General features: G+C 33.2%; 10 protein-coding genes across 10 annotated transcripts; 5 read left to right on the top strand and 5 right to left on the bottom strand.

Moving 5' to 3' along the window:
- Positions 1-19,803: 19,803 nt before the first annotated feature.
- On the bottom strand, positions 19,804-23,853 carry LOC122596457. The gene is made up of 2 exons (XM_043769037.1): positions 23,742-23,853; positions 19,804-20,462 (listed from the first exon to the last, which is right to left on the bottom strand). Exon 2 carries the CDS (start codon positions 20,424-20,426, stop codon positions 20,154-20,156), a length of 273 nt encoding a protein of 90 aa, XP_043624972.1. The 5' UTR covers positions 20,427-20,462; positions 23,742-23,853; the 3' UTR covers positions 19,804-20,153.
- Positions 23,854-31,969: 8,116 nt separating this feature from the next.
- LOC122596676 lies at positions 31,970-35,497 on the top strand. Its single transcript, XM_043769295.1, has 4 exons — positions 31,970-32,102; positions 33,093-33,219; positions 33,308-33,380; positions 35,029-35,497. Exons 1-4 carry the CDS (start codon positions 32,075-32,077, stop codon positions 35,287-35,289), a joined length of 489 nt encoding a protein of 162 aa, XP_043625230.1. The 5' UTR covers positions 31,970-32,074; the 3' UTR covers positions 35,290-35,497.
- Positions 35,498-45,644: 10,147 nt separating this feature from the next.
- Positions 45,645-48,309, top strand: LOC122596548. Its single transcript, XM_043769150.1, has 5 exons — positions 45,645-45,928; positions 46,015-46,064; positions 46,656-46,761; positions 46,853-46,911; positions 47,921-48,309. Exons 1-5 carry the CDS (start codon positions 45,833-45,835, stop codon positions 47,967-47,969), a joined length of 360 nt encoding a protein of 119 aa, XP_043625085.1. The 5' UTR covers positions 45,645-45,832; the 3' UTR covers positions 47,970-48,309.
- Positions 48,310-50,828: 2,519 nt separating this feature from the next.
- On the top strand, positions 50,829-65,424 carry LOC122595343. Its single transcript, XM_043767689.1, has 26 exons — positions 50,829-51,088; positions 52,241-52,321; positions 53,335-53,472; positions 53,599-53,709; positions 53,814-53,864; positions 53,957-54,057; positions 54,174-54,267; positions 54,371-54,496; positions 54,601-54,861; positions 54,963-55,041; positions 55,936-56,024; positions 56,228-56,311; positions 56,395-56,469; positions 56,550-56,597; positions 56,691-56,786; positions 56,882-57,111; positions 57,254-60,390; positions 60,475-60,551; positions 60,639-60,719; positions 60,821-60,892; positions 61,781-61,886; positions 61,988-62,042; positions 62,565-62,693; positions 63,123-63,240; positions 63,836-63,915; positions 64,716-65,424. Exons 1-26 carry the CDS (start codon positions 50,891-50,893, stop codon positions 65,140-65,142), a joined length of 6,144 nt encoding a protein of 2,047 aa, XP_043623624.1. The 5' UTR covers positions 50,829-50,890; the 3' UTR covers positions 65,143-65,424.
- A 902-nt stretch (positions 65,425-66,326) lies between these two features.
- Positions 66,327-70,958, bottom strand: LOC122595306. The gene is made up of 9 exons (XM_043767647.1): positions 70,794-70,958; positions 69,704-69,867; positions 69,164-69,266; positions 68,966-69,025; positions 68,684-68,740; positions 68,353-68,556; positions 67,901-68,012; positions 67,004-67,215; positions 66,327-66,647 (listed from the first exon to the last, which is right to left on the bottom strand). The coding sequence occupies exons 2-9, from the start codon at positions 69,814-69,816 to the stop codon at positions 66,555-66,557; spliced, it is 954 nt and encodes a 317-aa protein (XP_043623582.1). The 5' UTR covers positions 69,817-69,867; positions 70,794-70,958; the 3' UTR covers positions 66,327-66,554.
- Positions 70,959-74,367: 3,409 nt separating this feature from the next.
- On the bottom strand, positions 74,368-77,560 carry LOC122596276 (50S ribosomal protein L3, chloroplastic). Its single transcript, XM_043768827.1, has 2 exons — positions 76,914-77,560; positions 74,368-74,763 (listed from the first exon to the last, which is right to left on the bottom strand). Exons 1-2 carry the CDS (start codon positions 77,500-77,502, stop codon positions 74,474-74,476), a joined length of 879 nt encoding a protein of 292 aa, XP_043624762.1. The 5' UTR covers positions 77,503-77,560; the 3' UTR covers positions 74,368-74,473.
- Positions 77,561-82,874: 5,314 nt separating this feature from the next.
- LOC122598312 lies at positions 82,875-85,771 on the bottom strand. Its single transcript, XM_043770904.1, has 4 exons — positions 85,468-85,771; positions 84,516-84,744; positions 84,083-84,232; positions 82,875-83,612 (listed from the first exon to the last, which is right to left on the bottom strand). The coding sequence occupies exons 1-4, from the start codon at positions 85,690-85,692 to the stop codon at positions 82,960-82,962; spliced, it is 1,257 nt and encodes a 418-aa protein (XP_043626839.1). The 5' UTR covers positions 85,693-85,771; the 3' UTR covers positions 82,875-82,959.
- Positions 85,772-89,527: 3,756 nt separating this feature from the next.
- LOC122595911 (beta-hexosaminidase 2) lies at positions 89,528-92,206 on the bottom strand. Its single transcript, XM_043768389.1, has 2 exons — positions 91,356-92,206; positions 89,528-90,623 (listed from the first exon to the last, which is right to left on the bottom strand). The coding sequence occupies exons 1-2, from the start codon at positions 92,152-92,154 to the stop codon at positions 89,671-89,673; spliced, it is 1,752 nt and encodes a 583-aa protein (XP_043624324.1). The 5' UTR covers positions 92,155-92,206; the 3' UTR covers positions 89,528-89,670.
- Positions 92,207-95,459: 3,253 nt separating this feature from the next.
- Positions 95,460-97,345, top strand: LOC122598396. The gene is made up of 2 exons (XM_043770994.1): positions 95,460-95,575; positions 95,705-97,345. Exons 1-2 carry the CDS (start codon positions 95,479-95,481, stop codon positions 97,267-97,269), a joined length of 1,662 nt encoding a protein of 553 aa, XP_043626929.1. The 5' UTR covers positions 95,460-95,478; the 3' UTR covers positions 97,270-97,345.
- Positions 97,346-109,817: 12,472 nt separating this feature from the next.
- LOC122597904 lies at positions 109,818-111,815 on the top strand. The gene is made up of 2 exons (XM_043770491.1): positions 109,818-110,027; positions 110,152-111,815. Exons 1-2 carry the CDS (start codon positions 109,835-109,837, stop codon positions 111,726-111,728), a joined length of 1,770 nt encoding a protein of 589 aa, XP_043626426.1. The 5' UTR covers positions 109,818-109,834; the 3' UTR covers positions 111,729-111,815.
- The last annotated feature ends 32,364 nt before the right edge of the window (positions 111,816-144,179 follow it).

The following is a 144,179-nucleotide window of genomic DNA, read 5'->3' as shown; positions in this document are numbered from 1 at the left end:
TTAGTGGATGTTGAGACAAAAGAAAACTGGTTATGGTTCTGCAGATTGATTCAGAATGACCTTCGATTAGGAAATGGTGATGGGATTGCAATAATTTCTGATCAGCATAAGGTTATTTTCTTTTTAAACTCTTTATCATACTTTGCCAAATTATATGAAAACATATTGTATATACTATATTACTGTCCTTAAATTTGTTACATTTTGGCTTAAAAAATAGGGTTTGATTGAGGCAGCTACTCAAGTTTTACCAAATTGTGAACATAGACAATGTGTCAGGCATGTATATGCAAATTTTAGTAAGAAATGGGTTGGGGTGTATTTTAAGAACTATTTGGCAAGCTGCAAAGTCAACATATCCAGAACATTTTATGTTCATCTTGGATAAAATCAAACAAGGGAATGAAGAAACATACAATTATCTGCTTAACAAACAGCCATATAGTTGGACTAGAGCATTTTATGAACCAGGATTGGATTGTGATTCTGTTGAGAATGGCATTTGTGAATGCTGGAATTCAATGATCAAAGATTTTAGGAAGATGCCAATTATTCATATGTTTGAAGAGATAAGGAGGAAAGTGATGACAGACTTAATGATCAAAGACTTAATGGGTAGTCATGGACTCATGATATTCGCCCCAATGTGAGACTAAAACTGGAAGAAAGCAAAATAACACACAGGTATGAACTTAAAAGTTGTCTAGTTTATTAGTTTCTGAATTGTTCTCTTGTTTAGTATTTTTTTGCTTATAATTCTTTTTTAGGGATTGGGAGCTATTCAATGTTGGTTTTCAAGAGTTTGAAGTGATATATAAAAGTGATAGCTTTCTTGTGAACTCGGATAAGAGGGAATGTAGTTGTAGAGCATGGCAGTTGAGTGGAATACCATGTCTACATGAAGTCAAGGCCATATATGCTCAATACAAAGAACCTGAACCATTTGTAAGTGACAGTTTAAGAAAAGGCAAGTTCTTGGCTACTTACATGTATAATATAAGATCAGTGGGTGGTGAAATTATGTGGCCAAAGACAAATAAGATTCCACCATTGGCACTACCTTTAAGAAGAATGCCTGGAAGACCAACAGTGAAGAGAAAAAGGGCAAGCAATGAGGATGGACCTATAATGTCTACAAAGTAAAAAAAAATATTCCAATTGTTGTCAATATGGGCATAATGCAAGAAGCTATTCAAAAGTCCCATTGCCAAGACAACCAAAGATACCCAAAAAGAGAGGTAGGCCAAGAATAGATGGTAGAAATAGTGGTGCAAATCAAGCTGGTAATGGGAGAAGTGATGGTCCAAGTCAAGGGGCTGGTGGCAGAGGTGGTGGTGGCAGAAGTGGTGGTGGCAACGGTGGTGGTCCAAGTGGTGAAGGTTAAAGTCAACCAGTACAGTAGTCTGCACCTGTTCAAGTTGGGGTTGAAGACTAAAATATTGAGGAAAATGTCACTAATCTTCATGAGGATGAACCCATTCAACAATCTGCACCCGTTGGAACCTCTCAAACAAGAATGAAAATGACACCAACAAGGAAACCATTTGTTCCTCCAAGAAAGAAGTCAGAAAGGATCATAAATAGGAAGCTTGCATTCAAAGTGGTAACAAAAGATGGAGTTGGCAGTAGTTGTGATAAACTTTAACTGTTGAATAGAAATATGTGTAATTCTGCAATCTTTTGAAACTCTAATTTAGTAGAATTATGCAATCTTATGTACTTACATTATGTAATGCAATCTTTTGGAACTCTGGTGTAATTTCAGTATGTAATCTATGCTAATATATGCTAATTATCCAAATCGTTTTTGGTGCTAATCTTTTATTACAAGATAACACTTGCAACCAAGAACACTTGCAGAAACAATTTTACAAAATATTACACTTGCAGAAACCAAGGATAACACTTGCAGAAACACTTCCATTCAATTTCATTCAAAATATTACAAAAGCTTGAACACTTGCAGAAAAGAAGTTTAGAGAACACTTGCAGAAACTGATAACATTACAAAAGCTTACAAATTGATTGACAAACTGATAATCTAGAAAAGAAGAAAATACATAATACAACAACATAAAATACCCATTATAATCCTTCTTGAACACTTCAAATTTTTCCTCAAATTTGTGATTTCTTCTTCATGTTTCTTTCTTTCATCTTTGAATTCAATCATCTTACTTGTATACCAATCATTTGGTAGTGCTGGGTCAATCCAAGAGAAGTAATTACATCTTCTAGCAGCCTGGTAATTAGGACAACCAAAAAATCGCCTACCGGGGTTGTTTGATGTCTACGACGTCCATCTTCTTGCTACATCAACACAAAAACAACGAGAAATAGGTCCTCCAGATATATTAGACATTTAATAGTGTTTAATTGATAAGAAATCGAACGAATTTTAGAATGGGGAAATTAGGGTTCTTCAATTTGGGGGGTAAAAGAGAAAAAGGGGAAGAATTATGGTGTGGAGAGAGAAAATGAAAAAAGAAAATAAGAAAACAATATATATTTTCGATATATATATGGGTCGGTCAAAGTTAAGTGTCATGTTAGCAAAACTGATGATGTGGCATCGGTGACGTGGCACTTAACGAGCTCTATCTGTCAAAAACTAACGATATACCCTTTATTAGGAATTTTTTGAAAATAGGATCCTTTAAATAGATGAAAAGAAAATAGGTTACCTTTAATAGGAATTTCATGTAAATAGGTTACCTCTTTATGGAATAAACCCTAAAAAGAAATTCATAATCAACAATATAAAATGCCAACCGACACAATTAATAAATCTACTTAAAGCTACTAGAAAATAGGTAACTAAAGGTCATCTTAATTCATCATCATTGGGAGACAATGATGATTAATTGGGAGCAAAACATAGAGGATTAATTGGGAGACAAAATTAGGCTCATGGAAGGGGATTAAGAGTGCCAAGTGTACCCCCAATCTTTTCTTTTAGTTATATATTATATTTTTGGCATTAAAGGGGTTGTTACTGTAGCATCCCGAACTTTTCGTGTTTGACTATTTGACCATCCGTTAGTTAACGTTAGGTTTGTTAAGTAAATATGCCTTATATGTGATTATATGATTAAATGCTTATGTATTTAATGTGAATATGTAAATATGATGTTTGATGAAGGTAATCAAAGTGACGTTAAGTAATTATATGCTTGATTGAGTGTTAAGACTTCCGGTAGGAAGTTTAAGTTAGGAAAGTTAAGTTTAAGACTAGAGGGGCCCTAAGTATAAGTTAAGATGGGATGGCCAGGGATTAAAGAGCAATTATGCAACCCTAATTGTCACAAATCATCTGCCATCATACGCGAGAATCCTCCAGCCGATCCCCCTCTCTTCCAAACAAGTCTTCCCTCTAGATTCAATCTTTTCGTGCCGTTTTGAACAAGAATTGTTTAGATCTTGAGTCCCCTACGTCAAGTGCATGTAATATAGATGATTTCCCTTTGATTTGTGATCATATGAATCGATTTTATGGATTTATTTTAGGTCTTAGGGTTTGGAGAATGGATGGGGGTTGTTGATAATCATTTGTGGTTAATTGATTGAGTTTCGATATTAGGATTGGTTGTTTAATGTGACCTAATGATTCTTTTTGTTAACAACTCGTTCATGGGGCAATTGATGGTGCCAAATCATCAATTAGGTCTTAAAAGAGTTTTTTTATGGTGTAAAACCCGTTTCTGGGGTAATAGTAAAAAAGGAGACTAATTCCTGGGGTAATAGTCAAAAAGGAGACTAATTCCTAGGGTAATAGTCTAGAAATAGACAAAAGTTGAGAATAGACCAAAATAGACTAATTCCTGGGGTAATAGTCAAAAAGAAACTATTATTTGAAAGGATGGTAATTAAAGAGTATGTGACACGTAATTTAGACTGTAGGTCAGTTTAGTGTCGTTATACTCATAAATCGGTCCTATGTTGATTATAGGTAGTCGGGAATACTTGCAAAGCTCGGTAACTTACGTTATCATTTGTTGTACGCTTCTACGAGGTAAGATACACTACTTTGACATGCTGAGGGTTCAACAAAAACATGGTTTTTATAATTAAACTTCCCTAACGATATCTTGTACACGGGGGGTTATATGGGCTATGTAATTGACCATTAAGACCGGAAATGCAGTCCCAATGATATGTGATATAATGATATGTAATGTCTTGCGATGCAATGAAATGTGACACATGTTGATGATTATTGAAATGTCCATGAATGTATGGCTTGTTCATCTAGTTTACTAGACTCTTTAAGTTGTCATGTCACGTGCACGTTTAAGGGCCCAAACGTAAAAGATGAATATGTGTTTGTTTAGGTAATGTGGATACCTGAACTATATGTGATGTAAATTGAGCTTGTATATGATATGAAAGTGTTAAGCTTAACCTGTACTTGCCCTTGCCCGGTGAGTGCGTATATGTAGTTGCTTGGGTGGCTCCTTGCAACATAATTACGTGGTTTGAGTATCTCCGAGTGGAGTAATTACCCACCAATGTCTTTGAACATACAGACTACTCCTGGATTGGCTTGCCATTCCTTAACAACACTGATGGACCGCTGAAAGGCTTATCCATCCAGTCGGGTGTGAAGTTCCCGTTAGGTCTTATGATCGCCTACACACAAACTTACACCTAATATGATATGTGTGACTTATGTCACACCTGAAATGATGTTATATGTGATGATGAAAAGATGATTAGGCACAACTAAGATGAACGATCTTATATGAATGATGTTTATGGCTATATGAGATGTTTTGTGATGATATGTGCCTTAATGATGAAATATGACTTTTAATAAGTTTTAATTGGACAAATGTTTTTATAAGGTTGTGTTATCTTACTTAGCTAATTTTTTAGCTAACACTTGTTTCTTGAAATGTGTTGTTCCCTCAGGTTTAGCAAGCTTTGAATGGTGATGAATAAAACGCGAGGCATGGGTAGATTGCTTGAGGATGATCATAGTTTACCCATAGTGGTTGCTCCTTTAGACCTTTGAATTTTGTTAAGACGTTTATGAATTGTAATGACTTGTGATCGATTGTTTTATGCTGGGCAACCGATGGATTTCCATTTAAACTCATTTCAATGATAAGACAAGTAACACCATTTTGATGAATAAACCATACTGAAATTAACGATTTGGACTTTTAAATGTTTGTTCCGTTTTCTTTGACACCGTTAGGTGAATTTTTTTGGAAATCCATGTTTTTAAATGATGGGTGTTACAGTTACGGATCGAAATTAAGTAAGAGTTATGTTTATTTAAGTGAGTTTATGTTTAACAATGCTTAGAAACTAGGTTGGGGTCATTACAAAACGATTTGAAGGCCAAATATTAGGGTTTAGATGAGTTTGGGGTCGGTTTGACTTTCTGGGCGCTGAAGCTTCTGTCTATTGACTTTCCACCGTCTGCATGCCACTGCCACTGTCCCTGACGATGGCCTGGATGTTGCTTTTTCATCCTAGATGCTGCAACCTCTGTCTTACGCCACCTACACGCTGAAATCGTCACTTAGAAACCACTGTCCAAGATGGTGGTTCTCACCGTTCCAGATGCCCCTCATCTCTTGAACCAACATCCCAGACGCCGTGGTTGACCATCCCAGATGGTGGCCCACTTGTGGCTGGGCGTGCAAGACATTAGATGGAACAGGTCAGACGCTAGGCCATTTGTTTCACGGTTTGAGACACCACATGTTGGCGTTTGAGACGGTGGTGTGCTAAGTCCAGATTTCTGTTTGATTCACTAGCTTTCACTTCTTCATCCTTGGGTCATGCCAAGCTTTTCATGGAGTCATTTTTCAACTCTTGTCGTGTCATATAATAGTCGCTAGAGTCGTACAAAGTCAAATGTCTTTTCTAGGACTCGAGAGGTAGCATTAACTCGTAATGTAAATTACATATATATGTATAAAAATTGGGTGAATGCACGAGATAAATTTTCAGACGACTATAACTCGACTTAAACTATATCTTGACATCTCTAATAACCATGTCGTGCCTCGGGGGTCGATAAATGTCATGAATCACACTTAAAACCTAATTAGAGTTTGTCTCGTTTAATAATACATATATTATATATAATGATAGGTTGTGGACACGTGGCGGACATTGAACACTCATAACCTCATTTTATCTCAATCTTAACTTCTTTTGCCGATCAAGGTGAGTTTTGTAGCTCCCTACTCGATTGAGATTCGGCTGTAAAGTATACACATGCTTGATTGACTTTTTAATTGATTTGTTTGACGATTTAACTTATTGTTGTTGGACTATATTTTTGATTTAGATTATGTGATGTGATTAGGATAGTTGTATATACATGAAAGACGATGATACATTTAGTGAGTTGTAAATGTGGTGGGAAGGCTGCAGGTGACCCTATATATAAGCATCTATGGTTCATTAAATGTAAAGTCGTATGAAAGTATGTGCATCGTGGTTTTGGTTAGATTGTGGTACAATGGACTTGTGAATGGATTTAGTAATGCATATACTTATTGATTGGTTCGACGTACTCCCAAATATTCGTACTTGATGAGTTATACTACGTACTCCCAAGTGTTATACACTTGAGATATGGTTTTTACACAAAGTACTTCTAAGTGTTTTACACCTGATGATATTACTCGGTACGAAGTACTCCCAAGTATTTTATACTTGATATATATTGGTGTTTGTGAATGTATTATTGGCGTTGTGGGATACTTATGATATGTTTAATTGGCGTACTATTACTTGTGTACTTTCATTGCATGTTCTCTATCTATCTTGTATAGTTCTTTGTACGGATACTTATGTGTGTGGCTAAGTTGTACTTAGCAACCTATCTTACGTTCATATGTTACCTATGTACGCCTCGTAAGTTGTTATTTGTCTTATTCTTGTTCATATTGTGACTGATTAACGATGGTTCCTTGTGAGTCATTACTACGAACTCACCAACCTAGTGTTGATCTTCTTTAGTACACTTTTCAGAAAATCAGGTGAATCTTGGACGTGAAGTTTGATTGTTGCTTATGTTGGACTCAGGCTTGGACTTATGTGGATCAATGATTCATTTGACTACTTGTTGCATCCTGCTTAGGATCAATAGTCATCTTTTGATTATCTTTTATAAACGCTTGATGGTTACTTTTTCCTTGTGCATTTTGTACTTTATATTTAATGTTTGGATTCATCGGATCCCTTGTATTCATTTAGTCTTATTCATTTTGTACTTTATATCTTTTCAGTAATATTCTGAGCTTAGCTTGGGGTGTTACATAAAAGCTACAGCTATCAGATACAATTACTTTTGCCAAACATACCCACCATTTGTAATTCGATCTTGATGAAATTTATGTGATATAAATCAAGTTTGAATGTGTTTATTGATTCAGAACTTGGATCATTGTAAATTTATGATCTATCATGAATCTTGACCTCATGTAATCATTATAAATGCTATCCACAGCTTTTTCATACAAATAACTTTTAAAGTTTAAGCTTTTGTTTAATTAATAATTGTTTTCACAAATGTTGATGGTATAACTTAGCGTTTTGTTTTATCGTGAGATATATGTTTATATAGGTCACGGTGATCTTAAATATAAAAAAAAGTAAAAATGATTTCATAAAATCGATCCGAAAAGATTTTGTGAAAACAATTAGTTAAAATTCTCATCTACCTCAAATCTAATCCACAACAAGTTCAAGTTGCACAATAATTGAAAATCAATTTAAATGTGTTAGATCATAATAATCGTAGTAGTACCACCAACATGTATAACTCCATTCATATCACCCCATTGAAAAGTTCTTTTGTAAAATTTGATATCACCGATGCTTATTACAATTTCCTTAACCAGATAGTTTCTTTGATTACTTAAATAATAATCGTGTCTATGTAGTGAAGATAATGTGGTACTATGAATTGTTAATATCTACCTAACAAATCAATTATTATTATAGGTTAGAGTTTATGTGGCTGTTAGACACTCAAGTTTGGGTGTAGAACCCTTTACATCTTGTTTTTTAAATCCATAAAAAGCATGGGGGCCAAACATTTATAGATATATATTAAAAAATTAGTATGTAAGAGGTTCTACACCAAACTTGGGTGTCTAACAGCACATACTCTATTTTTTCTTATTATTATTATTGTATCGTTTACTGTTTTACCATAAACTAGGGCAATATGATTATTGAAAAATAATTGAAATCACATATCTATATAATTATTAAAACAGTAGTAAACCGAATGATTCTAAAGCCTTTAAAAAATCAAACCTATTTTAAAAATATGCCACGTAGGATTTATCATATGTGGCATCTCCATACTTCTTTGTATATATTAATTTATTATTATTTATTATTTATATATAATATATAATATTTATAATTATTAAAACAGTAAGAAACCGAATGATTCTAAAGCCTTTAAAAAATCAAACCTAGTTTAAAAATAGGTCACGTGGGATTTATCTTATTTGGCATCTCCATACTTCTTTGTATATATTTATTTATTATTATTTATTATTTATATATAATATTTAAATTTATATAGAGGAATTGAATTAATTAGGAAAATATTGTATGGAATATTGTAAATATAACTTATTTATTTGAAAGACTAACGCCATCCGAAATCTTAATAGAATTGCATTAAATAAAAAATCTCTCATACATCCAAATTTTGATTAAAAAAAATCAAATATAATTAACAAATAAACAAAAACATATCACTAATAATAACTAAATTTTTCTAAGAATTCTAATATCCTTTAAGTTCTCGAGCTTCCATTAATTTTGTTTATTTTGGATTTATTGATGACAATTAAAAAAAGTTATATATAGCTCAGAATTTTCCTAAACAGGATTTCATTTATTATTTATCAATATCATTATCAAAAGCTTTGGTAAATGAATTAAATAGCCGCACATTGTGCGGGTAAAAAACCTAGTATATATATATATATAACAAATTTCTATAATAAATAAAGCAAGATTGTCATCTACAATTCTTTTTAGTGGCAAGCCTATACTTTGTACTAAAAGGTTTTTTCTTAAATTATCATGTCAGAATTTGCACCTATTTGTATCTATTTAGTGATCAGTCCGCTAGTCATATTTTCAAAAAAATTCTTAAACACTAGCTTATTGAAAAGAAAAATTGTTTTATTATATAATATTATAAAATAAAATGTTTTTCCTTATATTGTAAGTGGACTCGTTAGCTTCATATCAAATTATAACATGTAAATAAAAATATTACATATCTTTCTTTAATATCTCTATCTCTATATATAATAAAACAAGATTGTTTCTTATAAGTATTTTTAAAAAGTTTTTTATGTGGCAAATCCATATTTCACTTTAAAAAACTTTTTAATTTAATTATGATGTAATATATAAACAAAATAGAAATAGTCCTTTACATATTTAATAAACATATTAATAATTTATTTAAAAAATAAAAATTATTTATTTAAAGAATAAAAATTCTTTCTTATATAATATTACAAATAAAATGTCTTTTTTTATTTAGTTGATTTATTAACTATATTATTATTAAGTTAGTTGACTTATTATACTTATATCATGTTATAATGGTTTAAGAACAAATATTACATAAATTTTTTAATATATTTTATAATTTTAAAATTTTAATAATGAACCCGGTTAATTAACTAATATTTTATAATTTTAAAGTTTTAATTAATATGTTCAGGTTAAATTGAGGTTGATTACTACAATACTCATAAAGAACAATGAATTGATATTAAATACAACAAATAAATTGTATTCATGTTTTAAGAATGAAAAACTTTCGAAATATAGACTGATATAGTGATGTCGGCTAATTTCATTAAAGAGAACGAATACACCTAGATCTGACGCGTTACTTAAATGAAAAGGAAGGGGACCAATATGTGTGGTTTTTATTAGAAATTAACTTTACACAACTCATATGTATACCTAATCTGTTCAAAAAAAATATGAATACCTAACACTACATTCTTGAATTTTTTTTAAAGAGTCAAGAAAAAAAAAGATAGGAAAAAAACTCACTTTTTCATTCTTGAGTTTTTTTTGAACAAGAAAAGAAATGAAATGATAAGAAAACTTAGAGGCTTTTTGCTCCAAAGTTTTCCAGCCATATATGGCTGGATTTGAAAGGAAAAACTTACATCTAAGTATAAAACTACCAATCTACCCTTGAATTTTCGTTCCTTAAATCCAGGAAAAGCATTCCGAATTCATCGCGTTTTGCCATCGTGTCCACTACTCACCACTCATCAGTAACTGGATCTATGTATATTGTATGAATAGTAGGAAAAAGAAGAACAATGAAAAGAGGGATTTAAATTTTTTGTATTGCGATATGATGGATGGTAAAGAGAGGCGGTGATACTTTCCAAGAAAGAAGATAGATACAATATTTTCCTTTGGCATATTATGAGGCTATGCTTTCTGCCACATCTTTATTTAATTGGTCCCTTTTGATCATTATCCATTGTATATTATGTTTTGGATAGCACTCGAACACTGAGTATGATTTTTAATAAGGATATAATTGTAAATTTGGTATTTTTTATCTTTTTTTTTCCTATCTATTCATTATAACTCAAGAATGCCTTTTATAGATATTTTTTTTTTCTTTTCCTCTCTTTATCAATTCTTATCTTTTCTTTTCTTATGATTTAAACTCAAGAATATAGTGTAAGTGTCCTAACCAAACAACGCATTTGTAATAGTAATACTATCAAGGTGATACTTTCATGTCATCACCACACTATAACCATACCGTAATCATACTACTTTCGTAATAATAATCTCAAATATTATACCACACAATATCTCAATAACCAATCAAAAAAATTAAAAATACAATAAAAACGAAACCGCATCAAACCTTCCCACAGTAGACACCACCACATGTTTTCCACCTTGTCCACTGATAAGTTTTCATTTCGTGATTATTACTCATACCATTAGCCATGTTTTAATGTCTAAATGAGCTTATAAACGTGAACTTTTGGTACTTAATGAGATTTACTATTAACGCAGGTTCAAAGGAGATATGAATGAGGATAAATGTCATCTTCGAACTCAACTTATATGTCAAATGACTTTACAAGACACAAGAAGGTGAAACGAAAGTCAAATGAAGAATATCAGGAGTTGCAGGAGAAACCAACGACGCTGGTCAACTAGTCCAGCGTCAATGGCCCTTCACATAACACTACCAGCACCGCTGGTAGCCCCGAAGCCAGAATCGACTTTCACCCTTAGAAATAGAAGAATAAACTCTGAGACTGACAGAGAACAAATTTTCAGCCGCCAGAAGTCGCGGACAAACCTAGGTCGAAATTTGCAGCCATTTTAGAGGATTTTGGAGTTTCAAACACCTCTTGATCTTCATCTTCAACCTAAATCTTCATTATTCGATCTTTACTTTTTATTGTTGGTAAACAATGTCTTTCATCTTTTCAGTAATAATATTTGACTAGTATGTTAAATACTTGTTTGGATTAATGTGATCATGTAGACTTTTATTTATCATATTTTATTGTTAGATTTTTTGGATTGTGTTTACTGTTTATCGTAGATCCATGGTTAAATAGTTTTTCATATTGTTATTGGTTTTATATCTTAGTATATTAATTTATTTTTGATGATGTGTCTATAGTCATTCACTAGGATTAATATATTTGAGACGGAAAACACTAATTGGTCTATAGTTATCTATAAAAAATGATTCTACTCTAGGGAGTGAATCCATAACCAATACAATTAGAACTAGTTGAACACGATTCATAACAATGTTAGACACGATCTAGTGACATGAAAACGTGTACTATAACCACCGGAATTAATTAATACTGATAGGTCCTCAAGGAGATAACATGATAGTTTAAGATATCTCAAAGAGTTGTAGAGGGGGGTGAATACAACTTTTAACTTAATCAACCTGAAAATACTTCTAATGCGGAGTTTAAATTATGTTAAAGTATTTGTCCATATTCAGTTTAAGATTAATCATATTAATGAAACAATAAGTAAATACACATAATATAAAGACAGTAAAGTAAAGTGCAGTCCAAGAACAAAGTGCAAGCTGATTTTTCAACTGATTCTTTTATTAATGAATGAAAAGAATCACAAGTAGTTTGGAACAGATTAGCCTACAAATCTAACTACTTGGTTGAATAGCAAGTTACAACTTTGTTAATTAACTTTACTAGCCTAAGCTGAGTACAACACGGATCCAAGCTGATAGCTTTAATCGTTGTGAGAGATAATGTTATGGATGCACACACTCTTGAAACACAAAGGCTGGTTTATATATGCATCAACACTGCCTTGGATGCCGTCCATTTCTTTCCACGCGTCTTGATCTAATGATGTCTGCATGATCAGTACTAGATGACAGTGACATTGTCTTTTTTGTTCCCTACTTGCTCACCAAGGTTGATCGTGCAACAACAATGCAATGGACACCTCATAGAATGTTTACAATCAACAACTTGCATTTCTAGAATGTCCTATCTGGTGCTTATCCATTGATTGATGATATATACAAAGTTATAACAACACTAAAGCACTTGCAAGACTCCAGGCTAACAATGTACCTTCCAGGCTGACTGTAAGATCCAAGCTGATCTCCACCCATCAATTTGGTCTTTTATCCTTGTTCTTTATCTTTGATTTAGACCAAGTGCTAGTTCTTCTATTTGATGCAGCTTGAGAGATACCATCTTCTAGTGAAGATGTTCAGGCTGACTCAACTTGAAGCCAGTCAAGCTGACTCAACTCTAGAACCAAAGACTTAAGTATTTCTTGAATTGTTTGTCATCTTCAAATCTTTCTTGTAATATGTGAGTGACTTGACTCCAACAAATACATAGTCATTGACTTAAGATTTGATTATAATAGAAGGTATATCATAAACAAAAACTTGAAAATTAATGCTTAGCAGTGATCTGGATAGATACTGTCTATAGGTAGGTGTGAGTCTAGAGACAACCCTACTAATTAGGTTTGGTGAATCTAACAAGAATCTGAACTGTGAAATAAGTTTTCCAATAGACTAGCATACGATAGGATAACAATTGTATGATACATGTGATCCGATATGTCAAACATGAATTTCTTTTAAATATTAATGTTTCTCATTTTTAGTATCTAGACTAAACTGGTTTCTCACTAGACCAAGTGGTGCGGTCTTCCTTTAATTTTATTGTTTTTTGTAGTTTAATTTAGAAAACGTGACAACCCCAACCACTCGAATTACACATATTATTAGACTAAATTTTTTTGCAAACGTTTCTGCGAACGATCATGTACTTATCACTAGCTATATTACATATAATCAGGTTCTCTGCCCGTTACTATGTGTTTAGTTTGAGGTAATTACTTGTAAAACTTTTACAAATTTAAAACCTGTGTTATTTTCAACTTTAAAATATTTTTCTCATAAAACAAAAATGCATCATCCACGTCACTCCATTACAAATGCTCTAATAAAAGCTCGTAATAAGGAGGTTTCTTTTTTCACAAAAAGTTTCAGGTTTAAATCATATCCTAGGCATGTCTAGGGATGATCGTAGATATTTAACTTCCATATATATTATGAATTCGTGAGCTTCCGAAGGTTTAGATATGATAAAAATCACCTTGAAAGAGCCTAAAAGTCTTGAGGAATAAGAGTTGGGCGGATGATGTTGTTTATGAGGGTTTAAGCTAAGTATTTATAGGTTACAGAAAGTTCTATGTTGAATCGATGGTCGGTGCTCATGGGGAGGTAGGAGCGATGGAAGTTATACTATTGTTTCAAAGGTTCGACGATGGTGTAAAACCTGAGTGGCACTCACCTTTGAGTTCAACATAAAAGTTTCATTTTTTTCTCTCGCAGTTCCGAGCTTACTCGTCAGAAAGGTAGTTTGAATTGAAAAGTTATATCCAAGATACTAAGAGATCATCGTAGGCTTTTGACACTCTATTCTTCGTCTTGAGTCTTGAATCTCGACCCGATTTTTTATCGATACATCATTTGTCTTCTTTTAACTCTTTTATCATCATTTCTTGATGTTCTTTTTCATACAACGTCCAATGAAGCTGAAATCATATATGTTTATCGATATTGTTACAATATTTTTTTGATCCAAATATTTTATAGTTATTAATTGGTATAAGTTTAGTTTTAAGATTAATATAAATATTGTTGGAGTCAAGCTACTCATACAAAAGATGATTTGAAGTTGACAAACAAATTCAGAATTACTTAACTCTTTGGTTCTAAAGCAGAATCAGCTTTGACTGATCCAAGCTGAGTCAGCCTGAAAATCTTCAATGTATTTATAAGAAGATGGTATCATTCAAGTTGCATCAAATAAAAGATAAGCATGTGGCCTAAAGTCGAATATAAATGTAAGGGCACGGCGGACAATATTGTGTTGTGGTAAGGCGGAGTGTTACAAGTGATATCAGAGCAACCCTTGGGATTGTTAGGAGTGTATGTCGCACTAGCTTGACTCAACGAGGACGTTGAGTTATGTTGAGGGGGTGTGAAAGCATACATCGCTAACATACAATGAGGATCGTGGCTATAAGTAATATTATTGGTCTTACATAACATAACGCATTTTGTGCGTATTGGCTATGGATGAGAAGAGAACTCCATAGTTAAGCATGCTCGGGCGGCATCAATGTCATATGGGTGACCCTTCTGGGAAGTTTGCTCGAACAACCAGAAATAAAGACATGGGCCTGTCGGCTTAACTGACAATCTTGTGTTGTGGTAAGGCGGGGTGTTACAAGTGGTATCAGAGCAACCATTGGGATTGTCGAGAGTATATGGCGCGCTTTGCATAACTCAACGTCCTTCTTGAGTTGTGTTGAGGGGGTGTGAAAGCATACATTGCTGACATACAAGGGGGATCCCGGGTATAAGTAATATAATTGGTCGTACATAACACAACATGTTTTTGGCGTATTGGCTGTAGATGAGAGAAGAACTCCAAAGTTAAGTGTGCTCAGGTGGCAACAACTCCAAATGGGTGACCCGTGGGAAGTTTGCCCGAGCAACCAGAAACAAAGTCGTGAGCCTGCGGGCAAAGTGGAAAATATTGTATTGTGGTATGGCGGGGTGTTACAATAAAGATCAAGAATAGAAGGCCAAGCTAATGGGTGGTAGTCGGCTTGGAAGGTACATATACGACTTAGAGAATTGCAGTCAGCTTCGAAGGTACGGATACAACTTAGAGTATTGCAAGTGCTCCAACGTTCTATCTGGATAAGCATCACTTACTTTAATAAGCATGAAAATGAACATTCTAGAATGTCAGTTGGTGATTGTAAAAATTCAATGTCACTATCACCTGGTAGTGATCATGCAGAAGCCATTGGAGCAAGACACGTAGAAGACAATGGACGATATGTAAGACATGATTGATGCCTATATAAACCAGCCTTAGAGACTCAAGAATGTGTGCATCCATAATATTAACTCTCACAACGATTAGAGATATCAGCTTGGATCCGTGTTGTACTCAACTTAGGCTAGTAGAGTTAATATACAGAGTTATAACTTGTTATTCAGCCAAGTAATTAGATTTTTAGGCTAATCCGTTCCACAACTACTTGTAATTCTTTTTATTCATCAAAAAAAGGATGAGTTGAAATCAGCTTACACTCTGTTATTAGACTGCACATTCTTTTTATTGTCTTTTAATCTGTTAAAATAATTTATATTCCGCATTAAAAGATTAAAAGTTGTATTGTAACATCCCGAACTTTTCGTATTTGACTATTTGACATTCCGTTAGTTAACGTTAGGTTCATTAAGTTTATGTGCCTTATATGTGATTATATGATTAAATGCTTATGTATTTAATATGAATATGTAAAAGTGATGTTTAATGAAAGTAATGAAAGTAACGTTAAGTAGTTAGATGCTTGTTAGTGTGTTAAGACTCCCGGTAGAAAGATATGCTTGAAAAGCTAAGTTTAGAAGTTGAGGGGTGCTAAGTGTAACATAATGGGTTGATGGCCAGGGGTTAGCGAGCAATTAGGCAGCCCTAATTGTCCCAAATCGTAAGTGTAACGTATGTGTGAAAAAACCCTCCAGCCGATCCATCTCCCTCCCAAAGCAATTCATCATCAAAACTCTTCGTTTCTAGATGTTTCGTCCAAGTTTTGTCAAGATCTTGAATCCCCTAAGTCATCTACAGGTAATATAGGTAATATTCTCTTTGGAATTTGATATTATGAGTCATAGATGAGTATTCAATCCAGGCTATGTGGTTTGGGTTGGGTTAATTGATTAAACGTTTATCGATTTCATGTTTTTCGGGTGATTCAATGATTGATTTATGTTGTAAAGGATTAAAGGATTGATTGATGGATTAAAGCCATCAAAAGTGTTGTCAAAGAGGTCAATTTTATGTCTACAAATCGGGCTAAGGGTTTGAGATCAAATGAGAGTCGTTTAGAGCAAGTTTAAAAATTGAGTTGCTGGTCGACACCCCAGGTGTGACGCACCAAATGGGTGGTGCGACGCACCACAACCCAGGATGGAAAAAGGGATTTTCAATCGATGCCCGATATGCGACGCACCGCTAGGGAGGTGCGACGCACCTGTATCTGATCTGAGTATTTTTAGTGATTGGTGCGACACACCACTATGGAGGTGCGACGCACCACTAGGGAGGTGCGACGCACCTAATACCCAGATTGCACAAAATGCTTCGTTTAGCTTATATTTCAATCTTATACTCGTTCTTGGTTGTCGGGAGCACTTAGCAAGCACTATAAGATACTCTTAACTTGTTGGTAAGTTGTATCAAGGTAAGATACACTACTTTGACACGCTGAGGGTTCAACAAAAGATGGTTTTCATATAATAACTTTCCATTTGATATCTTGATAGTTTATGGGTAATCGGGATATACGGGAGGTGACATAGGCTATGTAAATGACCTTTGAGGCATGATATGCAGTCCCTATGATATGAAATGATATGATATGATATGTTTTGAGATGTGTTATATTGTGCATGTTTGTATGGTTTGCTCATCTAGTTCACTAGACTCTTTAAGTTGCCATGTCACGTACACGTTTAAGGGCCCAAACATAAAAGATGTATATGTGCTAATTGTTTAGGTAGTGTAAACACCTAAACCATATGAGATGTGAAATCGAGCTCGTAAATTAGATGTGAAAGTGTTAAATTTAACCCATACTTGCCCTTGCCCGGCGGGTGCGTAGATGTGATTGCTCGGGTGGCTCCTTGCAACATGGTCAAAGATGTGAAGAGTAATACGGGAGGTCTGACCTGCCCCATTTGTCATTGAAGATACGGATTACTCCTGGATTGGCTTGTCATTCCATAACGACAATGATGGACAGTCGTAACGTTAATTCATCTAGTCGGGTGTGACTTAAGTTACACTTAAAAGATGTTTAGATGTGATATGTGAAGATGATGAATATGATTAGGCACCTTTAGGATGACCTATCCTATATGAAAGATGATAAATGCAAAGATGTGACATTATGTGATGATATGTGCCTTAATTATGTAATACGACGTTTATATAAAGTTTTAATTGGACAAATGCTTTCTAAACCTTGTGTACTCTTACTTAGCTAATTCGTTAGCTAACACTTGTTTTCTTGAAATGTGTTGCTCCCTTAGGTTTAGCAAGCTTATGATCGATGATGAATAAAGAGCGAGGCATGGGTAGATTGCTTGAAGATGATTATAGTTTACCCATAGTAGCTGCTCCTTTAGACCTTTGAATTTATGTTAAGATATTTATGAAATGTATTGACTTGTGATCGGTTGTTTTATGTTGGGCAACCGATGGATTTCCACTTAGACTTGTTTCAATGATATGGCTAGTAACACTGTTTGATGAACAAACCAAACTGAATTTATTGATTTGGACTTTTAAATGTTTGTTCCGCTTTCTTTGACACCATAAGGTGAAAATTTTTGGAAATCCTTGTTTTTAAATGATGGGTGTTACATGTATTCAACCCCCCCCCCTTCTGCAACTTTTTAAGACTTATTAAACCATCATGTTATCTCCTTAAATATATAAATATTAGTATTTATTTTTAAAACGATAAAGATAAAAATTAAACAAAATAATAAATAAATGTGTAGGAGAGCGAGAGACGGGAAAATATATCTCTAGGAGTGTCGTTGTGGTAAGTGTGTTTTTAGGCTCCTCTTTTATCTAGGTATTAGATATGGAAAATGATTTATCCTCCTAACAAATTAGCCTAAAAATCATCCTAATAGCTTTAAATGATGACATGTGGATACCACTAATTCTCTTTCCTAATTTCACTTCCTAATTTTTCACATGTCATAATCCTATTAATTAAGAAAATTTTTAGGCTAATAACTTAAGAGAATTGATTATTACCCATTAGATATTACAATTTATTTGAGTGAATAGTAATGAAGTCCGTTCAACCGGTAGATTAATCTTTGTTTTTTATAATAGGTTTTGGGTTCGACTATCTGGAGTGACAAGTTCTTGAGTTTTTTCCCTAAATCACTTGTGACAGTTCATGGTCTTGATCTTGTAGTTTAAAGTATGTACAAGGCTTCAGCATTGAATGGAGAGTGGTCCCCTAATGTTGAAGAAAAACAGAGATCATCACCGATTAGACCACGTTCAACTTACCCTTGCGATTTTGATCAAATATTACTAGGAGCCTTTTTACAACCTTTCTCGTGACAATTTCAAATTACCTGTGGCATTACTTCTTAGATGTGTTAAATGTTTGAACTGCGAATTTAATGGAGTTTTAAATGAATTTATTCTGGTATTTTCAATGTTGCAAATCGATCATTCCTACAGCCAGCATTAAGATGGCTCGTGCTTGACTGCTTTTGCTTTCTTGTGCAGTCTCGCTTCTAAACTTTAAGGCAATATCAGGGGACTGACGCTTCTCAAAACTTGCCTATACAGTGAAATAACCCTTCCCCTTTTTTTAGGTGCCCACATAAGCCCTTTCGAGAATTGTCCAATATGGTACAATAACTTGTGTTGTTGCTGAAAGATATAAAAGTTCAAGATGACAACAATAAAGATTTGTATCACTGTCTCTTCATGGGATGTTTAATGGAAAAGAGCATATTTTCTGGGTGGCTTTTGGATTGTTCCCACAGAATCACTAGAGGTCTTGATTAAGGGTGGAACTGCAATGGGTACGAATTCTGGTATGATTTCCGAATCTGTATGCACCCTGGTTGTTTTAAGACTAATCATACCAACTTTTAATATACAAATGGTATTTAATCCTGTCTTCCACAAGGTATGAGGAAGGTAAGATGTAAAAAGTCTTGCCTCATAAAGAAGCTGCTTTAAATAAGAAAAAATAAACCAGCCATTTTGCAAGGAATAAAAATGCAACTCTTGACCTCTATTTCTATAGGTAGAGGTTTTTCCAGCTGATTCACTGCTTGTCATGACAAAAACTATATGCGTTTTTATAACAATGCATCATGCTATACTAAGCAACAGCTGAAACACAATGTATGCAATCAAATTATCCACGGCGGGATGTCCCATCATTGATAGTGAATGACATTGACGAAGTTCTACAGCTCGAAAGAAACACTTTGGCATAGGGAAACTGAAAACTCGTGTCAATTGTACTTGTAAGTGTGGTCGTTCTTGGCTACAATCAGATGCAATTATTAAATCTTGAACATGGTTCTAATGAAAAATGAAGGAATAACTCACTTCATACAATCACTATTCCAGTACAATACTACTATTGTTTAAAATTCAACTAACAATTAGCTTAATGAATTAGAAAGTTTGTTCAAAGATTAACTATAAACCATAACAAATCTACAACGACCATCGCCCATTAGATTTTAGGACACATAAAATAACCTGCAATTTCCAGTTCGGCATTTCCATGGATCTGATCAGCAAAGCTTATAACAATTATGATCAGTATTCTTACAACTTTGGTAAAAAACTTTCAAATCAACTCTAGGCTTAACGAATAACGCACCATCACTTCCTATATCTACATATTTTATGAGCAATACTACTTGTTCCTAGCAGCAAACCTTATATAAAGTCTGAACGGAATGAGTAGATGGCACTATGGCAGTTTCACTGGATATATTTTGGGATTTCTCCTTTTCTCAAGAGCGATAGAGAATACTCTGCAATGTCAACGAGATCTTCAATATTGTGGATAGATCTTTCCTCAGCACCCGACATGAAAATGGCTCGTGCTTGTGCTTTCCTGTGCAACCTTGCTGCCAAATTTAAAGGCAAGATAGGAGAATTGAGGCTCCTGAGTACTTGTCGATATAGTGAAAGCATCTTTCCCCTATTTCTTGCCAAATCCTCTGCAGTTGCCCAGATAAGCCCTTTCGACATTTTTCCACCACTATTTGAGTATTAATCGAGTCTTTGCTGAAATATCACAAAGCACAAGAAAAGGCATTACAACGATTTTTAGTACCATCTGACAAAGAAAAAAGGTCCAACGGTTTACTTTCAATGACATCCCATGAAGAAGTGTTATATCTGGTCTTGTTGGAAAATTTGGAAGACCTATTTACTCATCAGTATCATTAACTAAATAATCAAATTAATTTAGATACACAAGATTTAGTTAGATGCATTTATTTATGAATGGGTCCATTTGGGTTATAATTTCATCACTTAGCGTCAAAGTGTCGAACTAAAATATATGTAGAAATGAAACGGGTCAAGAAGTTCAAAGTAGCCCAAAGGATGATAATGTATATACATAAAACCTCCTAAATCTTTTGGTACAACATATTAAACTATTATTAAAAAATCATAGTTTTTGATATTATACTTGACAAATGATTGTTTACAAAAACTTGAAAATACAGAAATTAAAAGTTTGAGGTCAGACCAATCTGGCTCATCTTTTTCTACGAGACAAAAGAAATACGCATTTTGACATGTCACCCAATCCAATATTGCCCCTTCTTGTTAAAGGTACCCCATGTAACTAAATAAGTCATTCACTTAGCTTTGTTAATCAGAACACAATTTGGAGGTGTCAAGACTAAAATCTGATAGCGCAGTCATACAAAACACTCTAAAATTTGTTTCAAGTCCTCTGCTAGTAAAGTACTTTGAACAGAATGCAATACTATACTACTGTTACAGGTTAACTGACAAGACATCAACATTACAAAAGGAAAGGGAAAAAAAAGCGCAAAAACAAAAGCCTATTTTTCCATTGTGTTATCAAGAGTCCCATAACGAATAGTCTTACTAGTATAGTGTTCTACTATTTTCTAGACATGGCTGATTCTAACATGACCAATACAACACTAAGCCACTATAATTACCAGTCTAAGTTATTCCATAAAATTTATCGAAGATGATTAGACTCAAAAAGCTTGAACATGTATTTTTTTTATTTTTTAACTGAGCCTATTTTAAGAATCAACAATAGGAATATATCAACTTCTATCTCAATATAGGACTTGGTTCAGAACATAAATAAATTGGAATATTATCATGGCAAAAGCAATAAAAGAAACTGTGATTATTAGCTTAGCAGATCACGTTTCACACATGAAAGAGCAACACAAGAATCAACAATATATTGGCTGCTACATGTAGGCAAATATTAGTGTACCTTCAAAGCACAGCTAGAACTTAAAGGTCACCAATAAAAAGTAGTATGACGACAACTTTACAAGTGTTACCGTATCTGACGAATATCTACATCTTGGTACCTGGCAATAAAAACTCACAGATGGGTACCACACGATCTCGTCAAAATTCCATAAACGCGGCCTCCCATGGAAGATAGTTACATTACCCGAAAATGATACCAAAAGAATGCAAGGGCACACAAAGAAGCAAACACATATTTCCATTTGGATCACCCATGCTCACTTATAATAATTCCAAATAATATCACATATTTAGGGTTACATCTTATGGGAAAAGTTAAATTAGGGACTCCTTATTTTAGGGACTGTTAGGGACTCCTTCTACCTCCTTCTCCGGCCACCACCACCATCATCTCTGACCACCACCACCACCACCATGATCCTCCGGCAACGGCGACCATCTCCGGCGAGACTTATACATGTGTAAGTAACTTACACATGTTTTAAGTACAAATGTTTTTAGGTAGATCACCCATCACTGGTCACCCCCTATGACCTATCACCCTCTATGACCTATCACACTATGACCTATCACCCTCAATGACCTATCACCCCCACCAGCTTTGGTTTATGAATATCCTTAAGGGCGAAGCCCGCTCCGAATCATAATTTTTATTCAACTTACACATGTGTAAGTTGTACTTACACATGTGTAAGTCTCACCGGAGATGTCGCCGGAGATGATCAGTGGTGATTAGATCTGATGAAAATGGACGGTCTAGATCGAGTCCCTAACAGTCCCTAAAATAAGGAGTCCCTAATCTAACCCACCTCTATATCTTATACCATTTTATAGGTGACGTGTTTCTCAATTCATAAAATGGCCACTCAAATATCGGACTGGATCCAAGAGAGCAGAAAGACCCGTATAACAACTACAAATATCAAAAGTTGTAATTTTGGAATGGAAGAAGTCTTGATAACTACCAATGTCATGTTCGCATCATGATTTTATAGAAAACAGATGGGTCCAAAGAATAACCACATTAAAATTGCTAAGCAAAATTACAAGAGGAAAATAGAGGAATGAAAGCAAATATGTATAGCAAAAGATTAAAAACGAAGAGAATGCAGATGGTAAAGTTATGGATATTGCTCACATCTTGCAGGTAGAGGATAACCAAAACTCTACGCATACATTATCTGCTGTGAGTAAACCAATAGGCAACTGGCAGCTAAAGCAAGTTAGATAAAGTACCAGTCAAAGTTTCCATCAAAGAATCGGTTGACATTAAAAAACACCCTCAAATATCCCTCTTCACAAACATTTTTGCTATTAGCTATATAACGGGAAAGCAAATGGAAAAAGGAAAACTGACAAAGGGGACCGAGTATGTGACTTATGAGCTCTATCCACTAATGATAAGCTCGCTCATTTATCTGGATCAACGGGATGAACGCATATAATATAACAAATGTGTCTACACCAAGGCATGACTCAATCAACCAATGACAACACAGTTCGATAACGACTATAGCATTTACCAATTGAGGGCACGTTTGAACACCGTATTGCAAATATTTGTTAATCACGTATATTCTATCGCTAAGGTCAAATGAGCAACAATTAAGATTGTTTAGTTGCAAAGTTATCCAGCAGCACTCAAACGAATATAATTTATAAAGACACGAATCGATGATCACCGAAGTCAAGATATTAGCCAAAACACGCTAAAACTTTATTGAAGAAATCTAACTCAAAACTCCAATTCTTAGTGTGGTAGAACTCGATCCACGCTTCAAGCCATAACCGAGCTCAGTAAATTCGCCAACAATTTACTTCAATATTTATTGAATCGGTATACGTACTAGTATTTTTTTATTTTTATTTTTTTTGCAAATGCTAGAACTAAACCCTAAAATAAATAGAATTTATTAAATCTAAGAAAAAGAGTGATCGGTTTAACAAAACCAGAGTTATGAAACATCCCTTGATTGCTGCCCAACGCATTTTCAAATAAGTGGAAATGAACAAAAATAATAAATAGTAGAAAATATAAAATATAATTAAAAATAGTAAAAGCCTTACCTGTGGAGAGAAAATAAAAATGTAACTAAAATTCGAAGAATAGCAACAGCAGCAACTGAGGCGTGAGGGAAAACTTAAACGGAGAAGTATGCGAGGTGTAGGGCGAGATTGGTCGGTTTGACCTACAACCAAAACCCAAACCGAAACTTTCGGTTTTTCAAAACTAAAAACCGTTAGGATTCGGTTTTTGTTTGGTTCGGTTTATTGGTTTTTCGGTTCGGTTTGAGTCGGTTTTCAGTTTATTTTGTTTTTTTTTAATTTTTTATTTTTTTGCTATAGTTATGTAGAGCCAATCTTGGTATTGTTAAACATGGAAAAGTTTGATGTTCGTTTTCTTATAACTTGTGTATTACGATGCTAGTTTATATTGTTGTTGAACTTTTGGAACGTAAAAAGGTAGGTCATATATCTGGAGTTTATATTGTAACTGTTGTTTTGTTCAATATACTGAATTTTACACAAGGTAAAACTAGTTGCAAGTTTAGTCATTTTTTATTGTACTCAACAATGAATGAGCATGATAGTCTTTCTAAGAAGTTTTTAATTCGATCAGACTAAAGAATTGGTAGTTCCTGTCTATAAATATGAAAAATGGATCATTACATAAATTAGTAATAGATATAATTATAGATACTATAAATATAAAATATAAATTGTTTTCGGTTCGGTTTTGACGGTCGGTTTTTCATATAAAACCAAAACCCGAACCGATTCGTTCGGTTTTTAAAAAAACAAAACCAAACCAATCAGTTTAATTCGGTTTTCTCGGTTCGGTTTTTTTCGGTTCTCGGTTTTCTGGTTCGGTTTTTGTTCACCCATAGCGAAGTGTATATCTTGTACACCTTGTTTTTTCAGTTCAGAAAAATGTTATTTACAAATTAATAGTAGCAAACTAAATGAATCGATTACATGGAAAAGTATAGGGGTTTTTTTTTAACATCCATTTTATTGATGACATAATGATTTTATAAATAATATTTTGTAGTTAATTTGTCATTATAATATTTTTCTTTGAGAAAAACCAATATGTTGCTAGAAGAAGCATGATTCCTACTCACAAACTCCCCCATAAAAATCACATGTTTAAATGTAAAATCTCTCCTATCTGGAAATTATGGTGGAAGCATGCTGCTAGAAACATACTAGTTAACCCCTTTCTCTTTTCGTTATGTCTTATTTTTACTTTTTGGTTTATGCTTATTTATCAAAAGTTTTTTGTTAGTAGTATGTAATGTATAGATTAGTTTCACTAATGTATCTTTACTCTTTTATAAAGATTATTCATCCTTGTTGAAAAGTTAGAACAAAAAAAGATACTAAATAACTATTACGAGTATATTTTAATAAGCTAATTTACATCATCCATCTTTTATCTTTTAATATATCTAAACCACCCTTTAGATCAATTATTTTTACATCAATTACCACCACCATTACTCCTCGCCGCCATCACCACCGGTTGCGACCACCCTCACATCACCGCCCCATTACGCGGGTATCCTTTTATCGTTTAAAATATTCCAACCACCATCTTTACATCAGTTACATTTACATCAACCTACATCACTCGACACCGCTATCATCACCAATAGTCACCGCCATCATCATCCATCGCCGATACCACTAAACCATTGCCGAATTTCGCAAGTACTATGCTAATAATAATATAGCATGTTTGCATCTTTGCTTTTGTCCAAAAACCCTTCATTAAAATTCGCTTATGCAAACTCAAAAGCATAAGCTTAAAAAGCTCTACCAAACACTAAACTAGCTTATTCAAAATAAGCTAAAAAGACTATAAGCTTTATAATAAAAGCTAAACTTTTTGCTTGTAAAGTTATCCGGCGTAGTCTCTTAGTAATAATATTCAGCCATTAAAAAAAAAAAATGAAGGTTGTTTTCAGAATAAGCAAGTAGTAGATTTAACAATGATTATATTTTAGGGTTGTTTTGTTTTCTTGTATCTATTAACTTATCGTTTATTTGCTTATGTTTTATGAGTTTACCAGTATGTAGTGTTTAAACTGGCTTATATTATATAGGTTATTAAGCTCTTCTTAGATGTCTGTTTTAGCTTTATGATTTTGCGTATTATTTTATAATTAAAAAAATAAAATAAACATGATCATATATCAACAAAAGATATATATTTATAAAAAAAAAAATTTAAAAATTCACAATTGACGTTGTTTTATTATCAAGATAGATATGCAAAGTCATAGTATATACTTAATAACTAAAAGCATAAAAGTATAAGCTTAAAAACCTTAAACAAAGGGGTGTTTGGTCCAAAGAATTCAATTAAAATCTAAATTCCATTCTTTCCTTTGTTTGGTTGGTTAAAATGATGGAATTGGAATTCAAAACATTCCTTCAAATTCCTTAAATTACATAATTCAGAAATCATTCACTAAACAAATGGAAAGTTTTCAATTTCAATGGAATTGAAACAATTTGACTAAAAAAACCCTCAAACTATACAAGCCTTGCTTGAGTGTTGTAGCTCTTCCGATACCACAGTCAACCACCGCCACCAACCACCCAAGCCACTGACCAACTACCTCCCTGACACTGTTGCTTATATTTTCCAGCCACCACCGTTTCGTATGATTTTCGGCCAAGGGAATTTAGATCTCATAATCGTTGTATAGTTATGTTAAACAATATTTTGTAATTAAAGATCTTTGTTAGATGAAAATAAGATCTTCTTTGGTATAATTAAGGGTAAATTACAAAAATCATATCTGAGATTTGTTCAAAACTACACTGATCATACCTACAATTTAAAAATTACGCGAGCCATACTCATCGTTGTCAAAAACTTACATTGACCATACCTATCACTAAAGGCCGTCAATTTGACCGTTAAGTCAAATCACGTGTTGTGCATGTGAGGTATCAAAACCGTAATTTCGTATATACTTTAGGTATCATTTGTCTAATTCACTTTAATAAAAATTATTAAGATATTTATATTTATACTTCATTTATTAAAGTGGGTAGATATTCTATATTAAAATTCACACACACACATATATATTTTTTTTAAAAACCTATTTCAAAATAAAAACTAAAAAAATTATAAAAGGATGTCATCATACGATACAAATTTAGGCATAGAAATTCTAAGATTAGACTAACGATTAACCCTGGAACTTTAAACACAAAATACTACAAATTGCTAATTTTTAGATATATTCTAAAACCGTAACGAGTATTCGATATTACTTTACCCCTCTAATCTGAGGGGATGTCAACAAACCCTACGAAAAAATTATATTGCTTTTTAAAATTATATTTTTTAAATAGGTTTTATCAAAAAGAGTAAATCATCAATTAATAATATATATATATATAAGTGAAAATTTTAGTGGTTTTGATGGTTCACATCCTTGTTATATTCATTATACACATATAACAAAATAATAATGACATGTTTAATAATAAATGAATTCTTGTATTAACTATTTTTCTCGATATACTTTACATTATAAAATTTATTGTTTCATAATAAATGTCATATATAGCTAACTTAATAAATGAAGTATAAATAAAACTCTAAAATTCTTAATAATTATTTTTATGGTGAATTACAAGGATAATACCTAAAGTATGCACAAAATTACAGTTTTGATACCTCACATGCATGACATGTGACTTGATTTAATAGTCAAATAGACGACCGTCAGCGATAGGTATGGTTAGTGTAAGTTTTTGACAACAGTGGGTATGACTCGCGTAATTTTTAAATTTTAGGCATGACCAGTGTAGTTTCGAACAAACCCCAGGTATGATTTTTGTAATTTACCCTATAATTAAAGAAAGGGCAATTTGGAAAAAAAAAACTAGTTAGTGAAGAAAAGGAGAAAAAAGTTAAAAGTTGCAGGTGGGGAAGTTGAATTTCACCTTTCAAACAACCAAATGACATCAAATTCACTACTTACAACCATCGTTGTTACCAAAAATCAATATACGACCCAACGGGTCATTTATCCGAGTCATTGACCTACTAAACATTTACATAACCATACATAATCCAAATAACAAAAAGTTTGACATTATCACAAGTTTTATACCAAAATAGACTTGTTTAACCAAAAAGAACTTGTATCAAGAGCCAAGTGGTTATTAGGGATTGTCTATCTAATTACCCAAAATGTCAATTCTTCCGAACCTCAAGACTTTGAACTCTGACTTTGCGTCACCGGCTCCTTGCTCTTGCTACTACTACATATTCCTATAAAACATCAAACAACTAAAACATAAGCATTAAAGCTTAGTGAGTGCATATATGTAAGATCAATTTATCTATATCTATTTAAATGCATATAAACAACTTGAAACATTCATCCAACAATCAAAGCAACAATAAGCAATTCAAGATCACGTTTGTTCTACTTGGCCAAGGATATATGCTAGTAGGTATCTCATCATATATTAGTCTTACACAAAACAATATATGCTAGTAGGTACCTCATCATCTACTAGTCTCACATTCAATATATGCTAGTAGGTATCTCATCATCTACTAGTCTTATACAAAACAATATATGCTAGTAGGTATCTCATCATCTACTAGTCTTGCACAAACTTAACATTTGCTAGTAGGTATATCATCATCTACTAGTCTTACACACAATCAACATACATAATTTGGTCATAGGAATTATCTACCTATGCCTTCCATATTGCAAACTGTAGATGCAGATTCGTTGTGACAATCGCAACATAGATTTGATTATCGTTTATGTTTTAAGAACTATGTTTGTAATCATTTAAATAAGAACTTGTGTTGATATTTAATGATTACGTTTGAACTTCAATATTATATCTGTTTGTATTTTATATTGTGTTTGTGTGTTATATATTGTTTTGTAGGTACAAAAACATAGAATCAAGGTTTATAAGTGTCGTAGAATACTTAAACGATGATTGGATGTTATGCACGAGTCAAAAGAATTCAAACAAAGGACCAAAGGCACGTCCCTCGTGCTGACGTCATCAGCACATGGGATTACCCTCGTGCTGACGTCAGCACGAAGTGTATTGGTTATTGTTAATTTCGGGCCTAATTATCTAATTAAGGCCAAAGCCCACACGATCCAATACATAACTAGTATAAATACAAGACCTAATCTACGGAATTAGGTTAATCTTGGTTAATCGTTTTGAAGATAATCACAGATTCACGAATTCAAGTTACTTGTTCCTTCCTGTGACCTCCTACACGAACCACAAGTTTTGTGCATCTCCTTAGGTTGGTTAATTACTCATTAATCAGCAAAAGGCAATAGCAATCTAATTATCTCAAGAGGATTTCGCACTCTTGACATAATGAATCACGTCTTATTACGATCCACGCAACAATAGGGTACCTTACACAAACTATAAACACATATATATACACTCACCTAGATTTGCAAGTTGGCACTACATGGCTATTAAGCTCAATAAATTGTTCTCCACCACCTACACAACATATCATATATAACTATGAGTTCTATAAACTCATTTCTTTCACAATCATCTAACTAATTTCTTCATGAACTTAATCACTATGGTGTTTGGCTACTCAAAATCCTTCATTTTAATCTCATAATCAATTTCATAATTATATTCTATCCAAACACCTAAATACATATAATTTATCTCTATGGGATTCATCATCATAATAACTCATTGTAAAAGCGCGTAATTTCTCCCTTTAATTCCATTAGGGTTCTTTAAAAATTCTCAAATTACAAAATTCTCAAATTCATTAGTCAAGAACCCTAATTTCAATAATCAAAACCCTAATTTAGAATTCAACAATTATAGAGAATTCTTTACCTCAAAGAAAATCAAACAAATATAAAATCTCCAATTCTTCTTCCTTTCTTCTTGCTAAATTCGACCACCACCAAGAAATACAAACCCTAACTTTCAATTTTTGCTTCTTCTAGATTATTGATGATTGTTATTGTTATTCCCTTGAAAAATTGATTGGAAGTATAGAGAATGAAATTTAATTTAGAAGAATGGATTAAGAAGAACTAGAAAATTAGAATTTGAGAGAATTTTGATTAGTGATTCATCAAGAAAAGTGGCTGGACTAATCTCCTCTTTGCCATGTAATAGAAAAATATAAATGGGTATCTTTACCCGCTATACACTAAAGTTCCAACTAAATTAATCTCTTATCTCAAAACAAAATACTAGAAAATTAATTTAATGTTAAAACTATAAAAAAAAGGTTAATTTTCTATTACCTTAAAATATTATGGTGTTACAAATGGTGTAAGATCCATATCAATATACTATGTATAATAAACGTTTAACAAAAGGGTAATTTTTGTCATTTACTAAAATTTAAATTCCATATCATTTAATTAAATTCCATTAAATTTTGCCAATCAAACATATAAATATTTTAAAAGTTTTAGATTCCAATTCCTTTACATTCAAATTCCTTTAACAAATTTCAATTCCTTCAAAAACATTCCGTAAACCAAACAACCCCTAAATGAGCGTACAAAATAAGCCAAATAACTTAAAATTCGTCAAATAACTATACCAAACATAGAATTTCAGTTTTAGAATGTCTCGTTACAGGAGCTAATCAGCTTAAGATGAAAAACAATTATCCACATACATATCTTACTTTCTTTTCGTTATTGAGCGTGAATGCGACATAACAAGAATTTCAGTTTTAACATGTATAAAAACTAATTTAAGTTTAATAACTTTTTGAACTTTTGTGATCATATTTTACGTATATTATTGTATATTTAATTTTACTTATTATTCAAGCTTAAATCACTACTTCATAAATTCAAGCTCGATAAATTTGTGTAATAGCTCAAACACAGATAACTTAATTTTGATCACAAATGACTATTCAAAACTCTAAAACTTACTTTCATATGCAAATATTGTAGTTAATTATATAATCTAGGTGATTAATAAGGTAAAGATTCCTTCAAGTTATCCCAAGTTGATGTGTAAAGTTTGAAATACATTAATTTTTAGAATAAAATCAATGATTAAGATTTAAAGATAAACATTAAATTTTGATTATTGATTTTAATCCAATGGTCAAAATACTTCTAACTTGATCCCTCGTATTAAAATTAACTTGATAGAATCATCCTCTTTCACGTTAATATGAATAGTTTAAGGGAAGTGGTCCCTACACAATTTATTTTTGTTATACACAACATATACATGTATTATATGGTTGTACAATACAACTGTATTATACATATAGTATATAGTGTTATATATGACTAAAAGGTATTATGCAAGGATCATTTCCCATCATTTAATGACTGATTATTATATTGGGATCTTTTAAAGTTATTCCAACTTCAATGGTTAAAATTTAAACATCAAATTTAATTTTAAACATTGGATTAGGTTATTTCAACTTCACTGTAGAGGATCCTAATCAGTCTCTCTACCTCTGGGTAGAAGTAAGACTGTCTACAGCTCACCTCCCCCATACCCCGCTCAGGGATTGGGTACAGTTGTTGTTGTTGTACCGTAGAGGATCCTAATCCTTAAATATTTAACTTTAAGGCTGCATTCTTGAGTTTTTTTTTCCAAAGGAAAATAAAGGGAAAGATAAGAAAAATCACCTTTTTACATTCTTGAGTTTTTTTTCCAAGAGAAAAGAAAGTGAAGGGAAGGAAAAATCTAAGGTTTTTTCCCCCAAAAGTTTTCTGGCCATTTTGGTCTGATTTGGAATGAAACTCGTGGAAGTGGTGGTTGCAGGTGGCAGTTGCAGGTTTCCGGTGGTGGTTGCGTTGCAGGGGTGGTTGCAGGCGGTGGTTGCAGGTTTCCGGTGGTTGTTGCAGGTGGTGGTTGCAGGTTTCCGGTGGTTGTTGCAGGTGGTGGTTGCAGGTTTCCGGTGGTGGTTGCGTGGAAGGGGTGGTTGCAGGTGGTGGTTGTAGGTGGAAATGGTGGTTTCCAGCGGTGGTTGAAGGTTTCCGGTGGTAGTTGCAGGTTTCCGGCGATTGTTCCGATTATTTTTCTTTCATTTTCTTTTCAAACTCAAGAATGACTTTTATAAATCTAATCTTCTATCATTTCTTCCCCAATCCAATCTTCCTCTTTTTTTAAAAAAAAAAAACCTCAAGAATACACTAAGTGTAGGGTCACATGAATAATGAATCTCCAAGCAAGCAAAGTTGACTCTCACCCACACATCTTGATGTTGATTTAATATTTTTTGTTTTTTTTTTTTAATACAAACAAAAAGTATGTAATCTTGGATCTTACGTACACGTACTCCCCATCCCATCCAAACCCATATAATCAAGGCTCTCTTTGTTCTGTTTTCATTTCATTTCAACATGGGACAAATCTTGGAAAAACTTAATGGTAATTTCCTTTCTTTTTAATTTCTTCCCCTCTTTATATCTAATTAAGATAAAGTTTAGAATCTAATTGCGACCATTTTAGATGTGGTTTTTTTTTTTTTTTTTATGTAATTTATGAATTAGATGTAATATAAGTCAGCCATGACCATTTCTGAACCTTTTCTTACCACACCTAAGATTTAAATAAAGAATATTTTGCATTTTTGTGTCTGCAAATGCTTGTTCAGCTGAAATTCTTTATATTTATGATTATTTGTCTAATCCTATGATGTCTGCAAACATAGTTTTCGGTGTAAAATAGGTGCATCATAGTTCAAAAACGCAACTTTAGCTGTTGGATGCTCTGCATTGTCTATCATTTTAAGGTTATAATGGACTTGATTATTAATCATTTGACTCGAATGATACGTTAAGACATTAGCGATTTAGCGTAACTATACTTTTTGTGTCATAAAAAAGACTAGTTGTTTAACTGTAGAAACTGTAATTTCGTTGTAGACGTTGTTTATTTTAAATGCATAATTTATAATGGTTTTTGGTTACAAAAGTATAAGTAGAATGGTTAGTGTTGCTCATTCAAACATATGCTTATCTTTGGATATTGGCAAATATATTCGTGATATATATACTGGTATCATTAATTGAACAGTCATTCATTCTTAAGTCTAGTGTCAACTCCGCTGCTTAGTGCCTAGTATCTCTTAACTATGGTCTATGGCAGATTGAGATATTTCCTATTGGGAAAGTATCTGAGTTACATGAACGCTTTATGGAAAAAGAGTAGAGTTAAACATTGCATTTTTCAAACGACGGAGGGAGTATAAATTTGGGTACTATTTCTGCTGAAATATATATGTCTTCTGAAATGCATAAAGGAATGATGAATTGGTCCTAATTTTTTGTGGAATCTGTATTTTGGGTCTTGGGAACTTTATAAAGTTAAAAATATGTCTTTAAATGATAATGATGATAATTCTAACTCTTTGTATAGGCAAGCAGTGGAGAGAAAAACAGATACGAAAGATAAGTGACAAGGTTTTTGAATATTACAAGAATGGTTCCGGAAAGGCTAATATGACATTTGAAGATTTATACATTGCTGTGTTGCTCGTGTACAAGTAAGATCTCTTACTTTATTTGAAAATATCATATTTGCCTGTGGGCAGCGTAATGTTGAACTTATGCAGCTAATTCTTTTCGGTATAGTGATATCAACAAGCGTTTGCCTGGGCCTCATTTTGATCCACCCAAGAAGGAGGAAATCAGAGAGTTGATGAAGGTATGTTCAAGTTGCATTTATTGAATCTGAATGTCATTTAATGTTCTAATTGTGGGTTTATCTATATTTGAGGGTTTCAAAAAGAGGCTGGTGGGACTTGTTGGGTAATAGGTCAAATTGGGTAAGTTTGGTTACACTTTGAAATGGCTGGTTGAGCTAACCTGAAAAAATCTTGTCAAATTTCTTTAAAAAAAAGTATGTTGATCAGTAATAATATAATCTGTTGATTAGAAGATCTAGTGTGCATCAAGAAACTAACTTGGGAAACTTTCGTCCTGTTTGACCCATGTTATGTTTGTTCTCTTTTATAAAACTTGGAGCAACCACTCAGATCGACATAAAACGTTTATTTTTAACCGAGAAAGAACTCTCAATATAAATCTTATATTCAAATTTTCATCACAACAGTTTGACCCATGTTATTTCTAGCTAGACTTTATACTTTTACCCATTTGTCTCCTTAGTGATCAAACATTAACTGAATCGACCTATTTGCTAGATGTCGGAAACAAGTTTACACCTCTTTTTGTGATGTTTAAAAAATAAAATGATGATAGGACCTATATGATTGATGTGAAGGGAAATGAAGATTGAAAACACAAGAGATTCCGGATAATTTGTATTTCCACTTTTGGGATAAATCGTTTTTTATTCTAAGCTTTTTGAGAAATAATACCATAACCATGTTTAAAATTTTTAACCAAGAATCATGATGCAAAAATAATTTCTGTTTTCATTCCGATTCTGTATTTGAGAAGTATTCGGTTTAACAAAGAAGTCAAAATGCACCTCTATTTGAAGTCGTCGTATACTTGTTTCCCTTGGTTTTGCAAAGATATTGTTTCTTGGTTTGAATCTACGACAAGGGTGCATTACAGGATATATAAATAAATATAGAAACTAGAAACATCTTACTTTTAAGCGCTAAGTAGTTTTGAATATCCATCTCTCTCTGTTTACTCCTTGAGCAGACAAGTTTTACGAGTTATGTCATCTAGTCTCATTATTTCTGTATCAGGCAATTTGTTCTCTTGTTGAACCATTGAACTTCATTCCTGAAGTGATCAACTTTTCTAACCTTGTCTTTGGTCTTCTGCAACTAATAAATCGTTCTTTTGCAAAACTGAAAGCTACACTTTGCATAAGTCACGATATTTGATAAGTTATTGAATTCTGTATGTAAATTATTTACATATTTGTCGTTTTCGTCCAAAACTACCTATTAGCGGTCTGTTCCGTTCTCCATTTTCAACCAAAACAAAGGTTTTCTTGCAACAACTAGGCTGTCGTTTATGTGATCTCCCCTTGTCTCACAAGGTTCAACTAAGCAGAACTAGTTTTTGTCATCATATTAACGCCTATATTATAGAAAAATTAATTGACAATAAAATGTTTCCGGGTCAAACCAATTTCCACTATGTACTGAAGCAACCTATTTTAATCTGAACCTGTTTTACAAGTTACATAACCCAGCAGCCCCACCCATTTTGCCACCTTTACTGGAATTCAATTACAATGGTTTAAGTAGTCAATCGCTTTTTGTCTTCACAGTCAATAAATTTATAATAATATGATGATACAATTTGATCCTCAGTCTTGGTTCTGTGGGTCCCATCTGATCTGTCTTAATGGTTTCTTGTTTACATAGGAATGTGATCTGAATCTTGATGGGGAACTCAACCATGAAGAGTTTGAAGAGTTCATGAAAATACTAACAGCTGATACTTTCGTGTATGTTACTCAAGGATTGCTCATCACTCTAGCTATCGCACCAACAGTGGCTATAGCCACAAAGAGGACAACCGAGGGTGTTCCAGGTGTTGGAAAGGTGGTTCAGAAGATACCAACTTCAGTATACGCGAGCCTTATCACTTTGGTAGTTATGATGATCCAAAAGACTAGCGAGTAAACAAGTAAACTAGCATTTAAACGCCAAGTTATTGGTTTGGCTGTTGTTTTTTCAAGCAATGTATATATTATCTAAAACTATCAATAATATCGAATTGTTAAAGGATGTTGTTACATTGGATCAAAGGGTTTTGTACTTTTGTAAGATGCATGTACAAAAGTTTTTTACAAATTGCTATTGGAATAAAGTTACATACTACAAAAAACTATACTATATCTTACTATATTATGCATGTTGAATCATAAAAGCAGATTTTTCTATAACTCGGCGGAAGATTGCGTCATAATGATGACATTTAAGTGTGAGAAATTACCTTTTGGATCTGGTTATGTAGTTCTGTTTATCTGTCTTTTAATTTCAAGAAAACCCTTATTAGCCTCTTGAGCCATTACTTTTATGCATCTCTCTACTTAGGTTAATTTAACTTAGTTTTTGGATTCAGTTCAAGTAAATTTTTTACATGTTTCATATGATCTACCCACACAATGTTTGCAGAATTTCCTTATGAATGTAATGAAAATTTTAACTATCCTTATGAAGTTATGATATATGACCAATTACGCTATTTATTCGTTTTTACTATTTGACCAAACATACAAACCTATACAAATTCTATTTTTCACTTGTAATGTCACGTTATGCAGGTCCAAAACAAATCGAATATATTCCACATTATTATAATGAGAATGAATAAACAGATGAATATATAATCAATGACATGTTTACCATCTCGAAAGTATAACATTTAGCAATGTAAACTAGTAAAGAAGGCCTATGTTCAAGAAAATTTAGAATTTTGTTTCCTCAAAAAACGCCAAACTATAAGTTTGTTTTTGGGCAACTAGTGACCAGTTTTCATGGTTTACTTAAAATAGCAAGTGAAAAACCAAGAACGTTTTTCGCATAATTGCAACCTATAATCTTTCGACATATAAGGTGAGAAACTTGTTAGCACGAAACAAACATCAAATAATTCCTAGAAGAAAGGATATATATGACATAGATAAAACACATGTAAAGAACGCAATACATTGAAGTATAGATTCAAGTCATACAAGCAATAAAAAAAAAAAAAAGTAAACAAAATTAAAGAAAGGGAAAAAAGAACTAGAACACATGGGAGATGGAAAAGGTGAAGATTTAAGATTAACGTTAATCACGTCTTTAATCTGCGTATTTGTATTAATAGGTGCCGTTTTTCTGATTCTCTACTTTTTCGACCCCCATGCCACACACCCATGGTTCGCTGTCGCTGCCATAATGCTTATTGGTTCCCCTTGGATTTTTTGGTTGTTGACGTATATATACATGTGCATAAAGGCTTTGGGTTCGATGGGTGGGAGATCTTCTCAAGACACACGACTTGCCTTATGACCCCATTCGGTAGCGTGTCTCTAGTTAGCTATGATCGTCACAGTTAGTGGTGGATGAAGACGGGGGGCCAATGTACGAAACTACTGGAATTTGAATCATTTGATAGTCGATTATAAATTTCCTTCTAGGTTTAATAAAGAATAATACATGTTATATGTCATGTAATGTTTCGATTTTTGATGATAAAGAATAATTACATATGTTTGCACGTATTATATGAGTTTCTTGCGTATTCATTTGAATATAAATGCATTTAGTTTTTAATTATTATACTTGCAAAACAGCCGTTTAATTGTATTCAAGGAAAAAAGTCAACCGAACAAAATAACATGATTAGCGATAGAGAAAAACAATGAAGGAACTAGAGGTATGTTCTCACCAATTTTTCACGCAAGGAGTAAATAATTGTTTTCTAATAAAATTTTATTTTAATAATAACTTGTCCTAGTTATGTCGTTAGTTATATAATAATTAATAATTAGGTTTGTGCCCCGATCAATGGTCGGGCTAGATATTTTCTTATTTGAAAACTTACAAATAAATATATTTAAAGACAGATAAAAAGTAAGTATACATAAAAACATGAACAAAAGAAAAACTAAAAAAAAAAAAAAAAATCAATTATGATTGCTTAGAGAAAGCTACGATCGTTGATCAGGGCTATCCAACCATCGATAAAGGAGGTATAACAGATATTAATTGTTTTTATTCAATAAAACTTATAAAATGTCACAGTTGAACTAATGACTTATTAACCAATCAAATCGCTCAATTTAATCAAATTAATTATCGTTTATGTCATCATTTAAATTAACTATAAATAATAAATCTTAATAATCATTATCTAAATCTCTATATAACTAAGATAGTATAGCTTTTTGATTAGTTGGCTATTATGAAAGAATGTCATGTAAGATTTTTTTTTTATAGGTCATACTTACATTATTTTCCTACTTTTAAACATTCTTTTAAAAATTATTTTCTAATCTAATCATCATTAAGTCATAATAAAAAAAAATTGAAAAGTTAAAAATAATAAATTAAAACGGCTAGACAAAATTACATGTTGGCTATCAAGTCATATTTGTATGTTATTAATTGAATAAATCTAACTCTTCTTTATATTTAGAGAAAATGTCACAAATGATCCCTGTGGTTTGTCGTATTCGCATTTTGCCCCTTGTGTTTTTTTTCGTTGCAAACGGTCCCTGAACTTTTCAGTTTCGTTGCCAGTAATCCCTAGCACTAACTTATATTGGTTTTGGCCGTTTAAATCGTTCACGTGAGAACCATGCGAGGGTATAATCGTCACTTGGATAACCACAGGGACTATTTGTGATAATTTGTTTTTTTAATTAATGACAAGTACACATATACATATAAATGGTTGTGTATATGTATAAATAGATGTATTATAGAATATAGATGACAAGGAATCCTAGGTCCTAACGCATATCCTCTCAAAAACCTAGCGACCGAAATAACTCGTCCTCGCCGGAGCCGCTGCTATATTCTAATACCTGAAAATGTACAAACACCTCTCGATCTAGTTCTTCCCTATTCCATTTTATTTTTTCTCTTCTTTCTTCTTTTTTTTTTTTTTTTTTTCTTTTCTTTCTTTTCTGGTTCGCCGGAAAAACGTGATTTCGCCGGGAAATAACCAATATCCATGGATCTGAAAAAGCTTCTCCGTTTTTGGCTACAGTATCTGGCCACCAGAAAAGACCCACTAGCCGTTTTGCTTCAAGCCGCCACACCGTCGCCGCCGCCGCCGACCATCGAAAAACCTACCGGAAAAAGCTTCTTCATTACTTCTTTTTCTCTTTTTCTTCTGTATATATATTCGAGAGTCACAGATTAGTATACTGTGGTTGTAGATAGAGTGGTCGGCGAAGAAAGTTGGTTTATGATAAAAGCAAACAAATTCAAGACTTAAATTTGAGACTTCGTAAAAGGACACGTATGGAAACTAAGAAATTTGTATACCATTAAATCAATGGATTCTTTCTTTGTATATAAGGTAAGCAATTTGGTGAATTTTATATAACTTCATTCCTTGATAATTTTATTCCAAGTTTTTATATTATTCTATAACTTTTATTATATACATGTATATAACATAATAATATATATTTCAATAATGCATTGATAATTGATACATTAGATTTTTAAAATTAAATTTGTGTGAAATTATATATATATTATTCTGTGAACATTTAGGGTATAATTCATTTATGTGGATGTGATAAAGATTGTGGCGGAAGGGATGATTTGGAGGGATTTATTTCTTTTAGATTTATGTTTCTTTTCATCACCAGATTTGGGGATTTGGTCTTGATATATTTGATTAATGGTTTTTGGTTTTGAAGATAATTGGAAAGGGAAAGTGTAAAAACCCAAACCTTTTTAAACAAAATTGAATAAATTTTATATATATATAGCCCACTACGGCGCAGTGAGGCGAGACCACCTCCACTGCGGCGCAGTGGAAAACCTCGGCAAAAAGGAAAGAAAACTCACTGCGGCGCAGTGAGGCAAGACACACCCACTGCGGCGCAGTGGTTTTACTCGGCAACAATTAACCAAAAGCCCACTGCGGCGCAGTAAGCTTGGACAGGCTCCCACTGCGGCGCAGTGGGGCTACCTGCAGCAAACCACTTGTTCAAAAATCAGGTTTTCCTGCACTTGACTTAATTTGTTAAAATCCAAAACACCAATTCAACTTCAACATTTCTAAATTCTAAAACATGACATTTAAAACACATAAATAACCAATACATTGAAATCCTTCCTTTTTACAAGACCTTTGTCTACAAAATAACCCTACTTGGGTAATTGTTAATTTTGTTACAAGTTCTATCATTACCAACGCTTCCAACGCAACCACAACTTTTCAGAAGTTTATCCAAAAATAAGTGACCAAAGATCAAGTATCAAGAGCCAAAGGGTACCAAAAGGGACTATCTACCTTCAAATTTATCCAACTTGCCAACCTTAGCGATGACAAGAACCTTCACTTGAACTTTACTCTAAAACTTCCTTGCCTTTACTACTACCAACTCCTATAAAAGAGTTAACAACTAAAACATAAGCAACGCTTAGTGAATGCATACACATATAATCATAATCATGTCATTTCAACTTTGTGCATCAAGCACCATACAAGCCTAGCAAGCTAGCCTTTTCATACATTTCAAACAACATACATTTATTTTCAACATGGCCATGGATAATTTGGCTAGTAGGAATTTACCCACCTACTAGCTCTTACAAACAAATTGACTAGTAGGAATTTACCCACCTACTAGTTCTAACAAACAACTATCAAATGGGTCATAGGAATTTACCCACCTATGACCTCTAGTAACAAGAACATGATTATATGCATATACACTCACCTTAAATTTGTCAAGGTCAACAACTCACTCTTCAACACCTATACGTGAATAAACACATATCATCTATGAGTTCCATGACTCAACTACTTACAAACATCTAGTTGCATTCAACAATTCTAAGATTATGGTGTTTGGCTTCTAAACACTTTTCCAACAAACTCTAAATCCTCATGATAGAATTTTATTTCATGATTTCTAGCCAAACACCACCAAATATGAATATCTTATTATGGGGGATTTTCCATTATCAACAACTCTTTAAATCAAACTAACAATTCCTCAATTCAAAATATTAGGGTTCTTCTTGAAATTCTCAATTAACAAAAACCCCCAAATTCTAAGGTTAAGAACCCTAAATTTCAATAACAAATAAAACTAGGGTTAAGAAATCAATACCTCAAGAATGAAAGATAAAAGATTAGGGCTTTCAATCACAATTCTTCCCCCTTTTCTTCTTGAGAAATTCGGCCACCACCACCTCCACACAACCCTCAAATTTCAATTTCTAAATCAATTGGAGATGATTAAAGTTATTGTTTCAGAATTACAATTCTTTTCTTTTAGTTTTTGAAGCCTCCAATGCATGGATTTGAAGGGAAATAGAGGAAGAAGATAGTGAAAAGGGTGAGTGGAAGTTTGGTGGGAAAACATGAATCATCAAGCTTGGTGGCTGGCTTTTCTCTCTGCTAGCCACGTCCCATGACATATTTTTGTGGGTAAATACCCGCTAGTCACTAAAGTTCTAACTAAATTAACCCCTTAACTCAAAACAAAATACTAGGAAATTAATTTAATGCCAAAACTACGAAAAGGGTTAATTTTCTTTTACCTTAAAATACGGGGATGTTACAGAAAGGTCATCAGAATCTGGGTTATGGTATTTTGGAAGGATGACAAGAATGGGTACAAGAGTTGAAGATGACTAAGTGAAAGGGATTGAATTGGAATGGACGATTATACCCTTGTTAAATGGCTAAAACTAACGGAAGTTAGTGCCAGGGACCGTTGGCAACGAAAGCGAAAAGCACAGGGACCATTTGTAACGAAAAAGAAATACAGGGGGCAAAATGCAAATATGACAAACCACAGGGACCATTTGTGACATTTTCTCTTATATTTATATATCATCATTGGTATATTATATTTATATATTAGTATATTAAATATAAGATCTTCCATCTTCCATATATTATATTTATATTTATATATTATTATTATTATTATTACATAATGTATATCATATATTGCTATCAGTCATATATTAACAATTTTTTATATTATCATAAATTATGAACAATAATTTACTATCAATTATTGTATTTTATATTTATGTTATTAATCAGTCCCCTAATCTAGTATATCATTATATTACTAATTATATTAATTTATATAAAAAAAAGTCTCATTAATTTACATTTTTTTATTTTTCATCAATAGTTTACACTTTTTATCCCTAAATACTTAATTTATATTTATTTTTAGCCATCAACTTGAGATAATTTTTTAAAAAAGTTAAAAAAAAGTATTTTTATTTAATTTTCTAAAGTTACAATTATTACTCAAATCAAGAGTCCTAATTGTTATCAAAGAATATGAAAACAATCTTAACTGTAGAATCTAATTATCATATGATAGGTGATTTATGTAAACCTATTCGTGCTATGGGTGGACATCATGATAAAAAAGGGTAATTGAATGTCAAGTACATAATCACAATTATTTTTTATATTTTAATTCTTAATTATCTTTAATAGTAATATAACATTATTAGTACAATTGGTTTTAAAATTTTCATAATAGATAAATTATTGTAGTATGTGTCGTATGGAATCACTACGGCAAATAAATTCATCAATATGTCTCAATTAATAATGACAGTGACAAACCTTGTAACACCCGTCATTTTAAAAACCTGGATTTCAAAATCTTTGCCAAACGGCGTTTAAAAAGTAGCGAAAAAGGATCACTTTAAAACTGCTCCATCCGTAACCGGATGGTACCTTTATAAAATGGTGTTACTAACGTGCATCATCAAAACAATATAAATGAAATCCAAGTTATGGCACCAACATAAATGCCATCATTAATACATGTTCATAAATCATGAACGAAAGTAGCCAAGACATAAGGCTAAAAGGGGAAGTCTAAGCATTCAACAAACTATGCTAGTCTTCTTTATTGCATCTACCCATCTCACCGAGCTAATCCTTTCCTAGCTCAAACCTGCTTATCCTGAAGGACACAGCATTTTCATAAAAGCAAGTGTTAGCTAATAAAACTAGCTAAGTAAGATACACACATTTTGATAAAACGTTCTTCATTTTACTTTCATAAAACTTCGTCAGATTTTACTTATCAAAACATGATCACATTACACTTCATTCACAATTATCATAGATCAACCCATACTTCCCTTTTCCCACATTGCATTACATTTCATTTCATATCAACATATACATCATATTATCATATACCCACATCTTAATGAGTATCTTATATCATATCAACATAGACTTACCACTTAGACGTAACTTCATATCATATCTTGGCATATCACTCATAAACTTGTCATACGTATTCATATTAGCACATATTCTCACGTCACATGGTGGTCTCACAACGTAAAGCACATATACTTCTTCCACACATATCTTATTATCATCTTAATCAGCTTAATCGACTTCATAACACATAAACATATCGCACATATATGCATAGCACATGTAGGACATATACTCTTAATTGTGCCTATGTATCGTTCTTATCACACGTCTCAACACATCTTATTAAATCCCACATCACCTTGTAATCCCACGTCTTAAATTACATGTACATCTTTCTCACATATTCATATATCTATCTTAATCGACTTATTCGCACATATATGCATAGCACATGTAGGACATATACTCTTAATTGTGCCTATGTATCGTTCTTATCACACGTCTCAACACATCTTATTAAATCCCACATCACCTTGTAATCCCACGTCTTAAATTACATGTACATCTTTCTCACATATTCATATATCTATCTTAATCGACTTATTCTCACGTCTTACATCTTTACATATTACGCACTAGCTTTACAACTAGCACGATTTCCCACGTCTTACGCACTAGCTTTACAACTAGCACGATTTCCCACGTCTTACGCACTAGCATTACATCTAGCACGATTTCCCACGTCTTACGCACTAGCATTACAACTAGCACGATTTCCCACGTCTTACGCACTAGCATTACAACTAGGACGATTTCCCACGTCTTACGCACTAGCATTACATCTAGCACGATTTCCCACGTCTTACGCACTAGCATTACAACTAGTACGGGTTAAGCTTAACACTTCCCACGTCAATCTCACGTATTTAGCTATAGCATTTCCCACATATTTATCTTTCTTACTTTTACGCACTAATACTAAGGCTAGAACGATTTCCCACATTTCACACTTTACTTTAACATTAGGTATATTCATTACCTAAGTAATCCCACATCTACTTTAACGTTTAATCCCACTAACGTGCACAACTCATAGCAATTCCCACGTGTATCTAGTGAACTAGACATGTCATACTTAAGTCCCACATACAAGCCATCACATATCAACATTAAGGCATATCAACGACATTATCAACAACACATATCGTAAACATATCATAGCAATGTCATTATAAGCATCATACTTCATATGCACATATATACTTCTACTTTAAACGTCATCATATCAACATAAATCATTTCAACATGCATATATTACCACATAACCCGGAAAACCCAACACACATAAGATAATCCGATTAAGAGGTTATTTATAGAAAACCACATTTTGTTGTGCCTCCAGCGTGAGAAAAGTCATGTATCTTACCTCAATGGAGTACTCAACAATCACAATCGAGTTTACCGTGCTTGACAAGTGTCTCCGACAACCTATAATGAGTATGAATCATAAGTCAACTAGACACTTAAAGACACCTTAGATTTTTCTGGAAACTTGACATCATAATCATCTTTTAAAAGCATTACCATTAGAAAATAGACTTTCTCACGATTCCGTGCATAGCTTATTCGTCAAAAACGGAGTTACGGTTCAAACGTTAAGGTCGTTTAAAAAAGTTACAAAAATCAGTCCCTAACGGGAGTTACGAATATTTGTAATGGGAGTTACAGTGGAGGTGTTATCGCAATTATCCAGCTAACGGGAGTTACGACGACCAAACGTGAAAAACAACTTCAAAACCTAACCAAACACATCCCGAACGACTTTAACACATCTCCAGGTCTTATGAACATCAAATACACTTAAAATAAGACCAACATCACTCATTGAAAACACCAATTGGTCCTTACATCAATTGCATAAATGAATTCCTCTTTTGATTATCAAAACGACCCGAAACCGCAACGTTTGATTTAAAAACACAATTGAACACACATGGATCTAATTAAACACTTGGAATTCACTTATTTACATATAAACAACATTATTCAACATTAAACTTTGCATCTTGACATAGTTAATCAACTCTATTAATAATTTTACTCATGAAAACGTCGTTTTTAACTGAAAACATCAACTTTCAACAACCCCAACCCTCATGGTCGAATTTACAGGGACAAAACTTACTTTAAAACTTAATCAACAATCAATTGATGATATAATACCTGTAGGGTTGATCAACGGATCGAAAACCAAGCAAAAACCCTTCCAAAATCCCCCGAAATCGACTATAACTTGAAGAATTAACCTAGGGTTTTGTGTGTGAGAATTTTCTAGGGTTTAGATCTGATTTCCAGCCTTTAGGTCGTGCATAAGCTATTATATATAGTGGAATAACTTTCAAAACTTTACATCTAGGCCCTCGCACTTTTTTACAACCCGTTTTGGCCCTTAACGGCTCTTTTATCGCCTACGGGGACACTTATCGACCCTTATATCTTATCGGGAACATTAATTGGCTTTATTAATCATTATCAACTTTAATTTCATTACTTTAAATCACTTTAACACATATCTCATGTAGATCGTTAAATTCACGTAAGCACATATAAAATGCATAGTTACTAACAGTCGTTAACGGCAAGTTAACTGTCAACGTTAAAAAGTTTTGGGATGTTACACTGTGATTATTATAATACAACTTGGAAAGTATAACACTTAAAACCATATATCTTTAAAATTATAAGCTTTTATGAATTAAATGTATGAAAATTTAATATTGATAATATTGTAAATCATGTGTCCAGTGTTGGACACGAGTCTAAAATCTAATATTATACTAATAAGCTATAAAGTTGATGTTTCATTAATAATGGTCTTTGAGCTTAAGTAATTATATATTTATATCAATACTTTTTATACTTGTAAGAATGGATTATTCGAGGTTTTGAAATTCTTACATTTCATTTGTAATTTACGAATAGAAATAGGTTAATCTGTCAATTTTTGAAAAAATAAAAAACATATTAAAAGTAAAAATAAGCATCCAGCTTACACTAGGAAGCCTATCAGTCAAGACATCGAAAAGCAAAAAATCAAAAAAACACGAGAGACAGACTGCCTAATAAACCCTTCACCAGTTCATCGACTTTATTTATGTGTTAAAATTATAAATTTATACATCCAATTATTTATTTTCTCCTTGTCATCGTCCATCTCTTACCTCTTCCAGAGACAAGACTGTTGTTGTCCTTGTCACCATCTTTGTCTGTAAAATAAATCTTAATTAACCCTCCACAATCATCATTATCATCGAATTTTTATAATCAATGGACAAGATTTACAAATTTCAAACAATTATCATCTGGGTATTCATTATTTCTTCAATTCAAGTCCTTGCTAAGAAGTCCCCTCGCCCTATTTCTGTAAGTTTTCACTATCTTTATATATAAATATTTATTTATTTATTATCATCTGGGTTTTAATAAAGATGCGATTTTTATGTTTTCAGGATACTGAAGTTAGACAAAAGAAGCAAACTTGTTACTCGGAAATTGAATTGTATGCTTTTTTCACCCCTTTTTTTTCCCAATATAAATAGTTTGTTTAAATTATTAAGTACTGAATTTTTAATTTTTTTTATATGATTATTGAATGTTTCTATATATGTTTTATTGTTTTTTGAACTAAATAAACCTGCACACTTTTAAAAAGTTTTGATTTTTCAGAGTTTCTTTGATTTGTTTTTTAGTACTATGTTAGAGTTGATGTCAACATGCATGAACAATGACTATAAAAGAATGTAAATTGAATTAGAAAGCGTTAACGGACTTAGGTATTTACGTAGTTCTGTTGATTAGTGTGGTTGACTTACCTTCATGGCCGCATTAGAGAGTTAGTTTCATTATAAATGGAAGTATGGTTTATAGTTATAACGAGGATATATACGCACTTGGACTTCTGTATAGTGGCACTTAACATTGTACTCGATAGAAACGAAAACATATCTATTTTTTTGTTTAGACCAATAAAAAGGATAGAAATTTCATTTTATAACAAGTGAAACTCGAGATGAGTAACACGTGTGCCAAGTTTTTCTTACTATTCTTATTGCTTTGTTGATGTACTGTTGACCTGTTGTCGGATTGACAGTGGATACTGGGGGGCACAATGCAAGACTTCCATGGTTGCAAAGGAGAACTGTGCCTTAAAATGCTTGTCACCGGCTTGTTATGAGCTTATTTACGAGAGTGATCCGGTTAGCAACAACGAATTTTGATACCTATTTTGAACCATAATGTTTGATTGTATCCTTATTTTGAATTTTGTTTGGTGAATGCATCTATCAGCTGGAAGAAGGGGAGAAAGATTACACGAGGAGCCAGGAGTACAAGTACTGTATGCACAGGTTAGTTCTGTGTGTTGACTTAAATTTATCGATTCATGACAGATTCCAACTCAGTATTACAACAATCTACATAACTTTCTCTTACAAAAAGATATCTTTCAAGTGTCTGTCCGAATGTACATGTTGCATCTGAAGTAGGGGCAGAGCTTGAATCAGTATCGAGTGGGTTCATTATTAAAATTATCACGGCTTGTGGATAAAGTTAGGAGGTTCAACTACAAATTTATATGAAATCTTTTTACTCTAAAATACACTATAAATATGGAGAATAAATATGTTCAACAGGTTCGACCGTACGCATTCAAAAACATTATTTGTTTAAATGGATTCCTTAAAACTCTTTTTCTTGCACGCATATGCCTGTTGAAACACTTTTCTACTTACAAGCCTTTAGTAGCAACTAGCAATCTATTCATCATCTGAGAAGTTAAGCCCGGACTATCATTTATATTTGCAAGTTTCTCATCATCAACAATGTCAAATTATGGTGGTTACTGTTACAAACAGAATTAGTTACTGAATTCTTAGTCCACCTTAATCGAACATAAATAGGGAAACATACTTTGGTATGATAATCTAGGTATTTAGTTTCTTCATTGGGTACAATTATTATCATGAGTCTGAAAACAAGTGTCATGAGGTAGAGCCCTGATACTATTTATAACACCAAAACCTAAATTTATCGAATCAAACTGTTGGTGTCGGGTTTAAGTCTCGTTGTAGACTTGAGTTTTGTAGCTGAAGTGTCGACCTTAAAATAATAGTAAATTAAATTATTTAAAATCACTTGGTAGAAGTTATTGTTAACCCATCGCTCAATGCTAATAAGGTGCTTTAAACGCATACTTTTTAATAAATACGGAATGAGATGTTAGAAGCTCTGTTGCTTCACTTCCTATCCTTCATTGCATTTTGGATGAGTTTGTACATATGTCCTTAGGTTGCAATGCTGCATGTTAGATATCAGTGTTTGACTCTTTTCTAATGGTTTATTTTGTTTCATTTCTAGATTGTCTTTGGGAGAGAGCTTGGATGGTGTTAGAGGTGCTTTCGAGTAAACAATAGGAGCGTTTCTCAGCCAGATTGTTGTTTGATGAGGACTAGAAATCTCACGTGTAGGCAAGTAACCGAGAAGTTGAAAACTTTTAAACCCAGATTGTGTTTTGAAGTATTATTGGGAAGGTTTACATTAAAGATAGTTTGGAAAATGTAATCTTTATGTTTAAACAATTTGTTTTTGTAAAGCTGTATTTGAGAAAGGTGTCTGATTTCTGGAAATGACTATGCACATTTGTTCTCTTGTAACAGCTGATCCAGCAGTTGTACTGATTGAGTTACTATGTAAGTGGTAGCAAAAGGGCATATGTATGAAGGAAATAACAAGTTATCTTTTCGCAATTTTTGATCAGGGTTTGCTTTCTTTTAAACTTTCAAATAAAATGAGTGAAGGATGAAAAGATAATAAAATGAGTGAAGGAAGAGAAGATATAATACTTTATATTCATCTAATCAGAAACACAGCCATGGCTGCAAGCACCAACATCATCTAATCATTGTTTAAGTAGATGTAGTAATCCATGGATTAAAACCATTGTTTAAGAAAATAAATTGTCAAAACGTACAAGAAAATAAGTCAACAACCTCTATATATACAAACCTTTTCAAACCCACATTAGTAAATCTATACCTATACAATATATAGATGCTTGAAAATAAAAATCGATACATGTTGAGAGGATAGCGTATTGGAGATATAGATGTTGAGATCCTGTGACCGGTGTATGAGAAGTGTAGGTATACAAAAGATGCATGAGTCTTTTATAGTATCCTTAAAAAAAAACTTTTGGCTTTAGTTTTAAAATAAATGTTGAAGTAGCTTATAAACCCAAAAGTCATACTAGCACACCTAAGGTCATCTCCAATGGAGAATAGAGTTTATCCAAGCAAACCGGTCATTTTAATAACACGTTAGCAAACTGTTCTGGCATAGTGAGCCAATAAACTGAACTTATTTTGTTTCCAACCCAACATATTAAAACTCAGCGTACATCACATAATAATTTATATTAAATTATAAAACACATTTTTGGAGGAAAAAAATAAAGGTGACCCACATTTTTGGAGTAGCACCAACTATCCACGATCATATTTTGGAGAAAAATAAACAAAGGTGACTCACTTTTTATTTGCTCACAATATGTAAAAAAATGGGTTGCAAACTGTGATCCAACGCATACAAACTGGGCATCAGTTTGTCCACAACCAGCACGCTGTCATGACATTCTCCATTGAAGATGGCCTAATGGTAAGTTGTGAAAAGCGTTTTAGTAAAAAAAGGTGTAAAATTGCGTAATCGTCAATTTTAAATAACTTTACACTCTGATAGTAAAAAGCTTTTAAAAGCTTAAAGTTGAGTATATTATCATTTTAAGATGAAGGATAATGAAAAACTTAATATTTACATACCTATAGGCAAGGTTGCGGAACTCGGTAAAAAGGATCGGATCGACGAGGGGGCAGTTAGGATTTTTTAAAAATCGGATTGGAATTGGATTAGTGGATAGTGTATGTAAGAAAAAAAATTAAAAATATATATAAACCTTCAAACTTAAATATAACATAATTTTTCAACTTAAACATAATTGATAAAAGCTTTAAAAAAAAGAAAAATAAGTTTGATTTTGGTTGACACGATCCGATACAGCGGAGTCTCGACCGATATAACCGAGTCTTGACCAAGTTGACCCAAGTCTGGAACCCTCACCGATTTTCGGATTGAGTATGACAAACTCGTATCGTCAGTCGGTCGATACACGATCCGACTCGGCTGTATTAGCCGAGTTTCACAACATCCCCTATATAGGGTATGTCTTCAACATATTACCTATACTATATTATAAAACATCTATACTTTTCAACTTTTAACTTTTCAACATTTAACAATCTACACCATATCAATAACTTACACTAATCGCCGCCGCCACCGCAACTCGCCGCCTCCACCCGTCACCACCGTCGCATTGCGCGGATATATAATCACCACCACCATAGCCGCCACTACCGCTACCACCACCCGTCACCGCCACCACTGCCACTGCCATTACATCACCACCACATTGTCACCTCCATCACCGCCGCAACGCGTAGGTACATTTCTCTCGTTGTATTAAAGATATATTTTTCTATTTAACTTTAAATTTTCAAAAGCTTTTTTCCATTGAATTTTAAAGCCACTTTTACATACTTTTCTATAAAAAAGCTTTTCACAACTTAAAAAAGAAATCTATCTTATATTAAGCAAATAAATCTAAAATTATACTCCGTTTAACAAAATTACAAAAGATAGGCCAAACACCCTAAATAGTAAACGAGGGTTGGTGTCCGCACGTGCGGCGATTAAATGGTGATAATAATACAAAATAGTGGAGGAGGAAACGATATGCGTGTGTGTAAATAGAAAGGAGAGAAAGAAGTGATTGTGTGTTAGATATTGTGTTTAGAAATATAGAATTAGAGATAATGTGTGAATTAGGGGCAATATGGGGATATTGAAAAGATTGCTGAATTTCCTAAAATAGAAAGTCTAATATATTTTATAAGAGATTATAGAAGTAGGGGTATTTTAAGAATAATGAAAAATTGCTTAATTTCTTAATTCCAATACCTTTTATAAGGGTTTATAGATAGTAGACAACAGATAAAAAGAAATAAGGAATTAAGAAAAAAGGAAACCAATAATCTGATTTTGTAAAAAGAAAAAAGAAAAAGAGAAGGGGGGATGATCGACCAATAAAAGACACAGAGTCAGTGAGTGAGTAACTTTTTTTATTTTAACAGCAGTAACTGAGAAAGTAGTGCCGTTCAAAATAATAAAAAATCAGGAAGTGAGTGAGTAAAGTAAACGTTTTTCAGGCAACTCCCTTTCTCTGGAAACACAAACAAAAACCCCAAAACATAATAGAAGGAAGAAAAAATTGAAATGAACAACGAAATGCTTGGCGAATCAGAATTATTATCATTAGAAAAAAATAAAAGAGTAAAATCATTGACTTATAAAGTCAAAGCAGTTTCAAGAGAATCTCCATCTCAAAAAGCTTCACACCTTCTCGATTTTGACCTCCGAAATCATTGGTCAACTGCCACTAATACTAAAGAATGGATTTTACTTGAACTCGATGTAATTCTATTTCTATTTATATATATATATATATATATATATATATATATATATATATATATTTCATATTTCTGCTCCTTATTGTTTCATTTTTTTAGGTTCTATGTATTATAATAAGTACTAACATTTACATTTTTACAAATTATGCTTAAATTCGGCTCGAGTCGAGCTTTTAGCGACTCAACTCGAATTGTTGTGTTTATTTGTGCATGAATTTTGTAATTATATTATGAAGTTATAAGTTAGGGCAACTGATTTTTATGAAAATGTAACGTATTTACACGAGTTTCGTAGTTAGGGTAAGGAAAGATGATTTTTGAACAAACGAATGGATTATCGGACTTGATAGGAGGTTACGTAAGTTTGAGCAAAATGTTACTATGTGACGTAGCTTTTAAAGAGTAGCGATGTTTGGCTCATCAAAAATGGATTATCGGAATTAATAGTATATTTCTATATTTTGAGTTTTATTTGTGTTTCATTTTACTTTAATATGCTCCCGCTACAACTAGTTGTCGAACACATTTATACAAATAAAAATCCGAGCTACAAGCTCCAACTAGTTTTGCCAAAGGTACTGTGGCGGAGCCAAGATTTTTATTCTGGGGTCGCCAAACAGTCTTCATGATACTAATAAGGGTAAAATTAAACTACAAAAATCAATTACACTAGTCTGGGGTTGCCAATTACCTTAAAACTGAATAAATACTCAAAAATAATATTAAAAAATATAGAGTTTATAAAAATTGTGGAGTTTCCATTGGCCACCCTTTTCTATTTTGGACAACATGTTTGGTTCCTTCCGGGCAGAAGTTTTTTTTATCTACTATGAAAGTTTCTCTTTAAACTTTTAGCAAAAGAACATACTCCTTGTGGCCATAAAGTTCACCTGCAACGACTCCGGGCTACATGCAAAGCGGGTAGTTCCCCTGGGATTACTCGGATAGCAAAGCGGTTCATATCTACGTCAACCTAAATCAAATTTGGTTATTATGTTCTCACTAAAAATGAATTTATAGTTCTTTATTCTCAAATGATGTTTCATTCCTTAATTATAATTTTTTGGTAGTTGTGTTAGTTCCCTTTTTTTTTTTTTTTTTGCAATTTTTATTAACTTAATATTTGGGTTTGTTTTTTTTTTTTTTTATGTAGGAACCTTGTCTGCTATCACAGATAAGGATATATAATAAATCTGTGTTGGAATGGGAGATTTCAGTCGGCTTGCGATATAAGGTATGCATTATGAATATTGATGTTGGACGTGATCTTGTTGAGGTTTGCTTTGTTACTCATACATGAAAGCTAGTTTTTTGTAGGAAACTAAATAAAAAAGGTCAAAACTTGGTATTGAAAAATCAAGTTTATTAGCAGATGTTTTATGTGCAACTAGTCATATGCCTGCGCTGGCGGTGTAGTGACGACATCGGTGGTTGCGGCGGCTTTAGTGGTGTGGCTAAAAATGTAAAAGGGGGTAGTGTAGCTATTTAAGAGTTAAGGGTAAATGTTGTATAGTAAGTTCATTAAGGGTATTATAGGTGTTTCAAGTAGATATTATAGGTATTTCATGTTAAAATCTTTAAAATAGGGAATAAAAAAGGAGGGGCATTTTGGGTTTATTAACAACTTAGTTGAGAAAAATGGAGGGAACTAAATGCTTTATAATGTAGTATAGATATCTGTGGAGTGTAGTTAGTTTGTAAATATATGACATTATGACATGTCTTGATACATTCCAGTAGGATGGTACCCATGTAAGGTGCAACTCAGTGGCAATTGTTTCCGGCTATTTGTCATTTTCTTTTAAGCAATTTTTGACGGTTTCTGGTCGGTGGTGCAAGAGAAGGGAGAGAGGGCGGGGGAGACTGATTGACGTGTCACAACTCATTGATAGTGTTGATTATCAAGATAGGGAAATGATTTAGGGAAACAAGGAAGGTTTTTTAAAGTTTTGAGGTGAAATTAAAAAGAATAGGGGAAAAAGATGAGAGGAAGTATAACGTTTTGGAGTGATGAAGGAGGGTGATGTAGCACTTTTTTATTATCTGGGTAAATGCTTTATATAATGGTATAATTGTATAAAACTATAAATAAGTCACTTGAAACTTAGATTACTAAATCTTATCTAAAATTGCAATGGTTAATCTGGGTTTGAAATAGAAATTAATGATTAGGGACTGCAGTTTATATAATTATATTTTAACAAAGTATGCTTCTTATTTTCCTCTTTGATATTTTCTTTATTGTAGCCAGAGACCTTCTCAAAATCCCGCCCACGGTGTGAAGCGCCTCGCCGTGATATGGTGTACCCGATGAACTATTCTCCATGTCGATATGTGAGAATATCGTGTTTGCGTGGGAATCCCATAGCAATTTTCTTCATTCAGGTAAATATGTTGTGTTCGGTTATAATTTCAAGTTACGTGTAATGTTTTTGGTTATGCCACATCTTCCAACTTTATAGGCCAATCGTTTTTTAGTATTGCTTTACTGATTGTTTAATTGCCTTGCAGTTGATTGGTGTTCCTGTTACCGGTCTTGAACCAGAATTTCAACCTGTTATCAATCACCTGTTGCCGCATGTTATTTCTCACAAACAAGATGCTGATGACTTTTACCTTCAGGTGTAATATCATATTTTATGTATATACATATGTGTATCTTGTAGATATGATGATGTGCCTCTTTTTGCATATTTATTTTTTAATCTAACTATCTTAGTATATAGCTGCTTCAAGACTTGGCAAATCGGTTGGTGACATTCCTTCCCCAGCTTGAGGTAGATTTTTCTGTTGTATATATTCAACCTCCTTCGAAAGACTTTATTAATTTTTTCTAAATTTGATGAGTTAACGAGGTTACTCTGTGCAGGCAGATCTTAACAGATTTTCAGATACTCCGGAACTTACGCTTCGGTTTCTTGCTATGCTTGCTGGACCCTTTTATCCAATTCTCCACATACTAAAAGAGAGGTCGGTAGAATAGTGGCTAGTAGGTATTTTTAAATCTCAATAGGATTTCGGGTTCTTAGTTAATTTTTTGTATTTGGGTACAAAAAAGTCATAAATGGCTAATGATTTTCATGTAGGGAAACTGCTAAATCAGGTGGCAATGCTTCGGACAGCGAAGCATCTAAGAGTATTCTTCTGACACCAGCTTTAACAATTTCTTCTAACTTTGAGGTAAAAACCCATTAACCTCGTGTTTGACTTCGTTCGAGATTTACTACTAGCAAGTTCTCTATTTCAGCTGATTAATAGTTTCATGCTTGTTTTTCATCATCAGCCAAGGAGATCACGTAACACAATTTCGACTTCCTTACACAATTCGACAGTTTTTCGTTCTGATGCAATCTTTCTGTTGCTGAGAAAGGCTTATAGTGATTCTCATCTGGGAACTGTTTGTAGAATAGTAATTACTTATCTCTCTTCTAAGTTTTCATGTGGTAAAGTATTAAAATATAGTGATGTATCCTTCTGAGAAGAAAATACTCACCGTTGGAAACTTCATTTCAGGCCTCTAGAGTTTTACTGAAGCTTGAACGTCCGAACATGATGCATGAAGCATCTAACTCTTCATCTGATGTCACAATTGATAATGATAAGGACCCAAGTTCTGAGTTACTTGGTGCACTAAAAGTCACAGATTATTCAAATTTATTTGGGGAGGAGTTCTTGGTAACTGATGATCATTGGGACTTTAAGTATCTCCAACTTTTAGACATTAAGGCTGTCGAAGAAGGAATTTTACACGTGCTTTTTGCCTGTGCATCCCAGGTAGGTTAATTTTCTTAAAGTGCACCAAAATCGCAGTACATGCTTAGTTTCTTGATATTAGAATGTGATATTACATCGTGATAAGTTTATTTATGTTTCAGCCTCTGCTTTGCAGCAAATTGGCTGGATACAGTTCTCAGTTTTGGTCCACGTTGCCACTTATACAAGCTTTATTGCCAGGTCTGGTAACTTTGGTTCCTTCACTTTCTTGTTGTGTATTAATCCTCTTCAATGTTGAATGCATGGCATGTGATGTAGACTAGATATATGATTAGCGGGAAGTAAACATCTGGAGATCACAAATCCATGCTTACATAGGAAGCCCAATAAGTTGATGTAATTTTAGTTCAAATATATCAATACCTCAAAGTTTTGGTAAATATTCTTGGCCGTTTCACTTTACGGACAGAATATAATGTTTTTTGTCTTATTAGAAGTCTATTTTGCCAATGAAAAGTTCAAGCAACGCCTCAACACATGCGTGCTTTTTGTACTTGGTCTGGATCTTTGCGAATTGCAGAAGCGATTAGGCTTGAAGCCATTGTAGAAATCACATGTTTTTGTTAAAATGCCATTTCCATTTGCAATTTTACTGTTGATGATTTGCCATAGATAATAGATTTGCAAATAAAGAAAATTGACGCAGTAATGAAGTAAATTGGGTGTTTTATTGTATTTTACAGTCTCTCTACCATTGGGTAGGGGTATGATTATGAGATTGTCTATATCATTCATTTTTTTGTGGGGTTAGGTATCGTTTTTGCTGTCAGGTGTATTTGATTTTAATATTAGCCAATTGATAGGATGTAATAGATATGGGGTCATGGATCTTGTTGAGTTGAGGCATTAGATGTTGAAAGGGATTAATAGAAACTATGTCGTTTTGATGGGTTTCGTGTGTAAGCTTGGATGCCTATCAGCTCTTTTTCATATATGTAAATGGGTCAGTTGGGTGTATGTCATAACTTAAATGGTTTTGGATGGATAAAATCTAAAAACCAAGCTAAAAGGTAAAGGAGATTAAGTTAACTCTTACTCATATATGACCTTCTCTTGCATTTTTACTTTTTTCAGCACTTCGTCCTAATTTTAGCAGTTCCGGCCAGGTTGATGACAGTTTCTCTGTGTGGAGACAGCCCTTTGTTCAGCGTGCATTGTCTCAGGTTTTCAGTTTTTTTAACAAGTCAAATTATATTAGTTTGTATGTCTTATTTACTTAGCTTGAAATATTATCAAATTCCACCTCATCATTTTCTACACATGAAAGTTGATGTGGCTATGACATGGGAATGACAGGTGCCATGCCAGTATTTATAGATTTCAGGTCACTCATTGGTAAAACTATTTACCCTTAGATTGGTTGCAGGTTGTGCTAACATCAACCTCTCCCATGTATGGTCCCCTGCTTCGAGGATGTGCTGGCTATTTGTCATCTTTTTCGCCATCACATGTTGGTTGCTTGCCTTGAATCATTAATTTGTTTAATGTACTTTCAGTGAAAACTGACTACTATTATCTTCACTCGTGGTGCAGGCCAAGGCTGCGTGTGTTCTTATTGATCTTTGTACTGGGGTGCTGGGACCATGGATGGGTCAAGTGATTGCAAAGGTCATACCTATTTTAGCTCATATATTTTCTTTGTACATCTATTTTAACCCAAAAGCTTTTGATTTTATTGTCAAAAACAGGTAGACTTGGCTGTTGAGCTTATTGAGGACCTGTTAGGTGTAATTCATGTAAGTCAAAGCATATCAATCCCAAATTAGATTAACCATAAAGTTGTATCAGGTTTGATAAAATGCCCATTTTGCTTTTTGATTTTCTTTTAGGGTGCCCATAATGCGTTAGCTGATGCACGTGCTGCTCTCAAATATATTGTATTGGCATTATCTGGACATATGGATGATGTGATGGCAAAATATAAGGTTTGGCTTATATTTTCCCACATTCATCTATCATTTTTAGTTGTAGCGTGCTTCATGAAATGCATATAATTATATTGGACATGCTTAATTTCCAGGGTGTTAAACATCAGATTCTCTTTCTTCTCGAAATTCTAGAGCCTCTTCTTGATCCAGCTTTAACCCCCTTAAAGAGCACGATAGCCTTTGGAAACGCATCTCCAATATTTCTTGATATTCAGGAGCAGAATTGCAGTGTTGCATTAAATGTGATCCGGGCAGCGGTAACTAAATCTGCCATTCTTCCCTCCTTAGAGTCTGAATGGAGGCGGGGTTCAGTTGCTCCTATGTAATGCTCACTTCATATAATTAATCACTAATTTTCGGATATGTTTGAGTTGCCTAGTATTTTGCATTAACTCACTTCTTTTGAAGTGCTTTATGTTTTCATGAGCGTGCTTTTAACCAAATTATCTTTAATTGTCTTACAGTGTACTTCTCTCGATTTTGGACCCCCACATGCAATTGCCACCGAATGTTGACCTTGGGAGATTTCCAGCTTCTGAAACCATAGATGCTCAACTGCCAGACGCCTCCTCTCTTTCTTCTGCTTCTCTTAATGGAGCCGCTGCTTTAAAGATTGACCAAGAAGGTACCGATGGAAAAATAGAAGTTTCTGATACTGCATCTAAACTAGAAACTTTTGATGATGTCAGCATTCTTTTTGCGCCACCTGAAGTCAGGGATATGTTGCTTACAACTGCTTCTGGTGTTCCCGATCAAACAAGCTCAGATCAGAGCCATAGCAATAACAATAACAATGCAGAAGAGAAACATTTAGTCGATGAAAAAGTGGTCACCAATTCTGGTGCTGTTGAGTATTCTGAGTTGCAAACTGAGTGTCTGCAGCTTATGAATTATGGAGATTGTGAGTTGTGGGCCTCTGAGTTTAGACGGGTGGCTTGTGATTTGCATTCACATAGTGATGTTACCCCTGAGGGTCATAATGCTGCCATAGATTCTCTGCTATTGGCTGCAGAGTGCTACACCAATCCCTTCTTTATGATGTCTTTCAGAAACAATCCTAAGTTAACCCCAGAGAAAATAATTAACAAGACCAATAATAGCTATGGCTTTGCAGAAATTAGAAGAATTTTAGAAAAAAGTGATGATAATTTGGAAACTATAGCTTTCCTTGAGAAGAAAAGGGACAAAATAGTTATTGAAATTCTTCTTGAAGCTGCCGAGTTAGATCACAACTATCAAAAGACGTTACCAGATAATGATGAGAATGAGGATATGCAGTTTTCTGAGCAAGATACGTTATCCATGGATGCAATCACTTTAGTTCGACAAAATCAATCATTGTTGTGCAACTTTTTGATAAACTCTTTGCTTAAAGAGCAGCACTCAATGCGTGAGATTCTTCTGCAGAGTTTGGTCTTTCTGTTGCGCTCTGCAACTAAACTTAGTTGTCCTTCTGAGCGTATAATTGATATCATTTTAGATTCTGCTGAATATTTGAATGATCTGCTTGTATCCTATTGTCACCAAGGGATTTTGCAGTTGGAATTGATTAAGGTACATGAGGTGGAACGCCACTGGATGCTTCTTCAAAGATTGGTGGTAGCTTCAAGTGGAGGTGAAGAAGGGCGGTTTTGCAATTTGATTCCTTCCTCCGCGTGGGTGAAGAAAATATCTTCCTTTTCTTCTTCTTCATCTCCTCTGGTTCGGTTTATTGGATGGATGTCAGTATCTCGTAATGCAAAACAATATCAGAAGGAAAGACTAATTCTTGCTTCCGATTTGTCCGAATTAACAACTTTGTTATCGATTTTCAGTGATGATCTAGCTGTTGTCAAAGACACTCTTGACAAAAAAGACGAGTCTTTTCGTGTGATCTATCCTGAAATTAGCCATTTTTTTCCGAACTTAAAGACGCAGTTTAAAGCGTTTGGGGAGATGATATTGGAGGCTGTTGGTTTGCATTTGAGAGTTCTTCCTTCTAGTGTTGTACCAGATCTGTTATGCTGGTTTTGTGACTTCTGTTCATGGCCCTTCCTACAAGAAGAAGCTTCTAAAAGACGTTCCCTGTTTAAGGGCTTTTATGCAAAGAATGCAAAAGCAGTCATTTTGTACGTACTTGAAGCGATTGTGACTGAACACATGGAACCAATGGTGCCTGAAATTCCTAGAGTTGTACACATACTCCAATCCTTGTGTAAAACTGCATATGCTGATGTGGCACTTCTGGATTCGGTTTTGGGTTTGTTGAAACCAATCATCTCTTATTCCTTGAGGAAGGCATCCAATGAGGAAAATCTTGATTTTGAGTCTTTGTGTTTTGATGAGCTTTTTAGTAATCTAAGAGATCATTCTGAGAATCCAGCTCCATATAGCAGGGCTCCAACAATTCATGTTTTGGCCTCGGTTTTCCTTGACTTATCACTACAAAGGGAATGTGAGATATTGCAATCTTTTGTATCTTGGGCTGATTTTGCTACATCTGAACCAACAACGTCCTTCTATGATTACCTTTGTGCATTTCAGTTGGTAATGGAAAGCTGCAAAAGTTTATTAGTTGAAAGATTACAAGTATTGGATGTCATTCCCATTGATAATAATTCTCAGTCACATTCATTCTTAATTGATGCTTTTCGAAGTGACATGAATTCTGCTTCGACTCTAAAGGGTCATCAGTTGTCTGTGGAAGAAATTACAGAATTCTCCAAAGATCTGGAAGGTCTTATCTTCAAGCTTCATCAAACTATCGAGTTATGCTGGAAACTTCATTATCAACCAGCTAAAAAACTCGCTGTCACATCATCTCAATGTTTTGTATACTCAAAATGCTTATTGTTAGTGTTAGAACAAGGGTCACATAGTTTGGTAGATCATTATCATTGGAAGGCGAGTCTTGAACAACTTGCTGAAATAGTTCTTAAATTGCAAGAAAACAGATGCTGGGAGGTTGCGTCTACAGTTTTTGACTGCATACTTGAAGCGCCTCGTTTTTTAGGTTTTGATAGAGTAATCAGCCCCCTTTGTTTAGCAATGCAGAAATTTTCACAGAATGCACCAAAAGTTTCTTGGCGGTTGCAGACTGATAAGTGGTTGTCATCGTTATTTGATGGAGGCATCGAGAGTCTTCATGAAAGTCAACATCTTCTAGTTGATCTTCTATCTTTAATGATGGGTCATATTGAACCAGAACAGCGCTTTATTGCACTGAAACACTTGGGGAACTTGGTCGGCGCTGAAGCCGACAGTGAAATAATAATCGATCAAGCTAATTCATGTGAGTTAGGTTATATTGTCTCAAATCTGTGGGATCGCATAATTGTGGTTGCATCGTCTGACATGTCACCTCTTTTGAGAACGCGTGCGATGGCCCTTCTAGTTAAGTGTGTTCCGTTTGCGGAGAGGCCACAATTACAATCTGTTCTTGGGGCCGCTGATAGTTTCCTTCCGTGTTTAGTTAGCCTTGGTCAAAAGACATGTGAAGGCCCATTTGTGCAACTTTCATTAGCTCTTATTGCCACTATCTGTTTGTACTCTCCTGCTGAAGATGTTTGTCTGGTTCCTCAAAATATTTGGAGAAATATTGATACTTTGGGTCTATCAGAAGGTGGTATCCTTGTATTTTATATGTTTAATAAGGAAGATGGTTAAAACAAAAAGCAATCTTATTGTCCAAATGTTGTTTGTTTAGGAAAGCATGAAGATCTTGTTCGAAGTGCATGTCAAGCTCTACGTAAGCTTAAAACTGAAGGTGATGAAGCAAAAGCGGTAAGTATATTATTTGTTCCATGTTTGACCAGTGAAAGTGTATCTGATCTCATGACCTACTTTAAAATGTAAATTTTGCAACACCAGACTCTCAAGGGAGTTCTCACATCAAATATTTCAAAAGAAGATGACCCAAATTTTGGAACTACACGCGAGTCACTTCTTCAGGTAACAATGCTCAAAATTTTTGATGTGATGTGGTTTGCGGGTTATGATTCACAATTCGTTAGAATGAGATTGTAATACAGAGTTTATCATGGATGTGGCAGGTTCTTGCGAATTTGACCTCTGTACAGTCATACTTTGATTTCTTCTCCAAGAAATCTGACGAGAAACTTATGGTAGGATCTGAATTTACAAGATTTCTGATGAGTTTTGAAATAACTAACAGCTCTTAGTATAAAGGATTAATCATTTGGAAATAATTGAACTTTCCTCGTTTCCAATTGTATGCATCCATCTTTCAAACTTTTCATTGTATACGCAAAAACTCCTTAAAATGAATTTCCTTTTTATTTTCATTCTAATTTTAATATGATTATTATTAGATAAAAACTGATTTTATTATCATCTAACACTACCATGACTACTATCACTACCCATAAACACACCTATATAAACTCCCTTTGCCAAAAATTATGGTCGGAACAATTTTTTTTTTCCATTGATGTTGCTGTAAATAACATGTAGTTAATATTTAGAAACTATGAGTGCGTATATAATTTGTGTCAAAACTTACTGTTGCTCAAGTTATAAGGGGTATTAAAACTTGTGACTTGAAAACTCATAATCATTCAACACTAAAATTAAACAATGGGTGCGTATATAATTTTTTCATCCATCTTTTTTTTTTGATTGAATAAAAGATACTTTATGATTAGGGTTATGAAGAAAAGTAGGTTAATTGATGAGCTTGGAAGAATAAGAAAAAAGGAAGATTTTGTAACTGTTTTTTATTAGATAAAGATTAAAGTTAAAGTTGGGAAAAAAATAAAAATAAATTCAGTGAGGGCAATTTAGCCATCAATGCATACGGTAGTATGAAATATAAAGATTAATGCATTCAATAGGAAGTTTAGGCATGTGTGCATATAATAGAATACAAGTGAAAGTTTAATACCTTTCCAAATGACTAGCCCTAACATAAACTGTCAACGGACGAGGTTTCCCCTGTTCAGGACGTGCTTTTGACTCAGATGCACAGTCTAACTACTCTTAATATGTCATAGGAAATTCAGGAGGCTGAAATTGAAATGGATTTAATACAGAAAGAGCAATATATTCAGGATTCATCTAATGATTACACAGATTGGAGGAAGCTTCCTTTTCTGGCTGGTAATTTCTCTTAATTTGCTGTTCATAAATACACAAATGTTTATTTTAAATTTACCATAAGGCCATAAGACGCTTTTCTCCTGCCACTTTCTTCAATCCAGGTTATGAAAAAGAAGATAGACGCCTTCAAGAAATCAAGGATGAGATTCAGTCGCTGTATGTACCATCTTACCAAATCTATTATTCTAAATGTATCGCTAGGTCTTTATCAGCTCTTTTTTATGAAACCTGGGACATGTACAGTTGGTTTATAAAACTTTTAGATCTGATATTGGGAAGGGTAAGATGAAGTCATAGAGCATCTTTGAAGTATGTTGTGCTTTAACTACAGAAAATTGTTGTTTTGCAGAAAAAAATAGTTCATTTTTTGTATTCAAAATGGCTAACCAACCCATTATCGCCCCCACGGCCCCACCAACTGGTTTCACGATCAACATGGGGGAAGCTAAGTCACGTAAAACTCTGATTAAAGATACATGGGGTGGGATTTGAACCGATGACTTTTGTTTTTATGCTGCATGTATCAAGACTTTCTTCTTGTTTCAAAATGTTCATTTGCAATTCCATTTATTTAGGTTCATTATTTTAATGGAGAGTTCTTTATCATTACTTTTTTCTTCAATAATCTAGTGATTACCAAACAAATTGGAAATTAAAAAATAGTATTTCTGTGAATAGTGAAAAAGCGAAGCTTAGGGAAGAAGTTATAGCCCGCAGACAGAAGAAGTTGCTAATAAGATGTGCACGGCAGAAGTACTTAGAGGAGACGGCTCTACATGAAGCAGAGCTCCTTCAGGAACTTGATAGGTTACCCCTCTTCATATGTAGCTTATTCGCCTTAGAGGTGGCAATATCCACCCATTTTTTCAAGATTTGGTTGATATAGGTTGTTTTTTTTTTCTTTTTCAAACGAGTCAAATCCAAAGGTTTTGCTAATAGACAACAGACTGAAAGATGCCCAATGTCTATTTTAGATGCATGTAACATCACAAAGCCTTTTTTCATCAAATTGAATTATGATTGTGTTAATATGGCTATCATTTTCATTTACGTATTCGTTATTTATAAAGTATTCTAAGAAATGAGAAAAAACCATTTGCAGGTCAACATAGCCCGTTTCAATCCATACTAAAAGTGATCTCTGCCTAACTTTCTCATCTTGCCACCTCTAATTGTACTCTTAGATATGAAAATTAGAAATAAATATATTTTATAGTTGTTTTTTCTTGTTAATAGAGAAAGGGCAGTTGAAATGGAAAACGAGATTGAGAGACAAAAATTGCTGGCTGCCGAGCGTGCGAAAACCAGGGAGCTTCAGCACACTCTTGAAATGGAGAAAGAAAAGAAAACACAAGTAAGATTTAATGAGCTCCAGTTGAATGCATGGGTCTTTTATATTAGATGCATAACTTTTACATGATGGTTGTATTTGCTCTACCATACTTTACCTTATACTGCAAATACAAATGTGAGAATATAATCATCACAGTAACTGTATTCTGAAATATATTTATAAAGTAGTTATGGTTTTCCTTTTAAAACTACTGAACATTAGATCATCTGGAACAGTAAGTGGATATAGTTATATTGATAGTAAACAATGGTTTTATTGTATGATAATAGATAGTTTTAAAGTGGCCTAGTTTATTGGTATATTTGGAAGCTTTTCATGACATGATGAGCTTTCTGCTTGAATTTGCAGATATTACTCGAATATTTATTTTCTCTGGAACTCATGTTCTTAAGGTCATGTGAATGTAGTGCATTTCTAGCATAACAGTATGTAGGTTGACCTTGAAAGCTGTGTGAATATTCTCAGATCACAATGTAGGGTTTTTAATGCCAGATTATTGTTACAGTTACAATCAGGCTCAAAGGGTACAACTATATAATGTAGTCTTATCTCTTCCTTTTGTACTTTTAACCCCTGTAACTTAATTTTCTTGTAGAGGGAAATCCAACGAGAACTAGAGCAGGCTGAGTCCGGTCTCCGACCAGGGTCAAGAAGGGAATTTTCTTCTACTAGTAGGTACGCTTTGGTGTTTGTAGCATCAAACTCACTTCTTCGTTTTTACATTGTCAGCATTTCTAGCAATATTCTGTATTCAGGGAGGCAAGGTATGACTTTTGACCATTTCTGTCTAAGCTACGTGTTCAATTTACCCTTATGAATTGCCACCTGTTATCACCTGGATCAAAGGATATATCTTGGTCAAGATTGACTAAATTCAAGAGTCAAACTTTCAATTTCCCATTATTAAAGAGCTGGAAGTTTGACGTTAGAGACAGGCATACTGTAGCGTCGTATAAATGTACTTCTATCATGCTGCATTTTTATTGGTTTTTTTGTATGGTTGGGTACAACGTTTCTTCATCATCTATTTGCCACACAGAAAGTCTGAACTGGAAGTCCAAAATAGGTTACATTATGGGTTGTCGAGATAGGTTGTTTATTATCTTTACAGTGGCAATATGGGTGATACAGGTAATGGATTTAAACAGATAGCTTCTAAGGATGGGTCAAATGGGTCTCGTTGACCCATTGACACTGTTTTTTAGTTTTTCATATAAAATGATGAGTTTTTCCATTAAAAAAATTTTGGAGGACTTTTGATCCATTTTTTGGGGGGGTCTTTCGATCCATATAATCTCTTTGAAATGAAGCACACCCCAAGTTGATTCGTTCGTTCCTTCTTTCTTTTCTTTTTTTCTTTTCTTTTCTGTAAGTAGACTTGTTGAAAAGTTAATGAATTAACAGTGCCACCTCTAGCAGACTAATAGCTCAGCCTTCAGTTTAATCCTCTCTCCTATCCTATATACTAAATGCAGTCGCCCACGAGAAAGATACCGGGAAAGAGACAATGGTAGATCAACAAACGAAGGCAACTTGAGAACAAGTGGTGGTAGTGGTGGTTTCCAGCCCGATATAACAAATCCGAGCTCTTCAATGTCAGCCACGCCAACCATTGTTCTGTCTGGGTCACGCCAATTTTCAGGTCAACCGCCAACACTTATACAATCTCGTGATCGCCAAGATGAAGGTGGTAGTGGTTATGAAGAAAACTTTGATGGTAGTAGAGACTCGGGTGACACAGGCAGTGTTGGGGAAGCGGATTCAGTGACGGCATTAGAGGGGCAATCTGGTAATTTTGGGTCTGCCCAACGAAATGTTTCGAGGGGGAACAAGTCAAGACAGATGATAGATAGGAGAGAACGAGATGGAAGGCGTGAAGGGAAATGGGAAAGAAGACATTAACATAATTAGTCAAGTGTTGTAAGAAATTTGTTTAGGTTATGTTAATAGGTGTTTATTTTATGTGATTGACTAGCTTTAAGGTATTGTTGTCGTAGTTAACATGATTAATTTGTAATCAGGCCCGTCTAGTTTCATTATGTATCCCATCTTCAACTTGGATGGAGATAACCATTGGATTAAAATGCTGTACTTGAAATGTAAAACCTTGTAACCATTATCTTTAAATAGATCAAATCGCTACTACTACTTCAAGCAGTAGCTGGTTGGGATTAGTTTTTCATATGATTTTATTTTTGTTATCTAAACACGGGGGCGTATGTTCTACGGTCAACATCTATGGATCAAGCGAGAAAATTAAAAGTAGCCATTGCTCACTCTACAACAATAGATTGATTGGTTGATTAACGTTGAAAAGTGAATCAAAAGTACTACAAAATCAGAAACGAGGGAGGCTAAGTAAGAAGGTGATAATTATGATTTACGTGTTGTAGAACAAAAGCTTGTCTCCGGCCATCCATATGGAATTCACAATTACGTGTTACCCTCTCTACCATAATATACCAAAACTTATGCATACCATAAAATTGTAATGCAGTGGTGGTAACAATATTAAAAATTGTGGTTCAAATATTATACCCATGTGGTCACGTCCACAAAACCAAAAAGAAAAGAAAAAAAAAAATTGTTGTGCCGCTTTACGTGGGTTTTGAGCTCTTGTATAGGATGAAGATTGAACCTTAATTGTGAGAAATTTTTATAGAAATTTTTTTTCTATATACAAATTCGTGACATTTGGCTGGTTACACATAACTGTAAAAAAAGAAAGTTTTTTAAATGCATATTTCAGTATAAACTATTATTATAGAAAAATGTTTATGGTTTTACCATTGTATAAATTAAGATATGATTCACTGAATATCTATCTTCGTTTCAAAAATGATTCAAGATTATGGTCATAAAAGAACTTTGATACTTTAGATCTTTATCTCACAAGTGTGCTTCTATAATCTCTACACAGACTGAATGGAAATCAAATACACAATGGGATACAAAAGACTCACTGACGTATGTTCATGTTCCAACTCATTTTGTTCAGTCCACCCAAACAGAGGATACAGTTCCAAAAATCAGCTTTGTGATTTGGTTTCAGGGTGCAACTATAAGTGATTGTGTTTACAAGGAACTCAAAAAACCTACATCGTATAATGTTATCTTGTGTTTTTAACTGAGATTGCATGATGTTTTTATGCCAGTACAAAATGTCGCACCAAGTGTTGAAAGAAACGTAGTAGACAAACCTTTATTGACAAAGCGTACACAATAATAAATAGAACTCATTCAAGACTTAACTAATACTACCACCACCACCACCACAAGTTCAAATATTTCCTTAAAAAAGCTGGATATAAGGTTTAAGATTCTTGAGGAGCTTCAAATCTTGTTGGGGTGTCAATACCCGCCATACAACAAAGTCCAGATATCAAAATTATGAGCAAGACAAGTCCCTGAAACGCCACAAAATTGTGAGAGATTTAAAATTACTAATTGTTTATCCCTAACAATCAACAAATGATATAAAAAACAATTCGACATTTAACTTGTCAAAACTCTTCAACAAACAATCAATAGTTAAAAGTCCTCAACTACACAGATATATTAATAAACTTCAACCAAATGTATGCTTCACATATCTTGAGTTGTTTCTCAATGGGCAAATAGGTAATACTTGATTCACAAAGTTTTATTTAGGAAAGGTCAGATAGTTTTAAAACTCTCACTTAGCAGAATTTGGTTTACTCACCACCAAAAGTCAATTATCAATATATCAAATATATAAGTTGAGGAAAGAAGGTCAACATACCACAAAAAGCCCCTCCAACATTGATGATTTAATATGGCAAACTCCATCACACTTATTGGAGTCATCTGATGAATTTCCAGATTTTTCTGCAAGAAACCTATCTAGCTGGCGGTAGGAAGGATAACGGATGACACTAGGGTCAGAGACGTATAAAACCGAGTATTTAGCTCCTGTCTTTTCTACGGAACTGATGAGCTCAGAGAAAACTTGGCCTGCATTAAAAAAAAAAACGCTTTCACTAAATTCATACGAGAGATTTAAACACAATCACTCAAAATGTAATATGCTTGTTGAAAGTTTAAATCAAGAGTACTGGTAGCAACAAAAATAGAGACGGCAATTGGGCCCACTTACTTATAATTCAGGTCAAGTTTTATCTCTAATGGCAAAAAAAGGGGTCATTGTATAGGCCAGAAGTAGCTTAAAGTGTATTTTCACAAATTCATGCATAATACCAACTAAATTATTCTATTCAAAAAATCAATTACTAGATAACTACTGAACTACCTTAACTAGATATGTAACAGAAACTAGATATGTTTTTGGTTGACATAAAGATATTGTACAAAGTTTTATTCTATTCAAAAAATCAATTACTAAATAGCTACTGAACTAAAAGAAATAGACTCAGCCTAATTAGTCATACAAGAAAATAAAACTTTGTACAAAATATCTTTACGCCAACCCAAAACATATAAAGTTCATTTTATTCAAAAAATCAATTGCTAAATAACTATTGAACTTACCTAAAACAATAGACTCAGCCTAATTAGTCATAAAAGAAAATTAAACTTTGTACAAAATATCTTTACGCCAACCAAAAACATATCTAGCTTCTGTTACATGACACGCACATTATGCAACCTCTAAACAAGAATGAGAACAACCCTCGCATACCTTCAGAACGTGGTTGCTCATTTCCATTCAGTGAGTTGGCTCCTCCACTGCAAAAGACAACCAATGGTATCTGCCCGTTGGATTTCTTTTCCATACTTGAAGCTACATATTCCTGTCATTTTACATGTATCTCTATTATGCATATATATATATATATAGGTTTTAGGTAAAATAAAACAAGTATTAAAGTAAAACATGTAAAACAATAAATTTTCCTTTACTAGAAATCACCGTGCATCATGAAAATCATCGTACATCAATATATATGTGAATCTCCGTGCATCAATTTTATCATGATCTAAGGGTCAAGATCTTGTCATATTTGTTTTACCTTAATACTTGTTTTATAATAACTAACCCCTATATATATATATATATATATATATATATATATATTAAATACCATACTAGCATATATGATTAGTATTTTCCAGTAACACCAAAACTATTACATGCACTGAGTTGATGTCAGTAAGTTTTTCGAAGTTTCCACCCTCAGCAGCACATGATTCCATTATACCAAGCTTGCTCAATCCTGCATCATGTCCACAAGTTTCTGCAAACTCGGAAACTAATGATCTTTGCAGAGGCTCATTCTCTTCCGATTCAGAAACATAAGGGTATGCTAACGAAAACTTTGACTTTGTGAATGAGGCCTGTTTTATAAAAAGGAAATGTGAATATCAACTTTGGAACATGGGACCTGGGGTAACAGTAAAACACCTAAACTTTGAAACAAGCGATCTCTATTTGAGAAACAGAATTCAAGGAAGCTATATTTACCTTAAGCAAGTCTAGAAGTGCCTGGTCCTCATGTTTACGACCAGACATATCCAGCGGCTGTGATTAAAAGTGAAAGAATTACAGCAGGATCTCAGAAATACAGTAGCTCAGTACCAAGTTATATAGATATTGAGTTTCATTTTGTCCATCTATAACTTGCAAGTCAACTATGTTGTAATAGAGTTATGATATTGTGTTGAAACTGAGCATTTATTTTGGGAATCTGGATTGCAAATGTGTCAAATGACTTCACATAAATGTCATAAATTCATAGTTTGATACCTCCTTTCCAACAAAAACAATTGCAAGATCAACGGAATCTTCAGATTTCTGCTTGGAGCACTGAAAAAACAAAACTAGCATAAGGCTTACAAACTGTGGCATCTAAACAAATAGTCAGCAACTTATGAGCTCCAATCTGGATATATTTTACTGATCGTATTGTAAAATATAAAATGCAGCTAGATAAGCAAACTATACCAGTAAGTTCGACCAGCCACCTTCTGACATGACAGACTTGGCCAAGTCCTTAGGAGAAAGGGTTTGGTAATTTACAGCTTCCTTCACTTCGTTGGTATTCAATCTATGGTTAACATAACAGTTAAAAATTAATATAGAAAACCCAAGGCAAGGCACACGAAAGTAAGGCGATATAGGAACTTAAAAGATATCCTAAGAAGATAACTAAATCAAAACTTTGGACTTATATCAGCAATGGGTATTATTGCTTCAAATAACAGTATAGCCTGTTTATATCAAGGTTGCAAGGTTTCAAGTTACCCTTGTACTGTACTATGTACTAACATTAACACACTCTCTAATTCAACTAAAGACTAAATATATAAAACAGAAAGAGATCATCAGATCTTAAAGTAGATGCATGTAGTGTCCACTGCTTAATAACAAAAAACCTCTACCAACAATGGTTAATAGGACAGCCAATAAACAAGTCAATCTTGACTTCCAACAAGACCTATTTATTAAAAGATATGCAATGTTTCCTAATATAAGTAGACATACTCGTCATGGCTGTTTGACCATAAAAATGCAGGGGTTGTAGATGAGAAGGCCCGAAGTGGGAGTTCAGACACCACAAGCAGGACTGCCACAAAAACTGCTGCAATTGTCTTCATATCTCTCTCTCTCTCTCTTTTAAATACAATAATGTGACCTGCTGATTACACCTGCAATAACAAATATTGTCAGAATTATAAGAAAAGTAATTTCTGCCTAGTACTAATATATATAAGATACCATGTTCAAAAGCCGGATTACAATAGAAAGATATACATGTGTGAATAAACATCGATTGCAAGGTTTTAAATGTATATAGCATGATGAGAGGATAGTGGCAAAGAACCAAACTTAAGACAGGTATATGGTACATTACAAGCATGTAACAAGCGAGATGACATAATGGAACTAGAATGACTACCACTTAAGATGGTTGTGATGCTAAACTTCGACAGGAATGAAGAGATATCATATGTAAAAAGATTCTATGACTAGGCTGGATCAGCTGGTTGGACCACTATCTTAGGAATTCATTAAACAAACGAGTGGCCCAAAAATTCAAGTGGTGGGTAGGAAGAATTAAGCATAGTCAAAGAACTAACATCTTTCCACTTTGTTTGCTCTCATGCGAGTTCGATTTAGCTCTTGCGACGGTTAGGTTTGTTCTAGTTCGGATTTCCGTCAAAATCAACTTTTTTTAAAAAAAATGCTAAAACTAACTTAGGATCATGATAACATGAACATCTGGCTCATATTCTTATTACACAAATTAAAACATTAAAGCCTCCAAATTTCGAGTAAAAATAACAAAAAAATAATTAAAGCAAAATCAAATTAGCAGAAACTTAACTGAAACAGCAATAGCTAACTAACAAACACAAAACTGTGTAACTTTTTTTTTTTTTAACTGATCTACTGATCCATTAATTACAATATATATATATATATATATATATATATATATATATATATATATATTAAATGTAATTTAGTCAGATTCAAACCCTAAGAGAATAGAATGGATACAAAAGACATTTAAAATATAATTGAAATTGACTCTAGGAGATCTATCTATGGATTAGAAGAAAATGATTACCTTTGTAAGGTGATCAAAGAAGATAAAACGGAAGACGGCGGGAAGATTACGGCGGAGATGCGGTGGATCTGCCAATGATCAAGATATGATTTTCCCGGTGAGATGATGATGATGAGATCGTTTTAATTAATCAGGACTCTCCGCCATTCAATTAAGAAACTAATTTTGACAAATATTATTTTTATTTTTATTTATTCATTTATATTTTTGTCTCTCATTTTATGATATTTGTAAGTTTGGCACCTACTGTTTATAATATTTTGTATTTCCCCTTGAAGTTTTATTTGCAAACGAGAGATATTGTTTGCGCGTTACGGTGGTGAGATGGTGTGGTGATAAGGTCAAGTCATAGAGTATGGTAGTCAAATGTCTTAGCCGTACGGGCTCTGCCTCCAGATTTAAAAATTCGTCGAAAGTATATCGAATGACATCTCTAATGAAAGAGCATGAAATTTTAAGAACACCCATACAATTTTTATAACTTATCGATATACGATTTTTGAGATAAAAGATTTTGAATGAATTAGAGAAATAAAATGATTTATGGATGAGTAAGAAAAAAATGAGTGGTTGAGATTTGAGGGTAGAGAAAAATGAATGATTGAGATTTAAAGGTATTATAGATATATTAAGTAGAGATGTTTAAATTAGTGAATAAAAAAGAAAAATAATTTAGGTAGTTTAATTCCTTAATTGAGATTTGAAAAAAGACAAAATGCTTTATAAGATAGTATATTAGATATTACTTAGATTAGATACTTAGATTATGAAGATGTGATAAACAACAAATAAGTTTTATTTATTTTATGACTTTTTTAGTAAAATATGGCTATGCTTGATGGTTCATGACGGACATAGATGCAGGCTCGAGAATGGTGATACTTTCTTCGTCTGAATTTAAATGTTTTAGTTTGACTTTTTAAGTTTTTTTTTTTTTTTTTTAGTCTTGACCGTAAATATGTTTTTATTATAACTTTAATAACTAATATCTTCCATTTGTTTGCTAACTAAGTCATTGCTCGCGCTAAAACAATCGATTGGTGTTTTTACAAGGTTTCTTATAAGTTCCATGTAGGAATATGTCAATTTGGAGCTTTTGTGCCATTTTAATTATCAAGAACATGTTATTATTCTATACATAAGAATGAAGAGGTTTGTATCTTGACAAGTTGAAGGCTCTAACAAGTCAATTTGCCATTTTCTCTAACAACTATGCTATTTTAACATGTATCTATTTACCCACACTCTCTTGAGATTTGGTACTTTTGAGATGTAGCGTGACTCTAATGTCATGAAACATCAATATTATTTTGATTAGTGTTCATAAAAGGCTTGTTCATCATAACTTAAAAAAATGCTCGTTAGATGATGAAAAGATGTGTTTAGGTTGCCTTTTTATTACAGGCTTACTATATACTTTATGTGGTTTGATAAATGAAAAATCCTTTTAAAACGTATGAATAGATCCGATCAACTTTTGGTCTTTTGTTTATTAGCATTCTAAATAGCAAATAAGCCTTTCCACAAGCCTTTATAACGATACACCCCGTTTTTTTACCGCATACTAATATAACCAAACCATCCTACATAATAGTTGCAAGCAAATACACACCCCGTTTGTCACACATATATGGCAAGATAGAAAGGTGAAAATGTGGATTAACACACGAACCTATTGGAGACCATCTTAGTTCGAAATCTCATTTTAAGAACGGAGTTCATGAGAGAACTGAAGCCATGATGATGAAATTTTTAGCCACGTCGGTTCAAAGTGCTTATCTCTTGAAATGCAATGAAACTGGTGAGATTCTGTCTGTCCGGTCTACCCCGTATATGAGCAAGCACATGTAGCCATGTAAGGAACATGTGTTTGAGTACATAATTAAGCTATCAAAAGATTTTCTTATTCATCTTAACGTCTTATATATAGAAAGTAACCATTTGTATTGTGATTCCAAATCTACATATTTTCAACGAACTTTTACTAAAATTCAAGACAATTAAGTATGTTTAAAGTTAGTTTAGAATAACCACATCAATCAAATCATTCTGTTCCATTCTATCTTTCGAGCATAAAATATATATGATTGTGGTGAGAATATATATATGGATAAAGTGGATGTTCATAAGAAAAACAAAAATGGCGTTAGAAGTATGTCATGAAATATGAATTTTCAAATCTTGCAATACAACTCCTGCTCAAAACCAATATAATATTAAAACATGATATAGTCATATAAAAGTTATGATACATACAATAATAAAATGATATAATTGTTAGTTTACAGATAATTCGTAATCATAAGTTATTCGTTATTTAAGGTAACAAAAATAGCTGGTAACAATAATAAAACCCAAAAAAAGTTTATTAACTAAACAATCAATGAATCAAAGCTCAAAGTTTTCATGTTTTTTGTCCCACATCGGTTAATGTACAAACTTGTGTCCACTTTATAAAGCTCATTCGTGAAGGAAATGCCACCGGGCTTGGTAGCGCTTGCCTGTAACTCAAGTGAGGGTAATAAGGATGGTCGGACATTGAATTAGCTGAGCCAGGTTGGTTCTGTTGGTGCATTTGCTGGCTTGCCCATTCCAAGTCATGAGTTGGACCATGGGTCTTGAGCGAAAGCTCGGGTCTCGTTGTTCCTAGAGAAGGGGGCACTGCGTAAGGCTGGCTTCACAGAGCTGCGAAAACCCCTCACTCATGGCAGTGGAAGGATAACAGGCCGGTGCTCCTCAGATCCGGACAACCTACTCGGCTGTCTCAAATGAACAACCATCTTTTTGTGCACCACACGCTCAAAATTTCAAGTTTCGTCATTTTGTTCATGGTATCCGAGTCGAGATGGACTTCCATCATATATATGGTTTCATGGCCAAGTGCATTTTTGAAGAGAGAACACTATTTTTTTTTTTTTTAAATTGTCGATATCAAAAAGAAAACTGGAAAAGGACATATTGTTGGATCAGATTTAGAAACTGAAAAATTAATAACAGTTACTAGTATATGGGACAAACCAGTCTGAGTTTCCTGGTGGTTAGAGGGGGTCAGGGCCTCAGGGGGTCTTCACGTTTAGAATAAAAATTCCTGGACGTCGCATGGAGATGGCGATTTCACAAAGGTGGCACCAGATTACCCAATAATGGTGTGTACTAATGGCCCTCTTTGCATGTATTCCCCAATATACGGTCAAAATGGGAAGATACAGAGCTTTTTGTGTCGATGAATATATGAAACGTACACGTTCATAATTTTAGTTGATTCTTTTCTTGCAGTTCCGACAGTCATTCGATTTATTAAGTTATGTTTGTAGCTCACCGTGGTTCATGTCTTTCAGCTAATCTGCATACATCTATTTGATTCTATCTTCTATATACATAAGACGTGTACATTGTTGTAATTGTACCATGATTTGTTGTTCATATTCAGATATGAAGGAACTACACGTAGAAAACGATTATCACATCTAGGAGATAGTGACATGACGAATGTTAGTCAAATGTAACATACAATTCTAACGATATGTAAGATTTTCAGATGATCAGTTACAACCCTACAACAATGGGACAGTTCTTGTCTGAAATCATTCACATTGCAAAATTTCATAATAATTATCTCGTACAAGTTTGCAGAAAGCATACTGAACAACAAAAGTAATCGTAGAGAACATTTAACCAGACTAATTCTTTGGGATATTCTTGCCGACGATTTTAGCAGGAGTTATTCTTATGAGGTTTCCAGGCTTACCAGGAACAGCCCCATTGATCATCACAATTCTCAAATCACTGTCAATCTTGACAATCTTGAGCTTTCGGATCTTCGTTTTTGTACCTCCCATTCGACCAGGCATTTTCTTCCCTGGGTAGACACGCCCAGGTGTGGTTCCAGCTCCAATTGAACCAAGAGCTCGATGACTCTTTGACCCGTGGGACATCGGACCTCTTCTGAAGTTATGCCTCTTAATACCACCTGGTAACAAGAAAAAACAGCCCCGTTAAGTGTACACAAAAGAAAACTGTACATTCCATTATATCAACTTGTAGTATTTGTATCTCATAAAGAATGCAACGTTTTACACAAATGTGTAGTTCTATACAAGCCTTTTGAAGTTCGTCTGATGACAATATAGGGGAACTTTTTAGGACTATCCAAAAGAAGCAATTATTCATTAATATGTAATGACACAGGTTGAGGGTTACACGAATTGAGGTCTGACACTAATACACAATGAATAATATGTCCTGCCATTGTCTTGCATTACACACTTTTTAGCGTCAATAATAGTTCAAAAACTTGTTACTATATTTATCTGACTGTTATTTCTATAACTAACATAACAAGATGAAAGAATCGGGTTCTTGATCAATAACATTACAGAGGTTAGAAGACATGCTAACATGAACCAATCGAAACTCCATGAAAGACGATAAACAACCCACGCAGTCACACACTTCACGAAACGCAGATTATATTTGATACCTTTTAGTACATTTGCGTCTAATACAGTCAAAACACATACCGATAATGGTAACATTTCTTGAATCCACAAATACTAGTTTATTAGAGGTGGCAATTTAACCCTTCAGGTTGGGCTCTATTATAATGCTAAAAGTCAAACGCAAAAACTTAAAACACTAAACTATGAAAGATACAAGTTAGCAGGTAAATAGTAGCCCACGACATAATCAAGTGCTTATAATCTCAGTTAAAGAATATTGGATCAATATTATAACAAGAGTTCTTATAATCATTTACCCATTTTCACTTGCTAACCAACCCACCCGTTTTGCAACTTTTATATGCAAATGACACGTTTAGTATCATATTTGCAACCAAAAAAACCATCATTCATGAACAACCGTCCATTTAAAACAACCAAACTGGTCATATGGAAAAAGGTACTTTTACCAATATAAACAACCACACTTCTCACTTCTTGTATGCATATATATTTGACTCTTAATTATGTTCCATACAGTCACAATCAACCATAGCTATAACTTCACATTTTCCCCCAGAAAGTTGCAATTTTCAGAACCCATGAATTGAAAAAAAAAGCTACAATTTTTATGTAGTGTTCTATATTGGTTATTTAAGCGTTTATTTCAATTATTATGTTAATCAAAGCAGATAGGCACTTTTCAGCGTTTGAATGACTTGTTTCAACGTTTATTTTGTACTTAGAGGGTGTTTAGGACTGCATCTTTTTAAGTGCTCATAGCTCTAACACCCAAACACTTTAAACTAAAAACCTGAATACACTAAACACGCACTTGAATATCACACTCCCAGACGGATTGAGATCATCTAAAGTTGTAAAAAAAAAATTCTAGTAAAGTTGAGAATTTTGACCATTGGGTTAAAATCAATGGTCAAGATCAAAATGTCATCTTTAAATTGCGACCTTTGATTGTAATCCAAAGGTCAAAATCTCCTTAACTTTTTTAGTAAAACTGTTTTCAACTTTAGAGAATCCCTATCCCTCCCAAACACCCTTTAAAGCACTTTAAAAGTGCATTCCCAAATGCCCCCCAAAACAAAAGTAAATAAAGATGCAAAAAGATATAAGCTTGAAACCCTTTTCCAATAACCAACAAAATGGTGTTTGGCCTCGCACTATCCGAGATGACCCATCAACCAAAAGGTCTGGGGTTAATCTTGTAAATATGTTTAGCCAATGAGCTCTTAGTCTAGTGGTCGAAAGGGGGAGTTGTGAAACTTTGCCTCTCTAAAAGGTAAACTAGATTCAAATCCAGGCATCAGCGTCTAATTACTAACTTCGGAAAATTAACTACTAACAACTAACATTTGCCATTTAAAAAGAAATGAGAAAAGTGATAATGAGGCTGTTATCCGCTCAACTTAGGTGAAAAACCACTCACATATTAATTTTTTAATACTTTAAATAAATACTTGGGCCCCCGTGTTTTTTACCATAAAAAAAGGTATGTGAGGGGTTTTTCACCCAACTTGGATGCCTAACCGCCTCAAATTCCCTTCCCCCTAAGAAAATACTCACCTTTCCAAAAATAAACTTACTAAACAAACCCCTAACTTAAAGATTTCCCAAAAACAATTCCAACTTTGAATCAATCAAAAAGAAAAGGTAAAGAAAATACCTTGAAACCCTTTTCCAATAGTAGTACCACTAACATCAACCAAATCACCTTCTTTAAACAACTCTTCCAAAACCAACTTCTGATTAGCTTCAAAACCATCAACATTTTGCAATCTAAACTCCTGCAAATGCCTTAATGGAATCACACCTGCTTTTTCAAGATGACCCATTTCAGGTTTTGTCAATTTCTTATCTCTAACTCTCCTATACCCAACTTGAACTGCATTATACCCGTCCGTTTCGTCGGTTTTAACTTGAGTTACTACATTTCCTTCTTTAAACCCAATTACAGTAACTGGGACTACTTTCCCAGTTGGTTCAAAATATGTCATCATTCCTAATTTGGTCCCCATTAGTCCTATTCCTGCTTCCATGCTCATTTTGATGGGTGTCGATTTACGCGGTGAGTTGTTTCGTGTTATGATTGTTGGAATTTTGTGGGGTTTGAGGATTGGGTTGAGGAAAGTGGTCGAGGGGCTGAAAGAGACGGTGTTGGTGCGGCGGAGAGGGAGGAATGTGGTGGCGGAGATGGTGGATGGATGGTGGTGGGATTGTGGGGTTATGGTGGATATCCGACCGGTGAGGGACATGTTTTTTTTTTTTTGAGTTCGGGTTTGGGATGGAGAGTGAAGGGGTTGAAAAGGGAGAAGAAATGAGAAGATAGAAATGTAGGATTCTTATCCATTTGTTATATACGTGTAGAAAAATTGAAAAATAAATAATAATGATTTTAAACTCTTCTTCTTTTAAAAATATTTATAAAAAAGTTACACTAGTAATAACTTAATTATCTTTAATTAATCTCTTATGATGAAAAAAGTTATTGGAAATTATTTAATTTTCTTTTAATGAATTAATTTATCTCTAAACATTTATCTTATTAATTAGCACCTTAAACTCTTATCATCTAAAATATTTTAGCATACATCGCTTACACACCATCACCACAATAGTCTCCGCCATCAACACTTGTCGCCCCCACCAGACCGTCATCATCACTACCACTATCGTATTACGCATGTACTGTGCTAATACTATTTAGGGGGTGTTTGTGTTTGCGTTTCCAGAATAGATTATGCATTTAAAAACTGCATTTTGAAAAAACATGTCCCTACCTTCTTTTTCAAAACAACGTTTTCTCTCTAATTAAATGCAGATAATCACTTATTTTGCCAAACATATTTTTCGATTATTTGCGTTATACAAACGCAATAATCAGATAATCAATTCAAAACTCAATCACAAACACTCCTTAATAAAAAAGAACCACTCTCCCTTTCAACAAAGTCAATTCAATAGACAATATTACCCCTCATCTCTAAAGTGGTATTCTACAAATTAAAATTATAATTTAACTAAATTAACCTTAATAAAATATGTTAAAATATAGATCTCTCACCTTTAAAAATACTACATTATCTTGATTTACATCAATTAAAATTACATAGCTATACACCACGTGCAGCCACCACAACCACCTATCGCCGTCGCCGTCATCACCATTTGTCGTTGCCACTATTACCGCCTCTGCCGCCAGCACTACCCGTCGCTGTCACCACCACACCACCACCACCAGTGCCCTGTCGCTACCAACAACACTACCTCCTAGTTATTTAATTTATCTACTTGTTATTTTGATTTTATGTGTTTAATTTAACAACTTTATATGGACAAATAAATAAACGTAAAATTATGGTCCATTGATTAAGAAGTTTGAGTTGTTTTACTCATTAAGAAATCTTTATATTCATGAATGATTACACAAAGAGATGCAAACGAAGTAATAAACAACCATAAAAACAAATATATAATTAGAAGTTTTACGCAATTAATTCAACAACACAAAAGCAATAGTTGAACGAACATATACAAACGGATATAAAATGAACAAACTCTCACATGCAATAAAATTAACGTTCAGATTTATTTTGCTCATGTTCGTTTTGTTTAACTAAATGGACGAGCACGAATGAACTTCTTGGCACACAATTCATGAACTATTTGTTGAATATTCAGTTCATTTACAATTCTAAATACCTCAAACTAAGGTTTTGAAATTAACTTGCAGTAGGGTGATAGATTACTTCTTTTGCATATATCATTTGTACTCGAGATGCCTAAAATAATATTGGGTATATCATCTCAAGTACCATTTAGCACAACCACTAAAACACATCTATATCTATACTCACGTTGTTAAAATTACATGGAAAAGTTGTCTAAAATGCCCTTAATGTTTATGTTACAATATTAATCCTTTATTTTTAAAATAACTTCATTAACCCTTTACATCAATTATCTACGCCACTCGACGCCGCCTCTACCACCAACGGTCACCCCCACCACCATACCGTCTCCGTCATAACTACTGTCACATTGCGCGGGTATCGTGCCAGAATAAATAGAACTAGATATAAATTTTACGGAATACAGACTATTAAAATAAGCAACAATAGTCGATTCCATAAATTTATAAAAAGATGCAACTTGAAACAATGTACAAAAGATAAACGCTGATATGATAGCTGGATGAATCTTTGAACATACAGAATGAACCAACTTCAAGAATCCGAAATTAATCAACAAATGTCAAACCTGTCTTTACATATTCTAAACAAGAGAACGGCAAGTTCAATATGTTTTCAACTTCCAGCGATTTTGATATAAGGTCATTTAAAATGATATCACGTGTACTGTTCCTAAAACCCCTAGAAACCACGAGAGACATATTACAAACCCAAGGAACGAAAACAGTGAATGCTGAACCACAGATACCTTCAATATCATCTAATAACACCTTCTTATATGCTGTGGATACTTTGGAAACATAATTACTCATTAGTGGTATGAATCCATGTGGTATAAATCCAATGTGGTATATCGGTATCTGCAAGAAGATTCACCACTACTGTTCCATGTTTAGGATGAAGGCGTTCACCCAAAGCTTTGAGAAAAATGGAATCCGGATTCCACAACTTGTCTGGAAATATATCTTCACCGTCATAGGCGTCTACAAAAACCATGTCATAAATGTCGGTACTCTCTGTGACAAATTGTTCAGCATCAAATTCATATAGGCGTAACCTCTCGTGAACGCCTTTCCACAGTACTTCATCAATGATATTTGGCTTTGGGAGTGCATGCTCACCAGATTGTTTCATGACAGAGAAAGATGGAAAGCCCATTGCTTGGGTTGAAGCAGAAATAACAACGGGATCAATTTCTATGATGTCGATTATGGCACCTAGCAAATTCTCGCATCAGATTGGCTTGTTACTAAAAGGTAAATTTGACAAAGTGAAACCATAAAACTGGCAACAACATTCTACAATATCAATAAAATTAGAGGTGGCAAGACGGGGGAGTTGGGTAAAAGGTCAAGCCTCATCCTAATGACTTCAAACCCTTTTTGTCCTAAATTTGTATGAATGGACGAGTGTCCCAAATAGGAAAGAAAAAATTATAATTATTAATTTAACAATATTAAACTTAAAAAGAGAAAATATTTAGTATGTTTTATGCAATTAGTTTACTATGGGAGACATAAAACCGCATTGATTACTAAAAAATAAAATAAAGGCATCATATTCAATAAAAGGACTGCTACATTATTTAAATATCAAGTTCAAGTGCATAGCAAATTTGTAAGTTGGTAAAGCAAATCTGCAACCTAGATCTACAACAAATCCTAGAAAGTAAATAGTTTTCATAAATCTGACCTGGAATTTTAGAAGCCAGAAACAACGGTATGCTTCCACCACCATGACCAACACATAAAACCTTCAAAGCTGTTCAAAGTTTTGTATGCCAAATATTTACCAGAATAACCATTGTACACAGTCACAAAGTTTATCTTATTTTCAACAATAGTGCACCAAAGCAAGGTCTCGTTGTCTGAATTCAATCCTATCCTAAGTACTATCCTTGTATGATAAAAGGAAATCGATAGAGCTGAAAGTATGAAATTTCCGGTTTAACACTTAGTCAACATTTAATGTGAAGCTTTTCACCATGAAACGTCATTAACTGATGAGACAAAAGTAACACATGTTTTAGTACTATTTGGAAGATAAACAGATACATCGGAAGAGCCCCTTGTTCTATAGCCTATCTGATCTATATGAATGATACAATGTAGACCAGCAAGCATTCACCATCTGGCCTTTTCAACATATAATCTGTCTACGTATACGGGTAAACGGATGAGGTTTTCCCTTTTCACACTACCAGGGGAGGGCTAGTTTTTGCACTCAGATGTAAATGTGGTAAGTGGGATATCCCCATGTTTTAGTAATTTATTTGGGGTATTTTCTCAATTGCAAAAAAGCAAACTCGCGTAAAAAAGGAAAATGCTAAGATAGAGGAACCCGATATACCTTCGCTTTTTGGCTCAGCTTCCTCAAAGCCTCGCCTTGGCCTTCTCTTCCAATCGGTATTGCTCTTTCAACTGAGCTGCGATTTCTTCTTTTTTCAATTCCGCATCCTGCTGGGCCAACTCAATTGCTACATTTGTCAGTGCACTTTTGTCCTCCATTTTAATGTGCACTGTCTATTAATTCAGCCAACATAGAGATCAGAAAATTATAAAATAAATACTAACTATCCTAAAATAGTTGAAAATAATCAGCTTCCAAGCACCAAAAAAAAAGAATTCCACATTTTAGGGTCAGAACTAATATCAACAGTCTTCTAATGCCTCTATGACTTTGTATGAACTCATTTGCAACAGTCAAGACTTAAGAGTTCTTGTCTTTGATTTCTGGCACAACCTGATACATGTGAATATGCGATACAACTATTCTAGCAATCCCTAATGAATAACAAATCATACGACCTGAATGTATACAAAATGGGTGAGGTATTGAACCAAAGGTAGAGTACCCAGTCCAAATAGATTATTTCCATACGAGTAAACTCATGAGTTTAACGAACTCATTTAGTAGTTGCGAGTTTTGTACAATTGGTTGTCAGTGTTATTAATAACGACAGAGGGGGTTGTTCTTAAATCATAATCTTCAACTATATACCAATTTTCCATACCACAATAACCTCAAAACTTGGAAAAACTCAAATTATAATATTCAACATTTTTGAAGAGAAGCAACAATAAAATTACTTCAATTCAAGATATACCCTTTTCAATTTAAACAAAAACCAAAACTAATATACTTTATAAATAGAAAAAAAAAAATTTCAAAAAAAGAGGGAAAAAAAACCTAACCTCATCGTCTTCATCATGTAGTGGTTCATCAGTGGTAGCGGTAGCATTGTCATCGTCAAATTTAGAATCTAAAAACCGTAATTAAAACCTCCAAAATATAGATATACATATATATATATATACACACACACACAAACATATATAACTTTGATATTTTTCCGAGGGTAATTCGGGAATAAGAAAGCAGGGGCGATGAAGATGAGAAGAAAGGGCTATGGAAGAAGAAAGCAAGCCGGGATGATGTAGATGAAGAGAAGAAGGGCACCTTCATGCATGAAAGCTCATACCTGAAGCTAAGAGAAAGTGTAATCTCTTAAGGAAATCGCAGAAGAGAAAGAATATAAAAGAGGGGGAGTAGAAAGAAGGTGAGAGACAGGAACGAAGCTGGTGCAGGAGCAGGGGAAAAGGAAAAAAACACTGTAGCACCTACAGTAACTGCTACAGTAGTTCCTGAGTAGCCACCGACCAATGGGTTTTGCTATATATAATAATAATAATAATAATAATAGCTAGAATTGAACTTCATAGAATACATGTAATACAGACACGCGAGAAAATTACTCTATCCATCTTTGTGAACAACATACTAAACAAGAATTAACCTCGGCCAACTCAAGTAACAAAGCAGATATATACACAGGTTTGGCTCAAGCGTCCAAACTATTAAGTAACAATAAGCAATCTGATAACAATAATCGATCTCATATATTTATACAAGATCCAAGTTGGAACAATGTACAAAAGATCCAAGCTCATGGTCAAACACAATTATGATAGCTGGATGGATCTTTGGACATGCAGAAAAACCAACTTCAAGAATCCAAAATTAATCAACAAACATCAAACCTGTCTTTACATATTGTAAACAAGAGAATGGCAAGTTCAACATATTTTCAACTTCCAGTGATTTTGATATAAGATCATTGAAAATGATATCATGTGTACTGTTCCTAAAACCCCTAGAAACCACGAGAGACGTATTACAAACCCAAGGAACGAGAACAGTGAATGCTGAACCATAAGTACTTTCAATATCATCTAATAACACCTTCTGATATGCTGTGGCTACTTTGGAAACATAATTACCCATTGGTGGTACATATCCATCTATTATATCAGTATCAGAATGAAGATTCACCACTACTGTTCCATGTTTAGGATGAAGGCGTTCGCCCAAGGCTTTGAGAAAAATGGAATCTGGATTCCACAACTTGTGCGGAAATATATCTTCACCGTCGTAGGCATCTACAAAAACCATGTCATAAATGTCGGTACTCTCTGTGATGAATTGCTCAGCATCAGATTCATATAGGTGTAACCTCTCATGAACGCCTTTCCACAGTACTTCATCAATGATATTTGGTTTTGAGTGTGCACGCTCACCAGATTGTTTCATAATAGAGAAAGATGGAAAGCCCATTGCTTGGGTTGAAGCAGAAATAACTACGGGATCGATTTCTACGATGTCGATTATGGCACCTAGCAAATTCTCGCATCAGATTGGCTTGACACTAACAGGTAAATTAGACAAAGTGAAACCATAAAATTGGCAACATTTCTACAATAAAATTAGAGGCGGCAAGATGGTCGAGTTGGGTAACAGGTCAAACCTCATTCTAATGACCTGAAACACTTGTTGTCCTAAAATTGTCTGAATAATTAGTGTCCCAAATATGAAAGCAAAAACAATAATCATTATTTTAAACAGTATTTAAGTTAAAAATAGAAAATATTTAGTATGGTTTATGCATTCAATTTACTTCGGTGTTTGGTAGACATAAAAACGTATTGATCTATAAAAATAAAAATGAAGGCATAAAGTTAGATAAAGGGACTACTGCAGTTAAATCAAGTTCAAGTGCATAGCAAACTTGTAAGTTGTTAAAAGTAAATCTGCAACCTAGATCTACAATAAATCCCTGAAAGTAAATAGTTTTCATAAATTTAACCTGGAATTCTAGAAGCCAGAAACAACGGTATGCTTCCACCACCATGACCGATACATAAAACCTTCAAAGTTCTCTTGCCATATAAAGAGCTTAGAAGATCATAATTACATGAGAGGGAAGCCAATCCAGTAGATACCATACTTTTGAGATCTGCATTATTATTTAAGCAAACTTAAGAAAATGATAGTGCAGCTTGACGAAATGCTTTCGGTATATTTTCAACTCTAATACAAATCTTTAACCATTACAAATAATCACTTGATATTAAAAAGTTAACAACATTGAAAATTGCAATTAGTCTACGCAGTCCCTTTATTTGTCCTTTTCATCAAATGGTGCAAACTTTCTCATGCATTTTTTTGGGGCATATGAAGAAAGCATTAAGAATAGTGTCATGGCAAAAAGAAAAAACGGAAACTTTGATAGAAATTACATGGAATAGCCAAACAATGTGGTTCCTGCCTTAAGAATATAGATCCAGGATCCGATTCCGTATAAGCAGCCATGACTTTAACTGTGCTTTGGCGAGTATCATCATTAAAACGAAGTGCACGCCATTGATACCCAAGAATTCTAAAACGTAAGTTTTGTTCACTACTTGGATGCAGCTCTGCATACCGTTGGTTAAGCCAATTTTCAGTTTTGTACCAGTGACTTGCATTCTGCATTAATTTAGAACAAATCAAAGATCTGACCAACAGCGTGGAACGCTTTAAACACCTCCAACAATCTATATACACGTATATACAATATATTTATCTAAAATAACTCCAAATATTTCAAATCTACTAGGGGGGAATGTGAAGATCTTTCTTTTTTACAATTGTATGTAGCACACTTAACTTTTCGTGCAATTATATATAGAATAATAATAATTGCACCATGATGCAACATAACTTCACCTTTCCTTACCAATGTAATGATATACATACAATTGCGTTACTAAAATACAAGTATGTTACATAGAAGGGTAAAAGGATGGGAAAATGCTGCATAACAGCAGCTTAGTTATGCCGATGATCTGTTATGGGTAAACACGTAGACTCGTAGAGACAGAATGAGGGCTTCTCCAACCATTGCTCCAAACACCTAACATTCTCCATATTTGAAACTTTTTTAGGACAAACACCTTGTAGGTAGTTTAGTATCGTATAAACGTAAAACTAACTCCCAATATCATCTTCCGCGGGTTATGGGTCCTAATACCGTCTTCCACGGATTATTGGTCTCAATACAGTTGAGATATAGACAGATTTATGTAATAATAATAATAATAATAAAATCTATAATTAAAATGGCTCATTTCATAAACAGTTACATTATAAAATAATAAATATGATGTTAAAAGAACAAAAATGAAAGTATAGAGGTTATAGAGCTCATACTGGTCTAGAAGAAGGAGAAGCTACTACAGAAACGACGCCGTTTCCTTTATCAGAAAAAGAACGGAAAACAGGTGAATTAGAATCATGGGGGTCCCACCATTCTGATGAATAAAACCAGTCTCCTTCATCTTCAATCCTCCGACCGCGTGAATTTGTTGTCAACCTTCGAATTTGGGTATATATTACTTCTTTTAATCTTTTTCCTTTTAAACTCGTCGTCATCATAATTCTTTATTCAATTTACTGTATTTTTTTATTTTGAACAATGTTTTGTATTCAAAATGTTTGTAATCAAAATACACGAACAATGTTAAACCCTAAACCCTCATCCTTGAATCGAATCGAGTCACACTCACTTTACTTTTCACTGTATCTAATTTGCTCCCCCCATGTTTGAGATAATTGCTTTTTACAACCTCAAGATTATGGCTATTTCTAATTTCCGAAGACAGGGGTTATCACTTCATAACAAAGATAAAGATAGGAGGTCCTTTTGTATCAACTTTGGAACAAGTTTTTAACTTCTCTCATACACCATCAATAAATTAAAATTCAAAACCTGAAAGAAAATGACATTGGGTATTATTTGGTTACTTACTAAACTATTTCCGGTTAAAAGAAATTAACTCTTTCATTCACTTTCTTTTAGAACTTGGTTCATTTGAATCATGACCTATACATACATGCTAAAATAATACTCGCACGATACATAGTGATTCATAGTTGAATCATCTAGGTCTCTGTATAAATCACTTCATGAACTTCAAATAATACATGCAATTTCGTCAATCACAAGCTTTGGGTAATTTAACACACACACACATCTATATCTATAATTCTATAACTATACTTCCATACAAAACATATTGGATATCTATTTTAGGAAATTTAAGCATTTTTTTCAGTATGCTCATTTTATTCCTGACTATTTGTACTATCTAATAAAACAAACCACGTTTTTTTTTTCTTAAACTTTTTGTCTGTGATAAAACAAAAATACTTTTATTAACTAATTTAAACATCTCCATCTAATATACCTATAATACTCTTAATGAAATAATTACAGTATAGATCCTCCAACACATAAAATAACTACAATATCACTTTTAACATCAATTACTTTTACATTCATCATCATCGTCGCCCCATTACCGTCCCCACTCCCCACTGATGTCCCTACTGCGCGGACATAAGTCTAGTATATTATATATATATATATATATATATATATATACTAGGATTTTTTTACCCGCACAATGTGCGGATACTTTAAAAAGGTGCTCAATAAAGTGAGATTTGAGTTAAACTTGCTTAAAAAAACATTTAATGAAACGCTTAATATGTGAAAAAATGAGTTAATGGAATGGATCAATAATGATCGTAAAAAAAACATATGGACGAACAATCTATTTAGTTTCACTTAATTAAATTAGCAATAACGTATTCATTATCCAATCATTAAACTGATTATTATATACACTTGTTTTGAACTAACTCTTCGTCTACCATCATAATATTTTTCTCATCATCACAATGAAAAATTGTATTGTTAAAAAACAAAAGAAAAAAGAGATTATATTAACCATTATCATAAAATTCAAAAAAAGATAAAAGAATTAAACCAAAAATTGTACATAATTTCCATAGTGATATGAACGAAGAATTAACATAACTCTTTCAGAAAGTTATGATATTATACAAAGATCTTAACTCATATAAGATGAATATAATTTAGTGGTGATAAAAAGCTTATAAACTTTAAATATTGCCACTAATGATTAATGCGATGAGAGTTCCAACTAACCAACGGCCTGAACAAACTTTCATATAATCACCATAAACAAAACGAAAGGAACCTCATATAAATGTTGAATAAAAAAGATAATGAAATATCATTAGGTATAGACGTGATTTTTTAAACTAAAGAGAAGATATCATTTTATCTAATGAGAAGATCTTAGATTCTTACAAAATATATATTTATTTATTTTAACATATATACGTTCATTTGTTTTCTAAATATATAGTTTATTTAAAGAAAAATATGAAGTTGACACATAGGATAAAATCTTATATGGCAATTTTTCAAATTAGTTTTAGATTGCAAAAGGGCTTTAAAATGCTTGGTTAACTATTGTTTTATAAGAGTTATAGATATATATTACAATTATTTTTTTATATGTTGATAATATAGTTAAACATGAAAATAATTAAAAGATAACTTGTTATTATTAATGTGAATTATCTACCAAAATTAGCCTTATTCTTAAAAGGATTTCAAAACTTATTACATAATCCATATCCAAATACTCAATACTATAGTATATATAGATATAGATATAGATATACGAACAATGATGTGTGTAGTGGATTACAATGATACAATCAAATGGTTGGAGATATCTTGACCATTAGATTAAAAAAAATGGTTAAAATTTAAAAATCATATATGAACCAATGGTTAAGATTGAAAAATCATATACTCTAAAGTTGGTAAAGATGGAAAAAACTTTAGAGTGTATGATTTTTGTCTATTAGATTCAAAAATCATATTTGAATCTTGACTATTGATTTTAATCCAATAGTCAAAATCAAAATCTTTAACTTCACTAATAAAATTAAGGTTAACTTTAAAGGATCGTAATCTTTCCATGTGTAGTATTATGCTTTACAAGTTACAACACACATAGTCACTTTATATATAGGTATTTTTTGCATAGAGACCCCGTATAATGTTATGTTTTGTTCATAATACAAGAGAAATGGGTTTTATCATGATTCATGTGAGATTGTTTTTCTTCCAATCAACACTTATTTAACATTTTATAATTCTAAACACTCTTGTAAAAGAGATGTTTCTTCATCATAAATTAATGTATCAGATGCTAAAATTTTCGTTACAATTGTGCGGCTTTGAAAGGTCTTAGTGTGAGGAAATGTGGATATAGATGATTTTCAACCCGTTCTTTTTTTCGGCTGTTTTTCCATAATAACTAGTATCTGAATCAACTCATTAAAAGTAGATTGAGTCCAAAGGGTCACCACTATGGCCCTATATGAAGGTTTTAAGGTCGTAAACATCAAAAAGTCTGATTATAGTTAACCCGATAGGATCCTGACCAATTGTCTGTCTTCTCCATGATCTTCGCAAGGTTCATGACGTGTTTTTAACTTTAAGTCATGGAAATGTAGCATACTACCATGTCTAATGCTTCAAGTGTCTTGCTAATCAATCTCGAGTAGATTGTTATTGCCGACGAATCACATATCAATGCTGGATCTGATGGTCTGTTGAGCTGCAATAACACATTTTCAAACTGATTGTATAAAATACAAAAAGTTACCGAAAAACTTGTGAGCTATTACTTCTTTTTATATAAATATGTTATTATCGAAAAGCTAGGTTGAATTTATAAATTGCGAAGAGTTCTATATTAAAACATAAAAATTTTGCTCCATATTATTATTCTTGTAAGTAGATGTTTATACTGTTTTCTTTGCTACATTCCAACCACCACAATTTCAATGCAAAGAATTTGATGGCTTTACAAGTTTACATCTTTCCCTAAAATTAGAAACAACCCATTTATAAGCCAAACAAATTTACTCCCACCCCGGCCCTATCACCAATTTCACATTACCCAATTCCCAAATTAAGAGAAGAAAACCTCACCCCCATGGCCGGCAACAAGATGGTGGCAGCAATGGTGGTGATGGTCGTCGCGTTGGTGTTTCTCATGGTAGGGATGTCAGAGGCGGTGACAATGTTTTGCATGAGGAATTGTATTTTTGAATGCATGAATATGAGGATTTTTACTCCCCAAGAATGCAAACAAGAATGCATTTTGGCATGTGTAGATGCGGCGCGCCAAATGGGTCAACTTGTATGATCTGTTCGTGTTATAATCGATTACAGTCTCATGTTAGATCTAGTTGTAGAAACGTAAGACATTGTTTGATTCCATATAAAGTCATGTTTTTGGGACATTTGATTTTAGAAATATTTATGTAAGAGAAGAAAGTATGTTGTATTCCTTTTATTTTTTAATCAACCACATAGTAAAAACAAAGTTTTGTTCCATTAAATAAATTCTTGATACACTTTCATTACAATACAATCAAATAAAATCACTCATTTTCTCTTGATTTTTCAATCATTTTACGAAAATGGAAAATATATAACAAACATCTTTTTGCCAAAGTCTAAAAAATAGGGTTAGCCGTGTTACACATGCCAGGATTTCTAATGCACCAAAGTGGTTGAATCGGTTCAGCTTTCACCCCTCGGCTAACCATTCTATTAATCCATTCACTTAACCTATCGGTTGCATCTGCAGACCTCTTCTTACCTGTCTCATCTCGGTTCCCTGACCATAACACCTCACCCAAAGCTGAAGCCCGAGGCCAAATTCGTGCGTCAAGAACTGTGGCGTCTGCCTGCTCTGACCACAAAGCCACTTCCCCACCTATAACCAATTTTGCCTCGGTCTCATTCAGCCCATATGTTATATCATAGTTGTATATCAACTGCCATGTCTTGAACGGGCCACACCACGAACCGCCCTTTTTCTGATCAAAATCCGGTGCTTGATCATAAGCAGTGTTGTTTCCAGTAAAATCTCCGTGCCCACAATCTAAGTAATAGAAGTCTGATGAAGACACAATTGTACGGTACCCAGCTGACACTAATTTTTTCGTGTTGCTTGGGCCTCCATTCCATGTTTGCATGATTGTGGTCTCGGGAGGGAGAATCGATGGGTTTATTTTGATTTCTGCATCAAGAATAACGTCTTCCCAATAGATGGCTGTACGGTTTTGTGACAAAATGTATGGGTGGGTATTGTTGATGAAAATTTCGAGTAGTTGACTAAGAGTCCCATTGTTGGCTAGATACTTTTGGATGGTTGGGTCAGCTTTCCAACATCCCGGAACAACCTCATCAGCTCCCCCATGAAAAAATGAATCAGGAAACAGAGCTGCCACATCGTTTATAACGTTTTTCACCACTTCATATGTTTTTGGGACGAGAGGGTTCAAATGGCCAGTTCCTGGCTCTGCTGCTAATCGCTCTTCCCATGGTGCTCCAGCCGGCCACCAAAACATGTTGGCACAAGCTACGATTTCTGGGTATGCTTCAGCCCACGACCCGGTGTGTCCTGCAACAAAACAACACGACACATCGTCAGGAGTGGCATAATAGGTGGTTCGGATGTCAAAGTAAACATACATTCACATTTTGTTATAATATATCCAGTTTTTGAACTCGAGTTAATATGATCTAACAGATTTTAGGTGAGATTTACCACATTTTTAAGTTAAATTCTTGCTTAAATATTGCAACCTTTAGTACATGTCACAAATTCTAATATACGAGTACAAAAATATGAGCTTTACAATTGGTTTTAACACTATCTACATGACAAAAATTGAACGAATATTATTTCTAGAAAATTTGACCTTTAACTTTTGTTGGTTGACGTTTTGTCATTTTTCAGTGAGTCCATATCTCCATCGGATGTTTTCAGATTCCATTCCAATGTTCGTTATTTTCTACGTCTCTATTTTCACTTTCTAGATATTTTAGTGATTATCGAATTTCCTTTCAAACAATGGGACCCATATAAATTAAGGATTTTGCTAAATTAATTTTAAGAAATATAATCAATCCTCTTGAGAAAATAGGCTAAAATCTTCCAAAATATAAGATTATATCACATGAAAAGGATTACATATGAAGTGCTTAAGAATTTTTATATTTTTTTTAGAAGGATAATTTCTATAGTTTTAATATACATTTATTTTCACTAGTAATAATACCCACATGCACACACATTTATATCACACACAGACACACATAAAAATATAAAATCTTATCCAGAAACACTTACCAGGCATATCAATTTCCGGCACAATCCGTACACCATGTTCAAACCCGAATTCCACAACCCGTTTCACATCATCAACCGAATACTCCATACCCGACCCATACGATCCTTTACCCGCAAGCTCGGGTTCCGATTTCAAAACTAACGGAAACGATTGCGAATCCGTTATATGCCAATGAAACACATTCAATTTATTCTCACTCATTGCCCCAATTAATCTCATCAAATCTTCAACTGAATAGAAGTTTCTAGAAGTATCCAACAATATTCCTCGGTATTCGTATTCCGGCCAATCGGAAACCGTAACTCCGGCAGCAATTCTCGCCGGAGTTCCGAATGTTAACTGTGAGAAGCTTTCTAGACCTCTCATTGCTCCCCACACCGTCGCCGCCGTGATCGTTGCGCCGGCGGAGGTCGACGGTGCCGGAATTGTGAGCGTGTAGGATTCGTTGACGGCGTGGGAGAGAGGGGAGGTGAGATCGGAGATGGTTAGGGTTAGGGTTTGTAATGGGAGGGAGGTTGTGAAGTTGATAGACGGGAAAACTAACGGCGTGTATTTTGAGGTTTGGATTTGACGGAGGTAACGGTTAACTGACGGAGTTAAGTAACGGTGGGATGGGGCGATGATTGTGAAAGAGGGAGAGATAAGGATTGCCTGTGGTGATGTCCATGTTATGGATCTTGGTTTAGGCCATATGTTTATTGGTGATGATGATCCGACGGCTGAGATTGAAGGAATTAAGTGGAAAATTAGTAATAATAAGTTAATGATTTTATAAGTAGGAAAATTAGTGGTAATCATTTTTGTAAATGTGTTTTTGTGAGTGTTTAGTAGAGTGACATGAATAGAAGGATGGGGAAGAAAGGTTGTATATATAGTTTTTGAAGATGTTAATGGGTCAACGGAGGGAAGAATTTTGACTTTTTATCTTGTTTATTACTTTTGATTTGATTTGGTTTCTTCCATTTGGCAGTATATGTTTGATTTAGTGAAATAATTGTGTTTTTTTATTTAAGTTTGGATGGATTTAGTATGATATTTTCAGTAAAAAAAAGGTATGTTAGTTGCGAGAATTAACAAGTCGTGTACTCTTGTGTTTTGACGAGAATATATTTTGTCTGTAGTTTATAATACGTATAATATAAGGTTTTCATGAAATATTGCTAACAATGTAACATACACCAAGTCTTACTTGTGAGAGATGTTGATGTCATGTGTTAACTACCATCACCTCAACTAAAATGAAATCAAGTGAATGATTGGTCAAAAGCTCATTTGATGCTAGATAGTTTTTTGATTTACTAGTATAGTCGTATAGGATAACAACATATAGATAGAGAAAAATATAAAGGAAAAAACGCCTTTATAACATAATACAAAAACAAATTAGACGATATACAGTGCTGGTTGTTTGATTAGCTTGTCAAGGAACCCAGATGGTAAAATTACATGAACTTGAAGGGTAGCAAACTATCGGTCTAAACCGTGAAGTGAAAAAATCAGAAAAATGTTTGTTTTATATGTTGATGTTACGGGTCCTAAATATATGACCTATTAGTGGAGCTAATTTTAATCTTTTAAAATATTGTTTAAGCAATCGCAAAAATCCCTTCAAGTTATTAAAACTCATTAAAGACCACTACAAAATTTTCAAAGTTTGTCGCTATTGTAAATTGGTGTGTGTATGAGGCTAGTACTAAAAACAATGTGCTACATATCATGTTCAATTCTATTTCCGCCATAAGGTCCAACTTAATTATATCGTTAACAAGAACATGTCCATGTTTTCATCGATACTTTGTATGATCAATAAGGATACTAAAATTTTATTTTGTCATTTGTGCCTGGATGATATATCTATTTACTTCAATTAAAACATTTTCATGGTCATTAATTTAAATTAAGCCACCATACAACAAAGAAGTCACTGGTCACATTTAACTATTGTCATAACCAAAGGAAACAAAATTACATTGAGATTTTCACCAATAAGACGGGTGGTTCCAAAAGTACAAGATAAAAGTTCGCCAAAAGCCAACTTACTCTTAAACCGCCGAACATACATTTTTTTTTTTTTTGTCATTCTTTTTATTCTGGGTATATGACATTTGTGTATTCTAAGCTATAAAAAATAGGTTGCAAATAAGTCAAAATTGCACAAGGGATGTGTATTGTTAAATAGATAGTGCCGGCTTAGCCGTTAATTACATTGCCTACTTTGAAGTGCTTCGTCGGTCGATTTCAATAGATATTTGCGAGTTGCTTTAATAATTATAACGAAGTACTTATTGTTTTTGTTGTTTTTCTACATATTTTTCATTAATTGATCAATTAGAGGGTATATAAATATAAAGTTTTAAAACTCATATCATTCCTTTTTATAAATAATCAATGCAAGAATGTGGTTTATGTATCAAAAAGAATGTTACGAATATTATTTACCTATAATATAATGACTTATCAAGGATAGTAAATTAGAACAAAATTTGTAACAAATCGTAAGCAAATTAATTATACAATTATAGTTATCTTGTTGTCTTGATGATATCATACTACAATTATCTAGAATTGCATATTTTATAAACAGTAGTCAAATTAAGAATGTAATTTTTTCTATGAGATATAACCAAGTTTCATCAAAACTAACTTATTGGGTTTCCCAAACCCCTTCTTCATGATTCGGCTTGTCCGTTGTATGAGAATATCTTTGCCCCAAATTTTATTTTTTTTACACAAGACCTATCCAATACCCAATAATTTTATTGGGTAATAACCAATGAACCAACCAACTCAATTAACCCAAATCCAATTAGATTGGACTATTTTTCGGGTGGAACCAACTAATGAACACCCCTAAAAGAAGTATAAATTAGAACCCAGTTAATCATTTACAATTTGTAGCTCAGTTACTCTTAGCTAAAGCCCAAATATGCAAAGCCCAAATACTTTCCCGTTTTCAATTGTGAGTTGAGATTATTTTTAACTTTATACTCCTTCTAAACTTGTATAATTACATTTTGAGTTGATGTATAACATAATAACAATTTTGATCAGGTTAGTTTTCATTTGGGCAATTTATCTTAAGCTTTTAGAATAACAATTTGACTATAAATAGACTCGAACTCGATCATAAGAAGGCTTGGCATGGTAGCCGTGGTCATTACGAAAACCATTGTAGGTTTAGTTTTGGATCAATTCATATTTCTAGTCTTAATTCGATCTGAACCAACTTAAGTTGGTGCGCGAGTCTTAGTTAATATTAAGTGGCTTAAGATAGAAATGATTATGATGATTTTGGATGATTGAATATAATGAACTACAAATTTTAATTTTATTTTTACAATTATTACTACAATGTATTGATAATAAAACTTAGCCATTTGGGTTCCTTTAAACTTATACTACAACATAAATAACACTAAAAAGTAAAAGATTATATAATATCAAAAAAATGGGGGCGCCTTAAAGCCTTCGATAACTTCATAACTATTTTCATGGATACCTTGCACGCCATTCACTTCACCATTTGTCCCAACACTTTTTCTCTTTAAATTTTATTCCATGTCAAAAAACATTTGTAACAGAAGTTTGTTGTATGAGAACAATACATAAAAGTTTTGTGTTATTGTAAGACAACTCCACCTTGTTAAACAAACTTTACTTCGGTGAAAACAATACTTTTAACTTTCTATGTCAGCTTGTTTCAGATTATAAATGCAGTACGAATTTTTCTGTTTTTTTTTTTCACTATTAACATTTCGATAAATTCATCCATTGTTTTATTACGAATTATTCATAATATCAAATTCTATATATGTGCAAAAAGCAATTTAATTAAATGGTCGATGAGCCTAACAAGAAACGTTTAATTTGGACAAGTTCCAAACGTATTGAGACGAGTATCATAAATTAATGGATATTTATCCAAAAATAAGATGTACAAGCATCATTTTTGGGTTATTGTATAGAAGAAGTAATGAACACCTATAAAGAAAGCAATTTGGATGATGTTCTTCTAATCATATTAACAGAATCACTTTCTGCATACCGAACTCCACAACATTTTTCATATAAATATCACTTGTGTTGAAAGACAAGTTAAAGCTTTGAAAAACTCTAACAAAAATGGGAATTGTATCGAGTCTATTAGCAAAGATGCCATTGCCCATTAAAACCTTTTTCAAATTATCTTCAGAACCATCTGACTTTCCGCAGGCTCAAGGTAGATCTTCTACTGTATTTGTATATATTTGTTGGTACATTTTATCTGGTACATTTTATTTCTAAATGGTACGAATATGTCTGCTTATGCTCCTAAAGTTGGTTTCTATTTAAGAAATTTTAATTGTAGGAGAAGGTTTTGCTACGGGAATAATCGACTTAGGAGGATTAGAAGTTTGTCAAGTGTCGTCATTCAACAAAATATGGGCCATCCACGAAGGGGGACCGGACAATCAAGGTGCAACGTTTTATGAACCATCTCCAATACCCGATGGATATATTGTGCTTGGTCACTATAGCCAATGCAACAACAAGCCTTTATTCGGTTGGGTACTTGCTGGCAAGCCTAGTACAAATGACTCCTCATCGCTTGCCATGCCGATTGACTACTCACTCATCTGGAGTAGCGAGTCTCAAAAGATAAAACAAGACAACAACGGGTACATTTGGCTCCCCATGGCTCCCGAGGGCTACAAAGCCGTTGGGTATGTCGTCACGGCCTCACCAGAAAAGCCATCAAAGGAACGGATCCGATGTGTTCGATCAGATTTTACCGAAGTGATTGAGGTTGATAAGTGGATTTGGGGTTTAAAAAATGATATGGACCCTAATGGGTTTAATGTGTATGGGTCAAGGCCCAAAGATAGGGGTGTCCAAGCCAAAGGTGTTTCAACAGGTTCATTTCTAGTCCAAAACATTGGTGGTTCAACTAGCTTGTCTTTACCATGTTGCTTAAAGAATACAAATGATACACTTTTGTCCATGCCCAATCTAGCCCAAATTGAGTCTTTAATTCAAACTTACTCACCAATAATATATTTTCACCCTGATGAGCAATATCTCCCTTCTAGTGTTAGTTGGTATTTTCAAAATGGAGCCTCGTTGTACAAAAAAGGGCTCGAAAATATGCCTATCAAGGTCGAACTTGATGGTTCAAACCTCCCCCAAGGTGGTTATGACGATGGCTCATGTTGGCTAGACCTCCCAACTGACAATTCCGCTAAAGAAAAAGTGAAGAAAGGTAATTTAGAGAGCGCGAACGCTTATTTTCACATAAAGCCCATGTTTGGCGCAACATTTACAGATATCGCCATATGGGTATTTTACCCGTTTAACGGGCCCGCAAGGGCAAAAGTGGAATTTGTTAACATTTCACTAGGGAAAATAGGTCAACATGTTGGTGATTGGGAGCATTTGACATTAAGAGTGAGCAACTTTGATGGTAGTTTAAAATGTGTCTATTTTTCGGAACATAGTGGTGGCACATTGCTAGATGCATCACAAGTTGAGTTTGAAAATGGAAATAAACCGGTCGCATATGCTTCTTTAAATGGTCACGCGTTTTATTCAAAACCAGGACTTGTTATACAAGGGAAAGGCGGAAATGGGATAAGAAATGACACGGCTAAAGGGAAGGCGATGATGGACACTGGGGTCAGAGCAACAATCATTGCCGCCGAGCATTTAGGCACGGTTGTAGTGGAACCACCATGGTTAAACTATAGTGGAAAATGGGGTCCAAAGTTGAGTTATGAAGTTGCAAAGGAGATAAAGAAAATTAAGAAGGCTTTGCCTTGGAAGCTAAAAGATGCATTTGAGAAACTTGTAAGTGGTATTCCGAATGAGGTTCTAGGGGAAGAAGGTCCATCTGGTCCTAAAATGAAAAATAGTTGGAATGGCGATGAGAAATACTAAGTGATATATATGTCGGGTTTTATATGGATAGTTTTTGACTTTTACGTATCAACTAATTACAAACATGTAATTACACTCTTACTTCTTAATTCTTATGTCAAAAGATTGCAAGTTTCCATTCAAATTCTTTTTCATAGTGTTTTTGAGTAATAAGATCTACTTTACTTGTACCTTCATATATAGTTTCAAACGAGATATGTCACCTGGGTGTTGGCCCGAGAAACATGACGTTTGTGGATGTCTTTCTTTTTAAAAAAATTATCTAAATTTATTAAGAAAATAGTATTAGGAAAAATGACGAAATATGATACATAAACGACGTTCTTATAAGAATGACAAAATGTGTTGCGATCATAATACCAATAATAATAGAAAAATGATGACTTTTATATATTAATTTCTTTCTATCATTTTCTAACCAAAATATTACATGTTCTCTTAAAAAGTTTGTGTGGAAATAAAAAGGGTTTAATGGGTGTCTACAATTTAAAATGGAATTCTTAGTACAAAATGTAAGAGATCAAAGTTTTTGACTTTTTGGTGTAAATGTATTTTAAAGAAATAAAATTAAAAAAATTTACAAAGATAATAAATGTATAATGAGGAAAAAAAAGTTAAGCATGTAAAAAATGTAAGTTAAAAGTAATAATTAGAAAATAATGGACATGTAGGGCCTACAAAAAAATAAAAGAAAAGGTTACTATTCTTTGCACAAATCCCAATACTCCCGGGCGTTGGCCCGAGAGACATTACGTATGTGGATGCTTTTAAAAAAAATTACTTAAATTTATTAAGATAATTGTATTAGGAGAAATAACGAAATACGTCTATATATAAATATATTAATACCAAGATGACGCTCTTAAAAGAATGGCAAAATGACAATAATATATTAATACCAAGACGAACATAATACAAACAATAATAGAAAAATATGACATTTTTTACATATAAATTCAAAGTTTTGAATTAACCTGACATACTAAAATGTCAGCACAAGGCCCAAATTTAAATATAAATAAGTAGCCCAAAAATTTGAATATAGAATAGCAAAGCCCATTAACGATAACTATATTAATACTGATAACGACGTTCTTAGAAGATTGGTATAATATTTGTAACACCCCAACAAGGCGGAATCATGGGGTATCACAAGAAAAGCACAACATGACATGGGAATTATGTAGAGTAAACTAAAAGCATAAAAGGATCAAGTAAATCCATACGAACCATTTAGTAGTGCAAGCAACCGGATCACATCTAAGCATAAACCCTAATCGGGAATAATGAATCACGGATCCAAGAAGTCCAAGTCCAAATCCAATTCTAGCAAAACCAGGCAATCAATCATCCAATACATCTTTGAGCTAACCTGTCACCTGAAAAGTGTACTAACACGCGTCAACATAAAGTTGGTGAGTTCGTAGGGACAAGTATCAGAAAATAAGTGTGTCGGGATAACAACCGTTAACGATACACGAGGATTAGGATACCTAATCACGTTCACACAAATCAACACAAGTCAACGTTTACGTTTAATAATAACGATAACCAGCATGACTTACATAATGAACAAGCATAAAATACGTTTCCTGGCACGTCTTACATAATGAATAATGCGTAGTAAACCGGCACGACTTACATATATTTCAAATGCGTAATATCACGGCACGACTTACATATATTTCAAATGCGTAATAAACCGGCACGACTTACATATATTTCAAATGCGTAATATCACAGCACGACTTACATATATTTCAAATGCGTAATAAACCGGCACGACTTACATATATTTTAAATGCGTAATATCACGGCACGACTTACATATATTTCAAATGCGTAATATCAACGTTACGTTACAACTAAGTATTCATATTCAATATACCTGTTAAACAACATCGTTAACAACAAAATTATGCCACAAATCGTGGCCTTATCGTTATGCCCTTAACATGGACTTAATCGTTATCACAATCACAAATCTATAATACGTTAAGGGTGAAAATGTTATCATGCGAGATCCTATGTCCCGATCCTTATCAAAACGTTTTCCATCAATTAATAACACAATGCACATACACTTCTTACGATTCTAATTTCAAGGAATCATTGATGCTTATATATAGGGTCACCCGCAGCCTTTCCACTACATCTCCTATTCATTGAAAGTATAACCGTCTTCCATGTATGTACAACTACCCAAACCACAACAAGTATTCATAAACGAAAGCATAATAACCAAGCAACAAGTCAATACGTTAATCAAGAAATCAATCAATCGATTAAACGACAATAACAAGCATGTACACTTTTCAGCCCGAATCTCAATTGAGTAGGGAGGGTTTATGAAACTCACCTTAAGCGGCTACAACAAGTTAACATCACGCTAAGAATGTCCAACGGTCAACAAGGGTCCACAACCAAACTTCAAGAACGATCACAACCTACTTTACAATATCAAAATATCACAAAGGCATCCCAACGGTAAAGTCTAACTAGTTAAACTACGCCACAATTTCCAAGGGTGATCTAAAAGTGATCTAAGAATGTTTAAACCATATTGAAGAGTTTTAGTTAAATACGATTTAATGACTTAATTAGTACCAAAATTTGACGTAGAAATCAAAGTGTTTAGGAATGTGTTTAATCAATTTTGTTGACCTTAAAATGATGATATAAGACTAATAAACAAGTTTTGGATCATTAAAAGTCGACCGATAACTGAACGAAAAACTTGAGGAAAGGACAGAAAAACTGCGGCCGCTCGCACGGTCGACCGTGTGATAAAAATAATAGTATAAAAAAATTTAACTGTTTTAATAGAAAAAGTTAAAAAATAATAGTATAAAAAAATGAATATGTGGACCCCACCAAAATAAAATGAAAAAAAAACAAAGTTATTATTCTTTGCACGGATTACGAAACTTTGTTTTTAATATATATATATATATATAATAAGGGATAATTTCATATATGTTATTGATAAGTCAAATAATATCATATTTGCCCAATTTAACTTTGAAATATTATATATGTCACTCTTATACACTTAAATATCAAATATGCTACTCCTAATACACTCAAATATCAAATGGGATAACAAGCATGCTTCTAGCATGATTTTGTGAGGGAGGATGATTTTGTATTTATACATTTGATTTTCAGGGTGGGAAAGATTGTGAGGGGAATGGAGAAGCATACATGCTTCCAACAGCATATATGTTTTTCCCAATATCAAATATGCCATTGTTAAGTAAAAAAAATCATATGTGCCCATATACATTATTATTAAATGTTATATATGTCGTCAGTAATTTCGAAGTATAGCTATCCTGTCTTTGAAATATATCAAATACTTTAAATTTATCATTAAATTTTAAATTCAAGTTTATCTTCTCTCTTTTAATTCATGAGTTTTCTTGCATCAAATGTCGTGGAGACTAATTAGTAAGCAAAAATATAAAAGCATCACATATGGTTGAGTCGCTTACAAACCATGATCGCAACACTTACTATGTACCATGAATTGAAATGAATAACGGATTTAAAATGATCAATCAATATAATCATGTTGGTAACATTGAATTAAGTTTACATGGTTCGGAATAAAACCATGGATTGAATTATAAAAACAAGAGAAAACACGTGTGTAACTGTGAATTTCAAAATTTTCATTAATAATATTTTTTTTTAAAATTATGTTTTATTTTGACTAAATTAATTTAATGGGGGCATATATGATATATTTCATTGACATATATGGTGTTTTTCAAATTTCATAACTGAATATATGATATTTAAAATTTTATCTGAGGATATTTAATTTTTTTGTTTAACAATGACACATTTGATAATTAGTAGATTAGAAATAGCATTTATGATATTTTGTTACTCAACAATGACATATTTGATATATTGATAAATTAGAAATGACATATATGATATTTTAAAATTTAATTGAACAAATATGATATTTTGTAACTTACCAATGGTATATATGAAATTTTCCCTATCAATAAAGATGTGAATTTCTTTTATAGCAGCATTCAACATTCATTCCAATATTAGCTAGCAATTATTAATGTTCAAAAAAAATAAAAAATAAAAAATAAAAAAAATAGCTAGCAATTATGCATTGAGAATTAATCAATGTTAATTAATATTTCTATCTACGAGTATTTAAAGCAAGGCCATTGATCTACATTACAGTAGAGGAGAAAATGTTAGATGAGAACTTTAGTGACTCAGTGTAATCATATATGATAACTGAGAGATACAATCTCTCACAAGATCGAAGATAACCATGAAGCCATAAAACAATTAGTGGTTTGGGTAACTTGTAAGTGGAGTCAACCTAGCATCCCTCTAGTGGTTTATATTGTCATGGACTTTAATTCGTGTATACATACATCAGTGCCGTCCTTGAAGCATGTAATAAGTGACGAAACCGTATAAGGACTTTATTTTTTGGACCCCGTTAATAATCATCGGATTATTTGCGATCTCCACTCTTCACTGAAAAGTCAAAAATTAAATAGCGAGGTTTGGATCATTACTAAACACCATGGCTTTTGAAGATAAAGGTCAGTTTGACCCTCATTTCACGCAAATGTCGAAAGTTTTTTTCTATCATTTAGGTAGAACTTAACAACATCTCTACGTAAGTAGAGGTAAGGTCGGTCTGCATTTTAACCCCCCATACACCATCGAGATATTACTTTTCGAAAACCATGAAAAATGATAGTGGACAGTTCTTTTTCTTTTTACTGAAAAATCAAAAACTTAATAAATATTTGATAACTTTGACCATTTGTGGGAAGCATGAATAAAATGTAAAAGAATAAATAAATAAAAGAGGTGGAACATAAGTAAATACTATACATCACAGCATCCGTGTAATGTAACAATAGCGGTGTGGTGATGACGATGACTGGTGATAAAAGTGACGTCAGGTAATAGAGGCGTTGACTGTTGATGGTGATGACGACGACGAAAGATGTAGGTAATTGAGTAACAAACTACAATTTTTATTGCCGTAACCAAAAATCTTAAATCAAATTAACATTTCCTTAACTAGCTTTTTATTAACCTTAATACCTGTACAATGTGAGAAGTGACTATATATATCGTGTGATTCACTTTATTTTTCTAAAAAATAATATTTGAACATGTTACATTATATGTATTTAGTATTAATTAAATGTACCACCTAATCGAAAGTCATGATAGTGACCATGTCTTGGGTCATATTCAAGTTTTTTATATAGGGATTAGTACTTTAAAAAATTAAACAATTTTACATGGATTGTTATAATATGTATTGAACTTTAATCTTATATATTATATATAATGAACTTTCAAATTTTATGCATTGTAAATATTCAACTAATCAAAAACTTAAGAGTAACAGTTGATGTAAATTGTCTCATATACTCAGATACATACAATCTACAGGATTTGAAAGTTTTTTACATAAAATGCACAAGATTAAAGTTTCATATATATAATTACAATTGAAGTAAAGTTATTTACATTTTGAAGTATTAATCCCTTATTTTTATCACGTTAAATTATATTAGTTAATAAATAAACAATTATATACGAGTAATAAGTAATATTAAATATGGATATATTATTATTGTTTATGTTCATTAATTAATTTAACATGTATTATGTATTAGAAAAATAAGTTTTATTTATATTTATATCTATACTTCTTATTACTAGCATTGTACCCGCGTGTTGCGGCGGATATAATTGACATTGGTTAGCCACCGTTAGCCCCGTGATACCGACAAAAATATAAGTGGGGTAATCAATTAACCAAGATACTTGAATGAAAAACATTTGAAAATACCCGCACGGGAACTAAGAACGTAAATATAGTTGGTGCAGCTCGCTATGTTAAATACACTTTGGACCATCAACCAGACTTAAAAAGATATGAATCCGCAGCTGAGTACACTTGTTCTTCCTCAAATGGCTTTGAGATATACATACCCATGCATCCCACATTTCTAAACGTTCCAATTCAAACTTTGTCGGATTCAATTTGTTCATTAACCTTGATTTCTACCTTGTGAATTTGTCTTGTACTCTTGTAGCTTCAAACCTATATACAACACCAAAAGTCAGTACTTTTAACATAACTAAAACACTATTATTACTTCACCATTATCATCATAACAACATAGCACTGCAGTTTCAATTCCCTTATTTTGGTAAGGTGTAAGTTACTTTAGGTATTACACTATAAATGTGTAGAAAGAAAGCTTTTGCCCATCCATTTCGGGCATTTGGAGCTCCATTTAACACACATGAAATGAGTGACACGGTTTAACTTTCTCTAATGCAGTCTTGCAAAATATCCTCCAACCAAAAACCATAACACTAAAAGACTTTTGAGTTGAAAGAATGAGCAAATTAATTAAGATTTTAATCCGCATGAATGAGCAAAACAGGAACGAAGATCTCAAGATAAGATTAGAAACACTACATATGTTAAAGCCATACTGTGCCTCTAGACACTCGATCTGGGTTATCAAAAGTCACATTTAAGAAATGAGTCAATAACCACTAATATTAATAAGAAATATATACTCAATTGAAAATGGACTTTAATGTATAGAAAGAAAATTTACTTTGCAAGTTTTGTACATCCATGAAGCTCATGTATTGAAATATCCATTACAATTTACAATATTTTAACATGTGCACCTAGTGTGAAACGATAAAATTCATTACATGTTCTAACTGCCTCTGTTGCTATATAATAAGAGTATAAAGTTATGCATTTTCTACAAGGGTATATATCATAAAGCATACCCTGTAGATGTTATCCCAAGACATACATGGAAGAATAACAAAAAAAAAAAAAAAGAGATGAGATTTGATATTCATCCAATGATATGAAATTACCTTAATAGAAGCTACTTGGCTGAAAATGTCTAAGAAACCATAATACATAGGTGGGAAGGAAGGAGATTACCTTAGTAGAAGCTACGTGGCTGACAATGTCTAAGAAACCATAATACATAGGTGGGAAGGAAGGAGAATGGACTGCCAATAATAATATGAACTTTTCCCAAGCTACTATCTGCATAGCAAAAAGATTATCAACTTAATCACAATCTCATAACTTGGAGGTGTCTTATTTGGTGTACTAATATGCAATATGTAAAAAAAATACAATCTTATAACTTGGTCTTACTACATTGTAATTGTAAATTCCTATTATGTTTACATCACTTAAATGAATTAACAAAATAAATGTTAAATAAAAACATTAAGCGACTAAAGGTTTCAAAAATAATAATTATACCTTTTATCAATCGAGCCCAAACTTCTCAGATTTGACCGATCTAAATGATATGATCTTTCTCCATTTTAAACCCCTTAAAAATATGAGATGCATCATCACAATAATAATAACAAGGGTAGTTTAGGTATTTAGAGAATTAAAAAGGGTATTATAGGAATAAAAAATATGTTGAAATCTTAATCCCAATATGCTTTATAAGGGATTATAGATAAAGAAATAAACCATTTGTTGAAAGTTACAGGGGAATGTCAGAACTATCCTCCATTAAACAACAGACACCTAATACAATACACCACCACCTTAAAAAAATGAATACACCATCAATATCTCAACTTTTAGAATAATTATACTAACCACTATATTAATTACATTTAATTACATAAATAGCCTATACTACTCGTCGTCACCACCATCAGTCATCACCGTCACCCGTCATCACCGCATTACCGCTACTGCCGCTAAATTACACGGACACCATGCTAGTATATTATAAATAAAATTAATATTATGTTGTAAAATACACATTACTATCCAAAATATAATTGGTGATGGAAATTGATAAACATGGTAACAATAAGTATTTTAGAATTTTTTTAACTTAATGTAACCACCACCATTTACATTTATGGGTCACCATGTCGGTAGATCTTGAACTAGGTGTTTCTACATAATTTTTATTTGTTTTACCAAATAGATATATATTTTGAGATTTCAGGGGATAATTTTTTTTTGGATATTATTTATTTTGTGTATATGGTCTATGAAAGGATGAAAACAAGGAAATATGATTCAACTGTCTTTTACTCGTTTTAGTTAATCTGCATATCACGTGAAGTACCAAAAATGCATCTTGTCAGAATAAAGCATCTTTGATTTGTTAATTTATTGTTATTAATACTTTGACATTCAACTTGTTAGGTTTTTGGAATTTAGAACAAGTTTGAGTATCTGATTTGAAAGGGTTAGATTGATGATGAATGTAATGAAGATTTGGAAAAAGTATTGTTGATCTGTTGTTTATTGTTGTAGATATAAATATAATTTTTGGATTAGATTTCTTTGGTTTCAAAATCTGAAAAACAAGATTGAGATGATAATGATGATAAAAGGTTTATAATTAATTACATTTTTGGTCCTTCAAGATTCAGAGTTAATTACGCTTTTGGTCCTATGATAAGAAAGAAGACTATTATACCCATTACGTGCAAGTCACATGATGGGTTTTTAAACGTCCGTTAATCATCTGGACAAAAAGAGTTGATGGAGCAAACTTTTTTGGACCAAAACTGTCATTTTTAAAAGCTATGGACGAAATCTGTAAGTGTCTGTACACGACAGGGACGATTTCTGTAATTAACTCAATATCTTTTGAAAGAATTTTATTTTTATATTTGGGGTGAAATGGGCAATGAACATGGTCAACAAGAAGAAGGAAAGAAAACTAGAAGGAAATGAGTGAGATGTGTAACACAGGGGGTTAGACGGATAAAACTAAAATGCGTACTTGATGAGTAGAAAAGGTCATTATAAATTATGAGCAATAATCAATACTTCTAAACTATTAGCTTAAAAATCCTCCTAATTAATATGATTGTGACATGTGGAAAATCAAATGGTAAGATTAAGAGAGAGAATTAGTGGATTCTATGTGTTAACAATGGGATATGTTAGAAGGATTTTTAGAAAGATTGGTTAGGAGGATTTATCATTTTCCATAAATTATATGTAGTATGAGAATTGAAAACATAAGTAGAAAAATGACTTCCCAAAAAGAAAAGATTAGCTATAAGAACATAGAGAAATATGTCGCTTAAATAAAACATCAAGTATTAATTAGAGGATGTTATGGATTATTTTGGTGGATTGTGATTAGGTTATTTAACTCTTTACACTCTTAATAGAGGACAATGGAATAAAACATAACCGCATCACTTTCGTGGCAAATATATTCCACCGTCCCGTTTCCTTAGCAATTATTTTAAGTTTTGTTCCCACTTAATTAAAACCAAACCCGGCCTCCATGTTAATCTTCCAACAACATTATATTGTTGTTGTCTTTGATTATTTTTAAAGGGAGATTTTCATATATGTCTAAAGCATGCTTTAAAAGCATTGTATTTATGCATTAAAAACTTACACCTAATGCATATATGTAATTATGTCTTTAAAATGGGATCTATATATGAAATTTTCTCATATTTAAATTGCTAAACCATTAGGTAATATAGCTCAATGACCACCTCACTTTTCATGAGAGGTTTTGGGTTCGATTTTTGTCAAAGGTAAACTTGAGATAATCAGATGATTATTAAGAGATTGAGAATCAATTGGACACTGGTCTGACTAGGAAATTAGTGGGTATCAAATATTACGTGGAATCAGATACTTTTTTTTATATTTAAATTGCTATATAAGTTCGATAACTCAACAACAATAATATAATCTTCGGTTTTATTCAAGCAAATAAAAATAATACCGAAAATCAACATGTGTTTTTCCTTTTGTGAGAGGGGATAAATTTGTATTTACACATGTGATTTTCAGAAAAAGCGGGGGGGGGGGGGGGGGGGGGGGGCGGGGGGGGGGGGGGATTATGAGGTGGAATGGACGAGGATATATGCTTCTAGCAGCATATTTGTTTTTCTCAAATTAAAATCGTTAAAAATGTTTAATGAAGTTACACCATCAAGTTTTGATTTACATAGCTACCTGGCAACAATATATATTCGATAACCCTTTTTTTGCGAGAATCTTTAATAACTTTTCAAATCAAGCCCAACCGATGATTGTTCTTTACATGAAAATTGTTTTTAAATTGTTTTCTGAATAACTTATGTGTAATTTTGAAGTTTATAATTGTGTGGAACATGGATTATCATCCATTATACAATTATGTGGAGATTTAGATTCTTGATCACATGTGCACGAATATTGCTATGATCACATGCATGTATGCAAATCGATCACATGTAATTATAGCAATATTCGTGCACATGTGATCAAGAATCCAAATCTCCACATAATTGTATAACGTATGATAATTCATGCCTCCACGCAATTATAAAATTTAAAATTACACATAAGTTATTCAAAAAAACAATCAAAAAACAATTTTCATGTAAAGAATAATCATCGGTTGGGCTTAATTTGAAAAGTTCTTAAAGGTTCTCGCAAAAAAAAGGGTTCTCAAAATAACTTTTCACTATATATATATATAGGAACAATCAAATAAGAACAGTTTTAAAATAAGAACGGTGAAAACACTTAAAAAACATCATTTTGATGCATTAAAAGTCCATAAAACTAACATAGTGCATAACTAATTATCATTATTTAAGTGTATAACAATACATTGGCCTGTCAAAATCAAGAAAATCATGTTTTTTGTTTTGTGCATCCATCTTGGATGCATATTCTTCAAAATGATGCATCCACCAAAAAACATGATTTTTTCGATTTTGACGGATCAATGTGTTGTTAAACACTTAAATAATGATAATTAGTTATGCACTATGTTAGTTTTATGGACTTTTAATGCATCAAAATGATGTTTTTAAGTGTTTACACGGTTCTTATTTTAAAACTGTTCTCATCGGAGTGTTACCCTATATATACATACTTATATATTAAAGCAGTTTGATTTGGATCAATGGTAAACGGTCTAGCTTTTGAAAACAAAAGTTAAAGATTTGATCCTCATCCCACGCAAATATCAGAGGTCTTTTTTACCATTTAGGTAGGATCTGAAAGCCTATCTATTTAGATAAAGATAAGACTAATTATTTACATCTTATCTAGGGATGGCAAAAATACGCGTACCCGATGGGGAACCCGATACCAGCACCCGATTTGACCGGGGAATCCCCGAGTTGACCGGGGATGGGGACGGGTATGGGGATGTAAATCTAATCCCCGATGGGGATGGGGATCGGGATGGAAAACCGTAAATCCCTGATCCCATACCCAAAACCGAAAATACTTTATATATTTATTAAAATCACTTTAAGTTCTAATCTATAATCTAGAGTCAGTTTTAAGTTTAAAGCTTTTGTTTAATACATTTTATATGTGTTATACTTTATTAATCATTTACTTAACATATATTAAAATACACATTCTCCTACATATCTTCGATTAAAATAAACTCATGTTCATTCAAAAAAGGTATCCCTGATCCCCGACGGGGAAGGGTATGTGGATGTAATTTAATTTCCCGACGGGGTTGGGGACGGGGATGAAGATTACAAGTGAAAATCGAGTACGGGGATGGAGATTGAGATCCCCGATTATCCCCGCCCCATTGTCATCCCTAATCTTATCTTTCATGCACCGTCAAAATATTATGAACTACAAAGTTGTAAAAGACACAATGAGCGGTTACTTTTTTATATTACAAAATGATACAACAAAGCGTTCGTATAGAATATATTTATGTATGTGGTAGTGGTAGCTAAAATAAACTTGAAGTGTTTATAAAATTAACAAAACAAATGTCAACATTACTCAACAAAAATCTACTTTTATATTAAAGAAAACGTTGCAACAAATACATATATTAAAGAGGAAAAACGTAACGTATTCATTGAAGTGTATAGTATTAAATATGACAATTTAATTGAGATTTGACTTCTTTCTAAGAATGCATACAAAAGTACATATCCATAAGACCATAACTCATAACTTGACTACATACATAATTACATATCCATAAATCATAACTTAATTATTACTGGTGAAGGTACATAAAAACAAAGAAGGATATGAACCTCATAATATTTATGAAGTTTTATATTTTCAATATTATTTCAATGTATTATTACAAGTATTTTGGTTCAAAAAATATACATTTAAATATTTATACGCTCCTCCAACTCAATTTAAAGTTATTTATTGATCTATTTTATACATTTACTACTTTAAACTATTTGACCATTCGAGACTTGCTGGTTTTAATTTGTCACACTATGAGAAATATACGCGTAGTATAATCTTGCCTCCATAATTCATAAGTGGCATCCTCCCAAATTTAAGTTCTGGCAACATCCCATATATTTGTCTCTATATATAATATAATTGTCATGTGAACTATCCACAGCATGCACATTTTTTGTCACACTATAAGAAATACCACATATGTTCGTATACATGACTACATGTAACTAGCTATATTACATTACATATATCATATCCACCTCAAACATCTTTTGTTGTTCTTATCGAAATATTGGGCTAATTAAATCCATGAATATGCATACTATAGTTGGTATATCCTTCACTTTTCTTACAATTTTTATGCTCTTCAATGGCCTAAGAATTGTAGAATCATTAAACCAATCATCGTTTTCTTGTTCGAAAAATGTTTACGAAAAGAGGGAGCTTGCTCGTATCCAAAATACCTTCAAACTACCTTCTTCATTACCTAGTTGGCCTCCAGGTTCGTATAATATATATTTGCTACCAATTTTTAAACTATATATATCCATCTATAATTAATAATCCAATTTTATAGTAGTTTTGTCACGTTTGTATTTTTTTGTGCTTAAAATTATGATATTTAGGTGGAGGTTTTGCGGGTGGAACCATAGATTTAGGAGGATTACAAGTGAGTCAAGTAACAACATTTAACAAGATTTGGGCAGCAAATGAGGGAGGACCCGGCAATGTTGGTGCAACATTTTATGACCCGGCTTCAATCCCTAAAGGATTTTCTGTTTTAGGTTGTTATAGCCAATCCAACAACTTGCCATTATTTGGGCATCTTCTTGTGGGAAAAGATGTCTCGAATGACACTTCAAATCCTACTCTCAAATTACCAATTGATTACACTCTTGTTTGGAGTAGTGTCTCTCTCAATATCAAGAAAAATGGTGATGGATATATTTGGTTCCCGAACCCACCGGATGGCTATAAGGCCGTTGGGTATGTTGTTACCGCCTCATCAGCAAAACCTCCTCTTGATAAAGTTAGTTGTGTGAGGTCTGATTTAACGGATTCTTTGGAGAGTGACGTATGGGTTTGGGGTCCGAGTAATAGTTTAAATGTTAATGGGTTCAATGTGTATAGTTCTAGGCCAACAAATAGAGGTGTTGGAGCAATGAGTGCATCTATAGGAGGTTTTGTAGTTCAAAATGGGAATGGAAGTAACACATTTTCGTTATCTTGTTTGAAGAACTTGAAGGGAAGTTTAGTAAATGTAATGCCAAATTTGAAACAAATAGAAACACTAATTCAAACGTATTCTCCTGTGGTTTATTTTCATCCGAATGAACCATACCTCCCCTCATCGGTTAATTGGTTCTTTCAAAATGGTGCATTGCTTTATCACGAAGGGGATGAGTCCAACCCTAGCCCTATTAACCAAGATGGATCAAATCTCCCACAAGGTGGTTCAAATGATGGTACTTATTGGATAGACTTACCAAAAGATAGTTCAAGTAAAGAAAGGGTCAAGAAAGGTGACTTAGAAGATGCAAATGCGTATTTCCATGTTAAACCTATGTATGGAGGGTTATTTACCGATATTGCTATTTGGTTATTTTACCCTTTCAATGGTGCATCAAGAGCTAAAGTTGAGTTCATCAACATTTCATTGGGAAAAATAGGGGAACATGTTGGTGATTGGGAACATGTCACATTAAGGGTTAGTAATTTGAATGGCGAGTTAAATAGTGTCTTTTACTCGCAACATAGTTGGGGGACATGGGTGAGCGCTTCGGTTCTTGAGTATGCAAATGGTAATAAACCAATTGTGTACTCGTCGTTGAACGCTCATGCATCTTATCCTAAGCCGGGATTAGTCTTGCTTGGTCCTTCAGGGGTTGATATCGGGATCAGAGATGATACAGCCAAGAGCGATAAGGTGATGGACACGGGACTTAGGGCGATAGTGGTCTCGGCCGAGTATTTAGGGTCCGCGGTTGTTGAACCTCCATGGCTAAACTTTTTAAGAAAATGGGGTCCAAAAATTGATTATGACCTTGATAAAGAAATTAATAAAGTGGAGAAGGTTTTGATAGGGAAGGTGAAAAAGGCCTTTGAGAATATTGTGAAGAGTCTTCCAAGAGAGGTCTTGGGTGAAGAAGGGCCCACTGGGCCTAAAGTGAAAAACAGTTGGAGTGGAGATGAAATGTCTTAAATTGTTGATTCGTAATATAGTCGTATATGTTTTGTTACAAAATATAATTTTAAAAGTTTTATACAATTCATATTCTGGTTTTCATTATATCGTAGATTTACAATACTGGTTGCTTTCATGGTCTATCATTTTTTTCTAAACAATTGTTGTAATTAACATTCGCCTATAACATTTATCGAAACATGACTTTGTGAAATGCGGGTGTTAATTGAGTACCCAAATGGTATACTAACAACTACCGTACCAATTTCAGCATAAGCGGGAAACATAGAGGTGTAAAACGAGTAATGGTATAATTTTAGTAGAATATTTAATTAGCCTTGTTTTTTAACCTCGTTAGTTTAAACTGATGCCTACTTTTTGATCGTTTAAAATTTAGTTAAATCATCATAAACTAAACCACACTTGTGAGTTGTGACGATATTATTATAACTATTTGGACACGGATAATAAACACTATGTAAGCGTTAGGATTAAAAGCATTTTTAGATTATGCGCACATTTCAAATTGCTTCCACTACGTTACGTTTCTTCATATTGTGCACGCACAAATTTTATCTTTTTGACTTTTCTGTTGTATATATATGTGCAAGTTTAATGATTGCTACTTTCTTTATCCGCCTAAAAATGTCAATTTATACACTAGATAGATGTTTCTTTTAAGTTTCATTATTATATTGGTAAATGACCAACGAACATATAGTTTAATGATACAAGGTATCTACCACAAATAGTTTAATGGTACAAGGACAAAGTTTTATTTCAATTAATTGTTAGCAATTTTATTGGGGAATTTTCTTCGCTAGATATCTTGTTGCGAACATATAATCCACACATTTCAAAAAATAAATTAATTAATTAATTAAATTAATAAAAGATCTTGTTAAATGGCAACAATACCGATTGATTAATATAAAAGGTATTTAGGGTGTGTTTGATTTATGCATACATGTGGGATTGAAGGAATGAATGTCATTCCAACTGATTTTATTTGATTAATAACTTCCTGATATCAAACTCATTATTAATTTAAAAATAATAATTACCCCACATAAAATGACGGGTTCGAAAACTCAATCCTACTTCTTAAAACCTAAAGCCATAATGATGTCATGTTTGGCATTCATAATTTATAAGTCTTTATACATTTTCTCACATTGAAGATGTATAGGCCAAAATACATACCCCAAATTATCAAATTTTATATTTTAGGTTTACCTATATTGCCACTTGCTGTTTTTATGTTTCCTCAAATGTGTAAAACTGAATTTCCTAATCTTCTAGGCGAGAATTCGTCAATTGCTGAAAAATGTGACATGTAAGCTCAATTTTCATTATTATAAGTAAATAATATATGTATCGATATATGTGAAATGGAAAATGATAAATCCTCCTAACCAATCCTGTTAAAAATCCTCTTAATATATCCACTGGTTAACACATGTAATCCATTAATTCTCTTTCCTAATCTCACCCCTGTTTTTCCACATGTCACGATCCTATTATTTAAGAGAATTTTAGGCTAAACAGTGAGGAGAATTGATCATTACCCATCTGAAATATATATGAAGGACCATTAAGCTATTTAAAATCCATCCTAATTCCCAACCAACAACTGATGTGCAATAAAAACAAAAACAGTTTGGATCATAGTTACTTTGAAACTTGATTATAAGATCTTAAGATATAAATCCCACCAAATCTTGATTTTCTTATAATATTTAAAAATAAAATAAAATTACCAATGAGTTATATTTGATTACCAATTTAAACTTTTAAAATTAAAATTTGTCAATTCCATACTCTAAAAGTCTAAAGATGTAGCCATAACACTAAACAGTCTTTTGATCCTTTTCCTCTTACTTTTTTTAAGCAAGTTTAATAGAACAAAGATAGTTCCATTTGAAATGGCTTTGCAATCTTGAATCCTGCATACCAAATTATACAAAGGATATTTATATTTATTCTTAAGCCAACTTGTTGGGCTAAAACAAATATTTATAATGGACTAAAACATATAAAAACCCAACAGTAACTGGTGTTTTAGTCATCTGGGCCTAGTCATCTTAGTGGCAAGTTAATACGGGCCTAGAGAGTAGAGACTAGACCTAATAATGTACTATCAAAAAAGTTGCATTGATCTTTTTGTGAAAAGTTGGAAACTTTCATAAACAGGCAAAGCAACACTAACGACTTTTCAATATATGAATGAGGAACCGAGGATAAAGGGTATGTCAAGGTTCGACAATCTTATCATATGATTTGTCAGCTGCCATTACTAAGGAAATTGATGATGAAAACTATGTTTGTTGAAAATGGCTTGGCTTGTTGACTCTTCATCTCAAATATTTACTCATTACATCAAAGGATACTAGATTATTTGCATTTTTGTATTTTGAACGGGTTATACTGAAAGTTTTTACTCTATACAAGTTATCAAGATAGGACAAGTTTTTTAACTTGAATGTAAAGTTCATAAATAGATACGGAGTATTTATGTGAATATTTTATCCCCCTTTTACAAGTTTTACTAAAGCTAGCATCCACAATGGGCTTAGGCTGGATGGAGTTGGTAGGGGAGGGAACCGGTACCCGATAGGTACCGAAACATCGCGCCGACCCCCTGGTACCTATAGGGTGGGGAACAAGTTGGGTACTATGGTGCCGGTTTTGGTGCCTATCTTTTTTTTATCTTTTTCTTCCTTTTTTTTTTTTGTTTTTTCTTCCTTATTTAATTCTTATATAAATAGAAAATGGTGGGGAGGGGAGGGGGGTAGAAGAAAAATCAGGGAGGGGAGGAAGGGAGTGGGGAAGCCCTCCCCCCACCCTTATATGGCTATAGTTTTATAGCATTTTGGGTGCCAATTGTTGAATTGAGAGTTTTGAAGCTGCTTTAAACTGACCTCCTATTAGGCTATTAAGTATTGACTAGTATATGCTCGGTAAGCAAGTAACAATGCCTGGCTAAACTTTTTTGGTTTTGACATGACTGTTATATAGTTTTGACATGACTTGCCATATGTTAGCAGGAATTGACATATTAAAATCACAAAAATTCATCTAGCAGGGAAAATAATCGTAATAGCAACAAAATTTTGTGCTCATTTTTTAACTCCTAATTTGTCAATTTTTTGCAAGCTCTCGACATTTCTCCTATATAACAAAAAAAGTAGATATAACCAACAAGTTGAATTTTTGTTTTTAATCATCAGCATAAATTTAGGTTTAGACATGTATCATCCACGATATGACATTAGATTTTCAATTATTAGTATGGACACCACGAGAGGTCATCAATGCAATATGTGTGTTTCTTTTGACATAATCGATCTGCTTAATAACTATTTAATGTCATCCAAGTATCCAACTAGACAATGTTGACTTTTTTTTTTTTTTTTAACGGCAATCAAAACTAATATTATAAATATGAAACCACTAGCAATATGTTCAGAGGTGGTACTAAAAGGGGGCAAGGTGGGCAAATATCCCCTCTAAAATTTAGATTTTGTCATGTATTTTTAAATTTTTCATGAATTTTTAAAATTTTTATAGGTTTTTAACGTTTTTCCCCCTTTTAAATTTACTTTTTATGATTTTTAAATTTCTTCATAATTTTTTTCTGCTACCGCCTCTGAATATGTTAGAGAAAATAATACAAAGTCTAGAAATACAACAACATAGATATTCTAAGCTTTACTTGAAATTTAACTGCTGGACCTTAGCACAAAATGGTTAAAAAAAATACTATGCGATATGTTGACTTATAAGCCAATAAGTTGGGTTTCATAGTTTTATCGTAGTCAAATGTCTGAATAATTTATATGGTGCATAGTATTTATCAATAAAAGAAAATCAATTTCGAAGGTTAAGATGTGATATAACTGAAAGAGTAAATTACACTTTTTTTCTCTGAATTTGACACGTTTTTCACTTTTCATTCCTTAAGTGAAAAAATTACAATTTTGAACTTAAAGTTGGCAGATTTTTTCAATCATCGTCCATCGCCAAACGTCGTTAAGTTTCAGCCGTTAAGTCAGACACGTGCAACACACGTGAGGGACTGAAACTGCAAAAAATGACAAGTTCAAGAACGAAAACTGAAATTTACTTTTCTATCATCATCATCTTCATCTTCTCCGGCTGACTTTCTTCGGAAAATTCGCCGGAAAACTTAAAATGTCGATATCTCACTCGTTTCTTTGAATTAGATCACGAAACCACCACCAAACTTCTCAAAATTAATTTCCCCACGAATCCTATAACCGAAACGAGATCCAATGAATCGGTTGTCACACCCGAATTCTTTGTACCTCAATCTACTAATCTAACTATTGTAACAACTTAATAACCTTAACGATTGACCAGTAAACTATATCGAAAACCTTACGATGAAACTAACATTTAACTAAATCGCCAAAAATGAAAGGTAACGAATCGCTATGAAACTTAACACAATACTAGATGAATCAATAGTAAACTTGTAACAACTTTTATAATGAGATTTCGACGTAAGGATTTCACGAACAACGGATTTAAAGTTTCTTTACGAAATATAGAACAAGAGCTATATATCAACCAAATGACGAACTGTAAATTGCTTTGAACTTCTATTCATAAACTAAGAATTAAGTGACGATGATCAGAATTTTTGATCTGAAATATTTGAGTTGCAGGGGCTTGTCAGGCCTCCTAGTCCTTTCGTCCCTCCTTGCTTTCTCTTTATATATATTTATAGTTTTTCGATCTTATGTCTTTGCCTCATTGACAAAAACCGAACCCACATGAAGGTCTCTCCCCATTTTGTACTTTTCTTTTTGGTGCAGAGCTTATGAAATAATAAATGAGGCATACCATTAGTGTCTTAGTGAGGGGCACGTACACCTAATCCAACATGGACTTATTTGCGAAAACAGAAATATTGCATTCTTGAAACAAGCTAAATCGTACAGAAATATTGCTCGAAATCCATGTTATGGGTATTTTGAGTTTTCCGGCAAGTGTTGAATCTGAAATCTTTTGGTTAGGATTCTTGCGAAAATTAATTTTGAGAAGTTTGGTGGTGGTTTCATGGTCTAATTCAAAGAAACGAGTGAGATATCGACATTTTAAGTTTTCCGGCGAAAGTCAGCAGGAGAAGATGAAGATGATGAAAACACAAAAGTGAATTTCAGTTTTCGTCCCTGAACTTGACATTTTTTGCAGTTTCAGTCCCTCACGTGTGTTGCACGTGTCCGACTTAACGGCTGAAACTTAACGACATTTGGCGAGGGACGATGATTGAAAAAATCTGCCAACTTTAAGGTCAAAGTTGTAATTTTTTTCATTTATGGGACGAAAAGTGAAAAACGTGCCAACTTTAGGGACGAAAAGTGTAATTTACTTTAAGTGAAAATATATACTCGTACTATGGAAGAATTAGTCAGGTTAATTGGTGTAATAATTAATTTGTGTCAAATGTAACATTTGTTAAACTATTTGAAAAGACTTTACAGTGGATATATAGGAGAAAAATATGAGGGAGTGATGTGGTGATTTGCTAGTGATCTTACTTTCGGTTGAATTGAAAACAACACGTTTGAGTGGTAGGCACATGATATGACCAATCCAATAACCAATTATATATTCATTGAATAAAGTTAGTGAGTATGTGACACGGTTTGTGAGTCATCTCGTCCAGTTGTTCATCTTGTCATCCATTATGCATCATATATAATTTATTAGGTGTAATTTAGAGAATCCTAATCCTATTATATTAGAGTTGTATGGTATATATGTTGTTTTCAAGAATATGTATATTTTTACTATTTCATGAATACTCAAATCTTAGTTTATTATTTTCAAATATAGAATTGATACATGTAGGTATGTAACATTATATCACTTATTCTTTATTACTAACGTACGTTATATAATATTCTTAACCATTGTGTAATAATGTGTATCACAAGTTTTCTTACGGCCAATAAATTCATTTTATAATTTAGTAAAATGCTATATGGTTGAACAACCGTTTGTCTTATGATACATTAGAATGATAACCGCACGTTGTGACATTGGTGGAGGTGGTGACGATGTCAGTGATGTAATGGTGGTCGCGGTGAATGGATGGTGGTGGCGAACGGCGTTGGTGAGAGCGGAGATTAGTGGTGGTGACGCCAGAAGCAATTAGTGTAGATTATTGATATACTTTGGTTTTAATCAAATGTTGAAACTTAAAACGTTAAACAAATGTTATTTGCTATATAATATAGTATAAATATAAATTAGTAAACACCAAAATCAGTAAAACATTATAGTGTCAAAAAGGCTGTCAAAAGATCTCCGATTTTCTCACATCATTAATAATAATAATATTTACCCCTATATCTGACTAACTATGGGTTTATTTGGTTTTTTAAACATGACTGAATTGATTAAATGATCAAGTTTAAATTAAATTAATATATTTGTTTTTTTTATTAAGTCACAAAACAAAATTTACCTTAATGAATAAATTATTTTTTTATTAAATTTATTAAGTTGTAAACAAACAGGCTCATACCTCTTTTATTTAAATTTTTTTTATATCGGGTTAATTACCTCGGAATCACTACTACCTCTTTTATTTATATATTTCATATATAGTTTGTCGGGGGTATGTTGTGCCGCACAAAACCTTATTTAAACTCATGTCATGTTGATTAAGACTTATGCCAAAATTTTCTTTTCCATAATTGATCTATAAATGTTATGATAAGATAACACTAGTGGTGTGACGTGGAACAAACCCATGTGTTACTATTCCTTCATTTCCTTTTTGATGGTAAAGATGATGTGACCATATATGTGTCGACAAAGGTGTTAGTTTTGGTAAGCTAGTCGCCTAGTCGACATATAGACTGTTTGATATTGTCCTAAATCGATTGTGCCACTTTAGGAGAAGACAAATGAATGTGAAGGAATGCTTACCTTAGATTGTTCTATTGAAGTTTTGGTTATTTTATGAACAGAGTTGGTGGGATAGCTTTTTCGAAAGAAAACATTAATAGCTAGACTCTTCTAATTTTTTATGTGACACATGGATGAAGTTGATTTTAATTTGAGGGAACACGAACATGATACCTACACAATGCGGCGAGGAGCCGGTGATGATAGTGGTTGCGAGATCAATTGGTGTAGGTGGAGGTATTTGATTTAAAGGAGGTTAGTAGAGATATTTTATAATATAGTGGACTAATGGTGTAAATTAATATTAAGGGTTGATGGTGATTGAATTCATTAAGGGTATTTTAGTCAATTCACATGTCCCATTTTTTATAAGCTTTCAACAAAGGCTTATAATTTTTATATAGTAATATAGATATAGATATAGATTATGGAGTTGGTTGTAGACTCACTTGGTTAGAGGCGGTACTAAGGGGGGGCAAGGGGGTCCAAAATCCCCCTCCAAATTTAAATTTTATCATGTATTTTTAAATTTTTTATAAAATTTTAAAATTTTTTTATAGGTTTTTAACATTTTGTCCCCTTTTAGATTTATTTTTCATAAGTTTTCTAAGTTGGCCCCCTTTGGAATTTTTTCCTGATACCGCCTCTACACTGGTTGTCTCGAGCCATGAGTAGATGGGGTAATTGTGTACGTATTTTTGTACGTAGCTGAGAACGTGTACACCAGATTACCGGAAAATCGGAGAGACATAGTGTTCAGAATAAATCCAAATCTTACATTGGAAAAATAATAATTTTTTTAAATAATAACTTTAACAGTTAAGTACTATATAAAAGTTTATGGGTTACATTTTCTATTTTACTATACATAATCTTAGAATAGACTCCCATTAAACTTATATTGTATTTTGACAAGTTGACATGGAAATGGTTCTAATTTGTTTTTTCTTTCTAACAACTTAAAAAGAAGAATTTTGTATATAAAAGTAAAAACTAGCAAGGTGCTAGATTACAAAGTATAAATTTTTAGAATTACAATAATAATATAAAACTAGAATTATCCCTGAAACTGTAGCTGCTAGAATTACTAAGGCCTGTGCTTATAGCACACAACTTATTGGAACTTCTTCAGTGCCACATCAGCATCACATAATCCAGGACTCTCCTCAGGACACTCAATGTTTATAAGGACAACTTCTTCAGAACTTCTTCGCCACATCATCAATTCTTTTATCATTTATTTAATTAACAAAACACCATTCAAATATAATAAAAAACACATTTTATTAATAACACACAAATTACATTACTTAAAAATAAAAGACAACACAAAATATAAAAAAACATAGTACTTGACCTTCCCCGCAGTTGTCGTGATACGATTCGGCCTAGGTGCACTGGTCACTTAACGTGTGACCAGCGTTAAAAACGTCAACGACCACCCTCTTTATCTTCTTGATTTCATCCTGCAGAAACATAGAATATGTCTCTTCGTGCTTCGAGACCTTGCGACCTGGTGCTTGTATTGCCTCAAGCTCATGCTCGCATTGTCACCTTTTCCTCCGTAGGTAACCCATTTGGTTAGAGAGTTCAGTTCACTTGTCGGCTTTCTCAAGTACTCATTATGATATAAATAATAAACACACTTACAAAATTTATTTAAACATTCCATTGAAGTTGAACGACCCATATGCAAATACTCATCTAGTTGGTCGGGATTAGCACCATACGCCAGTTGACGTATGGCGGAAGTACATTTTTGGAAAATGTTGAAACCATGTCTACCAGTGCAATCGGTTTGATTTTTTTGAAAAAACTGAAAGTGTTTGGGTAGGGGTTCGATGGCGCTAAAGCTATGTATAGCTTGGCATATGCGGATAAACATATGTTTGCGCATTCGAAATCTCCGTCGGAAATAATCGGCAGGTAACGTTGGTGCATCGGAAAAGTAATCATTCCATAAACGTACCGCGGATCCAGCATGATCTCGTGATAAAACCCTTTCTGGTTCTAGGAACACGCGAACTAGACGCGTTATCGTTTGACTCTTCTTCGCCACAAAGCTCAAAAGCAACGCTTGCGATCTCTGGATTAAATAGCGTGTTCATTTGCGTAACGGTGTTGGTAAGGAAATTGTATTCTTCACTTGCGGATGATGAAGTAGACATAATTTGGGTGGTGTTTGAAATGAAATGTTTGTGTGTTAAAATGAAATGAGAGGTTTGTTTGAAATGAAATTGTGTGTTAAAATGAGAATAAGGTTGATGTTTAAATAAGAAAAAAAAAAAAAAAGTTTCAAACGGCTAGTGGTCCCACTCCCCGTCGTCCTCCGACTTCTGCGCGAAGAACAAACACAAGGACGCAAACGTTTGGACGATCAATGCCTATAACACTTCGGCGTCTTTTTGGTTTGGGACGCAAGGAGGACGGTGCTATAAGCACCGGCCTAAAAGACAACATGAAAAAAAATTCTTGCCAATTATGATACACAAACCAAAAGAAAAATCCCCCAACAAAGATCGTACCACCAATTTTAATTCAGTGGCGTTTATAATATAATGTAGTTATACAAACCTCAATTCTAAATTTCTTAATTATCTCATAAGCTGCAAATAATTGGATTCTGTTATTTATACCTCTTAGAATTATGGAAAGAGGCAACAAAACATCATACATAATGATTGAAATTTACATTTAAGAAATGATTATATTCTTTATGTATAACTTTTTTACAGTACATAATTTATAGCCTTAGAAGATATGTATATTAAAATCTAAATCATATTATAAAAATAGAAAAATAACATCATATCGCTTATTTTACTATGGGAAGTGATATTCATACCACATAACTTGATTAATCTACCACTGTTGTGCATTATATACTTATATGGTATGCTATTAAACATATACAGTATGGTAAATGTATCAAAAAATGTGGTACGATTATCACTTCCCTTTTACTATATGAGTAATTAATACCGTCAATATCTTATCTTATATATAAATAATGGAAGATTATTAGGAGGTAATCATTTAAAATTTTTTACATACGTGGCACCACCAAGGCTTTCTATAATTCATACTTTCCATATAAGAATAATATTATGACATCACTTATTTATTTTCTTTTAATGTTTAATATTTTTTAAGTATTCAAAAAAAAAAAGTTTTAAATTTTTATAAATAATATCATACCATGATAGTTAAAAAAAAGGCTCTATTTTAAGTTTAATGATTCTAATCTTTATCTCTTTGCTAAATAAGAAAAATACTTCAATCATATCATCTATTTTTTTATATAAGAAAAAATTATATAGATTATCACAATTAATTTTTAAAATCAATCTTACAAAAAAACTATTTTGTGATGTCATATTTACATTATCAATTTTTATTTTTTAGATAAATATTTATCATTTCTAATGGGTAATTACAAGTTGTTTAAAATTAGCAAACAAGTTTTTAAATTTGTTATTTTTGCAAATTTTTAAATTTTTATCTTAATGTCTCTATTGTACATTTCAAATCCAAGTTATTGTCTCAAATTTATTTTCATGAATGATTCACTAGACTCTTATATTTTATAATTTATAAAATAAGTTGTAACTTTACGAGTTTTTACATCAAGTTTATCATTTTTATGTTAATTAATGTTAATAACGATTATATGCTTTAAAAATAAAAAATATCATAATAATGCCCGAGTAACACCGAGGTTGATAAGTTTATAGTAACTATATATTATTGGTTTGTACAAACAAATGTACTGTATCAAGTTTTTTATATCACCTCTCATAACAAATAGCTAATCGGTTTCTAAAGTAAAAGTGGTCCATCAAGGTAGGTAATTTAGTGATTTAAGTATTTAACTACTGACCAATTTTGTTTGGATTTAATTGAGATTGATTCCTTTAATTAAAAAAATGAAGGATAACTGGATCTGTAACTTTACAAACCATAGATCTATGATATGTAAACTGCTCATCGCTAAGCACGTACAATTCTCCAATTAACTAAGTTGATCCGCTCGAAGCTACTTAATAAATACATATTTCATGATTGATAAGTTATTGTTCACAAATTCTTTTTTGATTTATGTTATGTGCAATATCTAAATACTGTTTTAAAAGTACATATTTCAGATAATTTTGTCACCAGTAACTTCATATATATAAATAGCTACTAATAGAAATTTCATATCACGCTTATACCTAATTTATACTCTATTAAATCCCACAATGAATAACAATTATAATTTTCCAAACTAGAGTAAATCCTTAATGTATGGGTGCCCCTACCATATAAGCAAATTAAGTTTGAATATTATGAAATGGGGACGTTACTTAGGCTCTATTCTTGAGTTGTTTTATTTTGAGGAGATAAGAAAAAAAAGAGTAAGAAATTTTTAAGTTTGTATTCTTGAGTTTTTGTTTTAAAAGAAAGGGAAGGGAAAGAAAAGGAAAAATAGAGTGTTTTGATTCCAAAACTTTCTTGCCACTTTTGGCAAGATTTGGAAGGAAAAATGGTTAAATTATTATTATACCCCTCAAACTTATATAAAGGTTTTAATTACTACAAGGCTATAAATGTAAAATTGTATCTTTTTACCCTTTTTTTTCCTTCCCTTCTAACTCAAAAATACATTCAACTATCAACTTTCTTTTCTTTTCTTTCAACTCGAGAATGTCTCTTTTTATGTAATTTTTTATCATTTCTTCCCCTATCCAATCTTCTCCTTTCTTTTCTTTTAATAAAAACTCGAGAATACAATGTTAGAGGCGTAGCAATGGTCAATACGAGCATTCGTTTATGTGACTTGTGTTAGACGTGTGGTGAGAATATTCGAGATAGCAACAACGAGCAAACTTAATGTGGTTTTTGTTCTCCTCTTCCACACAAGTTATATCGAGTATAAAAAAATAAGTGGGTCTCATACTAGTAGTAGTTGGTTTAAGATATTGTACGGGATTAATGATTCAGTGGTATGCGAATTTTTTGATGTGGTGATCACAAGGACAAATGCTCTTATATAAAATATGTTCATCTCTTGTTTGCTGCTATTGTTGTTGTAGTAGTATCGTGTTTAGAATTCTGTATTTTGCATTTTTGACAATTAACATCTTGCTAGTTACATTCTGTTAATATAATATACTTTTGTCGTTCAAAAAGAATTTATAGATACTATTATTATCATTTGAGCAACAACGTTTTAATCAATCAATTAAGGAGCACAACATGATGTCAAAAGCTAGAAATTAAAAAAAAAAAATAGAATCACAACAAATTATACAGACTAGATTCTTCTTTGTATAATTTTAAATTGTTATCATTACAAAAGTAGTGGTGGAAAAAATAAAAACTCAACCAGATTACATTTAGACTAAGACATGAAAAAAACTCCATCAGCGGATATCGAATCGTCGGTTTTCATTTAGTAATATTACTAATTTTGTATAATAGAGGGATGTTACAAATTAATTGAGGAATTAGTCTCGATTAACTCTCATTTATTTGGTTTTCTAGTCGTTGTAAAACTAAATTCATCTGGTAACATGGATGCAAAATCTTAGTCATTCCAGTTTAAAATTTTCGTTCCAACTCCTCGTTAGCTTATTTAATAAAAATATGGTTAAAAAAAAACCAAACTATTAAATGGTTCAAACCAATGTTCTATTTTATGCATAGTACATTGAATTGAATAAATGTAAAAATGTACTATGACTGTACCCGCACAATGCGACGGTGGTTGTAACGACGACGGTGTGGTGGTGGGGGCGAGTGTTGGTGGTGGAGACAATGTCGAGTGTTGTATATAATTCATATAAAATTAATTGGTTTAAAGGGTTAATAAATATATTTTAAAAGATAAAGGATTGATAGTGTAATTTAAGTATGAATGTTAAGAGAATTGTGTATGTGAAAATATTTTAAAAGGTGGTAGGTAAAAATATTTTATGAGAGAACATTTTAGATATTTTTTTCTATGTAATTTTCAACTACGGGAGCATTTTATGAATCTTTAATTAGTAAAGTAATATAGATGTTTACTTTGGGACAACTTAAAATAAGATACCAACGTAACAGTTGATTGTGGGAGTAGCATGATTCTTTCGAAGGAAGACAGCAACCACTTATTCAAAGTAACCTTTAAATGGAGTCCATTTTGTGATGAAAAGGTCGGTGACATGTGTCACTTGACAGTTGTCAACTGTAGAAAAGGTTGAATTGTTCAGATCACAAACCAATAAAACTCCCCACCGGCCTTACTCTCGAACTAAAGAATCCCCATGCTATACATCTAAATCTAACAGATTCAACTAATCTATCTCTTTTTAAATTATACTCCGTATCTTATTTCTATTGATTCTATCATTATTTTATCATTTCGATCATAGGTAGTTGCATAAATAATTTTGATACTTCCTACATGAAAATTTGAATATTTGGTCATAATGTTGATGTATATTTCTATATAAAAAAAAGGCTATAATCTTAATCATAAAATCTATCAATATAATACATCAATTTCTTTTACACTAATTAATACTCAGATCAAAGGGATGTACATAACTAATCGAGTCCTAGCTTTTTTTAAGTTCACTTTATGGACGAGATAAACGAAACATGTTAATTTTTTTTATAAAAACTAATAAAATGCTAAATACAGTCCTAAAAATTATAGTTAACGTGTAATCATGCGTAAAAAAATTATATCTTTCATATCAAAAGTCATCCCTAGAACTTTTTGTTAAATGTACAATTATTTTATATATTTAAACTACAGTTTTTAATTTGGGTTGTCTTTAGCATGACCCAATTATTATGAACTTGTTTTTTTTTTTTTTTTTTCGGATAAAATTCAGTGTTCAATTTTTATAATGAAGTAGTTTAAAATAGTTAGGATAGTTCTAGAATAAGGTAGATTTGTTGTTTAAGAAAGAAACTTTAACACATCTAACTCGATATAAAGGTCAATTTAAATTAAAATACTATGCCTAAAATGTCTTCAAGTATCACAACCAAAGGTGCAAAGTAACCAAAGTATATATTTTCTTTCTTGAAAGGGAAATGATCTCTACACAACATCTTTTAACCATACACAATACTGTATGCATTAAACAGTTGTACAGTATAATCACATATTGCATATATTTGTCGTGTATGGCTAAAGGGTGTTGTGTAAGGATCACTTCCCGTGTCATGGTTACCCCACATTAAATTTAATAAAAAAGTTTGCACCCACTATAAATAAAGCCGCACCACCATTCCACTCACTCATACTCATACACTTGTATGTAAATCCAACTTATTAGACAAATAAAATCCTCTTAAAGTAAAAATAAAAAATAAAAAAAATGTCTTCTCAATCTCCTCTACCAATCCATTTATGTTTCTTCTTAATAATCCTTTTCACATTTGTAAGTTTCTCATGGTACTCAAGTTATGAATCCATGTTTGAGGGTTTATTTGATAATCTCAAACTTGTGTTCATTGTCTCACCAGTGCTACTACTAGTGGTTCTCCAATTGATCTCAACGTTCGATGTTTCGGGTCGTTCGCCTTTCTTTATGGCGGATAACGATCCATCGACTGGTTCGGCTCCTTGGGGTGTTGGTTTGGTTCTTGTGCTTTTGTTCTTCTTGCTTTCTTATCAGTCTGATCTTCGGGAAAAGTGGTTTCCTCTACTTAGTTGATCGATGAATTCGGTTAATTTGTTATGTTGGTGGCAAGAACATGTTATTAGCTAGTGAAAGAGATTGTGAATTGTGTAACGTTATGAATGTAAATATTTTTTTTTAAGGTAGTTTTAGTATATTTTGTTGGTTAAGTTTCTACTTTTGCATTATGTCTCGAGCTTCTAATTAACTTTCTACGAGTAGTTTTTTAAGCAAGAGTCTTTCTTTTAATTTGGATCATCTAAATCATTAGATTCTTAAATAGTAAAATAGGCTAAATGTTATTATACGTACTGTACAATATTTTATATTTATTCTGAAACTCTTCAAGATATAATAGTTTGTACGTAATGTACAATTGTTTATTGCACAGTTGATGGAGAAAGTAGTGTATTTGGAGGAAAAAATAAAAAATAGATAGCCATAACCACTTTTAAGGATATATCAGCTTCAAAATATATATATATAGGGGTTGGGTATTGTAAAACAAGTATTAATGTAAAACAAATAAGACAAGATCTTGACCCTTAGATCATGGTTAAATTGATGCACACAATGATTTTAATGATGCACGATGATTTTCAATGAAGAGAAACATATTGTTTTATTTATTTTACTTTAATAATTGTTTTATTTTATCTAAAACCTATATATATATATATATATATATATTAATAGACATTCATAATTTCAATCAAATTGTATGTTTAACATCTCTTGAAAATATATTTTCTAGTGAAATACGGAGTAGAATCAATCAATTATAATAGATTATCATATGTTTGGTTCACAAACTGTGAAAAAATCTGATAGAAAAACAAGTCGTATCTTGTTATGTAAGTCCAACATAAAAAAGAATGGAATTCAAATTATTTTCAGTTACATTTATATAAAATTTATAAACTAAAGAGCCCTCCATGTTTTAAGTGTCCAAGGACCTAATCAAAGCAAGTTTAAATTACCCAATAGCCACTATTGCATCATTCATCAAATATAGAATAAATAGAGAACGCTAGTGTGCATTCTATGTGAATTGAAATACCTAATTAACTACTCATTCAGTTCTATTTTAGTTGTCCACTGTTGATTTTCAAAGATTTTTTGCTTCAACTTTGACCGTAAATATTTTTGTTTATATAATACTTGATGAAAGATATATCATTGAAAAGTTCGTTTAAAACCAAAATATTTATGGTCAAAGTTGAAACAAAAATGCTTTGAAAATCAACGGTGGACAACCAAAATGGGACGGAAGAAGTAGTTAATTAGTCTTAGCTTAATTGGCATCAAAACCAATGGTGGGAGCCTAAACGGAGCTCTAGGCTTAAAGTTTGTTTGCCATCGAGAAAAAACCTAGGAATAACCATATATACTTGTATAAAATGGTGAACGAATTGAAAATGGTAAGGAGCATTGAATATGTAAAACCTAATAAATTACGTACTACTCCGTATATATCATAATAGAACAGATAGCGACAGTAATGAGGAGTGGATACCTAACATATTTACTATTGAGCACGAAAGTTAAATGTTGAGCTACTTATTTCACAAAAATTACTTATTGCGGTTGGAAAACATGAACTTCTCTTCCAACCAAAAGTAAGTATTGTACGTGTTTGGTGTACATATAAATAGAAAAAACAATAAAAAGTAAACACCCAGTTACTTATTGTGGTTGGAAAACATAAACTTATCTTCCTATTAAAAGTAAATATAATTTATCCTAATATGATGTTCTTTACATGTTGTAATATGTATTTGATCATTTTTAATTGGTTTATTATATATTACATTGAAATGTAATACACTTTGTATCATTTTTACATAATTATTACATGTATATGTAACTAATTATGATTAAATGTTTATGTTATGTAAAGATCTTGTAAAATATATCCGCAATATAAAGAACTTTCGAATCCTGTTTATTGGATGTACTCGATTAATCAAAAACTTACAATTGGTAGCATTTATGGTTGACACATATATCCGATATTTAAAAGCTCATTACATGACATAGACATTTTACAAAATCTTTACTTAACATAGACATTTAATAATAGTTAGTTACATTAACATGTAATAATTCCCATTATATTATATTTTACATTGATAGAAGAAGATGTGATCACTAGTAAACCACGACGTGGCGAGTTTCAATTCGACCATGTCATATCCCGTATCATCATTCATATTTTGTCACATCTCAATCTGTTCGGAGTTTTTTCTTACGGGTTATTGTTGGCTTCTTGTACACTTTTTTTCATTTTGGTTTTTCAGGGATATGAATAGTAAACAACGATATGGCACGTTGTATCCCATATCATTAATAGGATATTGTCACATCTCAATCCATTCCGGGTTTTTTTACAAGTTATTTTCGGTTTCTTGTTTTCATTATATGTTATAAATTTTTAAAATATCTAAAATACTCTTAAGTTTTTTAAATTATTAAAATATCCTTTTATTTCAATGACCCAGCTTACATAAATATCTAATTACTCTTTATTTATGGTTTGGTAATTAACTTACCCTTTATTTTTATATCTATGGTTTGGTCTAAAGTTTTTTAATCAAATATATGATTAGATCCTTAACAAATAAAATCTATGAAAGGAGTATCCAAGACCAAGGTCTTCAGTAGAGGTTTGTCGATGTATCCCGAAAAGTAAATAATAATTGAGTAATCACTATAATGTGGGGCATCGTTTTCAATAATTAAAGATGAGTTTAGTATTGTCATTTAACCAAATAAGATGAACACGGATTAAAATGTTCTGAAGTTTTTTATTTTTATTTTTAAAGGCAGCAACGGAGAAATGACTAATATCCCTCATGCAGATGCGCCCACGTCCGTTCGACTCCTGGCAATGCACTAAAGGGTTTGTTCCCCATGTGTTAGATGACTATAGCATTGTTAAGACCCCTCACCACATTTGAATGTTGCAAGATTCGAACCTAAGACCCACCAAGAGAAAACCACTTTGTGAAATTAAAACCCTTTGACCACTGGGCTAACACTCCAATGATAAAATGTTCTAAAGTTGATTTAATTTTACTTATAAAGTAAAGTTGAATCAACTTTAGACATCGACGAATAAATGAATAAAATTTCATGTATATATTTGTCTATCAAAATTGTTCTAGCTAGTGGTTCAAGTGATAAATTTATTTAAACTGGATCATGGATACTTAATCATAAAATTAGAATGATAATTTGTCATTGTTGAGTTCATTCAATAAGGTTATCATCTACTGTTAAATTGGAATATAAATTAACAAAAAAGTTAATGATGTAATTATGTACAAATTTATCATCTTTCTTTAAACTAAGATACTAAAATGTTTATGACGTTAGTAAAAGAATTTAAAGACTACAAATCAAGTGTTAAAATCCATATATAATTCCAAATTTTTGCGATTGTGATGCCATTTTTTTAAAGGAAAATTATATATCATTTTAATTTAATAAATACCCTAATAATTTTTTAAAAACCTTAAATCATAACTAGTGTAATCCACTATTTTTTTATTATTATGCCAAATGTCATGAATCTCATCTTTTAAATCATATAGTTATGAAAATTTTAAAATGATTGTTTGAAAGGATTTATCTTTTCCTTGAAAGAAAGCTCAATGACATGAATGAAGGATATATCACATGATCTTCTTACGTTAGGTAATAACTTTTTAAAAATTTATGTTTCAAGAGTATTTTCTTTGAATTTCTTGGAAGAAAATATAGGAATTGACACTATGGATTGGTGGCATTTATTAGATTCAATCGCGGTCACTTCTAAACGGCTTTGCATTCCACTTTCACATAAAGGTGTCACTAGCCGTTTGTAAAGATAGATCGATATGGATTAGCGTCAAACAATTTGCTTCTAAAAAGCCATAGAACGCCTCCTTATTTCTTTAATAAAAATAAATTCTATACTATGGGTAATGATCAATTTTTCTAAGTTATTAGCATAAAAATCTTTTTTATTAATAGGATTGTGACATATGGAAAATCAAGGGGTGAAATTAGGAAAGAGAATTAATGGTGTTCACATGTCACCAAGCTATTGGAAGATTTTTAGGCTAATTTGTAAAAGGTTGATTGAAACTTGTATATTGCTCACATAAAGTGTATAATATATATACAAGAGGAATCCTCAATTAACGGAGAGGAATTAGGAGATACAATTGGAAACTATACTAATTGTCCTAGTATTTAATGCAAATATCAATCACATTAGCTACACAATATTTACTATATAGAATTAGTCTCGATACGCCCCCGCAAGATGGAGGTTCCGTCAGAAACACCAATCTTGGACCGTAACTGTAGAAAGGGAGCCCGAGAGAGCGGTTTAGTGAGAGCATCTGCAAGTTGGTCCTTGGAGTTTATGTGATGAACCCGTAATGTGCCCGCAGCAACTTTCTCCCGAACAAAATGATAGTCTAAGGCCACATGTTTCATGCGCGAGTGATACACAGGATTAGCACATAAGTAAGTTGCACCTGTATTGTCACAGAAAAGACGAGGTGGTACGTTCACAGAGACACCGAGGTCTTTGAGAAGATTTTCAACCCACGCAAGCTCGGCGGCTGCATTTGCAAGTGCTTTATATTCTGCTTCGGTTGAAGATCGTGAGACTGACTTTTGTCGTGCTGATTTCCACGATATGATATTCCCACCAAGATATATAAGATAGGCTGTCGTTGAGCGACCAGCGGTGGAGACACCTCCCCAATCTGAGTCGGAGAAGGCAGTGAGCTCGAAAGGGGAACTCTTTTTTAGAAACAGTCCATGATAAATTGTGCCTTTGAGGTAGCGAAGCAATCTTTTAAGGGCTTGCCAGTGTGTCTGGGTTGGTTGATGCATGAATTGTGAAAGTTTGTTGACTGCAAAAGAGATATCTGGACGTGTAAAGGCAAGATACTGAAGAGAACCCACAAGCTTACGGTATGGTGTCGAGTCAACTTTTGGAGTACCATCTTCAAGTGTGAGAACTTGTGAAGAGCATAGTGGGGTGTTAACTGACTTGGCTCCATCCATGCGATGAAGAGATAATAAATCATGTATGTGCCTTGATTGAGATAAAAATAACCCATTTGTTGTAGGTATAAGTTCTACCCCCAAAAATTGACTTGGATATCCCAAGTCTTTTACTGAAAAACGAGAAGCAATACTTGGCACAAAATGATCCAAAAACTTATTGTTGTTGCTTGTCAGAATTATGTCATCAACGTAAACTAAAAAATAGCATTTTGTATCACCATGATTGTAAATAAACAGAGAGGCATCCGCATGAGACTTAATGAACCCAAAATCGGTCAAGAAAGAGGTGAGTTCCATGTACCATGCCCGTGGCGCTTGTTTTAGACCATATAGAGATCGACGTAATTTGCACACGTGATTTGGGAATTGCGGGTGAACATACCCTCGAGGCTGTATCATGTATACCTCCTCGTGCAAGTGACCATGCAAAAACGCATTATTGACGTCCAGTTGGCGTAACGGCCAATCCTTAGATAAGGCAATAGCGAGCACCGTACGAATAGTAACGGGTTTTGTAACCGGACTAAACGTGTCGAAATAGTCCTTCCCATATTCTTGCAAGAATCCTTTGGCCACGAGACGTGCCTTATACTTATCAATGCTACCATCAGAACGACGTTTGATACGAAAAACCCATTTGCAACCAATCGGTGCGCGAGCAGAAGGAGCCACAAGTTCCCATGTTTGATTTCGAAGTAAGGCGTTATATTCGTCATCCATAGCCTTGCGCCATAATGGATCTTTAGATGCTTGAAGATAAGTTTTTGGTTCAAGGGACGGTGGAATGGGATGGACAGTGGTGGTATTAACATAATGGGAATTGTAATACTTTGGATTGGGTTTGCGAGGTCTCGGAGGTAAGGGTGGGTGCGTGGATTGTAAGACAGAGTTGGAAGGAGAAGATGGAGTTTGTGAGGTGGTTGAGAGGGGTGTAGCGGAAGGTTGGGTCGTTGAAAGTTCATCTGTGGCGTGAGAAATTGAAGATGGGGTTGACGTACTAGGAGGGGAGTGTGGTGTGGAAATTTGGACAGGTGATGTTGGTTCATTTTGTTGGGAATCATGTGTAGTAGACGCATGCAAAGGTGGTGCATTAATTTGAGGGGAGTTTGGTAAGGGTATATGCATAGATGGTGGACAAGAATTGTTGTAAGGGAAATCACGTGGAGTAGGCAGAGTGAATTTTTTTTGTTTGAATGGAAAGTTGTCCTCAACAAAGACAACATGTCGAGAATGGTAAAGACGGTTTGTCCGGGAATCAAAACACTTGTAAGCTGATTTGGATGTAGAGTATCCTAAGAAAATGCATGGTTGAGAACGAGGTTCTAGTTTGGATGTGGCATAAGGTTTGAGCCACGGATAACATAGACAACCAAATGTTTTGAGTTTGGTGTAATTGGGTGATGCACGATAAAGCATGTGATATGGTGTTTTGGAGTTGAGATTTGGTGTAGGGAGACGGTTGATAAGATAAACCGCCGTTTGGAATGCATGAGACCAAAAGGAGAGCGGGAGCCCGGCATAGTGAAGCAAGGCTAGTCCTGTTTCTACAATGTGACGATGACGACGCTCGGCTATACCGTTTTGTTCAGGGGTATGCGGGGGTGTGGTGTAATGCGAAATCCCCATGGATTGGAGAAAAGGCAAAAGACCAATGAACTCGCCTCCATTGTCAGTAAAAAGGGAGATAATTTGTGATTGAAAAAACTTCTCAACAAGAGATTTAAATTGAGGAAAAATGGTGGATACATCGGATTTTTGTTTTAGCGGATAAAGCCATACATATCTAGAGTAATAGTCCACAAACACAACATAGTATTTAAACCCATCAATGGACTGCTGAACCGGTCCCCATACATCCGAATAGAGAAGTTGTAATGGTTTTGTGGCAACAAACGAGTTTGATCCAAATGGCAACTTGTGACATTTATTAATTGAACATGACGGACAATGTAAGGTAGAATACGACAATGATTTAAAGTTTAGACCAAGGTCTTTACAAAGAAATTTAAAAGTACGAAAACACGGATGTCCAAGTCGATGATGCCATTGGAGAGGTGAGACGGACGTAGTGGTGTTAACTTGTGGAAATTGCGACAATTGGTTCAAGTAGTAAACATCATGGATGTTCTCCCCCCACATGATAGGCGCCCCCGTTTTGAGATCCTTCACAAAAAAATGAAAAGGAAAGAATTCAACAGAGACTTGATTAGTGCGACATAATTTTGCAACGGATATTAAGTTTGTACGCAAGTTTGGAGCACATAAAATATTAGGTAAAGTTAATGGTTTGGTTTTAGTAGAAAACTGAGTAGAACCAATATGTGAGATAGAGAGTCCCATACCATTTCCAAGGACAACCTCATCGGGACCACCATAATCTGAGACCGAAGTAAGTGCAGAAGGAGAGGAGGAGAGATGATGCGATGCACCGCTGTCCATCATCCACATATGAGATCCCGATTTGGTGGTGGCGGTATTAGCAACAGGGTTGGAATTGTTGAAGACGATTCGATTTTCTTTAAGAAATCTTTGAAGTTTCCTGCAATCAGGTGTGTCATGACCATTAATTTCGCAAAAATTACAAAATTGGTCATTGCGGTTGAAGGATGAACCCCGTTGGAATCTGGTGGAACTGTTAGAACGAGAAGCTCGCTGGAATGAACTAGATTGTTGGCTTCGCTGGTTCCGAGGCTGTGAACCGTAGGAAGACCGATAGGTAGGGCGGGATTGTTGTTTTTGGGTTGCATTGGCGGTAGCAATAATAGGAGTAACGGGTTCATCAGCCGGCTTTAAGGAGCGTTCAAAGTCCACAAGCTTATCAAGAAGTTCCGGATAGGAAATTGGTGTCTCGCGGACTTTTAGTGCGGACGCAATGGGAGTGTATTCATCACCCAGTTGGGTTAGAATGTGAACCATAAGGTCTTCCTCACTAACTGGGCTTTGAGCGAGGGCTAATTCATCGGCGATGGAGTGCATTTCATTCAAAAAATCAGCAACGGGCCTGGCTCCCTTGGGGTTCTTTGCAAGTTTAGACTTCAGAGATATGATGCGAGATCGTGATTTGCTAGCAAATGAGGACGATAACCTGTCCCAAGCATCTTTGGCAGTAGTTGCTGAGGCAATCAGTGGTTGTATTTCGTCTGAGCATGAGCCGAGAAGCGCACTAAAGATGACTTGGTCTTGTCGAAACCAAGTTGCATAGTCGGGATTTGATTTGGAAACGGTTTTATCTTTGTCTTTTTCAGTGATTGTCTTTGGCGGTGAGGGAATAGTACCGGTGATGAAGCCTTCAAGATCAAGGCCGATGAGGGTGGATTGAACATGACGTCTCCAGACGGGAAAATTTTGGGCTGAGAGTTTGATATTGAAGTGAGTTGCAGCGGTGATGTTGATGATTGTGTTTGAGGAGGCCATTGGTGAGTAAGAGGAAAAAAAAAAAAAAAAAAAAAAAAGAAGAAGAAAGGATCGACTCGTGAGAGTGTATATTAGGCTCTGGATACCATAAAAGGTTGATTGAAACTTGTATATTGCTCACATAAAGTGTATAATATATATACAAGAGGAATCCTCAATTAACGGAGAGGAATTAGGAGATACAATTGGAAACTATACTAATTGTCCTAGTATTTAATGCAAATATCAATCACATTAGCTACACAATATTTACTATATAGAATTAGTCTCGATAATTTGTTAGGAGGATAAATCAGAACGTGCAAGAATCTTTAATACTATTTGAGTACTAGGAATGTAGGATTTGGATAAATAACTCATACCTCACCTTTGATCGAATTTGGTATTATTGTTGTTGTCTTCTAAGTCGAAATAACTCAAACTTTTGTAATATGTTACACAACTTAATTTCAACTTAGTGGCTAAGCTAATGGCTGAATTTTCTCTTTTATCGTTTTCGTTTGCTTTAACCTTTGTGGCTTTGTGTAGTTTGGAAGAAAGAATATTCTAAACTTCTAGTGTTTTGATCTAAAAAGGTCATCTTTTCATTTCACAACTTTAGCTTAAAAGATTAACGCGTGCATTTTTTCGGTGTTTCTTAATCTTCCATAATTTGTAGCTTTTACAAGTAACTAGCTAATTAATCCGGGTTCAACCCGGGCATATTAATAATAGTTTTTTAAAAGCGTATGATCATCTTACTGAAGTTGCGACGAAATGGATTGAGTCTATTCTGAAATATCTATGTGATTATTTACTACAACATTTTTTAGTTTTGATAAACAAATGCATATAGCTATCTTTAAGCTTTTGTGTATCAAATATATTTGATGTACTTAGACAACAAACATTAATATATTTGATGATAATTTTTTTAACTTAAACTTCTTAAATCAAACTATTTTTTTTTTTTATATAAGATACCTAGCATGTAAAAAAAAAATATGTAGTTATATATTTTAAACTTCAAAATATTCATTTTACTTGGAAATAAATAGAAAAATGTCTATATTTATTAAAGTTTCATCAAGACTTAAATGTAAATTATAAAGTTATATGAAAATTTAATAAAATAATTAAGATAGTGTTAAGATGGATTAATTTTTTTAAAAACTAAAATGTTGCTAAAATTATAATTTTAAATATGATGTCATAATTTCTAAAAACATTTGTAAGAAAGATTGTGAGTTTGACACATAGAAAATTTTCTATAAAAATCTTCTAGAAACAATTCTTTTTTATTTATATAAGAAAAGAGAAGAGAGACACAAAGTTCACATGCTACTAATAATGCCATGTGTACTGCATAGTGCATACTATTTTATTTTAAACTAATCTTGATTTAACAAATATTTACTTGGAATGCGTATACTTGTAATGTAAATTCTTTTTTTTTTTTTGGACTAGGTTGTAGCTGAAAATGGACCGGAAATGAGCCCAACTTGTAACTTTCTAACCGGAAGAAGTTACAGGCCGCTGCCCAAGACAAAAAGAAACGTGGCTGGAATCGGATGCAGTTTTGTCCCTTTAAACCTCAAGTGTTTTTTTTCTTCTTTTGAACAGCATTAAAATTTTATTAAAAAAAGACCAGTAAGAGGCTAGCAAGTAGAAGACACTCGTGACAAACAAAGAATGTAAAAAGCTAGCAAGTATTAAAAATTTTAAACCTCCAATTTTTAATTGCCCATTACTTTTTGATTTTGAATGTCAAAAGCTTGTAAGCTGGCCTTAAGAAAATTTTGCGTGTTATATTAGCCGACTAAATTCATTGTTTAAATGTCGTTTTAATTTATGAATTTTTTTGACAACACTTGCCAAAATTATATCCATGCTATCATATTATCATCTTATAAAACCTTTGGTGTATTTCAATATCTTGAGGATGGCCAGGAAAATGGCTGTCGCCGTCGCAATGATACACCGGCTAGACCATTAGATATGAGTTTTCTTTGAGTAGGAGATCGAGACTAGCTAGTCATTCACGAGTAACATGGACATGAAAAATCTCATTCACTTTTTTATACACGTTATTTTTTTTGTTACGGATTATTTTTCTCTAGTGGACCAGGTAATGGACCCAAGTGTTTTAATTTGGGTGTCCATTACAGTTGCTACAATATAAAATAAATCAAAGACTCGCATATGCATAATTTATAAGTCTAAACACTATATGGGTCCGCTTCTTTGTTAGCATTGAAAAATATGTTGAACCACCAAAACATTCAAAAACAACACATATAATGTCTATAGATAATCAACCCTCTTCTTCACTCTCCAATTCTTCATTGTTTGTACACTTATGCTCGTTTCTCTTGATTCTCTTTATCTTCATGGGTTACTCTTTCTACTCCAACATTGATCATATTTTAATGGTAATTCAAGATTTCTATCTACAAATCAAGCTTATTATTATTGCGTTGCTTGTCCTCCTCTTCGTTTTTCTCTTCAACTTCTTTGATGCTTGGAGAACATTAACCATGCCGGAGAAGGAATCGTTTGAAGGAAGTGCTAAGGGAGTTCTTCTGGTTCTAGTCATTTTTTTGTTTTTTGCTTTCTTACCCTTTTGATAGAAGAGGCTTGTACATGTATTCGTTCTGTTATATATTTAAACCATGATCGATGGTGCGCGCCTATATGAAAGTGACCGTACTACATTTTCTCATACGGCTTGTTTGATTTGGTGAAGTTGCTAGTTTGAATACTTAATTTGGAGGAGCAGTTGGATAGCATGATTATTGATTAGCTCATTAAGCAAAGACATTAATTTTGTACTTTGAAAATATATTTTCCCTCCTAAAGGTGAATAAGTGGTTCAAATTGCAATCATATAGTCAAACACGAATAACCAAATTCTCACTTTGTTGAATGTTTGTGATAATTTGTATATATACTATTATTTTCAATGTAAACTGACTTAATCATGATCATTCGTACTCAATTAACTAATGTAATCTAATATGTCAATATTCAATCAATTTCCAATCTTCTATTAGCTGATATACAAGACAAATAAAATTAAGGTTGCAGACTTTCTTAACAGGCCAAACTTACATCAAATATAAAGAAGTGAAGAACCATATACGTACATATGTAATTTAAAGTCCTTCATTTCTAATACGCGTATAAAAGGTTCTTCATATGTAATTAAACGTTGCTCCATGCTCATCTTAGAACTCTGTAATTTCCGTACAACAAAAATGAGACGATGTGTTATGTTAAAATGTATCATTAATTTACTTATAACTTTGTATTAATATTCTTGACTTTTACTCCAACTATTTTGAAATAAACATCGAATTTTCAAATTGGTATTAGTGTTCTTGACTTTTATTCCAACTGTTTTGAAATCGATTCGCAAACAAACATTCTAATTAAGTTTTGTTAAATTTCGTATTTGGTCAAAATCCGGGGCTTTTTGGGTTTTAGACTTTCTTGCTTAAGGTGGCCCAGCAGGTCTATCTCCAGCCTCTCTCAGGCTTTATGTCTAAATTCAAGTCTTGTTGGACTTTCAGACTGGGCGTGGGCTCAGGTTTATCCCATTTATGCAAAGCAAAGGTAGAGAAAACAGATTTGTTTAAACACTTATGAAGATTTGAGTTAAAACACAAAACAATAATGAAAGAGATATAAATTAAAAGAGGATATAATACAAAACACAAATCTAGAAACAATCGACCAGATTGTGAGGTGAAAACACATAAAGGATCTACATTTTGAATAATTTTGAATATATGTTTTCTTGTGATGATATAAGATTAGCTCGATCAACTTAACAAGATGAGGTACAAACGGGTAAATTGAAGGAATAAGACCCACTCATGATTGACCCTTTATCTTTAAGAAAATACACTTCCAGCCCTTAAACTTTATTGAAAATACAAAAGGTCTTGCATACTTTTAAGTGGAACAAAGACTAAGATTGAAGAACATACGATCACTTCTCAACACAGGCAATATGTATATTTCTGATACATTTCCGATGTAGATCAGGGTCAACCCCAAACATTTCCTGTCCACGGTCTTTTAAGAAATTTCATAGATTATCCCTATAGTTTGTCAATTTTGCATGCCGGGAGTTTTTTACAAGGACGGTCCCTATGGTTGTTTAGTTTTCCCCAATTTGTCCCTAATGAAGTAGACTGAAATACGACTTGAAAAACTAGACAATCACATATTCACACATATGGTCTTCCTAACTATTTTCCATTAGAGATGATGATAAACCATAAAACCCCTGAACCATTTTTGCTAGAGATCTATAAGTAATATGTTAGAAACTTAATAGCTTAAATTATTGTATCTTCTGACGTAGAATAAGGTACCTTTAATCGTATGTCGTATATACTTATTGAGGGGGGTAATGGATCATTGCTACCTTCTTTAATCTTGTATTCCCGAAAAGTTAAGTAATTAGGATTGGGTTTACCTCAAGCACCTTTTGTCCACAACCCTTTAAGTTCATAACTAGCGTGTCAAATATGATTACGAAAGCCATTACTCCAACGACAATCGTGGTTATTGACTATAACATGAAGGCAACAATATTATTTACATAGATGCAACTTTTAGATTTAGCTAGAATTTAGAAAAGAAAAACTGGAGATTTGATTAAAGTAAAGTACCTACTCAAAGAAGGCAAAAACATTCACCCACCCTACACTAAACACAAATTAAAATTTATTTACCACAAAGTGAAGAACAATTAATAATTACATTTTTGAGAACATATGCTATTTCCCTCTCATGGGTTTGGTTTGTGTTATTTAATAGTTTAACCTTCCTTTTGGAGCTAAAGGCTACAATACAGTAGCATAAGCAAACTCTGTTTGTCTTTGTGTGTATATATATAAGAATGCTTTTGCACTTTTTTTTTTGGATACTTCCATATTTGTCAATTTTGTGGAGGGAACTTTTCTTACTGATTAAATATATATATATATATATATATATATATGAGGGAAGAGAATATGTGGCTATCTTGTACCTAAGCTTGGGTATAGAACCCCTCACATGTCTATTTTTTAAACCATAAAAATCATGGGGGCCATGTGATTTATTTATTTTGTAACAAATATTAAAAAATTAATATGTGAGGGGATCTATACCCAAGCTTGGATACATGATAGCCATATATTCACTTTTCCATATATATATATATATATATATATATCAATTTTGCTCTTTTGAGAACAAGTTGTTGCATTTATCCAATAAGTGTCATGATGATTTGGTTGTTATTTGTTTCACTGATTCTTGGAGCCCTGTCCTACGTTAACTACGCGACTGAAATCATAAACATTGGTGCCTTGTTTAATGAGCGAACTTTAATCGGAAAAGCCTCCATAATTGTTGTGAAGGCTTTTGTAGATGATGTCAATTTTGATCCAACAATTTTACCAGATAGACAGTAGTTGAAAGTTACTATTCATGATACAAACTGGACTGGTTTCATCAACATTATTAGCAGTAAAATAACTCTATCCAATTTATCCTTTGTTATATTCAATCTAAGTATCTTGAATGTGGAAATTTGTCATTATGTTGTGATGAATGTTATGTTTATGAACTCTCAACTTCGTGTCATATAGATTACAACAAATTAGTCATTTGTTGATTTGTACATCTATTTTAAAAAGTGCGTAAAACTTTGTTAAATCTTCACACATATATACGTGTATAGATTGCTTAATTGACTATTAAGTGTAAAGATTAGTTCTTTACACGTGACATCTTCCCACAAGGAAAATGCAAAGAAATCACGTGCGTAGAATTGATCTTTACACTTAAAATTGCGTACAAATACAAAATTTGTATGCATGTTCTAATGTGAACTAGGCATAAGCACAGGCCTAAAACCTAACCGGCCCAATCTGACCCAGAACCCCAAAATTGCACAAAATTGAAACCGGACCGGTAGGCAGTCAGGAGGGTTCGGTTTGGCCTCGGGTTAACAAGTCCGTTCGATTTTGGGAGGGTCAATCTTGGGTTTCCAGGCTAAAAGCTCATGGATAATATGAACCTTTTTATTCACTCTTCTACATGTGGAACTTCTAAATTTATACACACTTGTTGACCTATGCTAAGGACATTTTGTCTGTATTCCTCCCTATGCACTATTCCTATTGAGTTCTTGTTATGCTATCTAATCTTAAGACATATTTACTGGTTACCCTTGTGTATCGATAGCCCCTTACTTTGTTTCACCGAATATATAGCTTAGAGATGTTATAACCTTTCCCTGTTGCACTTTATGTACATATTGATTAGTTTAGTTAACTTTCTGCAAATGCTTTTGTATATGATTTTAATTCTAGTAATTTATAAACAAATCATTGAGCATAATATGCTAAGTATTTAGTTCCACACTTATGTCATATTTAAATTTTGTTAGCATTGAAGTACCTGAAGACCCTTACTGTAGCTGTTATCATTCCACAAACTTCTATCTTTGCCCGTGTGCTCTCACATTATGGGAATGAACTCCATCTGCCAATTTTGTCATGCTTAGCACTAGACCCTAGACTTTCGCCTCTCTAGTACCCGTACTTTCTGAAAACATCCCCAAATGACCATTTTCAGATGACTGTTGTGGCTGCAATAGTAAGTTATTTTCATTACAGAGAAGTCACCGCAATTTTCACTGATGATGACCAGTTTCGTAATGATATAAACGTGTTGAGTAATGAACGTGCAAAAAACGTTGCAGGCTCTTAGGTAAAGTACCACTTCCACCGGATCCCATAGTAACCAAAGAGATTATTCATGATAAATTACTTACAGTCATGTCAATGGAATCTCGGGTCATTCTTGTAGACGCTTACATTCCAACTGGTCTTAAAATCTTGAAGATGGCAAAACGTCTTCAGATGATGAAAAGAGGATATGTATGGATTGCTACTACTTGGTTGTCTAGTTATTTAGATATACACGACCTTACTCCTGAAGACGCCGCCTCTTTACATGGGTTCTTACACTTTGTCCCCATACTCCAAATTCATACAGGAAATTCGTGATTTCATCCAAGATTTAATTATTTTCTGTTCCTTTTCAAGGATGTTTTTCAATTCTTCCTTTTCAAATTCCAAAGTGGCAACCATGGACTGATAACTTTTTAAGGCCAACTGAACATCTTTCAGTTCATTTAGTTTGGCCTGACTGGCGCTAAGTTCAGAAGCATTATTTTCAAACATTTTTAAGTTTTCTTAACACACAGTTTCAACATAAGAAATGTCAACCTCTAAAAGAACCAAAAGGTCCTGTTTGTGTTCTTCATTACTTTCATACCAAAAATCACTGACCTTTTTCATGATGATATCCACCCATCTTCCAGATTCCACATCAGACTTGACCAAATGACCTTGATCTTCACGAGCCATGAAACACATGTCCCTCACTTCTTCTTCTTCATCAGATGACCATTAGAATTTTCCCATTTCTCAGTCTTGGCAATCATACATCTGTTGTTGGTTGAAGTTTCTTATGCCATGAGAGCTATATGGGTTTTAAGCTCTTTGTACTTTGCCTTATAACTCTCATTAGATTTATGAAAAATAGAATAGTTAGGACCAAATTGTGATGAGGAAGGTTGACTAGATCTGCATTCCTTCATAAAATGTCATTTCTTTCCACAATTAAAGCATTCAAGAGTGGACTTATCAATAGAATCGCTGGAAGCAAATGCTTTGCCAGATCGATTAGATTTGGCCTTAAAACGATTAAACGTTATAGCCAACATGGCAACCAGATCATCATTGTCATCCTCATCACATTCATGTGAAACACAACCAGTAATACCAGTTTTCATTAATTCTGAAACTATCTTCTTCATTGAGTCAGAATGATCACTCTCAGAAGATAGTAAAACAGTCCCATGTGGCTTAGAATACTGAACCATACTAGAACTGGTAGTAGCATGATTTTTGACATCTTCCTCAGCCACATCTCTTTCTGCTTTGTTTTCTTCAGTGATTTGAAGGCTCCATATAAGGATGCAAGAGTATGACTATGGAAGGTTTTGCCTTGTCTCAAAACCAAGATCGAATTTTCCCATTTAGAAGATAACATATCACAAAAAAATTTTAACAAAATTTCTTTGTCCTTCTCTACACCCAAGGCTTTCAGTTGGTTCACCAAATTTGTAAATCTGATGTATGTCTGAGTTAAAGTTTCACCAGGGAATGCAAAGAAAGACTCATACTTTTTATTTAAAGCAACTTTTCTTGTGACGGTTATTTCAGAAGTGCCTTCAAACTAAGTCATAAGTTCCTCCCACATTAATTTAAAAATTTCCAGTAAGACAAGAGTGGGCATGAGGGTTTCAGGAACTGCATACAAGATCATATTCTGAAACTTAGTATCAAGATCTACCAGCCTATGATCTTTCTCAGACCAATGATCCTTCTCCTTTAGTGTTAACCTAAAAGTCCCATCGACATTTCAGACTACAATTAAGCATTAATGGGAACAAAGTGTCATTCTTTTAAAATGGTGGTCAAATGTCTTTCAACTCCAGCAATATAAGCATACAAGCCTTCCATGTGATTAAATTTTCACTGTTTCCATCAAACTTGGGAACATGATTGTTTGGAAAGAGCACATGGACATTATGCAAAGGTATATTGTTATTAATAACAGGTGGTAGATTTGTAGCATTAGGGGTACGTCCTTCATTAGGGTTTTCCGGATTAGCCATCTCGACAAATCAATGGTTATCGAATTAAAATAATTCAACGTATCTGCTCTGATACCAAATGTAAGTCCCAAATTAGATGATTAACCCGACTAGCAAGCAATCCTAATCTGGAATGTGACCAGTTCAGAATGCGATCCAGATATGGATATAAACAATAAAGTAAAAAACTGAAAGTAAATTGCAAGACTTAAAATGCTGAAACTATATAAATAATATATATAATCAAGTATGTGACATTGAGACAAAATGTACTTTCAATGTATTTTATTCATTGATATAAACAAAATACAAAGGTTGTTGCGGAACAAAGATAATCACTCAAGTGAAAATATTTAAACAACCTTGAAATACAAGTGATATAAATAACTTGGAAATACTCTTAAGAATTACTTATAATATATCTCACAAGTTGCAATGTCAAAGTTTCAAGCATTTTGCAAGTTGTGAGAAGCCTTAATTTATAGGCAAAATCCATGATGACGTGGACAAGGCCGTACAAATACGGTTGGGAACATTTAAGGATTTGAAAATCAAATCCTTAACGTGCTTGTTTAAGGTTATGTGTGAAAGTCACTTTGATGTGACTTGACACTTTTTAATCCCAACATTTTACTTCATCTATCACTCTGCCAGGGACAATGTTTTAAA

Source organism: Erigeron canadensis, chromosome 4 (genome assembly GCF_010389155.1).
Source record: "Erigeron canadensis isolate Cc75 chromosome 4, C_canadensis_v1, whole genome shotgun sequence".
NCBI lineage: Eukaryota > Viridiplantae > Streptophyta > Magnoliopsida > Asterales > Asteraceae > Erigeron > Erigeron canadensis.
The sequence above is the reverse complement of the archived record's forward strand: the minus strand, read 5'-3'. Positions and strand labels throughout refer to the sequence as shown.

What these genes read in the sequence shown, in the direction of transcription:
- LOC122596457 (XM_043769037.1), bottom strand. Translation starts at nt 20,426, where the DNA reads ATGTCGAAAGGGCTTATCTGGGCAACTGCAGAGGATTTGGCAAGAAAT.
- LOC122596676 (XM_043769295.1), top strand. Translation starts at nt 32,075, where the DNA reads ATGGGACAAATCTTGGAAAAACTTAATG. An exon ending in AATCTTGGAAAAACTTAATG is followed by an intron (nt 32,103 to 33,092) that starts GTAATTTCCTTT and finishes CTCTTTGTATAG; the next exon opens with GCAAGCAGTGGAGAGAAAAA. An exon ending in AAATCAGAGAGTTGATGAAG is followed by an intron (nt 33,381 to 35,028) that starts GTATGTTCAAGT and finishes TTGTTTACATAG; the next exon opens with GAATGTGATCTGAATCTTGA.
- LOC122596548 (XM_043769150.1), top strand. Translation starts at nt 45,833, where the DNA reads ATGGACAAGATTTACAAATTTCAAACAATTATCATCTGGGTATTCATT. An exon ending in TTATTTACGAGAGTGATCCG is followed by an intron (nt 46,762 to 46,852) that starts GTTAGCAACAAC and finishes TGCATCTATCAG; the next exon opens with CTGGAAGAAGGGGAGAAAGA. An exon ending in TACAAGTACTGTATGCACAG is followed by an intron (nt 46,912 to 47,920) that starts GTTAGTTCTGTG and finishes TTTCATTTCTAG; the next exon opens with ATTGTCTTTGGGAGAGAGCT.
- LOC122595343 (XM_043767689.1), top strand. Translation starts at nt 50,891, where the DNA reads ATGAACAACGAAATGCTTGGCGAATCAGAATTATTATCATTAGAAAAA. An exon ending in CAATTTCTTCTAACTTTGAG is followed by an intron (nt 54,268 to 54,370) that starts GTAAAAACCCAT and finishes TTTCATCATCAG; the next exon opens with CCAAGGAGATCACGTAACAC. An exon ending in CTCCTTCAGGAACTTGATAG is followed by an intron (nt 62,694 to 63,122) that starts GTTACCCCTCTT and finishes TCTTGTTAATAG; the next exon opens with AGAAAGGGCAGTTGAAATGG.
- LOC122595306 (XM_043767647.1), bottom strand. Translation starts at nt 69,816, where the DNA reads ATGAAGACAATTGCAGCAGTTTTTGTGGCAGTCCTGCTTGTGGTGTCT. An exon ending in CACTTCTAGACTTGCTTAAG is followed by an intron (nt 68,557 to 68,683) that starts GTAAATATAGCT and finishes TTTATAAAACAG; the next exon opens with GCCTCATTCACAAAGTCAAA. An exon ending in TGAGCAACCACGTTCTGAAG is followed by an intron (nt 67,216 to 67,900) that starts GTATGCGAGGGT and finishes TTTTTAATGCAG; the next exon opens with GCCAAGTTTTCTCTGAGCTC.
- LOC122596276 (XM_043768827.1), bottom strand. Translation starts at nt 77,502, where the DNA reads ATGTCCCTCACCGGTCGGATATCCACCATAACCCCACAATCCCACCAC. An exon ending in TATTGGAAAAGGGTTTCAAG is followed by an intron (nt 74,764 to 76,913) that starts GTATTTTCTTTA and finishes TCTTGTTACCAG; the next exon opens with GTGGTATTAAGAGGCATAAC.
- LOC122598312 (XM_043770904.1), bottom strand. Translation starts at nt 85,692, where the DNA reads ATGATGACGACGAGTTTAAAAGGAAAAAGATTAAAAGAAGTAATATAT. An exon ending in ACATTGTTTGGCTATTCCAT is followed by an intron (nt 84,233 to 84,515) that starts GTAATTTCTATC and finishes ATAATAATGCAG; the next exon opens with ATCTCAAAAGTATGGTATCT. An exon ending in TCTGGCTTCTAGAATTCCAG is followed by an intron (nt 83,613 to 84,082) that starts GTTAAATTTATG and finishes AGAATTTGCTAG; the next exon opens with GTGCCATAATCGACATCGTA.
- LOC122595911 (XM_043768389.1), bottom strand. Translation starts at nt 92,154, where the DNA reads ATGATTACCACTAATTTTCCTACTTATAAAATCATTAACTTATTATTA. An exon ending in GCCGGAAATTGATATGCCTG is followed by an intron (nt 90,624 to 91,355) that starts GTAAGTGTTTCT and finishes GTTTTGTTGCAG; the next exon opens with GACACACCGGGTCGTGGGCT.
- LOC122598396 (XM_043770994.1), top strand. Translation starts at nt 95,479, where the DNA reads ATGGGAATTGTATCGAGTCTATTAGCAAAGATGCCATTGCCCATTAAA. An exon ending in TGACTTTCCGCAGGCTCAAG is followed by an intron (nt 95,576 to 95,704) that starts GTAGATCTTCTA and finishes TTTTAATTGTAG; the next exon opens with GAGAAGGTTTTGCTACGGGA.
- LOC122597904 (XM_043770491.1), top strand. Translation starts at nt 109,835, where the DNA reads ATGAATATGCATACTATAGTTGGTATATCCTTCACTTTTCTTACAATT. An exon ending in ATTACCTAGTTGGCCTCCAG is followed by an intron (nt 110,028 to 110,151) that starts GTTCGTATAATA and finishes TATGATATTTAG; the next exon opens with GTGGAGGTTTTGCGGGTGGA.